This window comes from Aythya marila (assembly GCF_965140915.1).
Source record: "Aythya marila genome assembly, chromosome: 6".
Lineage (NCBI taxonomy): Eukaryota > Metazoa > Chordata > Aves > Anseriformes > Anatidae > Aythya > Aythya marila.
In genome coordinates this window covers 14,890,847-15,035,025 of record NC_139047.1, presented here as the reverse complement: position 1 = coordinate 15,035,025, position 144,179 = coordinate 14,890,847, and the positions used below count along the sequence as shown (strand labels likewise).

Genomic DNA, 144,179 nt, shown 5'->3' with positions numbered 1-144,179 from the left:
AATAGCTTTGGATCACACCATTTGGTATTAATTTCCCTCCCTTGTTTTATGTAGTTTGTGACTGTTCATGTTTGCTTCTGTGCACTCAGCTTCAGAGTTTCATACAAATGAAAAAAGCAATGCTGAACATCTGTTGATGGTTCAGTATATATGCACTTTCATTCCACCTTGGATTGCAGCACTACACAGTTATCTCTGCAATATATCTATTTCCAGTGATTTGAAGTGCAAGAATTACTAAACCTTGTTTTAACCTTCTGCTTATGTACCTAGAAGTATTTATCCTCCTTCCTGATGCAATCCGGAACACAAAAGGTCAGCTGTGCATATTATATTGCAGGGCTTCTGGTATTTCCTTCCTTTGAAGGTGTAGGTTAAAAGAAAACAAACCTAAGCCACAATGACAGCTCAAATACTGAACTCTTCATTTTTCCCTTAGCCTGCAAGACTGAAAGAAGCATTCAACTCCAGCAAAATAAAGAGCACAAAATCTTTTAAAGCAAGAGATAGTCAGACCTGTTTGTTGGTACCACAAACCAAAATGAATGCCTTCTGTGGCATGTTGCAAACAACAACGATCCCCTGCCACACAAAACCTTTAAACTCCACCTAACTGCCATCCACAAGGCAAGCAATAGTAGAATTACTGCTATTCCTTCAAGTCTGAATGAGACTATATACTTGCATCAAAATGTAATAGCATTAGTTGCCTATTTTACTAAAATACAAGACAAGGCAGTAGGGAAGCTTCAGAAGCTTAATCCTTTGTTGATACATTAAGACATAACAATTTTTCAGCTGTTCCTATCATCTTCCCCAGAATCAGTAACTCAATTGTAGAATAATATCCTTTTTTTTTTTTCTTTATATATATATATACACACACACACTCTTCATCATTAGTAAGAGCAATAAAAGACTTGCTTTAGTTTTAGCCAACCTTCCAGGGTAGCCAGAATTCCAGTGTAAGCCACACCCTGTGTTTTAGTCAGTTTACAGGAAACTGTCCTATAAAAGCACTTTGTTACTCATCACATTCTGAACTCTTCTCCCCACACCTCATGCCTAAACATCTTTCTTCAGCACCAGCCACAGCTGCAAATGCTCCATTAAGGTGCCCTATTGTGTGATTATGCTCCTGCATCTGATAGGACAACCATAGCTACATCAGTTAAGCACGTCAAAATGAAGCTTAAGGCTTACCCCTTGAATAAAGGCTTTCCAGGTTCACCCAAGCCTTGTGCCCCGTTCTGTAAAGCACAGGTATGCCAGCTACCTGCAACTATTTGAAACAGAGGCAGATACCCCAGAAAAGCACCATGGGAACTGGATCTGAATTTCATCAGCAGGGTGGACTTGTGAAAAGGGGAAAGGCCATCTTCACCTGCTGCTCAAAACAAGGGCAGATTAGTGAATAACATGTTTGGGCACAGCACAAAGGGCAGTCCTCTGAGTGACAGTAGATTTAAATTGCTTTTGAAGGCATGTTTTCCAAACCCTTTGCTCATATCTGATCTAAAAAAATGGCATATTTCAAAGTTTTAGAATACACCTTTCTAATTTTCACTATCTTAAATGCACTCATTTGTACCAGAGCTACATTCTTGCTACCCTCCCCGCAAGTTGTGTCTAAACTAACATTCAATTCCACCTAATCTCATGTATCTGTTTCCAGATATTGCATACTTAAATCAACTGCTGCTAGCTTGTATAACCCCTTCTGTATTTTTCTATATTCCACTGCACCTGACACTTCAGCAGAGTTGATTACTTAATTGTGAAGTAAAAGATGATTTAGTATTACAGCTAGGAGGAACAGAGGTACTTGGTCACAGACTAATGAGTATCCTGACTTTTACAGTTTGCATTTGGTTTCATGCTAAACCTGTTTTGTCATCTTCTGTAGTAAGGTCTTGAACTCTGGAAAGAAGATAGATTACTCTGTGAATTTGTTAATGTCACTGGCATATTTTGGTATCCTCCCTCCCTCTTCCCCTCCTTCCCCTTCATTGGTTTGCTTAAGATTTTTTGCCTTCTTCACTATAATCATTTATTTTCTTTTTAAAATGCATTTAGTGTCTGTGTAATATAATCCTCATACTTAGAGTATGTAGGCATGAACTCTTTAGGAAGTTGGAAATATCTCTAGCTCATTCCTGTCGTAGTCACTAATTTTCTGGTTCCTTCCACATACCTCTGAATTATCAGAGAACTCTTTTTCCCTAGAGGATGAACTTGAAAGTTAAATAGCTCTTTCCTCCTATTACACCTAGATGGAAGCAGTAGCACCTGAACATAGAAGACAATTTCTGGTATTAAATATAACCTCTAGAAGCACTTAATTGCAACCTATTTAAAAATCTATGCTCCCCAAATATTATTTGAAGTCCTTTACTGAGAACAGAAAGGGGTCTCTGAACACCTTACAATCAAGGCAGGTGAGGCCTGCTGAAGGACTTCAGCAGGTTTCAGTTGAAGATAAGGACTTGATCTGTACTGCTGTTTCATCCCATGTAATTTCTAGACATCTTTCATTGGCTCCACAATGTCTAGTGCTGTATAGCAACCTGAGAGAAGCACTGACTTTTGAAGCCTCCTTAAATGAAATGTATCACTCAAAACTATAGATAGGTGCTAAAATGTACCAGGCTGCTTTTGCTTATTTCTGCAGGCAGCCACCCACACCAAAACCCAGCTACCAGCAAGCCTATTATACAGCCAGTTTCCTTTATGTTTCTAGCCATTGCACCACATGCCCAGGAGGAAAAAAAAAAAAAAAACAAAAACAAAAAACAAACAACTTTCTTTTTAGTTGATTGAGTACATTGTGACATCTTCATATTCAACCATCCAGGGGCCTGCTTTTCATCACAGACATTTAGAAGCTTCTGCACATTGTCAGTCCACACCTCTAACGTATTTAGCTGTCCTCAAAGCCTTTGTGTGATGAAGTATTTCAATGCTACTGTGAAATAATAGCCTTATCAAAGTGAGCTAAATTTTGGTATGTAGGGTGAACCTTTGAATACAAGTGCTTCCAGATACGTAGATGAGCTCTAATCTTAGGCAAAATATAAAACAATTAGACTGACCAGAGGTGAAATCTGTGCTTTGATTTACAGTGTATTACCTTGTTTACTGGTTCACATAAATAATGACATGAAGAGTTGGTAAACTCTAAAATAACACCTTGGTGAATTTTTCAGTTTTCAGAAGACTCCCCATTCAACTTCTTCCAAGCAAATGGATTGTAGACTGCTCATTTAAAGCATTCAGCACTCGTTGTTGGGAGATAGGAGGAAATTATTCTGTAATTTTTACTCTTAAAGCCTGGATTTTATCCCAAGTGCTTTCACGAACTAACCTGTTATCTGGGCTATTTCTGTGCATGTTCTTTTTTATTGCTAAATATTGACCTATACCTAACATCCCCACCCAAATACCATCAGGTGGTCACATACATCTGGTTCAACTCACCTGTTAAGAGCAGCACAATGAAGATTCACGTATTCAAAAATAAAACTGTTTCCCAACGCTTGTAAGAACTGTACTTAAAGACTTTAGCACAGACCCAACACTGTCATCTTCCATTCCTGTTGCTACAAACACATACTGCTTTTCACTACTGTCTTACCCCATTTCCCTCAGTCCATGCTGACTTCTGGAGATGAGCCATAGTGCCTTTGCACCGTTACTGGGTGACACTTCAAGTCTTTCTGTGAACACAGCCTAGAGCATGGCCATGTCCAGGATCCATGCTCAGATAACCATTTAGTTCTTAAACAGTGGGAATCCTCGCCTTTACTTACTACTATCTTAGAAATCACATAGGGTATGCTCCCATATGAAGTTTCACACCTACAGGGACAACACAAAAAAAAATTCAAAATAGACTTCAAGCCCGTAAATTGTCAAGGTCAATTTTCAGAAGTGCTGAGAACAGCAGACTGAAAAAATTCCCTGGTGTAACCCTACACCAAACACAACTGTGAACACTGTAATAGCTGTTTCTTAAAAAGTTCATATTTTGTCCATCCAGAAGATAGATCCTGTTCAACTTTCAAGGTTTCATACAGAGCTATTTTTAGATTATAAGACGCTAATTATAATCAATCATTACTTGATTACCATTACCACATAATGGAATTAGGAAAATAACACTGAGTATTTAATAATACATAAAATAGATTAGCAATTAAATGCACAATTGTTCTATTGACTTGTTTTCAGCAAGTCTTTGAGAATTTTAAGAAGTAACTGCATAATGGCTGTTTATAGTATTCATTTTGCCTTTTTCAAAGCAGGGTTGTATTTTATTATCAAATAGGAGGAACTTGAAATTTATCATTGACACTACAAAAATACAATAAAATCAAATAGATTGAACGTACATCTTTATGTTAGAATACTCAAAATCTGGCAAAGTACTGCTTATTTTATTTACCAGCAACCATAATACAGTGATGAGCTGTGCTAGTACTGTCAGTCCTCACAAATATTACCCAAGCAGACTGAAACTAAACCACACAATTCTTGTGGATTGCTTTTATTTAACTTCCATTTAACAGTAAATGCGGCATATGAAATGATCCTGTAAAATGCTTTTCTTATTAAAAACATTAAACTATTGAGGAAGTTCAGCTTATATTTTTACTGCACAGAGTAAATGAGCCTACACATGCCTCTGGTATTCCATAAATTCACTATATAAAACCCTTAAAGGTTGAAACCAGGTGTTCCAACCTGAAAGAATTATACACAGCTATATCAGTTATATTCACACTAACACATGAAATGTCTTAAGTAGTTTATAGTCACTGCATTATACAAGTAGATTTTTTCACACTTGCATGTTCAGTGCTTTTAAGTGCCACATTTATTTTTTATTTATTTGACAAGGGGGGGATCCTTGTTTTATAGCTGTTTTTCCACATATTGGTTTGCATAGCTGCATAGTTCCTTTTGTATAATTAGAGTTAAAGTTTAAGACTATAAACTCACCAAAAAAGTACACACTGAATAAATCCCACTGTCACTGCTTAATTATTTGATCAAGCTTGATAAATACTGGAGGGCTGGCAGAAACCTGAACTCTGTCATATATTCTTCCTATAGGAATTTTTTCTTACGCCACTATCACGAGCTGTAATAGCAAGCGTGGATAATATCAGTAGATGTGCCAGCTCTAATAGGGTCCTTCTCATGTTTTCAGCTGCCTTTAGTATCTATTACTACTATTCAGGGAAGGAAAATATAGGTGCTTATCTTAGCCATGCTAAATAACAGTGGCAGTGAAAACGTATTTTGGCTTAAACCTTGGTCCCACTGGAAACAGGAGTAAGACTTACTGCAATAAGGCCAGGTGCTTACCCTACCCCCCCCCCCCCCCCTACCCTCATTCTTGCTATACAGGAATAATGGCAATAGCAGACTTGAATGATTCACAGGACAAATGACAACAAGAACATGAACAGAATGACAGTACATCCACCTCAATTAAGTATTTGTCCCATGTCAGCAACAGAAATCCCATGCTCAGGGGAGAGAGACCATATTTTTATATCATCATGTCTGAAACAACATTTTCCATGACACATATAAGTGCTTTTGTGGAAATGAAAGTGTCACATGCCATTGATATCGCCTGCACACCTCGTGGCATTTCCCTACAGCATTAGTTTAATAAAAAACAAAAAATGCATGGAACAGTCTTTGGCCCTTGTAACCAACCATATTGAGTCCTACACAAGTGGTAAGTATTCCCCTGTAGTCATGTAACTTCACTTCAGACTACCTTTAGCATAAAAGTGCAGGTCAATATTACCAAAGAGAATGTAACAAAGAATGTCCCTCAGCTGAAAGCACTCAACCATCTTTTAATAAAGCACCTTTTACTGAAACAGGCATTTGTGCAATTCACAAAGTTAGACAGAAAGAATGATGAAAGACAAGTAACTACCTAGCTATTACACATGGTTCATTGTAGAAGTTAGTTAACGTACACACATTTGGAAATTCGTGGTTAATTTAGAAAGGACAATACAAAAGGAAAAACTCAGAAAACATTGTTGGCTTGACAATTACAAGTCCCATTTGTCCAAATAGAAAAATATGAAAAGTTTCAGAGAAAGTGAATTAGAAAACTATCAAATCAAAGACATAGAAAGATGTTTAAAAGAGTAGGAATATCTGAAAATGGATGCACGTTACAACCAGAATACAGCTTAATGCTAAGCTAAAGCCCTCCCTTTCTATAAGGCTCCTAGCATTAAAACAAAAACACATTAGGAAGCTCATCTCCAAGTCCATGGAATAAGTTGTCTATAAACTCAGCTGTTCCAATGCATTTAAATTAATAGGATTATTATTCATTTTGACTGAGCAGGTTTAAAAAGTAACTTGCTGGACAGATCTGAATGCATCTTCAATTTTTTTTCATGCATCTCAGTGCCTAATAAAAAATGATTTCCCCTTTAATTTGAATTTATCACATTATATCACATACACACTAAAAAGACAATTAGGTCTGTGGTAGAATAGAGTCATCTTCCTTTCCACTACTCTTTTTTCCCTGGTAGGTAAGATAATAAACACCTTTAGAGAATGGATGTTTAAGACTAGCCTTTCATCTCCAGTCCCAGTACAAGGATACACTACCATTTTCACCTAGCTGCAAAGCCATTCTTGCTACAAGGACATGGTCACTACTATTCATAGGAGGATTTATCAAAAGAACATTACGTAATTACTAAATTGTAAACATACAGCTGAGGCTATCAACATTCATCCTTGCTCTTACACTTATCTTTGTTAATAAAACATTACATAAATTGGTTCATAAAGACAATCTTTCCCATAGGATAAGGATCAGGAATGTTAGTTTTCTTCCCTTTATTCTGTTAGTGCAAAATAAACATTTTTCCACTGGGCTATTTACTAATTATGAACAATTACTCAGTCTGAGAGCTTATACTATGGGATTTTGAAACATTATAATTAGGAAAAAACTGAGCATAAGATTTAATTGTTTGATTTTTTTTATATTTTTGTGTTTGCCAGTCTTCTCCATAGTTTCTTGGTTTTAAATTGGATGCAATTCAAAGAGACTGGAGAAAAAGCAACTAATGCCAAGCTTAGGTCAGGTCCGATTTCTTTTTAAAGATGTTGGATCATCACATTTTATTCCAAACCAAAAATATGTTTGAGCTGGAACAGAACCAGAATGACAGTCTGGGAGAGAGCTATTTCACGGTTTAAGAACCCTATTCATCAATAACTGATGAAGAAACACTTAAAGGGATTTGTGGCACTGTGTGAAATGGTTAGAATGTAGCGCAACGAGCACTCATTGCGTAAGTGTACATAGCATGGCCTTAAATACACAGGTCTGAAGGGGAACAGTATAGGTTAGCGAGGTGAGTCTGAGAAGGTTTGAAGGTTCAGATTAAATAAAAATCCTGAGATTGACATTTTAGGCATAATTAGACCTCAAATTCCTTCATGAGTCATATCTATAAGTCATTCAGCAATAGGTTTAATAAAGTCCAATTGAAGCCGCATGTTTTTCTTTCAGTGGTTCAGCAACATGCAATGGACCAAACTGGGTACCGAAATCCTATCTGTGAAGAGATCATTCACATTGCCCTTATATCACACCTACCTAGGACCGGGAAATAAGGTAAATGCTCAGCATTTCAGCAATTACACCACAATCCTATTTTAGGAGGTTCAGCTCCCTGGTCAAAACACTGCATCTTGTCAGACAAGCACATTAAGTTATAGGAAAGAACATAAAAAAAGCTGTAACATGATTTCAGCTCACCAGATGGTGGTATTAAGGTACTGTGTAAGCACTAAACTGTGTTTGAGTGATGTTTGTCTGCCTCAATGTATTTCTCCAAGTGCTGGATGTATCAGGAGTAAGAACTGCTCCATTTCTTCCTCTTAGTTCCTCGCAGCGAAAATCATTTTCCAAAGTCTGCTGCATATAGCAGGGATCATCAGCTTCTAAGGCAACATGCCATATGGCTCTCCCAAATTGGAGGTTAACTGAAGCAGAACCAGAGGATACTCTTCTCAAAGAGACAAGATACTTCCAGTCGTCTTTTCAGGGGCATTTATCTCCCACCTGATGCTGTGGCTACAACTTCAGCTCCTGTGCTCTGTTCAGAGTCTCCTTATAACCCCGGTTTGAGTTGTGTCTTGGTCTGCACAATACCTCACAGAAACTCACAGATGTACTCTGAAGCTTGTCTTTAGTTTTTTTCCTCCTAATGGGAACATATCACCATATTTTACCTTTTTTTTAATGCAATACACTGCACAAGTATGAAAGAAAAACATGTGGTTTCAATTAGATTTTAATATACCACAATTTTAATATACCACCCTTTTCTGATCTATAACAGTATTTCAATATAGGTTTATAACTTCAGTGCAGGCAAGACAATAGTGAACCCCATTCCGTCACAAATATTACTGAAACTAAAGAGCAACAAAAAACATATATATTTGAAAGATACTGAGACATAGAAAAGCCTCATCTGCTCCCAAGCTTCCTAGTGATTAGGATTACTACCTCTATGCCCATTCAAGAACAATCTCCTCTCTTCCCCAACTCCAAAAACATACACCACAAACAAGTACTGTCAGATGTTTTGTGAGGAAAACATCTAAATACAAAGGTGAAAATTTCTTTCAGAAATGGTGCAAGTTTTCAGTCCTTTGAGCATAAGTCTTGATAACATCTAAACCCAATGCACTGTTAAATGGGTATCCACTGAATCCTAAAGAAGAGCACTTCATGTTTCTGGTCTAGGCCTTAATTGCTAAACCACTAAGTATTGTATGATAAAACACCAGTGAAAGGAGACTCATTTCACATGTGAATCAGAAAAAAACACTGATCATTGAGGAGGGCAGTCAGAAAAGAAAACATTATGGTTTCATTTCTATTTCATATCACAAACATGTAACTATTCAGCAATTACTTGGCAATTGCCAGACAAAAGCAGGCTTTATGTTCTCTTGAAGAAAACACAGCAATTATGCCAAGTTGCCTGAGACACTACGGTAGCTTGTAATGATTAGGCTTTGTAATAGTGAATCATCACAGACAGTAGTACTAATCAGCCATAACCCCTAACTTAAAAGGTATTATTCATGCAGTCCTGTATCAATAGATTGCCTATGTAGTTTCCATACCATCATTTTAAAAATTATTATTATTTTTTTTTTAAACACATACTTATATACTCAAGCCCACCAGGTCTTCTGCCTTGATCTGATTCACAATTAAAGCAAACTTTACTGGATCTCCATCAAGAAAGAATACAGCCAAAGACTATTAGAATATAGGTCTTTATGCTTTGAAAGCCTGAGATCTGAAAGGTGCAGACATGAAGTCATTTTTCAAAGGACTAAAAGCTGAATTGGTCTCTAGTCTACAAAGTACAAAGGCTGCATATATTATATAAGATTGCCTCTCATTACAGAAGGCACCATAAATCTTGAAGTAGTACAGAACTATAGAGAATCAAAGAGCGAAGAGAAGGAATTTTTCCTAATATGCCTGTACTCTGAAGAGTGACTTTGTTTAAAGGGCAAAGCCACATTCCATGATCTCCACATTTCAGTACTGCCATCAAAATTACTCCAAGAGCAGGAAAGCAGCTCTATTTACTGCTCTTTTAAACTCCAAGGAACTTGAAATTCAAGCTGGTTCTGACCCACAAAAATCTTCATAAACAACAATAAAAAGCACATGAAGTCATATCACATTTATGCACCTTTCAATCTTATGGTCAGGAGCCACAGGAAGCACAGAACCAGCGAGGATTTGAAGAGAATACCAAACAGCTGGTCTTCATTAAAATCCAATCATCTTTCACAGTTGACACCTGGGCCCCAAGACAGTACACACTTCAATACCTGGGTCAGATTCACAGAGCTGACAGGTGTACATAACACTTTACTGTTTAGAGTGATGCAAGAGTGATCAGAAATGCAGAATAAAGCAGTACCACCTCTGGGCAGTCACTTTAAAACACAAAAGGCAGTTTAAGGGTTCCTTTATTCTTCCTTCATCGGAGCTCAATCAGGTTTGGCATGGCTGGCTCTAAGTATTCACAGATGTTTCTACATAGTAGAAAGATAGTAGATAAGACTGAGCTTTAGTGTTAGTGCTTGCAGTTTTACATTAACCTCTTGAGTGACATTTTCCTGAACTGGGCATGCTGCACAATCCTCTACCTTTGATGTAGACTTCGCCACTTTAAAAGAAATGATTCTGTTTTATGTTTTATGATGTGCAAGGATGATTATAGTAGGCTGTGAATTGTTAGGTGTCTGTCCTCAGTTCTACGCTCAAACAGAAACATTGAGACCGATTTTTGAATTCTTCCATAAGTAGTTCATAATAAATCCAGATGAAAGCCCTGGCTTTCTCTATCACATAGGATGATTACACAGTGTCTGAATTTGTATGAACTAATAAGACATACATTTCTTAAATATTAATAAATATTCCATCATGTTCTGGGATTTTAAGGGCATTTCAGTCTCCTTGTTGAATTTGTTTGAGGGCTAATAAAGCATCTCCTCTGCATGCATTTGTCACAAACTCAAAAAGGAAACCCTCCGTTTCCAAGAAGGACTGCGCAGACCTTCCCACGGTCCCACTCCGACTGACTGTCAGGGCTGGCTCAGCCTCTCACAACCTGGGCAGCTGCATACCTGCATGGCCTGCATCAGCACCACCTGTGGCTTGAGGCAGCGCCCAGCAAGCTGCAGCGCAACATCCAGTGGGGTCCCATTACCTACAGCAAATCACAAGCAGGACACCCGAGGAAGTTTACTTCAAAGCTGTATGTTTCTTTTCTGTAGTGAACTAGAGCTGTCCAGAGCAGCTGAAAAGTTTCCATTCTGCTATGGAGTTCCTGTACCACTGCATGCTTAAAGTCAAAGGTACATTTTAATTTAATTTAAAAATTTAATTCAATAAGATACATTTTAATACATCATTCTGAACAGATAGTTTTTATAGAAGGAGCACACTGACAGGCATCTTTTTAATTCACGTGCACATACACAGCAACACTCCCAAACTGAACCATGTTTTTAGGTCTATGAAGTCAGTGCTTTCACACCATTTTGGATGCCCAAGTTGACTCTAGGTTTTTGTTGCATAAAATGCTGAGTCTACACCATTCTGCTTCTGGTTCTAGAACTTCTATTATTAGTTCATGCATGTTTAGTTTTGGTTTGTTACAACGCTAATCCTGAACAGAAGTGTTGGTTTGTTTTTAACGTTTACTGCAGTAACATCTAACAGAACTCCTTTACAGAATCACAGAATTTCTAGGTTGGAAGAGACCTCAAGATCATCGAGTCCAACCTCTGACCTAACGCTAGCAGTCCCCACTAAACCATATCCCTAAGCTCTACATCTAAACGTCTTTTGAAGACTTCCAGGGATGGTGACTCCACCACTTCCCTGGGCAGCCTGTTCCAATGTCCAATAACCCTCTCGGTAAACAAGTTCTTCCTAACATCCAACCTAAAACTCCCCTGGCGCAACTTTAGCCCATTCCCCCTCGTTCTGTCACCAGGCACGTGGGAGAACAGGCCAACCCCCACCTCGCTACAGCCTCCTTCAAGGTACCTGTAGAGAGTGATAAGGTCGCCCCTGAGCCTCCTCTTCTCCAGGCTGAACAACCCCAGCTCCCTCAGCCGCTCCTCGTAGGACTTGTTCTCCAGGCCCCTCACCAGCTTCGTCGCCCTTCTCTGCACCCGCTCAAGCACCTCCATGTCCTTCTTGTAGCGAGGGGCCCAAAACTGAACACAGTACTCGAGGTGCGGCCTCACCAGAGCTGAGTACAGGGGGACGATCACCTCCCTAGCCCTGCTGGTCACGCTGTTCCTAATACAAGCCAGGATGCCGTTGGCCTTCTTGGCCACCTGAGCACACTGCTGGCTCATATTCAGCCAACTATCCACCATCACTCCCAGGTCCTTCTCTGCCTGGCAGCTCTCCAACCATTCCTCTCCCAGTCTGTAGCTCTGCTTGGGGTTATTGCGCCCCAGGTGCAGGACCCGGCACTTGGCCTTGTGGAACTTCATGCAGTTGACCTCAGCCCATAGGTGCAGCCTATCCAGATCCTCCTGCAGAGCTTTCCTACCCTCAAGCAGAGTTTGTGAACAGAACGAACACTCCTGATGGAGTTACAACTTAAAGTAATTAAAGTTAGACCAGATACTAGTTCTCCCTGAGATTTGAAAGTATGCATTTCGAACTTGGCAATTACTAATAATAAATCCATAATTCTAATTTTTCTAGTGCATGAAATATTTCTGTAATGCTATTTTTGTGTTACCCATTAAAAACAGAGGCAAAGTAGATAGCACTGACAGTGGCTTAACATTGTCCAAGTCTATTTGATGACAGGCTTATTTTTTCCAGTAAGAAATTGTTTTGATTCAGTCAAAGGTGAGAAAAGCATTTAGGAATTCAGTAAATATTAGCTGTCTAAAAAAAAAAGCAAAAATAAGAATCCATAGTATGTCAGGTCTCTCTCTCAGGTCTCATACAATACCATTTCCTGGCATTCAAAGAAAAAAAATATTAGTCTGAAAATTTAAGGCAGTGACTTATGCATCAAAAAGCCTTTTTCTTGAATTCAGCTTACCCAGATCTCCCTAGCTGATAATATTTCATCCTGAGCAGACACCATCAAACTTTATATTTTACTTTGCTTTTTTCTATAAATACAGAGTATTAGGAAGTAACAAGGTGAGACAATATTTTTGCTCCAGGAAGTATAACCTAAAAAAATTACAAGGGAACAGAAGACTCAAAAATAACTATAACTTAAGAGGCAACCACAGACAGCTGTGGGAAGGACAGGAAAGGGGAATCTACTATTTATACTTTTTATGATTGAATGTTTTCAACATTCTCCTAGAGAGCAATAATGGTTAATCTCCTATTTTAAGAATATTCTGAACAGCATCTATTTCTGTTAGGAACGTTGTGAAGGATTTAGTGTGCATACTCCTTAATGAATGTATTAATGGGTTAATGGACAGTGATTTGCAGTCAGACCAGACTCATGCGCTTATATTATTTCAGTAGAATTCTTGCCACCCTCACCTCCACCTTGGAAAGGTTTTCATAAGACATTTACTGAGACTGCTATGCATGTATTATATCTGAAACACTACATTACACCTTGTTCTTTTAGCCCATCAGCCATACTCCAGCAGCATCAGCCCACACAAGGAGCAATGCAGAGTTGCCAGGTTCACTCTGGACCTGACCTTCACTGCACAATGTCAACTTAGGTCAATGTCTTCTGTATATCAAGCCAAACTAAAAACCTTTTACATCTCTTACAGGTGAGGAGTAACTCACTCAGCCAATCCACTGAGCACAGCTAGTTCTTGTTAGTCTCATCTATGAAATCCTCCTCCCTGATGGCTTAAAACATTATTTTCATCTGCTACCCATTCAATTAAGCCAATGGGTTAGGAACTATTTATCCAACTATAAAACTGCTCTATACATAGTAATCAAGCTTTCTTACTGCTAAATGTTGTTGCTCCAAGAGGGAGAGAAAGTAACACATTCAAGAAACTATATATTCTCCTTAAAGAAGAGATATGCAGAGAAACTTGGACAGAAAACTTGGACAGAAACTTGGAAGTGCAGAGTAAAGATATGCACAGCATCCCATGGCAGCCCCTTGCACCAACACTGAAGCAGGTAACAGCCAGAAATAACTGTTCACAAACAGTTCAGCTGCACTCCTGGGGAGAGATGTAGCTGCAGAACAGCAGGGCAATTACATGAGGAAACTTAGCAGTGCTGTGAAATATCATCAGTGGAACAGTGATCTCATTTCAAGAGAAAGGAAGGGGATAAAACCCTCTGTGTATCATTAGAAGTGATTTGTTTTTATTTTTAAGTATTTTCAGGAATCTATATACATCTCACTGCAGTATTGTATTGCATAGACCATATCTGTCACAGACTACATAAAGGTGTTTGTTTGTTTGTTTTTAAATCAAAGAGAGACTGCCAGAACTCAAGTGGCTGATGGATGCATTGTCCAGGATTAATGACAGGTAAGAGCACAACATTCTGCAGCAAAGAACGTGAGACAGACAAAGATGAAAAGAACAAGAATTGCAGAGTTAAGCAGATGTGGTGTTACTTCTAGTGATGGGATAAAGGGCTTAATTAGAGGGAAGTTCTGTGCAGTTTAAAAGTTAAAAACCTACATTTTGCATATGTACAGGGACAGTCCCAGGAACCAGAGTTACCCAGAGTTAAGATTCTGTGGACAAGTACCTCAACTTGCTTATTTCTCCTTTTCTTGTGTATGCACTTGCAATTTGATCATACATGTCTTATTAAGAAGCAAGAAAGCTAAATAAATCTGTCTTGACCTCTTAACAATCTGACAAAATACAGATGAAAAGCACTTGGGACCTGTATAACTAAGAAAGGAAAAATTTGTTTGCAAATCCCACAGGGTAGGAGAAAAAGTCCATCACTGAGCAGGCTCTCAATTTTTATGTGTCCTTTGGCAATATACTGCAGTGACTGCATCTGATGCAAGATGCATCAGGTGCAATGAGCTAACAAACAGGTTTTCTGTTTGGTCAATTCATGCAGGGTCTTATAAATAACATTACTGAAGTGGAAAAAAAACAAAACAAAACTTATGTCTACATCTCCAGAACCAGTCAGAAGAGAAACCAGAAAAGAGCAGCTGCTTTTTTGGAAAAAAGAGAATGCCTAATTACAATGTTGCAAGATAAAATTTTCCTAGGACATCAGTAATATTCATGTGTGCAGACCAGATGTAGAGAAGACATGCAGTGCCTCCTTGTAGTGAAGTGGCACATGCGACTTGCTAGAAAAGACAGACGCTTGGATGCACAGATTCAAGGCCCTGATGTACAGAGCAGCTTCAGCAAACAGTAGTTGTGGTAGGACAGCCAGAGGCTGAGAGAAATTTTTAAATTCAAATTGGGATATCAGAAAAAAAAATACTAAATAAAGCCAACAAAAACAATTAATTGTTCATATCTGCAAATACAAACATCATTGTTTCTACCAAACAACAATGAGAGAGTGATCAAGTAGAAATGAGCTGTCAAAACTACACCCACAGAGACAATTTCAAGGACAGGCTGTATGCAGAATACTTATACACTTGCAGAAAGGGGAAAAAAAAAAACATTTCAGACAGTGTATTTCTTCTGATATGCACATACCCCAGCTAAACATAGGCTAAATTGCATTTGGGTGAGATGTGGATTCAGCTGATGCTCCTCTTCCCAGTGGGGATTCACCAGCTCTTAATTAATGAGCCTCTACCCAATGCCTGATGGAGCTGTAAAATGAAGGCATAGTGCAGCATTTTGCAAGGACAGGATCAGGGTTTTGTTCCAGAAAAGCAGATACAGCTTGAAAGAGAAGAGCCAGGAGGTGAGAAAGAATAGAGACAATGGAGTTTGTTGGAAAGAAACCTGCCATGCAAATCCACAGCCATTAGAAAAAAAAAAAAGTGATGTTAATCTGGTTCATCTGTTGGTTGTCTCCCCCCCCCCCCCCCCCCAACTCCATGCATGGAGGTCTGGAAATGAGCTCACAGCAGCCCTTGTATTTGAAGCATAATTTTTTTCACTTAGCATAGCTTACAGATTTCCATACTAGAACAATCTGCCAGTATTTCTTCAAGACAGAGGCAAGAATATCCTCATAAAAGCTTATTTTCCATACACAAAGTGATTTCAGTAAGAACGATGCTGAAAAGGTGACAAACAAGAATAAGCAGTTTTAATGAGAAAAGCAGCAAGCAATATACTTTAAAAAAAAATATGTATACATATATTCAATACTTGCATAGCCCAGAGTTATACAAAACCTGAAGATCATCCTGTGGATGGCGCATCATCCTTCGCAGACTTGGCATCAACTTCTATTTAATTTCCCATGTCAGTCCCAGGTCTGAGAACACAGGTGGTAGCAAGACCTTCCCCAACAGTGATGTCCAGGACACCCCCTGATTTGGGGCTGCAGAAGCAGAGGGTCCTGTCTCACAGACCCTTCCCTACCCCTTGTTATTTAACCTGATCCTGCCCATCTGCAAGTGTTGGGCTCCCTCTGCCAAGACACACACAGACACTATCATGAATCAACTTCAAACAGAATGCAACATTGCCTGCAATAGGCATTAGAACAGCAGTAGGAACGCTCTGTTAAATCTACTGATGCAATACCAGCTGCAAAAGGCAGCAGCAAAAAATATATGCTTCTCATCAGAACAATACATTGAGACAGGTGTTTTTTTGTACTCCAATGATTTGTTCCACATGTCAGAGAAATGTAAAGCCTTTCGGTATGACAGTTCTTTCTCCAATGCAGAAAATACACGTACTTATAAGGTCTTCAGTTGTTAGTACTATAGAAATTGCCTTGGTGTTATGGTCAACAGAGCATCTTACATATAGCTTTTAAGTGCCACTTATTTAAATAACATTACTCTCTATTAAGAGAGCAGTCAAGTTTCATACTGTACAATTTCTGGCACGGGGAGAGCATACCACTTTATTTACCCTAGAACAAAATTATCAGAAAAGTTTCAGGCCTGTGTAGACTTCATACATAAGAGTGCAAAACAGTTCTGCTTGAAAAAGCAGGTCCAGAGAAATGGTAGATCATTGAGTATTCATTATTGCATCTTCATCTCTAGTTTTCGCAATGTAAAAATAAATCACAGAATGAGTGATTGAGGTGCAGTTTTCTAGCCACCAGACTTGTAACTCTGCAACCAGATCTTCTCTTCACATCCTTCCAATGCAACCAATACAGAGGACAGTTCGCTTACACAATTTTTGAAAATAAGATTGTCCTTAAGCACCTGCAGTGCCATCAACAAAGTCAGCAATATTTTCTATTTATTTTTTAAATTGACAGGCTTACATGGCTACAAATAACAATGTGGGGAGAGCAGCAATATACAGTTCTTCTATGCACTTATATTTGATCCTCAGAGAATGAAAGATCTACATACAGTCTAAGCAAGTTTTGGACGTTCAGGAAGCCTACGTACTTGTACATAAGTTGTTTGCACATTCTTGTTTATGAATCACCATTAAAAAAAGACGCATAATACACAGTGCCACACAAATCATGGGGAAAAAATAAAAGGAATTCCTGTAGTTGCTATCTATTCTCTTTTCCATGAGTTATTGCTTTAACTAGGCTAGTATTTCTTCTTTGATGTCGGTAAATATTTGAGTAAAATTTTTCTCCCATGAGCATTCAGTTAACTATTAGTTATGTTTAATCATGACTGCATGACTGACTATTCACCACCAGAAAAAGATGGGTTACAACAGCGTGAAGAGTTTAACCCAGTTTTTTTTTTGTTTGTTTTGTTTTTGTTTTTAGTAAATCAGTGTAGAATTAACACAGCCCCAGGATGGAAAAGTAGGAAGTGAAACAAAAAGACTCCTGATAGACCTGATATTAACGCAAGTAAAATCAAAGGCAGAAAGTGACATATCAGTGAGTAAAACATAAGGAGAAAATATTTTACCTGAAGATACAAGAAAACTCAGCTAAGATTTGATTTCCCTATGTCATCATTTTTAGAAGAGTCTAGAGAGTTCTAAAATGAAACAAAAACCCTAAAAAAAATAGTATCAGTTTATTTGTCCACCTCTCTCTAAAGTGGTTTCTTTTGCCCACAGATAAGTTGAATCACATACTGCCTTCTTTCAAACAGTGTGCTTTGCATAGCTACTAGCAGCTTAAATGGAAGCAGCTGTGAGATTCAGAAGAGGCCATTTGACTAAGATTCAATTATTAGTGCCATGTGATGACTGATGGGTCAGAGCTACCTACTCCAACTCAGATTAATATCCTCTCTGCAAAGGAGCTGAACTGCAGACCTCTATATGAGCACTTCATGCTTAGTGAGACAATCAATCTGAAACAAAGATGACTAATCAAAAAAAGCACTTCTCTGTATGCATTGCTTAGACAGTGAATTTCATAGACAGCATATTTATTGCACAGCATCCAACACGGCCCTCCTCCTCAGAAGGAAAAGTCTTGCCTTGGCCTGCGGATGAATTCTGACACATTTTTGACACAAATTTTTGCCTCTGATTTTAATTGCATATTAATAGGTAGTAAAGACAAGGGTGAAGGGACATGAAACAACTAAGGGAAGTATGAAGCACCTGAAATTTAAGAAGAGCTTTCAGAACAGACTGAGCATACCTATTTCCTTTGGGCAAAGTACAAGTAAGCTCCCATTAGTGGCATCGCTCTCCAATCACACAGCCTGAAGAAAGTTCAAGATAGAAAGTACTGCTAGGCAGGTAGATTTTGCTTAACACCAACCTCTGCCTTACACTACAAAGAAAGCCGAAACACGCAGCTAAAATGAGGATCAAGAGGCAGAGACAGGGCCCTAGGAGTTGTTACAATCAAGGGCAATACTAATAGAAAGGATTTTTGCTTCTAGAAATGTAAACTCAGATTAAGGAGCAATTTGTGTTAGAATAGATTGTCTAATATCTAAATCTATCGCCGGAGCTAGGATGCATGTATCACAAAGGCCAATCTGGTATTTCAGAGGCAGGTTTATTTGCTCTTAACAGCTTTAGCCATCAAGCTTGTTAAATTGATAAACATAAAATGGTAATCAATTTAAAGATAATCACAGGAAAAATATCCTGAATTAACATGGCATAAGATTTATAAAGCTTCACATAAAATCATATTCCTCTCCACCCAACTTCTTTTTACTGCTCAAACCTTACTTCCCAGTTCAGGGACTAGAATACACAGAGGATTTGTGAAGAAATACAGACTGGCAATGGCAAAGCCGCTTTCTATCAGGAGGCTGCCAGTTAACTCCTGCCCCATCAGCAGAGGTCCTCCCTGGCCACAGCAGCCAGCCAGCTGTCCTGCTCTGCTGCTTACCAGACACATTTTCACAGAGAAGCTAACACTGCCTGGGACAGAAGCACCCCTGCACCAGCACACAGGGTTGCTCTCTCATGGGCTGACAGCTGCCCTGAGACCCAGCTGCAGCACAGGAGGACTGTGACAGTATTGTCACCTTGCTGGCTTACAAAAACACACAGCAAGCTTCAACTGTGCTACCTCATTTTGCAGCACTTCAGAGTACTTCTGGTGAGGTTTTGTGAAACTCAAAGCAGATCACAAGGCAGCAGTAAGGTTGTCTTGCTGTTGGGGGCTTTGCTTTGCTCTTTGCTATAATCACACTGATAGTGTTCAGCATTTTGGTTGCTTTGCCTTGTGCAGAGCCGTGCTGAGATTACACTCTAAGCTGTTTTCTGGGAGGCTGAAGGCTATGAGCCCCAGGGTGGCTGCACAGACCAGCTGCTTGCCAGAAACAGAAACCTTGGAAAGCCAAGGGGTGAATGTAGTTTAATACTGCTCCTCTAACAACAATGCTCTGACCCAAGATATGAAGCAGAAATTACTGAAGTGCACTCAGGGAACTGTGGACAGGAACTGCGCTGTAATGAGCAACAACACTCACCAAGCTGGATACAAGCAGCATGTCATTCAAACGAGCAGTCAGGCAGGGCACAGGCAAGCAGAAAGAGACACCATTCTCAACTATCTAATGCCAGTCTTAGAGGAAAAAAAAAAAAAAAAAAAAAAAAAAAAACTTTAGTGAGAGAAAGGAAGCTTTTTCTATCAAGAGTCTATTACTGTTAGTCTCCCCAGGAACACCCAACCTTCACAGAAATAGTAGGTTTTTTTGCATCTTCATATGCTGGACATGCTAGAGTTAGATGGATTTTGACAATTCCTGTGTCTTTTATACTTTTATGATGCTTTAAAGCTTATTGCCATATTATATTGAATATTTCTTGGTACCTCCAAGGTTATAAAATGCCAGGCAATGGAAGTTACGCCTAATCATCTGTATGGTTACAGATTTGTTTTTAGGACAGCAAAGACGACACAAAAAAATAAATTCATTCTCTAATGATGAAACTCCCACATACCTCAAGGTCTGGAAGGTAGCCTACAGCACGAGAAATACATCAACAACTCAGGAATTTCAGTTCTCCAGGCAAGATACTTCACCATTTAATCCAGGAGCAGCATGTTGAACTAAGTCATAAGATTTCATGAAGAAAAACACTTTCTAGAGGAGAAATTTCAAACTGAGAATAGCCAGAGGAGTGCTCAGGGTGCTCACTCCATACTTTTTGCTTCTCCAGGGCAGGAGCAATCCCATTCTTATCTTTCATTTCTTTTCCTTGTACTGCCCAGCACTCAAGAAACAAGCTGGAAAGGGAGATGACCTGGTGTTTTAGGAAGATGCTCAAGTTTCTCCAACTTGCTCCTGATATTTAGGGTGTTGGTGGCAGCTTCCAGATGGTGGAAAAAGCAAACAGGAGAATTAAACTAATCCTTCACTCAGAGTAGCTCTTGTCTGCAGCACCCTTCCTAACCTGAGATATAGACTACACCAATCACTAGGTTAGGGGTCCAGAAAGTTTGAAAACATGTGCTAAAATTACAAAATCACTGTGTGAAACCACCCTCAACCACGCAGCCAAAAAGCCTAGGCTAAGTCTGCAGGACTATCTAAGCTGTGTCTGTCACAGCTTGGCAAGTTTATCTGCAGTTAATTGTTTGAGAACAGTCCAAGGAGGCTGCCTGATCTCTGGTCCTGGACACTACCACACAGCACGATGTCTCCACATCTGGCACTATTTACCATTGCTCTCCTTGTCTGGCAGGGAAAGGATCGGGGAGCAGGGACTGGTGTGCTGCCAGCACTGTAGCTGGCTGATGCACAGATGGGGCACAGCCCTGTCCTCTTTACAGCCACCAGTTCCAGCTGAGAGCTGCATTGGAACAGCTTTACATGCTGGCTTACCCAACCCTGCAATAGCTCTACTTGACATCAGAGTTACATTTCAACACTTCATTTTGTTATCAGTGTTGCATTGCTTCCATGAGCACATCATTTAAAGCAGCCAAAGCCAGTATGATTTAAAAAAAAAAAAGTTAATCAGAAAGGCAAAACCCCCAAACCAAAACACTCAAGTGGAGAGCCTTATAAATATAAGTAGTGTATAGCTCTACAGCTTCTTTTGCTGTCCCACAACAGAAATAGCAGGACCTAGGAGAACCCTGTCAATGCTTCTATTTAACTTCATAGAAGAAAGAGAGTGATACTCAATACAATAAAGTAATTGAACTTCTTTTAAGCACACATGTTGTCCAACGAAATGCTTTCTGGAACAAGATGGATTTTGTTGGAGGGTGGGAATAGACTTGAGGTAAGAACAGGTAGATGATGACTACCTTGCTCAGGAAAGAAATCTTTCAGTTCAGACAGTATTGAGTGACAGAACATCCTGGGGTAAAGCAGTACTAGAGCAATGGTTTCTTTCTTTCTAGCCAAGAAAGTGAAAGAGGGGGAGGCATCAAGAACTAGTTGATATATTTGTGATTTTAGCACTCAGACTTTTCACTTTTATACCTGGACTGGTGTCTCTCTCTAGGAAAAGGCCAAAATAAAACTACTTCTGATCTCCACTCTGAGTTTTCTGTGCCAACCAGTGACAAATAAAAGGCCTCAACATCCCCAAGTTCTTTCAGAGTCCATCCAAAAACAAATATTGAGCTATACTCCCTATGAAAGCCTATTAACTAACTTACTCAGACTCTACCTATAAAATCCTAAGGTCATAAGGTTAAGGTATGTACTTTTCTTCAAAGGCTGCATTCAAGAACTCTGCAAGTGTTTTGTAAGTTTTATATCTTATGAGATCACTTCTTGGTTTCCTCTGCTCCAAAGTACACACATAGCTCAGGCCAAATTCTGTCCTCATTTGAAACCCAGCTATCCCCTTGACTTCAGATGAGGGTATTGCCCAGATCAAAACTGGCTCTACTCCCATGCTTTCTGAATGAGGAAGAAATAAAGAAGTGATCTCATCAGGGCATTAGACATCCCCTGCAGGATAAGCAGTCACATACAGAACAGTCAGTCCGTACCTGTAAGAAAAAGCCAATATGCATTAAGCCATACCCTACACAAATTCACAAAAGTGGGGCAATAGCCTCTTTCCAGTGAAAATGGCAGTAAACTCAAATGATACAAATAGCCTAATACACTTTTAAAAGAAGCGTTACTTAAGTTTGCTGATGCTGAGCCAAATTGTTTCTGAGAAGCACTGGACAGTCTCAGTTGCCTCAGTTTGTCCACAGAAGTCATGATAACTGGGTAGGTTAAATCCAGTCTGGGCTAAGTGTACATTCTTCTCCAGGCAGACCTTGATTCTCCAGCCTTGACAGGATTTCTAAGAACTTCCTTAGCATCAGCTTTAGCATTCTTAAAAAGACTTCAAAATTATCAACCCCTCAGTCTGTAGTTCTGAAAGCCAGGTGTGGAAATACATCAAAAGCAAAGCATGCATACTGCACCCCATTTCATAAATTAGCTTCCTGGTTAGCACCATTTCAACATTGCTAAGCGCTTCTCTAAGGAGCTTTGCAGATTACAAGGAAACATAACAAAAGAGCACTCAAGTTACCATCACTGCACCTTTAACAATTTAACATGCTCTGCTACTTCAAACAGCCCTCCTGTCCACACAAAGGGTTTTCTTTGTCTGAAAGATTCAAGTAACCTGTAACATTTAGCAAAAGAGTCAATCTCCTAGTTGTGTAATCTGAAACTGTAGAACAGCTACTTAGCGAAGCCTGTGCAGAGATGAACACAGCCTCCGAGAAAAATCAAATAGCAATAATGCATATTATAGTGAATGAGCACAATTTGAAACCAATTAGCTTTATGACAGTTATGGTAAGCATATTGTGAAAACACCTACAATAGCAGAGTATTGCTTAAAACAGAGAAGGAAAGAAATAATGCAATCCGATTGTGTTTAGTACATGTACCAAATGATCCCTAACAACAGAAGCTTAGCAAAAGTAGATAGTGCCTTTTTTTCCCCCCTCATTTTCAAGTAATTTGGAATTGAGCTTCATGATTAAAAGGTCTGTCCTATGGTTTCCATTTTTCCTCTGGAGCTGCATAAGAGCATCCCCATCCTATCTGGAATTGGTCAGTCTTGCACTGGATCTAGCCATCAAAGAAGGAACCTGGTCTCTGAAAATATCTGCATTACTAGGCTGAATGGTACAAAAGCAGCATCTCTATAGTGCAAGGACTGAGAGCAATATGGTGTAATAATAGCTTTTCAGAGGAGAGCTTCAACTTTCTCTCTACCTCACTTAGTTACAGGAGTTGAAGTCTTTCGTGGTCTGCAAATAGGACACTAGTGACCAAAAACTAGAGTCATCTATAAAACCAACCCACACTGCATAGTTCTTCGAATTCACTTAAAAGAGGTGGAGAATAACACACTCCATGCATTATGTACAATTCAGCTAACGTGTACTGCAAAATATGCTGAAAGCCTCCTGCCAGCTGCTGTGGGGATCCTGCTTAAAATCAGACTGGGGACCTGTGGTGGCTGCCTCAGAGCTTCAGTATATCTCCGCTCAAAGAGGCAGAGGCTAAACAAGAGAATTCAAGTTTTGGTTCAGAAGATATTGCTATTATCTTTGCAAAGCAAATCGAAAGGAGAAATTGCATTGTTTTTGAATTTCTTGTAGCATTTTCTTAAGGTATTTTCTGAAGATTTTCAGTTTGTTTAATTTTATATAAATACCACAACAGTTAGTAAACAAACAGATGCCTTTATTTTCTGTTCCTGCAGCCAATTGTTTTATCCAGCAACTTTTCACAAAACACAGATTCAGAATAATGTGATATTAGTTTTTCTATTCTTTAGCTTTTCCTGAACCTTTAAACATGTAAGTTTGTTCAACTTCAAAAATTAAGTGCACTTGGTATACCCATTTGATTAAAAAATTTTGCCAATAGTAAGAAGTATTTGTTAGGTCTTATTTCAACATTTAAGTAAACTTTTCTGCCAGAAAGGGTCAGATTTAATTCTAGCATACAAAGTGAATATAATACTCAGAAACAAACAAATCAGTCATTGTAAGAGAAACTCATAAGGAGCAAAAACAAAAAATAACCCTTTTAATGGAGGGCTCCATTTTTTGAAAGAACAGTTAGTTGCAAAATTTAAATTCCAGAAAAATATTAAATCCTTTAATAGTTGAATCAAAACCAGTATTTAAATGAAGAAAAACTAAGCTCTGGCTTAACCAAGTCCCTTCTTAAATAATACTCCCAAAATAAGTACACCTGATTTTTGCTACAGACAGTATTGGACCAGAGTTTCTTGTTAACTATGTCAGTAAAAATAAAGTCAGCCATTATTACACCTGTATGCATCATAGGAGTTGACTACATTTCTTTCTGTATATCAACTGTCACACACTGTCAGTGTCAAAACAGAAACATTCTTCCTCCGCAAAAAGGAAGCAGCGTGCAAATTGGAAGGAACAGAAATGATGCAGTCCAGAGTCAGGGTCAGAGCACATACAGGGAATGTGAAGGCCTCTGTGCAGATTAATTCTCACTGTCAGACCACAGATGCACATTAATGCTTCCGTTGTTGTACTCATCAGTACAGAAGGGCATTCTGCCTAATCCCCTGTGCGAAGCAGAGTTTAGTATAGCTGTTTCTGGGTTGCATCATTTGCTTATTCAACCACACCGTGAGATCTTCAATACAGTGGGCTGGGCATTTTAGACTTACCACAGGTGTCTACAGGTGTCTGAGGTGTCTACATGAGTATTGACTACTTACCAAAACCATTGAAGCTATACAAGTACTTTGGAGTATTTATGGTGTTGCATATCAATTGCTTTTGACTGTATTTTTAGGAAGCAGAGCAGGCAATTTCCTAGTGTCAGATTTCTGGATGGCAGCTTCCCACCACCGCTTTTTTCTGTTTCCAGAGGGAAACATATTCCCCCCTGCAAGCAGAACACCCAGCAAGGCAGACAAGATACCTGGCACCTCATGTGCTACCTTGCAGGAGGGTAATGGCAACATTAAACACTCCAATAATTATTTTACCTTACTTCTTTAATGCAATATCCTACTCCCTCAATGGCATGCAATTAAACATTGGTAAAAATATTTCTAGACAGAAAAGAAACAGCATTCCTACTGCCATTTTTGTGGTTTCCTTTCTCAGCTTTCATCTTTCCATGGTTTTCTCCCTGCTTCCACCAGTAGACAACCTTACAAATAACAGAGATGGTGATGCTCAAGTTGCCTCCTCCTTCCTTCTGTGCTGACCTTTCTACAATATCATGTAGAAGGCAGCCAGGCTACATGTTTCTCATTTTGCCATGCAATACCAGGAACCACTGTGGGAACTGAAACTGAAAAAATCCAATTCAAACTGAAAGTCATTTAAGATATGGAAGAGCCAATACAGAGCATTTGCTTTTTACTTGGCCTGACTTTTCTACCCTGAGTCCTCAGAAAAATTCTGACTGCACTGACCCATTTCAATAGCTACTTTTACCTTGCACTTGACTGCATCATTCTTCACCACAGGCAATCAAATTGATCTTTGCTTCCCTTTTTCTCCTGATAGTTAGTAGCAGATTGTCCACGCTTCTCAACAAGACAAGCAATTCTATAGCTTGACATAAAGGCAAAGGTATCCACATTGAATACCCTCCCACTTAAAACTTTTCATCTATACAGACTGTTGCTTTTTTCCTACTATTTTAGGTGTAACCCATTAAGTTTTGCAGTGTGCGGCATTGTTATAACTTTGCCAGGTAAGACCACCACTGCATTTCACACGGAGCAATCCTCAGCTCTTCTAATATGAGAAAATGTTATTTAGGCTCAGAACAATGGTTACCCTAATACAATGCTACACTAACCTGATAAGAATATAGCCCAATTGCTGTAACAGGACATGTTCAGAACTTGAGCAAGACAGAGCAGTCAGATAACAGACTGATCTTTTAAGAGACTACAGATATTTTATGTATTAGTGGAAGAATACAAGACATCCATAGCATTTCATGGAGGAAAACAAAAATGTCTAGATGTGGCATTTAGCAGATGCATCACAAGCACATGACATACTAGCACCCAGTGTGGATAAACAGATTAACAGAAAGCATCATCATCCAACTGTTACCTGCTCATATAAAATATACGATGGAAACTAGTAAAATATGTGATATGCAATAAATTCAGGCTGCTGAACACTCAGATATCACTGCATGCATGAACTATTTGTTCACCAGAAAAGGGTATTAAATTTGGTCTTCACCCTCCTGTCCTGAGGAAACAAGCAGGCCTGCAGAGCAGAGTAAGGCTGAGCCCTTTGAAATGTTTGCAAACACTCCGAAGCAACAGCTGTGGCCATGGATAAAAGCACATCCTTCCAGAACTGTATCTGTAAGTACCACTGGCCCCTGTGAATACTTAATCCAGAGGGAGAGAGACCCCAGTGAAAATATCCAGTTTTAGCACTACAGCTGGTTTGATTTCTCAGCAGGACTGTCTGGGCATGAGCATAGCACGGACAAAGATGTGTACATCACACAGGACAACTGTTGTACCTCCTACTGACACTAATTGTCCTCCTTAAACAAGAAATATCCTAAGACAGTCTGCAAGATGCTGATCCACAGCTATTTCAACATCTATCCTGAAAGCTGGGACACTTTCTCTACTTCACAGTGATAATCAAGTTTATTTCTCCGTGCTTGTTAAGGAAACAAGCAAACAATGCTGGAAGATAAGTCACTGCAACAACCCTTACACACAGCCTTGTGCTGAACTGCACCAGTTAAGGCCACCAGAAAAATACCCGTAGATGCAGTGATGCCCAGGCCCATTCAGACTGCTGCCATGAGGTGTGTTCAAAAAACCCTGTCTCACAGACATCTGAGAAAAGATGAGCTGTGGCTTTTCCCTGAAGCAACGCAGGTTTGCACTGAGTATGCAAAGGCAACAGAAAGACACACATTTATTCTCTTTCCCCTAGTTTTCCTGTTTGACCATGGGCACATCACTTAGTCTGAATCACAGCTTCTCCTCTTCAAAAATAGGGATAACTACACAGAAGCATTTTAAAGACCTGCTGACTCCAAGGCAGTCAAGCATTAAATAGAACCAGCAACAAGTATGCAAGACAGAGAAGCCTGTCATGATACCATACCCAAATTAAAAACAATTGTAATTTTATTGCCCCTGGTCTGTCCCCACCTCCCCTCACACACCCCAAGATATATAGATAACCTGCTACTTTTTTACCACCAGGAAAAGGAAAATCAATTTAACAGGCAGCTGTTTAATACCTAGAACAAGATCAAATGAAGACTTGCCAATAATCAAGCCCTGATTAGGGTCTAGTAACCCAGTGCTTTGATCTGAGAAGGCTAAATGGAAAATGAGGCTGTTAAATACTGGCCCTGACATTAACTTACAGAATCACAGAACTTGCTCTCCCTTTCAAAGGCCTGCATTTATGCCTCAAATATTCAGAAAGACATTTTCATTAAAGGTATTTCTGACAAGAAATAAAGTCAAGCATTCTAATGTTGGATATACACACTGCAGCATACTTGTGATGACATTATGTAGCAAGATGGATTGCTTATCAAGATGACAGCTGCAGAAGGGAGAGAGGGAAGGCACAACAGGGTTTGCTGGTGACTCCCACATTCCCACTTCCATGCGGGCAATGAAACTCTTCTTGAAGATTTATCCAAGATCCTGGCCCCATTGGCTTCAGTGGAAAATGCACCACTGACCCCTGTTGGGATAAGTCTCACCCATCGCTCTGCTATGAAATGCAAACAGCCTTTGACTCAATTCCACCACCACACTGATATTTACAGGCTGCAGGAACATGTAGATGTTCATTTAGAACATACATTTAGATTCAGTGTCCTACATCACTCAAGACTCACAAAAATTTGCACATTTTCCCGAAACAGGATGGTATTTGTAGGTTCTATTTCATGATGAAAAATACATTTATTATCCATGCATTATTTCATGACACGGGTCATGATAACATTTAATATAACACATCATTGTACCAAGTCATGCCACCAGCTTTATCAGCTCCATCATGACACATCAGATTAAGGCACAGCTGAAATATTCTATTTTTAGAAGCTTAGAGGGTGACTGCTGCTACTTGAAATTTCTTATATTATCTTCTAGATCAAAATGTGTCCTTTTTTCCCCTGTAATGAGACACATCATTATTTTCCAGATCAAAGTATTAAGCTATTTTCTAAACAGAAGAGCAGCTGCTTTCAATATCTTTGAGCTTCAAGTATTAAAATAAAACAGCCCCTTTTGACTATGGGGCCTGTCAGGGACTACAGTAACTCAGTACCTAACCAGAAATAATACAAAAATTATATATAATAACTATATATAAAAACAGTACATTTTAAGATTACAGAGGTCTGTAAGTCAATTTGAAGCTTCAAATGCCTTCTAAAATGCTTAATTTCATGAAACATTCTAATATATTTTTTTTTTAATTTGAATACAGAAGGAAAACCTAACAAGATGTTGCAACCTCTAATGTGGCAAGTTATCAACATTAACCAGCTCCAGGTCTGAGCCAAGATACCAGCAAGTGGAAGATGAAAGGATCCAGTTTATTAGAAAGCAATATATCAGTTTTGTTTAGTAACTCAGTACGGGTCACAGTAGTAGCTGATCAACATTTCCACTCTGCAGCAAAGTCACAGTTTTCGACATGACTCTGCTCTTCCAACCCTTTCAGGTTTTTGCTTATTATTATCCTGGAACAAACCTCTAATACCAGGCTTTTGCACAATGATGCTGCAACCACTAGCAGGGACATCAGAATACAGAAGAGCCTGATGCCAGCAAGAAGGAACAGAAGTACCTGCATGGACCACAGCTATGCCCTACCCTTGAAAACATTTTCCCTGAGCAATTCTCAACCTACTTCTGCCACAGCAGACAGCCATTTCCTTCCTGGCACAGCTCATCTTTCACAATACCACATACCAGTCAGCTTGCCATTTTAGTTATTGGGATACCAGCAGCAGGCCCCAGCACAAGCCAGCCTCTTCCTCTGGGCAGAGCAGGCATCAGCCCCCACCAGTGTGCCACCCCAGGCTCCCAGCCAGCCTCTGCTACATGCAGCACCCAGCCCACCTCTGCTGCTCTGGAGCACGAAGACTTTCCTTCTGCTTCAGTAAGAGCCATAAGAGCCAGGTTGCACATACTGCTAATACAGTAAAGGGCCAATCCCATCACCCTTTCTTAGCGTGAGCAACCCTGCACAAGTTTTGATTTACAACTGAGCAAGGCAGCCCGGAAACATGGGAAATGAATGAAGGCTACTTCATCTGCTTTTCCAGTCAATAATGGAAACATGCAACAAGCATGCAAACATCCCAGCTGCTGTAGTTCAACACGGGAAAGTTGACTTGTTGCTCTAGCTTGTAGCAGGAGCAAAAACCATACATAGGCCTTCAAGAGAACCCATTTCAGCTCCTTCAGACAAGAGAAGGAACCCTCGGGCAAGCCCCACACCAGCTGTTGCTACCTTTAAGCATCAACCCAACCACTGCCACTTGAAGCAGCAAGCAAACACAGCCCATGGTAAGACTGGGTGCTTGGACTGCTCACATTCAGTATATATATTTGTAGAGCCTTGTAAAGCCAGAGGAACATGCCTGAGTTTTGTGATCCTCTCTTATACATGCACGTAACTGCAGCATCTATATACACACAAAAATGCAAGAAATGTGGCAATTTCATGTCTTTCCACAATCATCAAGACCTGTGTGTTATGGTGAGAACATGGAATACATGGCCATAAAGCCAGAAATTTAACAACATGACCACTAATATTTATTCTATGACCTTTATTTTTTTTTTTTTAGGAGGAGGAAACACTGCTCCTCTTATTGGGCTTCCACACATCATATGAAAGCAAAAACCATCAAAAGCCCATTTCATCTACTTTTTTTCTGAAAAGAAAAAAAAAAAAAAAAGTTATGAATCTGCTGTGACCCACTCCACAAGCAAAATAAGAAGCTGGCAGTAGCTACAAACATCTTCCATAGGATCTCCGAGAGCTCAGTAAAGGTTATGTATCTGTATTTTTATCGCTTTTCAAGAAGTGTTTTAAGTGTTAATGAAATTGGACAGAGACTATTAAGTACTGGCTGAAATGACAGCTCTGGTATATTATTACAGTGTCTGCACAGCAATCATTCTGCAGGTTAAGTTATTTTGGGATGAGTGGTGTTTAAATTTAATGTAGTCCCCTGTGTTCTTGTTTCATTTCAAGTCAACCACAGACTGCATGCCTGAACATTGTGCAGAGTCAGTAAGTTTTGCTGAATCCCATTTGTTTAGTTTTTACCCTTTATTATTCCTTCTTCCAGGCAAGATGAAGAATTTGAAAGAGTCATGCTGCAATACTTCTCAGGTTTTCACAATGTGAACCACTACACAAGGGGAATGACACTAACTTGATGAAAACTAGACATAAATGATTTAACCCTAATACACACAAACTCTGCACACCACCTTAACTACTGGCATTAGACATCAACAAAAAAAAAAAAAAAAAAAAAAAAAAAGTAAACCTCTGAATCCAGGTCTCCAAATAGCTCTACAAAACTCAGCAGCACTGAGTCAAAGCAACTCAAGGCAGAAAATTCCAGGTCTGTTCCAACTAGACCTTTCTCCACAAGCAGAGAGAGCAGAGCTATTGTATCTGAAGTAGAAAGAAGAGCTTTGGTCTCTGCTACACTGCTAATAGCATTGGATGCAATAGTTTACCTATTAATAATTTCTTCAGCCATTAATCAGATTTCACTGATTGGTTTCCTAGAAGGTGAGCACAACACAGTACTTACAACGTAGCTGCTTCTTACCAGGACTAATTTCAAGTTACACTTCGTACTCAGCTTCCCCAATGACTTGAAAGTTTATAGTAAACCGTAGCATTGTAGCCATTATATATGCTTGTTCAAATACATTTTAATAAATGTTAAGTACGTATGCATAAAAACACGTACTCTTGCATCAGACTTCAAGCTGTTCACATGTTTCTCAGAGCATTTACTGTTACTGTTATGCCACCAAGTGCATTTACTGCTAGCTGAGAGACTCCCTGACTCATATGAGCACATAGAACAAGGTTGTGAGGCTTTAGGGAAACCGAGATGGAAAAAATAAAACAGTGAGTTGGATAGATGGAAATCTGCACGATGTCCCCTTCAAAGGGGCATTACCAGCACATGAATACAGCCCACAGTGGCTGCAGAGCTCCTATCAAGTCACAGATTTTATTTAAATTTTAACATGAAGTAACAGCATTCCGGACAGGGGGATAAAGGAAAGAAAATCAGCAGGACACTTAATAGCTGCTTTTATCACTATAAGAATTGACAACAGGACTAAAGAAACACTACACAAACACTGAAAACCCCTCTCCTTGCTATCTAAAGACAGGCCAGCCTGTAGCACAGGGCCCAGTACGTTCAACTCAGCAAACTTCAAACTAGATAATTCACAGAACCAACAGATTTCCAGAAACAGAACAGACCACAGCCAAAAGCTTGACCCCCACTGAGCTGTTCATATTCATACAGCTCCAAGAAATTGAATCATCAAATTTAATATGAAGCACTTGAAAATACTTATTCAGGAGACAGTTGTGGTAGGTTAGCGCACTGTAGTCCCTTACCTTCTCTCAGAGATTACTCATCCTCCCAATGCTGGCAGCCATATCAACACAAAACTTCTGAAACTTACCTCCAGCTCCTGCAGAAAGGGGTCTGTGCAAAGCTGACAACAACCCCTATGCTCCCCACAACTCCTGTCCTGCAGTTTAGCCTACAGCAGCAGCCATGAGCAAAAACCCATCCTCATCTACTCCTCTCCCATATCAAGCACTCATAGCAAACAGCTGAGAGGCAATCACACATCAGACAGCTCCAGCTGGGAACCCACAGCCAACCCCCACAAAAGGCAGACACAGTAAGTGGTAGCAGAAGTATATCAGTGTTATGTGGATGAATCTTAAACATCAGGTAACTAAGAGTAAGAAAACAGCAAGTGAACATGAGCAGATCAAAACCCCAAGTAGACTTGTATACTTGTACTGTGAATTTTATTGAATAAGTAGTTTTTAAAAACTTTTTTTTTTTTTCCTTTTGTATCAAACTGAAGTGTGTGGGCTGGATAATAGGACACATGGGATGTTGCTGCAGGAACACACACAGGTCTTTAAAACTGCTGGATGAAAGGAGCATGCAAGTGATCCCAAAAGGACGGGGCAGACATCACCTTTAGAAAAGGTTCATTTTCTAGCTTCCCAATGTAACGTATCATAATGGTCCTGCGGTTCTGAGCAGACAAACCCCTCACTTCTAAAATACTGGATTTATTTTAGCTGTTGTAAAATGGAGGCCCCAAATCCCCAGGTAATTGAAAACCTTGACACACACAGCACATGTTGCTGGCGTTTGCTGTGATGCAAGCACTCAGTCTCACAGAACTCAGGCCCACACAAGTAAGTGCTGTTTAACTCATGCATAGGTATTTGCAGGATCAGAGGCTTGAGCTATAAAGAACTCATGGGATAAACCATAATAAAAATTGGAACTAGCAAATTCTTGCTTGAGCAGCATTCGTGAAGATTTATTGTAAATACATGTAAATATTAAGTGTTGTAGGATATCAGATTGTTACATGCTTTAGCTGCTCTGTATGGAAACATTTTTATTTCTTTTAAACCAAAGATAGCTTTTAAAGTAGTCCATGAATATCCATGCTTTGCCATCTGCTACCAAACTGAATGATCCCTCAAAAGCAGCACCATAAATATTCCCACAAATGAGTGATCTGTTCACATTATATCCACTAATACTATCTTACAGCAGAGCAAACAAATAACTCAGATGTCACATCACTGCATGCAGCAACAATAAGGTGCACTCTGACTGGGTTTTAGCACATTATGAAGAACTGCATCACTGGTTGTCTCTGAAGATCTAACCTGGCTCTTTAGAGACATTATTTCTTGACAGCCTGTCAAGAAAGGCTGAAGATGCACACAGAAGAAAGAATACCTTTAGCATCTCATTTCTTTTAGAGATGGTGAATTTTAATCTGGGCTAACTCTCAAAAAGATCTGAACAAAAGGATGAATAGGAAGGAGCAAAAGAGGATTTATAAAGGTGGTTGTACAAAAGGAGGTCTTACAGGCAGAATATGCAGAGGAAAAAATGTGTGTGTTGGCTATACAGTCTGCTAGTATACTCAAGATTTTAAAATATAAGAAATTAATTTTCCACATTTATACAATTTTCTCTACCAGTTGAGCTAAGCTATTTCAAAATGCTCTCATCAGCAGCTTGGGAGACAGTAAGAATTGTACGAGCCAAGCAAATGCACACATAGGGTTCACTGAAGTTCATCAACAAAGGAAAATGATTCCTGATGTATGTTCATAAACTCCAGGTCCCTCCTTGGTCACCCCAGCAAGGCGTTCAGACTGCACCAAGTGCTTTGGCACCGAGGATTCCCTCACATTTATTTCCTGTCCAGCGATAGGCAGATCAGGGAGTCAGGAGACCTGCTCAGAGGCAAGGGGAGTGTGTCCACATTCTCTCACAGCTCCAAAGCCCCACTGCCTTTTGGCAGTAGCTTTGCCCTAGACCCAGGATGGTTTGAGCACCTACAAGTGCAGACAGCACACAGAGGCAAGGTGAGCTCACAGCAGCTCCTGTCTCTGCACAGCATTGCTGGGGAGGCTGCCAAAGGCCCCCTTCCAGCCGAGCCTGACCGACAGCCGCTGCTCCCCGGGGGTAAGCTCCATGGGCACTCCTCTCTTGTTTGTTTCCTTTTAGTATAAAGCAACCATGGTGAGGGTGAGTGATGTCCATTGCTGAAAGGCAGACGAACAAATCAGCCTGGCCTGTTCCTGACACCCCATCACTTACTGAGTTTTTATCTCAAAGCTGAATGAAGCAAACCCCTGCTTTAATAAGGCTCCTTTGTTTGTCAGAACGAAGCTATAGGAGACACAGCTGGAGAAATTATCAAGGAAGATGAGTTAAAGTGCAGCTACTACAGTTTTTCTTATAGATCCTGTTCTTGTGACAGATGGCCTGCTCTTCCTGCTCTTCTAACTGGAAAGAAATGGCCCAGGGGGAGGAAAGTAAACAAAATTTCAAATAGATCTACTGTTTGAGCAGAGAGGAGAGACACCATACTTGCAAGCAGCTAACAGCACTGGCCGACTAACCTTAAAGCACATCTTTTGTATGAGGGATAGACCTTTTCATTTATGCAGTTTCTTGAGAGTATCCTCTAGGGCTAGCAAAACCTGAGACTTAGGAAACTGACTTTAGCATCACAGCGTCCGATGTTATATTTAATTTTGCCCTTGGGTTAGCTGGCAACATGGAGGATATTACCTATTGACTAAGAAATAGGAAAAGCGAGGCACGGTGGTAGGAATAATAATAGTCACACGATGGCACAAAGATCTATAGGTTTGAAAAAAATTAAGACTACCAGATGTTACTGTTCTTTTCAGTTGCCATGCAACCACGGCTATCCTGCTATGCTTCACCTTCCTAATCTCTTTAACAGCTAACTCTAAAACAAGTACAATTAATTCCCCAATGAACAAGACAAGACATCACCCAGTCCTGTGGTTACAGAAGTCTTTTGACTGTAGGTATATAAACACTAAACAGACACAGCACCAGCACACAGTGCGGCACAGAGCTGATGTTTTGTAAGACTTAAACAAGTTACTGTTGCAAACCACGATCTTTCCTGTCGCACAGGTTTCACAGCGACTCGTAACAGGTATCTCTTAGGCTTCTTAGCAGACAGCCCTCAGGTGCTGCAGGCACCTTGAAACCCAGGCAGACACAACTGTGCAGTGCTTAAGCAGAGCAGCACACAGAGCCATTAGGACCAGGAGAGCATTATGAGTTTGCTCACTATGCTCGTTTATGCCCTCTGATGATAAGTATATGAATAATGACTGTATTTTCTTTTTTATGGGCAACATCTCTGTTAAGATACTTTGTTGTGGTTTTTAAATGAGTAGTTTCTGGACTACACATGTAAAAACATGATCTTTATAGCTATGCTAAATCAGATCACTTCCATTATCAATACAATGGGTGGCAAACAGTGGCTTTTTTTTTTTTTTTCTTTTCAATAAATATTTGTATATCCTTATATATTTATGGAAAGCAATAAACAGTCAAAAATCCCTTTTACTGTGAAGTGGGTCTCATTTGCAGCAGGCACGGTCCCGTGCTACTAAGATTTCTACAGAGCTTCCTGGCCACGGGGCAGGCAGAGCTGGTGCGCAGCCCAGCAAAGCACGGGATTAGCACTGAATACGGAGGTGTTCCCACTGTTTGATTCAGCAATGAAGGCTTTATTGCGATTACTATAGATTGTACAAGTGACATGCCAGTTCTGTGCAATACCTTATTTCGCAATATGGAAAAGCGTACATGAAAGAGGAGAAAAGCTGTTCTATTTCATTTCCTGCAAATTCAAGCTCTGGGGAGCGGCATGTATTCACATATAAGCTGTGTAGGAACAATAATAATTACATTCAGTATTTCAGTAGTTATGGCTTTCTGATATCTTTAAAGGTGTTCTTAAATGATAAATACTTCAGTTAAGCACATGGTGTGTAGACTCTCAGGCATTTAGAAATGGTGATAATTCTCCATTCATCTGCTGTAGAAAATGTTGCAATAGAAAGGGCAGACAGTCTTGGCTATGAAATACGGCGGTACTAAAGCCTTTCTTCCTCAGACTTGCTGTGACTGCCCTGTTGCCTCTCAAAACTTCCCACAGATGGACTGCTATTCCTGTCATCAGAATCATTGCCTCCCTTCAAACACAGCCATATTTACTGAGCTGTCCACTTTTAATATAGCGATCTGGACTATGTGGTGAAAAGCAGGCAAGGGTCAAACAGCTAGGTGTCCCAGGGCCAAGCCTTCCAAAAAGGAAAATCGTGTGCTGGCTCTTGTACCAAGAGCTCACCCATGCCTGGGACCCTGCTGGCAAAGATTTCTTCCAGAGGTTTCAGGCAGATGGTTTGGTAATGAGTACTGTGGCCAGCTGTCCTGGTGGCAAGGCAGACTGGTTGCTCCCAAAGGGTATCAATGAGTGGGTGGTTAAGTACACATTCACCTGTCAGTTTGGGGATTTTAAGGAGGAGGCTGATCGGAAGCAAGTTAGCCTGGGGGTGGGGTCTTAATAGAGTTTTAGTAGGATGACACCGAGCAGCGTTTGATCTGTGCTGTAAATTAAATAGATCTTATCCTTGGCTTCATGGCACAAGCATGTACTTGTCCAAATTATGCTTTCATGAGTTCATCAAGTTTTTAGGATTTGCCAGTCTTTATGCAGTGTTACTTAAAGAAAGGTTCACAGGAATATCACATGCTGCATAAAAAGGTTTCTGTAGTAGTGTTCTGAAGCTAATTCATGTTTCAAAGTCAGAAATGACTATATTAGGCTATAACTTGTCATAACAGCAAGCACTGGTGCCATGAATTCCCTTTTACTGTTTCTCAGGCATGTGGAAAGACACAAAAGATGTGTTATACATTTGTGTTATACAAAGTAGTACACAAATCAGCTAAAATGAGATTTTAGTGTTCTGATTATATACTTAGGTTATTAATTGCTAGTCCAGCCCACCTTGTATTTTGCCCTCTCCTTATTACCTTGTTTTTGCAATAGATGGTAAGGGAGAAAGACAGACAAACCTGAATGGCACTGTAGCCAGAGGGGCATTTAAAATATTGCTCTGCACCTGGGAAACAGGTTTAATTACTGCCGCTGTCAAAGTGTTTTAATGTAAACAGGTTTCCTGATGGATCACATTTCCTTACTGTGAACTATCATCCCCCAAACACAATCCACTTTATGGTAAGGCTTAAAATGCAGGTATCATAAATTAGAGCAATGAAGCTTTTATGATTAAAGATGCTTCATCTGCTTTTAATGCCTCAAATTATAGAAACTATAACAAGCCTTCACATTAAAATTTAAATAGGATTAAGAGTCTGAAACTCTTTATAAAGTAGATATCATAGGCCTGATTCATTCTGAGATGGTGCGAGCTTAGCACAGACACAGAAGGGAGGTATCTCCTACTTTCTTTATTTTGAGACAGCTTGGAATAGGTTTAGCTGTTGGCATAAATTTAAAGAGGACTGAGACTGCCCTAACCTGTATACTGGAGACAGTCTTTGATGTACCGATGTCATATAATGAGATCTTCCTAAAAGGCACCACAGAGCAAGAAAGCATGCTCTCTGCCTGCACTTACTGTTGTATTCCTCGGGGGTACTTTGGATCCTTTAAAATAGGCAACGTACCTCCTATATATCTATTCCAATAGAGGAATCACCATAAAAATACCTGCAGATACACACAAACTGAGAGGTTATTCTGATCGCCTTGATGTATTTGATTTATGTAATCATCTTATCCCATTCACATTACTCCTGGTAATAACTTCTCAGAGCATGTTTCATATTAAGCAGCATTTGTCATAAGCAGATTTTAGATCTGTAATTAAAACATTTGCTTCCACAACATATTTATATTCTGCTCATCCATTCAGAATAAAAAACACGGCTCTTACTTGACCGAGTACCAATAGGTAAGGAAGCTCAGCTTTCAGATGCACATGCTACCTTGCAATTAAAGCAAATAATAATATATAAAAAAGATGAAAAAAGCAAAGAGTAAAATAAATGAAATTACTTCATGTAGGTGGTACATGAAAGAGGAACCTCAATTCATCTTATAAATTATTCATGGTGAATTATTCACTTGACTCATATAGAGATAAAGAAGCTGCTGTTTTATACTATAAAATCTACTCAGACTTAAAACTTCTGTTAATATAAAGTAATGCATGTTTACAGTTAGAGGTGTACTTTTAAATCATCTTTGTGAAATCTGAGTTTGACTGAAGACACTTATTAGGTGTGCACTGTGTTCCTGGATACAAGCAATCACATGGAAAGTGCACAAATGAAATACATAATTCTAAGTGCACCTAACTTTGTGACTCACGAGATCACTCATTCTTTTGGGAAATGAAGCAAGTAAGAAAAGTCCAATACACTCTAAGGACATTCCTTGAGATTTCTGATTTGTATTGCAGGACCACAGCCACCTCTGCATGTACGACAGCAGACTTTTAAAGCTGTTTTGTTTGGTTGGTTTTGTTTTGTGTTTGTAGTTTGTTCTTTTCTAGTACTTATCATTTCAGAATTATAAAATCTTTTTACTAAATTATGGAAAGCTGAAGCCCTGATCCTCCCAATGCTTTAACCATACTAACAACGTTACTGTGAATGTTCCCACCAAATTATTACTGTAGTGCAGATGAGAGTTATTATATGTCCACCTGCACATTTGCAGCCTCCAAAATACTGAAAGGAGATTCTCAGTTAATCAAGGCCAGCCATTCAACACTGAAACTTTACTGTAAATAAATGCCCTACAGAAACAGAGTTCCATGTTTGAAACAGTCCTAGTATTAGTGGAAAGCTCTTCCAGAATCTCTCTAGTATGAGACTTAGAAACATTTTCTCCTACTTTCTGTTCTACATTTATTCATGTTTGTATCATTTTTTCCTGCTTCAGCATGTTAGAACTAGGACCAAACTTGAAGATACTCTGAGTTTAATACCTCACTTTCTTATCTGAGATCCAAGGTAACACATCTCACACTTGACTAAACACCACTCTATCATATGAAAAGTCACCTCCAATAAATACCATCCTTTGCTGATCAAACATAACTTTACTAAATGAGAGAACTGAGGTACTCTGCATATTCAGAAGCCTGTTCTGCAACAGCATGAACAAGAAAGCTGTAATATCCACGTTACCTCTATACTTTACACACTAACTAGTTTCCATGGTGATTTCATATTTCAGGTCAAATACTATTGCTAGACAAACTGGATAGCAGGTAAAAGATGACTAGATGCTAGTATGATACAGAACATCACAGCCTTACCCTAGCGATGACAGCAGTAAAGCTCTCTGAACTTACAAGATCAGCATTGGTTTGGGTCTTTCCCAGAAAACTGCTGGCCCATGGCTTCAGCACTAAGAAGTCATCGTTTAACTGCCTTCCTGCAGCCAGCTTGAATGCCAATGTAAACTGCTGGGCATGTTACAGGATTCATTTGGTCCAGCTGACTAGAGCAGGCTATAGCTACCCCTAGCAGCTATCTTCTGCCCACACTACACCATGCATAACATTACCCATGGTCTGCTGCCAGACTTGTGCTAACAGAATATCCATCTTACATTTAGGGACAAAAGCTTTAAATCCAGATTTTTTATGAAACAAGGGAGTAGTTTACGGTTTAAAATCAAAGCTGTATATGCAATAAGCTTAAAAACAATGGTGGTTAAATTGAGATGCCAGAGTTATCTAAAATTGCTCAGTGACTTTGAAATTCATTTTTATTTGTTTGTTTGTTTTCTTAAGATGGTTGGTTTATTTTTTTAAGCAGGTTCTTTTCTGTCATCACTGCTGTTTTTAACTGTTGAGATTAAGGCCAATATAAACTCTAGCCATATAAAGTCAGGTTTCATTCCAACTGATTGTCAAGAAGAAGATTGTTAAATTGATGCAAAAGAAACCTGATGTACACAAAGTTGTGGCTGAACTCCCTCAACAGGGTGAGGGATATTTCATTCTGTGCCTTGGATTTTGTTGGCTCTTTTGTAGTAATTCATATTTTGTTCAGAAAATAATTCCTTACTTCAATTTATGAATAACTGCAAGACATAAGATCATTTTTTGTATAATTCATTAATATGAATATGTTTTAATTTCATTCATAAAAGTCAGAGCACTGATAATTTTCAAGGTAACAGTATGAATCAGTAAGATGATAATCAGCAAGTTGTGTGCGCTATTGTACTAATTCATTACTGCCTCAAATTTTAGTAGAGATATAATCCAAAAGTCCTAAGCATACGGCCACTATCTTTAAACAATAGCTTTCCTTAAAATTATGCTTTTGTATATAGAAACGGTAATTAGAATGTTTAGAACAGAGTTGTTATTACAAAATTAAATCACAGAAAATAAATTCAGAAAAGCCTGAGAGAGTCTAGCCTTGAAAAATAAGCAGTTAGCCTCCAGTTAAATCATTTTGGGGAAAATTATTTATCAAATCTAGTTTTCAGCTTTGCTGTCTGGTGTTATATCTGCCCCTTTTTTCAATGTGAGCGTGGGCCGATAGCAATATCTTATTCAAGGTCATACATCTCCAAAGACTTGAATTGTTTAAAAGAAGACTTGTATTGACAAAGGACAGGAACTTTATTGAAATTACTCTACAATGCATATACTTAAGTTTAAGTATATTTGTTAGATTCTGTAAGACATGCACACGCCTAGCAATACATGTATGTCTCTCATTAAAAGGTGTTTAATTTGTCACTGAAGCTAACATTTGAATATCCTTTTGAGAAATATAAAAAAAAAAAACTGCTATAAATCTTTTCCTAGAAATAAATTAAAGAATGCCAAGCAACGTCATTCCTGTTGTGTTCTTAAACCAAAACTTCTATCTAGGGGTGATGGGGAAGTTAGCAAGCACTTATTACTCAACAGAAGAATAATTACTTTTGCTGCTGTGAGAGGGAATGGATATTTATATCTGGAAAATAGCTACTGCAACTACTTTCTAAAATGCTTCATAATTACACAGCAGCACTGCACACTGCAGAGTTGTTTCCATGCTAAACATCACTTTGGACATGCTTAAATTTTACAGGAGTGAAAACAAGCATGCATTTTTCTCTAGAGGACTGTGTTGTGGGAATATTCATGTTACAAATCTGACACATAAATTCATATGCTCTGCCTGCCTGCTGGAAACAAACTGAACTTGTGTCCAAGGTCTGAAATTCATTATGTATTAATTACAGCTTTGTGTTTACGTATGGAATAACAGGCTATCTTATACTTAAATTTTAGTCAAGAAAAATCTAGGAATGTGAAGAAATGACTTTGTGTGTTCCTTTTCCAGGAGGCAGAAATGCAATAAAACACATGCAAGTTAATCTGCATTTGAACTCTGGCAGATGTTGGACTGTGTATTAAGTGTGCATGATGCTTACTCAATTATTATTTTGTGTAAAGAAAGAATACAACAAACAGTGCAAAGAACAGTGCACAAAATCCAAACTTTGCAGCTTCTTACAGCTGAAAAGGAGTCTTTAAAAGACCTTCCTACCAATTTTCTAGGGAAAATACAGATAACTAAAACTGTGGAATATGTGTGTGGAATAGCTAAGCCTTCTTTGTATTATTGTTACGACATTTTCTTTATGGTTCTATAGCCCTTTGTTGAGAGCAGAAGCTTTTAAAAGTGGATGCATACAGACAGTTACTTTTGCAGGAAGCCAATCTGGTCAACTCCTGCCTTACCAAAACAAACTTCAGTCCTTGCCACAGAAATGGTATTAAAGTGTTCAGATCCATCTCAGGAGCATTAGCTGCAGGTTGTCTGCAAACTTCCTCTGAGAGGCTGTGCACCTTGGATCATGCTATGAGGGACCAGAGGCTTTAATGCATGTTTTGAGTTTTTGGTCAGGATACCTGTCTTTTCAATCCTTCTCTGTACCCATTTCATCCATGAAACCACAAAAGAGAAAAATTTCAATATGTGGGCTAGGCTGAACATATTACTGGTGCAGAAATGAGAGCTAACCACAATAAGTAGACATGGTCTCAGGAAGTGACCTCAGGCTGAGAACTTCAAGGACTCACACAAAGCTTTTCAGCTGCTGGTCCCTACTGTCAGTGCAACACCTGATGCCTTGAAGCAACTTTTTCTCCTTCTCTGGCAAATGCTGGTAACAGGGAGAGCTGCACAATAATAGAAACTTGGAGCACCACAAAGAAAAAAAAATCCAGAATAGGTGTTTTTATAATCTGCCCTGGACTTCAGACCTAGATTAGTTAAGAAGCTGCATTTCTTGCACTTTCAGTGAATGCTGAATATAACACTTCCTATGGTTCTTGCTGTGAAACAGCAGTATGGATAAAACATCACCATTATAAAACTCAGTGGTACCACCATATTTTTCGTTGCTACCATCTAGCCACCCTTCTGGCAAAGCTTAGAAAGCATTTACAGAATAAACCTACTAAAACATTGCCACAAAATGTATTCTAATTAACGATTTAAAGGTTTTTATTGTTGTAAATAAAATGCAGCATCTGAAAGGATATTCCTCTGAGTGACTGCTGAAAATCCATTATCTGTAACATGTACAGCAGAAATTGCACATTCATGCTCGTCATAGCATCAGGGGTCTCAGAAGAATCTATTCGGCTCAGTGACCTATTATTTACGCTATTTGATTTTATGCAGCCAATGCTTTTTTTTTCTTCTTCTTCTTTTGGCTAAAACTCATCTTAAAACATTTTAACTCTTTTAAGGAAAAGGGGAAAGATATACTCAGCTCAGTTGTTTATCACCCTAAAAATATTATAGCACAAATTATCCAAGCTGAATTGCAAAGAAAAAAACAAACACCTGAAATGGAAACATTAAAGGCCACAGTTTTCAGACACAGCAGCACCTGAAAACACAGAGGTAACTTAAGGAATTTTAGAAGTCCCCACACATGCATTCAACCCATATTTCTGTCAGTATGAGTGTTGTGCTGGACACATCTGCTTCCCTCTTTATGTTTTGGTTCCCCCATTCCTTCATTTGCCCGCATAAAAACAGCCAATATAGAAAACAGGGAGATCTCTTATACCCTCCTCCTCTGCAGTTTCTGCAGCCTTTCTTCGTGAAGTCAGTGGTTGGTGTGGATGTGAGCAGACTCAGCCCTGGGCTGCTCTGAAGGGGCAGAGGGCCAGCTGTGCAAAGCACTGTCAGTCTGTTTCTTGGTCAGCTGTGCACAGAAGCAGCTCATCCTCTGACAGCCAGTGGCTCTGTGGGGTTTGTTGACTGTGGCTGCTGGGGGAAAAAAAAATCACCCCAAATAGTCACTGCTTTGGCTGCAGTCATGTTGGAAGGAGCCCATTTATTCCTCTGCTCTCTCCCTCTGAGTCTGGTAACATGCAGCTTAGAGAGGTACTGTGCCTATACAATGGATGTGTGCTTGTTAGTGTTTATTAGGCTGAATGCAGAATACAGTTTTATTGGCAGTGTACTGTACTGAATATGGATGGAGTACTGCAATGATATCAATGAAGTTGTCTTTGCTGCTGACTGCTTTCCATTACCTAAGGTAAGACCATTCACAGTTCAAAGCTCTTTCTTCAGCAATCTTTCGGGGCCAGGATTATGGAGACACTTATGTGTCCACTTAAAATCATATGGGAAATATGTCTAATTTTTTTTCATAGTTGGGCAATTAATGACACCACAAGAAATCTACTTTAATGTTTAGTGCTTTATAGCTGTATATAGCAGTAAGACAAGATATGCACCACACCACTTAGACTTTCATTTTCTTAAAGCACAATCCTCAAAACCGTGTAACCAATAAATAAATTTGTCAGCGGCTGTGAGCATACACAAGGAGAGATTAATAGCAAAAGAGAGAAAAAGAGGTTGCAAAGGGATTTAAGGAAGGAGAATCTCAACAGGGATACAGAAACATAGACACACCATTAAAATTTCCTTTTAAAATGGTAATAAATGATATTAAGTATAAAAGTGCTCTAAGGAAACAATGCAAATGTTAAGAACAAAGTAGCAGCTAACCTTCAGGTTTTGGATTAACATGCTGAATTCAACAAAACCTGTGAAAGCCATGAACTCCAATCTCTATTCTTTCCCTTTCTCCAGGTCCACATTGCATAGGACAATGTAATGCTTGAGCTAAGAGGCTTAAGTATTGGCTTTTACACAATGTTATCACTCTTCTGTCATTGGGACTACAGCTATGACTATTGCTACTACTAGTGAAGAAATAAAAGTTCAGATTTTGCTAAACACTTTGAAGCACTTAAGAAGAAAATTGAGACAATTGAACAACAGCAACAAAATTAAAATTTTCTCCCAGGGAACATTACAGAAAAATCTATCAAAATTCAGCAAAGAGCAACACTTTATAAACAGATGACATACAATTTGATGGATATGACAGAAGAATGGACTGATAAAGCAGAAAGTTCAGAAATGAGAAATATATTTTTGTTCAGCTAAAAAACAATTTCTTATAGGAAAATGGGGAGTACTAGAACAGAATTATTTACAATTTTTCCCAAAGAGAAGAAAAAGTATTTTAAAATAAAAGTCCAGGCAAGAAAATAAAAAAGTTGTCTCCACTGATGGTATTTAAGGTTTTTTGTAACTAAATTTAAAAGCACTGTTTAGAGAGTGATCATCACTATCATCTTCATTTTATAGGCACGGAAATTGCTATACATGATCTGAACAAGTAGATTACAAAAAACTATATCCAAGAAATTGCTACCATTGAAGAACAGATTGTGTAACCAGCAGGCAAATTGATATAAAGGAGCGAGAGAGTGCACACAGAAGTCATACTAAGCAGCCCCCATGGTTGCTGTTCATCTATTATCCTATGTACATACAATGAACTCTCTTAGAGCAAAAAGGTAGCCAGACTAATCTGTATCTGTTTCTCTCATTGCACAGAATTACTTTCCTTTATTTGATAAAACAGATTTAAATTACTGCTACATTCTCAGATTATGTTTCTCTGGCCTACTTTATCAAATACATTGGCTAAATCTGTGTCAGATGGCAATTTTGCCTGCTTGGATTTACTGTAACTGTCAGACATATAGGCCATTTCACTAGAGCATCTCTAAGTATGTAGCACCATTTCAAATGCCCAAATAGCTGTCAAGTGCACAAAAGATGTATTTTCAGTTCAGCAAACTTGCTACCATCACTTCTGCTTTCTGTTTATTATGCGAACCCAACAGTATTCAGTATTTCTGTACTGTTGATAATTGCTAATTATGGAAGGAAAAGTTATCTGATTGTCAGCCATAGAATCAAATGAATTGAAAACATTCCATCAAGAATTTAACAAAAATGCAGGAAAAAGACTGACTAAAAATAACAATGAGCATGTTCTCTGCATTGAAAGATCATTGGCAGAAGTAAATCACACAAAATTCAGATCCTTATTGCTTAATCATCTCACATTTCATTAGCCACAGCTGACAATTGTCTTGTACAATATGAATTGCTTTTCATAACAAAAGATAAAATAATAAAAAAAAAAATAATAAAATTTCTTAGGCTGGAAATCATTTCCACTAAGATGCAATATTAGAATGCAAATATTCATTTCTGAATTAATTTGTGACAGAGGGCTTGGCCAACCTGAGCTAATCACACCCTTGGGGTCCTATAATCCTCTAAAGCTGATTATCTCATGATTGTCACATCCACTGGGAGTTCCAATTGTCATGAGCAAATTCAAACCTCAGTTTCGGTTTTTGGTTTTTGTTTTTCTTTAAAAAAAAAAAAAAATCATTTTGATGCTAAGGTTGGGTGGTGAATAGCAGCTCCAACTCTAATCCTTTGGCTAGCTGACAGGAGGAAACACATTCTAGTATGTCTCATTGCTTCTTCAGAATTACTAGTCAGAGAGAACCAGAAGCTAGCAAGGCTGGTGTCAAGATTACGTACTGATAAGACAGCTTTGTACCTCCACAGTTAAAATACATGCCAATAATAAATACATTCTTTTTTATTATTATTTTTAATTCTCAATTTTATCTTTGAGAGTGTGCCTCTTTGGTTGGCAAATTTATATCAAGTCATGAAGAAATTTGCACGACATAAATTGCAAATATGTTGTATGGCACACATTCAGTGATGTTCTCTTCAAAATCTGTCTTCTACCAAGACTGCAAAAGTTGCAGGAGGAGCAAATAAATTCTGAGCATACGTGTGAAAGAACCGCTAGTGAACAGGTGACATCCTTTTCCAGCAGACACTTCTTGATTCTACATATTAAACCATACCAATAGAGAACTATAGTCAAGGTTTAAGGTTTACAGACAACTAACTGATGGAGCTATTATACATGAAAGCTTTGCAAAACGCAGTTTGCACATTCAGCTAAATTGTGTAGAATGTCTCTGTGAGATAATCTTCATTTATTGAATATGAGTTTTTTATACTGTGAAACTTCTGTTGTACAAATGCTTTAAAATTTGCCTTTGTGTCAAGCTAGAAAATTGTGCAGGAGTGCTTGCACTGAGTGTATGCTCTGAATTATTCATAACACTTGTTGAATTTGCATTGTTTGTTACCAGTATTACTAACCTGCTGAAATTTGTTTGATACATTAGCTAACTGCATTTAAATGTATTGTAGTGGCTTTCCACTTCCTAATCCAAACACTACTTGACTGCCATCTGGACTACTGTGATTTCTCATGACTGTCTTTTTACAATTTTTGTCTCTCTTTAAAAATAAATAAATAAATAAATAAAATAAAGAAATTGCAGGTGGGCAGATGTGTGTGTGTACTTGCAGGCGTGGGATGTACAAGAATGTAAAAATCAATGAATTTTTGCGGTTGGTATATGAGAAAACTGCTGGTACATATTTGATGTTCCTAGAAGTACTAGCATGACATAATCTCATATCATTTATTTTGACTCCATCCATACAGTTAAGGTTTCACTCAGCTGTAGAGCATCCAAGCTATTCTATATAGTACAGATTGTCTTGCTCAGTTAAATTCATACTGATTCTCTGAAGTTTGTGTTACAGGATTTAGCACTGTTTCGCCATGAAGCTTTTAAGCAGCAATGTAATGTGTATTTTCTGAAACATAAGATGTGACGTGGAATGTATGGAATTTGGCTCATAATGTTCCAGCAACATTAAGAAGCACAAGATCTGCTGTAAAAGATGAATCATGTGTGGCTTGTGATTAATTTGATGAGCAGCATGAAACTTATGCTACTAAATTTGTATTATTTTTTTTGAATGGGCTGTGAAATTGTTATCGTTCTACTTAAAATGTATTAAACTTTGCATATTGAAAGCCTGTTATCTGTCTATTATGAAGTTGTTACTGCATGCATGCTGCCATTTGTGTGAATATTTGCACTTCCCTCAGGTGTGCTGTAGGGACTGTATTAAATGCTCCAGATTGCATAGGCATGCTGAGAAATGTGAGCTACACGATGAGAAAATTTCACTGAGTTTGCTGTGAGGCTAGCACTTATCTCTCCCACAAGATTTTCACAGAACGTGTATTCTATGAAAATTTCACTGTAAACAGGAGATCAGATTTTAGCAAAGTAAAGGAAGGTAGCACTGTAGTATAAGCATGTGCTTACTACACAGACTAAGATGCACAAATGGATAGAATAATCTTGGAGATTACAGAATTTATCAAAACTCTACCTACCTACAACAGTAGCAAGATTTTTTCTTCAAATCTTTATATGATTTTGCATGAAATTCCACGTGGAAATATACTTTCACATAAAAAATTTCATGTACGTTTCTGTTAGAAAGTTTTTACAGGCTTGACAATCATAATGACAAATTTATTGTATGACAAATTTATATTCTGGAAATTCATATTGTAAAAACTTATCTCAAACACAGTACTGCCAATTCTCAATATTCACAAGTGTTAATATGTATGACGTTTTCACAGCCCCAACTCCCTGTAGCAAATACTCATGGGAAGACTTTAAACTTCAACAAATTATTCATGTTAAAATTACAAAGCAAGAATTGTAAATGTAAGGCTTTTTACACTTGGACCAAATAAAAATCAGCCACCACTAGAGAAAGCTCATTTCTTTCAACTCATTGACAATGACATTAAAGCTTCTACACTGGAAATTATGGAGAAACGTGAACTACTAAAGTCATTAAGTTAACATTCATTATATCTCAAACAAGTTACCTAGGTATTCTAAAGAACAATTTTAAGTTTGCTTTTCCCATCCAACTTCTAGGGTAAATTAAGGTAAAAAGCTGGAAAATTTAAACTTCTAGGATCATGTAAGAAACCCATATCAGAGTACAAATTATAACAAGGATTTGAAATAGACTAAATTTTACCACTAGTAGCAGTTTCTTAATCTTATTTCTAAAGTTTCAAGCAAACTATTGAAACATTGGATGCAAACTTTTTTAAAAATCATATCAGGTAATACAGTGTGAAACTCCCACGGTGAATGCTAACATCTAAACTAGTGTCATAGAACAGCAAAAACAATTGAGTTGGAACAACTGAATTTACAAATCTATTGAAGAAACAAAATCTTACTATATACTTGCCTGTGTTTTGAGTCTACTTCCACTTCTATTGCAAAAATCATTATTTTCCTAATCACTTCAAAATCTAAATCTTCAAACTCTTTTGATCATTAAAGCTTTTAAATAACTCAGGAATTCTTCAAAATGTTACAATGCAAGCTTAGTTTTCTAGAGCATAAATGCACAACGTGTGTGTGCATGCATGCATGTGTACATATCTTCCTCAATGTGTTACTAATAAAAGGAACTGTTTGGCTTATGAGGCATTACTTACTCCAATGTAACTATGGAGTAGAAAAATTGAATAAAAAAAAAAATCCCTCTCACTTATTTTAAAAGCTACCAATATAAAAAACAATATTTTAATGTTGGGAGAGGAAAGAATTTTCATAAATATGACAAATATAGCCAAGACACTTCTTTTTTACTACAGATCTTCAGAACAAACTTTGTTCAGCATCATTGCAGTGCTCAACATCACGTGTTTGGTATTGCAGACAACTGACCTGGAATCATCTCCAGCAGTTCATGGGTAACCATGAACGGACGGACATATTGCTCAGCTAAGACATGTGACATTTTGTCACAATATACTTCATGTAAGGAAAAGTCTGGTGACAAAACTGTGGCAGACTGCACAAGTCAAATAGGAATCATGTGGGAAAAAAAATACATCATCTTCTAAACCTATGAGATATGCACTAGTCACATGTACTTATATTTACTGTGATAAAACAAGGGCCTTACCAAAAGAAATCAGGCTCACTCTGCAAGACAGAAAAAGGGAAAAACATGTTTTTTGACATCAAAGGAGATGGAACGCTTGATAGCTTACATTGCATATTTTATAGGCAATTATGTGGACCCTATTGGCTTCTATAACATTTTGAAAATGCATTCACAATAATATTCTATTTCTACGCCAGCAATGTCAGTGGGAGTCCTGGTAGTATGTTATTTAGGCACATTGAGAAAATAATAGGATTTACAATAGCTGGCAATTTGTTTTCTACTGCCACAGTGCATGCTTTTTGTTACAGTCTTCATAGCTGTTAGAAATTTATTTCTGGCTATTCTGTTCATCTTTTCCACAGAAATATTTCTTCAGTGTGAATCACTTTAGTATGAATTGGACTGTTTATGCTGTCAAAGGTTTTCATTATTAGACTTAACATAAATAGTGCAAACGTTTTTCAAGGAATAGTCATTCACATTTTTAATGTTTTCTGGTTCTGTTTGTAGGCCTGATATATGGCCTTGCCAGCAGCACTAAAAAAACTATTTCAGAAAGTAGTGAATATTGGCATTAAACAGTGGTACCATGTTTTTTAAACCTTAAAAAATTTAGATAAAAAATTGGATTTTAGGGGGGCTACTTTTATTTTTTTAATCTACCTGCACTATAACCTTTGTTCTGTGAAGTATACTTATTCATTCAGGGAAAATATTTACGCAAGAAAGTTTGACTCTCATCAAAACTAACCAATAAAATTGTTCATTTCAAGCACTGACAATCAAATTAGTTGGCTGCACTATTTACAGAAATCATTGAAAAAAAAATATTTCCAGTAATCAACATATTAAAACATTAACAATATCTGAATGGCTAAGGTCTTAGCACATGTTGTAATCCACTAAAATTGTTCACTCAAATTCAGTACAACAAATGGCCTGGAGATTTGTGTTTTTCCAGTCAAGCATTTGTTGTATAGCTGTACATCATATACTGCAAAGAAGAGTATTTCCGTGCTGTTCTCAGGTTTGTATATCACCACATATCTATTCATAATTACTCTAAGTGTTACAACTTGCTTTTGATACTCCAAACTCCAGCATAAATACCATCAGATCTGGAAAAATAATATGCTTTGTTATACTGTAAGTATACATAATAGAAAACCTTTGTATTTGCTGCAGGGGAAAAGCCAACATTTAATTATATATATATTAAAAAAAAAAAAAAAAAAAAAAAAAAAGATACAGACAAGTACTTTAAAGCTGTTACGAATTATGTGTTGCACGTTGAATTAACTTGGATTACACAGGGAGTAAGAAACTTAATGTATAATAAACTGGCAAGATAAAAATAATTGAGCTCTCACTTCAGCCTTCTGATACATACACAGTTATGTCCCGGTATGGTGCAATTATCTCATTCAAATAAAACTGTATGCTTATAAATTTTTGTAATAAGTTAACTCAAAATTGGTTATTTATTTAACTTGCCAATAATAGCATTGCCTAATTGCCATGTACCTTTGATCTAGTTCTTCCACCTCCTCCATGCTGTTTCTCAGGATTGTCACCTACTGCAACTGCCCCAGACATGTAAATATACAAAAATAAAAAGAATGGGGCCTATTAAAATGTAACTTTTCTACTTTAGCTTACCCACTAACAATCTGGCAGATACTGAATGGTGAAAGTAATGTGTTCTTCCTTAATCATTCCCAGCTATTGGAGAAAGTCTAGCCATCAGGTTTTCCTTCACCTGCTCCCAGATCATTTGGGGAATTCCTGTCTTTTGTATGTTAGTTAGAAGATACTGCGTGGAGAAAGAAGAAATATTAAGTCTTTGTCATATCCTAAATAGAGAAATACAGTCCTAAATTTCTTTTTGAAAGTCCATCCAAGTCCCATAGTTTGGGGATGGAGTGTTTTCTCTGGTCACCTACCACACAAGGATAACACTAATTAAGTTTTTAATTGCTAACCATTTTCTTTGGGTTAATCAGTCAGATCTGCATTCCCACATACGTTTGCTGAACAATTTTCAACATATTATGTTCTCATAGATTCTTTCATCCTTGCTGACTGCTGGAGATAGTTCTCCTGCTTTATTATCTTCCATAGCATTTTATTTGAGACTAAAGTCTCCTCAAGAAAATATATTTTTTGTCATATCTTCCATTGTCTTGTGAAATTCCAAATGCTTTGTTCTCCTCTCCTTCAGCTTTGGGACACTAAAGATTTCAAGATGGGAATCCACTAATTGTACAAGATACCCTTTTTGCCACCACAATTTAAGCACTCCACATACAGACTGCATGCCTTTGAACATCTGCAGTTGACTTTAGCCCCCAAGCCATGTGAAATTTCAGAATGGACAATCGTACAATGTAATTAGAGACAGGCTTCTCTATTATATGACTGTCAGTGAAAGCCCTTCACCAAACATTAGCCAGTCTTTTGGCCCATCTGCTGCTGTCCACTCCTTCACTCAGTTCCCAGAATGATGCCCATTTCTCTTATGTCCCCAAGATGCATAGCTGATCATTCACAGATCTCATCTCTGGATAGCACAGCTTCCTTCTCCACTGATGTCAGAGACTGACAGCTGCCTTGCAGAGAGAACTAATCATGTCTTAATCAAACACACAGATTTATCTCCTGTTACGAAAACCTATTTGCACAATGAATTATTCCAAGAAGGGCCTCCTTATTTTGAAAGAATTAACACACTTGACAAGAGCTCACTAGGTCATGTCCTTTCAACATATGCACTAGACAGAACCTTTTCAACAAGCAGAATCCCAGCTCCCCAAGGAATACCCTCTGGCACAGAAAAATGCTGAAATTCCTTTCCAAGGAAAACAATTTCTTTCCTTAAAACAAAGGAAGATGAACTGTCCCCACTGCCTTGGCATTATTCTGTTCATATATATACACACATATATATATACATATATATATACACACACACACGCACACACGTATGTATATAGGGCAAATGACAGCTTTTTCTCTCTTTTTTCCTACCTCTTCATCATCTGCTACACAAAGATGGTAAAGGAGAATCAGGATAACTTTACATGTGTCCACAATTTGTGGAAGGTACATCCAGAAGACAAACTCCAAATAGACATTCCTCTTTCAGAGGTTCAAAGGCTTTAGCACACAGTACATGTCTGCATAAGGAAGAGACACTTCAATATGTTTAGATCTTTCTACAAACTATACTACAAGATATTAAAGCCCTGGAGCAGAAGGTAAATCCAAAAGTGGATGTTTTCATACTCCACATTATTTTGCTGACAGGTTAGGTTACTAACACTGAATGGAATCTGGCCACAATGACAGAAAAAATAGTGATTTCGATAAAGAAGTTGACACTGTTGGAAAGTTCCCATCTATTAGAAAGCATACTGTTTTTCCTCTATCTTAGAACTAAAGTGTTTCAAAAAATCACAACAGCTAGATTGTTAGGTATGAATGAAGGGACTGGAGAGACTGAAACTTTAGTCACTACACATGAAATGATGTTTCATGCCAAATATACACCTTTATAGAACTCTGAAAATCTACTGCAATTTTGGGAAAAGAAGGACTGTTTGAGATCTGATTTATAGATCTTTTTGTGCTTCCCCATGCAAATAAGTCCACTCCATCAAAAATTCTCAATGGGAGTAATGCTACTTACACACAGAAATAGTCTACTTGAGGGTAGATTTTATGAGTGACACCATGTTTTGAACTGATCTGATTCTTACCGTTTTCTTAATATCACAGCCAAACAGAGGAATGCATTTTCTGGGCCTTAAGGAAGTAGCTTGGCCTCAACTCTAAATTTATTCTTTAAATGCATTCCTAAGTTTTTGAAGTATATATAGTATCGTTGTCCTCTTCCTCTAGCCATCACGTTTACAGTTTCTATTTTAATTACACATGAGTAAGGGAGAAGTCCAGTCTCTCACAGATATGAAACAAACACAGTGAGTATTTGATGACAGATAACTTACCTGATTCAGCACCAACTGAGTTCTGTCAAGAAAATAGTCTATTTTAAAAGTGCATGAAAGTTTAAGGTCCAGACCTGCAGGGGCATAAAACAGTTACCACACATCCTTGAGCCCCCACAGAGGCTGATTAACTATGTATCTTGACATTCGTATAAAGCCAACTCCAGAGCCCAAACCCTGGGGACTTGACTGGATTTAGATGTGGGGGATTTGACAGGCTGGGCAAACTCCTGCTTGGACAAGCAGGAACTACTGCATTAGTCTTCATGCATCTGTTAGAATGCACTGTGATATGATCAAGTCTGGCATCAGAACCTATCAACTGGGCAGCTATAGGCTGAACATGTAGGGATTGCACATAAACATAAAGCCCATTTCAACAGTGAAACCATAGTACATGTGCGGATCAGTGGGCACATGGGCAGGAGCTCTAATGAAGTCTGAAGCTTCTGGAGTAAAAGTGACCAACCCAGTAAGTAATAAACCAGTTCCATGGCAAGACTCCATAGGTTTCATTGGATCCAGATGGCTCCCTAGACTCAGCAGGACTTTATCTAATGCATGGATCCACAGACCTAGTCTCAAACTCAGACCATCAAACTCCATATGCTGACCAGAAAACATAGATGGTGCCTGAATCCTAAAGGTGTGTTTCACTCTGTGGCCTCAACATCTGACTCACCAACCAATTTTTCAATCTGAGTCTAGAAGAAGCCAAACAATTAGGTGCAAGACTGAATTCAGGAACACTCAAGACAACTGAAGTTAAGACAACACCTAACTGAGTTAGAACCATGGGACACAGCATTTGGTTCCAGAGCTGGGGTCCAGACAGGGGTCCCAGGGGCACAGTCTCAGTAGCATACTCTGTGGACTAGTATTAGTACACTTAAATTTTCTGTCTTTTTATACTCAGATCAGAAGATACAAACACATTCAGCAAAAGGTGATTATTAAAAGTTAACTTGCTGTATTTTTTTTCTGCCAAATTACCAATTAATGTAGCTGGAAATAAATATTTTACAGATCTATAATCAAGCCCAGAAAGAAACTGAAGCTTCAGTTGTAGCCTCTAACTATTAATGTATTAAATTATCCTGATATATCTTCAGCTGATTATATCAAGCACTCTTCCAGAATTTGAGAGAGTAGTAATAAATTAAATGATAAATGAGTATTGATTATTTTTATTTTTAACTTATATTCCTCTAGATTTTTATATGGATATTGCCAACTGTTGCTGAGCCACAGTGAATGGAGGAAGTGGTTTCAAACAAATACTTAACAATTGTGTAATAATTGGATATCAGGATTGCATATTTTCTTCTGTTATTTCAGAGGTGCTCTAATATTAAGCAATGATGCATAGTGACTATTTTTTAAAGCCATATATGTATGCATAAATCCATCACAGAAAGTTGAACTGAACTGGGTTTTGTTCACCTGTTAAGGATGTCCAGTGGGAGGTACAGAGGAAGCAGAGGAGAATCACAGTACTGTCTCATAGATTTTCATGTCTAGTTGCTACACCGCGCCCCTTTTGAGCATCAGACCCTGCCCACCTATTTCCAGAGGAACCAGTTAAGTTTTCAAGGTAATTAATGCTTAAGTAACAAACAGTCAAACAAACAAAAAAGGAACTCCTTTTCACCTTCTCTTCCCTCACTTCTCTCACTCTCTGACACCCACAGAACAAGCATGTAAAATGCAAGATGTTCTTTCCCTTATGTGAACAGCACTTGTTACAAAGGGAGCATAGCAGCTAGGTATGCCTGTTTCATTAAAAAAAAAAAAAATACTACCCGCATAGAACAAACAGTGTTTGATCAACATACATGCTAACAGAGCATGCCTGCATATACATTTATATAGGCACAACAAAACAATGGCTAGGATTGTGTTTGTCAACATTTAAAGATTTGGAAGTCAGAAATGCCATTGCCAACTCTTTTTGTAATGCGTGATCACAAAAGATTCCTGAAAATGCTACTATTGGCACACAAGTCATGTTGGTAACATTATCCTACATAAAAGAAATATTGTTGTAATCAGCAATTTTCTAGATGCCAAGTGCTTTTTGTTTCAAAAGCATTTTGTTTTTCTATGCAAAATTGCTACTGACAGTAGTTTTTCTTTAACATAAAAAAATTACTAGGAGAAATAATAGCTGCTATGATATCTAAAAAGTAATATTCATATTGAGTACAGTAATTCTAATAAATATACCATTTCCTAACAATTTGTGGCATAATAAATTCAGTCATTTTACAGCATATAAGAATGTTTTATTGGCCATTACAAAATTCCATTTCCTACCAGATAGCTCCCTGCAGTTTTGTCTCCCAATTACAGAAATATCCTTGAATGCTTTTTTGGGGAGTCACAGGCCAAACTACATAAAAAAGACAGCTGCAGACCAGCACAGAATCTCTAAACGCTGGCTGTTGAAAACTTCCAACTACCCATTTCAGTTTTCCTTAGTAAATATGGCCTGGAAATGCAACCCCCAATTCAGACCCCACCAAATATCTCAATATTGTACTTATCCCAGGGTGTACATGTAATCAACCGTTGACAAGAAAGGAGATGCAGACGCAACGTGAGCCACACTTGAGAGATTTGTGTGGCCCACTTGGCCGCACAGCATCAGAATGCTTCAGAGAGGCAGTGGAGCAACTGTAGTTGCCACACCCATAACAGATACAGAGTCCTCCTACAGACTTCACTATTCCACTATCCTTAGTGCAGTCCAGACACACATTTTTGGCTGCATTAAGTGCTTGCATATAATCAGCTGAAGGACACAGATGTATTATGACTGGAAATGAAAATGCAGAGGGTTCTGAAATAACAGGGGATGAGTTAATTATATTAAAGGATAGGAATTACATATACTGTGAGTAAAGAACACATAGGATGCAGCTGGATAGAGCAGTCATTCAGTTAAAATTGAAACAGTTTATGAAGGATGAGCTCTAAAATAAAATCCATTTTGCTGTCATTAAGGGAAGCTTGAATGTTAAGTCTGACAAAAAGGCTAAGCAAAGTCAGCTGGAATTTGGTATCATGTATACCAGGTCAAATTACACATTGCAAATAAGATTCACTATAAGTTTAGTGTTCATGAATCATTTGTGAACAGATTTTCTGTACTTGTAGACATACAGCAAATTACTTCTTTGTAAGCATGCCACAATCTTCTGCATTGTTGCAAATTGCTCATATTGACTATTCATAGTACATAATTGATCATTTAGTTCACAAGCCAAAATTTCCGATCTCAAAGGATGAATTGGAATTTCCAAATAAAATAGAAATGAAATAACAAAGAAAAATACACTTCTGACATGCATGTTCAGATGAATACTCATATATTTTCAAATGTGTGAAATTTTAGTAAGTCTTCAGAAACTGTGCAAACATGAAGACAGGAAAAAAAAAAGTGAAATTGAATACACAGAAGTGCTCAACAGCTAAGTCAATAATTGACAACTGATTTTTACCTCTAATTCTCTGAATTTCAGAAGAAAAAGAATGACAAAGTACTTAAATTGCCCCCAAAGGAAGGAAAAAGCACTGAAGGTAACCTTTAGACTAAACAGTAACTGAAATATGACTTAATTCCATGGAGAAAACAGCATCATAAAAAAGCCTCATGAAAAATGAAAACACACAAAGCAGAAGAAAAACTTAGGCAAATCAAGAGAAAATGAACTTAACTGCAATTTAAAATAATTAAGGCTTCATAACATAAATGACTTACCTCATAGAAATTATCATATAAGCAGCATCTTTTTCAAAATGATCTGCCCTCGAGAAATGAAGAAACTACAGAGATTAGACAGAGGATGCAGAAAAACAACTGAACAAATATCTAAGAACACACAAGAGCAATTCCCTTAGCAGTAGGAATTTTATCTGAACCAGAATCTACTGATAAACCAAGATTATTAAATTTGTAGAAAACATTTAAAGCAAATCTAAAGAGTAAGTATCTAAAGTTACCATAGAAGAAATTTGATACCTGTCAGACAGAAATTCTTCCTTCTTCCCTCTGCAAGTCCTCAATCACAAACATACACCACCTGATTGATTTTAATCATCAACCTTAATCATCACATGTGCTGATTATTTGGAATTTTATCTTGAAAGCCATGAAGATTAAAATAATCATTTCTCATACCATCACTACTTTATTATTATTATTTAAATAAAGTGTCTGATCATCACCTTCAGAAACCATGTGACAACATCCTGGACATAAGGGGAAAAATCTAAGCCAAACGACAAATTGTTAAATAAGATCACTGACAAAAATCAGTAGAGTGATTTCACTATATTAAAAAAATGACAATGTTTAAAAAAAGTCTGATCAGTCAGAAGGACATTTCTGAAAAGCTGTCCTATTCTAAGGAACAGATTTAAATGTCTTCTAGTTAATGTTTAAAATCTTGCAAGACAAAATTAAACACATTTATCTTATTCAGTACTTAACTTTTCAAATAGTGAGTAGACTCACTGAGACTATTATCAACATTATATTCTGACTGCCTGTTTTCAATACAGAAAAAGGTACTACCCTTTACTATTGAGCTTTATGAATTTGGATAAATCAATGAGTCATGCCATGAAGTTTTTCTCTTTTTTTCCTATTTTTTTTTTTCTTTTGCCTTACTTTCTTACAAGCTGAGTATGAAAAATAAGTAATTAAAATCTGGAAAAAGTGGGCTAGTTTACAATGTATTGTATTCTAATGGCCACAACAGCAAACATCAAGATTACAATAACTCCTATGAATAAAGATTGAGATAACTGCTTTTAAGGGCTCAGAACAAATTGTTTTCCTGATCATGATGGTCTTTTTGCTCCCTAAAAGACATTATCTCAAAGCAATGGTAGACATGCAAAAGATTTTTGTGAAGAGTGTGAAAAGTTTATTAATTTCTCATGCAGTGTGACAACTCACCTGCCGTTATTCATTATTATGTTCAGTAACAGGAATAGGAAATGCTACAGAAAGAACAAACAGACAACAAAAAAAAATCCTTTGGCCAACGGTAGAGGAATGCTGCTGTGTTTGATGGCTAGGTTCAATTCATTTCCAGGTGGTTAAATACCCACTAGGTTCAATTCAGTTCCAGGAGTTTATGTACCGACAAATACACATGAAGGGATAAGAATAAAAAAATAAAAAATAAAAATAAAAAATGGCACATGGCATAGAGGTAACAAATCATTTTGTAATTGACATTCTAACAGGGGATGACATAGCTAGGCATCACTTAAGGCAATACAACTACTTAGGGAACGCTATGAACTGAAAAGGATGTGTAGAGCAGGGAATACAGCTGATACATCTAAATAGGAATTCAAGATAGAAGTAGTCTTTTCTGGTCATCTACAAAACTTTTTCTGTTGTACGACACCATTCTGTGATGGTTTAATGCATCCCAAATCAAAGGGGCTTGTGTCTTCAGATTCTTAAGTTTGTTACCAGTACTGGTGTTATAAACTTATTGCACAAATTTGCACAGATTTTTAAGGAACATTTATGTACTTTGCTATTAATAAGGCACTATTATAACATTGCTATAGCAACACAAGATATAGTTGAGAAGACATTTTCTAAATCTTTCTACCCAGGTGCTTCTAACTTTAAAATCTTTTGCAAAAGCTTTAAAATGCTCACTTGGTTCAACTTAAATATCTCAAGTCTGTTGTCAACATAATAGCAAACAATTCAGAAAATAAAATGGGAAGGGAAATGTCATGTCTGATGAATCAGAGTATATAAATATTATACTTCCTGTATTAAGAGAGAGATTGAGATGATTCAGTAACAAGGAAGTGTAGATATGATGAATGCAGCTCAAAGTTTACACAAACCTAAGTCAGAAAATTAAAAATTATGATATACTCAAGACTTGTAATGCTGCCCTAGGCATAGAGATTAACATACTAAGTAGTGAACACATTAAATGATCAAATTAAGCAGCATACACAGCAATACAATGTACCATGTAAGCACAAGTTAAGGGTATTTTGGGAAACAATTCCTCTTCTTATGTGTACAAAACCTTATGCTAACATAGGACCAGATTTACCCTGGCAGAAATGCAGCAGAAATGACAAGAAAGCCCATGAATCTGTCCTTGAGAATTTTTCCCTTTTACAAGCTGTTTTCAAAAGCAAGAAGTTTTCACCTACAGACCTATACGCAGGGGCCACAGATTGGTGCTAGCTCTTCTCGGCCACTAAGCGATGCCGGTCTACCTTGGCTCTCTGGCATTCAAGTGCTAGACCATTCATTGAAGTAAGCCACACCTGTGCAACAGAATTCTATTGTTCCAACTATGAAAGGACCCTCTAAGGGAAGGTGAAGTACTCTATGAAGCCTTCATTTTTTTTCTTTCCTGTTTCACCTGAAGACTGTAAAGCTAACCATTCTCACAGCTTATGTGTATTTTCATTTCTGGTTAAAAGAGTGAAGTCAAAACTTCACACAGAATACAAATGCCTTATTTATTTATTTATTTATTTATTTATTTGGAGTCTATGTTGAATTGTGCTGTTCTGGTCATGATGAGATAATCATGACTAGAATTACAGGAATATATTTCCCTACTCCAGAACAGGATAAAGCTATTTCTGACAGGTATTTTCTCTAACCTCTACTCAGAAATCCTCAGTAATTCCACAATCTCACAAGACATCCTACCCTATTTTTGCTAGGAAGTTTTTCATGATGTCTAACATAAATCTCTCTTCCTGCAATTATGCTGAATTTATCTCTTAAAGATAAAGTAGGAAGTTCAGCAGGAGATGATGTGTGAATGATGATGTGGTGACTTGTGAAGCTACATCATCACTCCTCAATGTGTTATTCTGTAAGGACAAGCAGTTTATATTTTCACTAGAGATCATTTGGCTGAAATAGACACATTCCTGGGGGGGAGGGGGAAGGGGGAAGGAGTCCAAATTTTAATGCAATCTCATTGCTACTATGCAGTTTTTCAGTTCTACTCAGGAAACAATATGAAAGGGATTTTCATGGAATATGTATGTTTGCATATAATAGAAATTAGATACTGAAATAAAAATTGCATTTTCTTATTTTTGCATTTGAAAAATTTTCTATATGCAAAGAAAAGAACAATCTACAGAAAAAGTCCTGTATAAATAGCAGATACAGACTAATAGACACTAAAGACTAGAATATTTTCAAACAGCTATTTGAAAAATTCATATGGAACAAGTATCTTGATTCCTGGAGAACACACTTAGCATAAAGCTTCTTTCAGAGCATTTGTTAACAGAAAATGATGATTTCCCATTTTAGGTAAGTTGGATATTTTACATTTCTTAAGGTTAAAGAAGCACAGCTGTTTCTTGCATAATCAGAAAAGAAATACATATGAAAAATACACCAACTGAGAGTTTGTGTTTCTTCCCTATGAAGTGGGTAGTTTATCGTATCGTCTGACTTTTATCGTCGGGAAGATCTGACCACACTTGGTCAAATCCTTTTTGTACAAATCTTATTGGCTATATTTTATACATTTGGATAATGATTAAATATGACAAACAATGGATGAGAAATATCGAGAGGAATATGCAGGCCAGCACCACTCTTTAAAAAGATTTCAAAGGTAGGTGGCAGAAAGGCACTCAGACTAAAGTTTTTACATCAGAAACACTGAGTTCAATTTGCACATCAGTCCTCAAAGAAAAGAATAATTTAGGTTTGGTTGGGGTAGAGAGGATGTGATCACAGACATCAATGTAGAATGAATTTAGAAGTAGAGACCACAATCTCATTTTTAGTAAGGGTATCAGTTGAGAATACCTTAACATAGGGGTATGTTTCTGTTGCTGAAGGTCTAAGTTCTCTCACTGTTGCAACAGGCCAAAGGCAAGTACAACAGCACATGACATCCATACATTTAAGTAAAATAAAGCTGGAACATCCCCGGAACAGAGCTACATTTCTGCACCAAGACAGGTTGGCAATTTGGCATCACCAAAAGCTTACAAAGTAGGATAGAGAGCAGACATGCACTGCCTTGGAGAAACCTTGGAAGAACAACAGCTCTTGGCAAAGACCTTGTTTCCAGATCCAGACCTGCTGCAATGTAATTGCAACTCCATGGAAATCACCCACCTCATCTATATCTGAGTTGAATCCTTCTGTGTTTTGCATCAGTTTCAAAAGAGCCTTTTTTCCCCCACCATAACAAGTCAATGTAAGTGCTATCAACAGCATGGCAAGATGACAGCTAGTAACAGCCATTTGGGGATTCTTAATGATTCTTATGTGTTGCTTGGGGAGGTGCTGAACTGGTGATGGTATCATCATTACTTTTGTTTTCTTGCTGAAATGAAAAGGGCTAGGGATTCGGCTCTCATTGTAGTCAACCAGTAGCCCCATAAAAAGAGTTAATATGCTGTGGTTTAATTTTCCACATGGAACATCTCCATCTCCTTTTCTATAGGAAAAGAATCTTCAAATGAAAAGCAACCTATTAACTGAAGTTAGGGGCTGAGAATGTGGTGGGCGTGTATAAACAAACACTATATTTGCAAGCATCTGTAATAATCACTTAGTTAACAATGAATCAGTATACATCATGTTTTCTTGCTCTTGGAATCTATTCAGGCCTTTTTTTTCCCTGCTCAAGAATTTTTTGCTGATTTTCTGCTTTTTGGTAAAAAGTCAAAGACAGACAATACTTAGGAATTAAATTTGATAACTAGTCACTTACTGTGAAGAAGGTTATACAGAAATATGTTTGCTGTCAAAAGTGCTCATTTATCACTTACATGACACCTAGGGGACAGAAGTATGCTGAAGCACGAAAATGGTACACTCAAGTTAAAACATTTATTGTTTCTCTCTTTTCTTCACACCTTCAAATAAGATATATGCTCTTGCAATTGAAAGCCTATTCAGACCTGAAACTAACTCAGATCTCTGAAACATGTTTAACATATTCTAGGTAGTGAAAAAGATAATAAGTAAATAAGGTAAGTCATTTATTTACCGATCCCCTGCAGCTACTGTATTATTTATCCCAGTGCAAACTGTTACCAAATAAGAATTGTGACATTCCACACAGGTGTAAATGATTAATTACACACAAGACACAGAGTGTAGAGCAGACTGCACAGGATGCAAAAATTTTCCCATTCTTACTCAGAGTCATTTTTAACTGTCACTAAATCCACCTAAGTACAATTTCCTTTTATTTATTTATTTTCTTCATATCCTACTTTTTTGGGTCTTTTATTCCACAGAAATTGTTAGTCTTATAAAATTCAGGATAAAATAGGATGAGTTACAGAGGTGCACCAGCATTCCTCTACAAACAACTTAATTAAAATCTCTTTACAAAAAAGAAAAGAAAAAACAAAACAAAACAAAACAAACAAACAAACAAACAAAAAACAGTTCTTTTTTGTTCTTTTTCTTAAATGTTTTCAGATGTTTTCGGATTACATATTTCTGTTCAGGAGTGATTCCCTGCCATTCCTCTAGGACTTTGGCTAGCCTGGTGCAAGACAAGCCCATTCTACTGCAGACTTTCATCATCACGCACTGCACAGCTACTTTACTGTATTTTTTTTTTTTAATTATTTAGCTATTTGCTGCTTTGATTTCAAATTTTTGTATTTCTGAGAAAGGTCTGTATAAAGAATTCCACAGTATTAAGTTAAAACTCAAATATGTGTTAAAACTCATATGTGTTAAGGAAGCTTCAACTTACCACTGTCAACAGATAGTGCAAAATAGCATGTTTTCTTTAATTCTCCTAAGACATACTTAATATACAGAAATGTTTAAAAACTAGAAGAACAATTTGATTAACTATAACCACTGCTTACTATTCTGATACAATATAGTAGTAAAAAAAAATCAGAGATGATGTCTATCCCAAATATTTTTGATATAAATAGACAATGCACAGACTGTAGATTAAGAAACAAATATCATTAAATAGCAGTTCTGCAAGTATTACAATCCATGAGGTCTTCTTTCTGTTAGTGTTTACTTTGTGATTGATTGCTTTGTTTGCTTTACTGAATAATATTAATGGTATACCATGAGTTCACCTGTTATTGGTCAGCAAAGAATACACACAGGAGAGAAAGGCTGCAACTATGGAAAAAGCTGAAATCAGAATTTACATCTGGAGAATCCACAAAGGACAGAAATCCAGACTGAGGCTCTAACAGCAGGTTTTAAGTGAGATCTAGCAAGTTCTAATAATGCTAATATAACAAGAATCCCACAGTCCTCTGCACGGATTTTCTAGTGTCTAGTAGGAATAAGCTCCATCTGCCTTCTTTCTTTTACAGAAGACATTAAACTCCTTTTCTTCTTTGGCCATCTTCAAAAAAAAAAAAAAAAATTGGAGATGCTTTAAATCCCTCTACTCCTCTTCCAAGTTTGTCATGGTTTTGTAAGTTTTTCAAGATAAAGGATAAAAATATGCATTCATACGGTATAATTACAGAAATTTTGCTTCCCCAAGAAACAAGGCCTGAAACAAGATGAAGAAACCACTAGTAAGAAACAGCGTTGTTGTTGTTGATGATTTTTAGGGTATGAGTTGTCAAGGCTGGACAAGAAGGCATTCAAGAATGGAAAGAGCTGATCTAGAAAGAAAGGTTAAATGAGGCAATGAGGTGGGTGGCTGTCCTAGTTTCAGTTAGGACAGAGTTAATTTTCTTCCTAGTAGCTGGTAGGGTGCTATGTTTTGGCTTAGGATGAGAAGAGTGATGATAACATGCTGATGTTTCAATTGTTGCAGAGCAGTGCTTACACCAAGCCAAGGATGTTTCAGCTTCTCACTCTGTCCTGCCAGTGGGCAGGCTGGGGGTGCAGCAAGAGCTGTGAGTGGACAGTCCCAGAGCAGCTGACCCAAACTAGCCAAAGGGGTATTCCGTACTGTATGGGGTCGTGCTGAACAATGTATAGGGGTGGCTAGCCAGGGTGGAGGGCCAGACTGCTCGGGGTTAGGCTGGGCATCGGTCAGCGGGTGGTGAGCAATTGCATTGTGCATCACTTGTTTGTACACATTATTATTAGTAGTACTATTATCATTATTATTACTATTATTGTTATTATTACCATTATTGTTATTATTATTATTTTTGTTTTCTGTCTTAATAAACTGTCTTTATCTCAACTCACAGGCCTCACTTTCCCATTTCTCTCCCATATCGCAGAGAGGGAGGGGGGAGGGTGAGCGAATGGCTGTGTGGTGTTTAGCTGCCGGCCAGGTTAAACCACAACAGCGACCAATCTACCAAATGAGAATTTATAGTGATAAAAGCAGAAAAATGCAAATAGAGGGAAAGATGAGGGAGAAAACTGGACAGGAGAAGGAAAAATAAATGCATGAAAACAGAACAATGGATGAGACTATGGAAAGTAGTATCAGGCTTGTTGGGGAGAAAAGTTTGACACTACTTAACAAATAGTCCCTCTGGAGGACATCTTCTCAAATTATTTACAAGCAGGAATTCATTCACCTTCATGTACATGAATGATGCCAGCACTAGAAACTGCAAAAAGAAAAAAATCTTGATATTTCAGATGTCACGGGACGGCAGTGACCAGAAGCTTTGGATGTCACTGATACTCTCCAAGATGGAACAGAAGGAGCAAATAAAGAATGCTGCATACTGCAAACTACAAGAATCAGAGTGCAGCACATTGATATTTGAATGATATTTGAAAATAAACTTCAGTAAAAGAGGGCTTATGCTCCAGGATTGCTTGGAAAAGAGGTCATGGTGACAGAAGTTACAGAGCTATGACAGCTAATAACTAATAATGAGTAACAGTACGTAACCACTGACATGATAATGGGTTTGGAAATGTTATAAAAATGGAAATAATTTTAAAGATTAAAATTAACCTGGTTTAAGGATGAAAAGGTCTTCAGTTTCATTTAGTAATTTATTGAGGGTTTAAAGTTAATTTAAAGCCTAGAAATGCATCTGGATGATATTAATCCTTTCCTGAAACTGGTTTAATAAAGGCCAGGCTGTTTCTTCAGCTCCAGTACTTTCCTTGCTCACAGGAGCACTGTGGTGGGTGGTGCTGAAGATGATGTAAAAGGCAATCATCTTCATAACTGCCCATGTTCACCAAAGACTTCAGAAGTACATGACACTCTTACAAATCACATCCTGCATAACTGTGGAAAAGTAGGTATCTACACAGGAGCACAAGAGCTACAGTTTTGTTTGCACCACCTAATTCTACAGAGAGGAGACCTCTCCACTGCTCCCTTGCACATTCTCCAGAAGGAATACCATAGTTCCTTGACATAGCTCCATGACAGCAGCCACTGCACAGACCTCTTTTATAGTGCTAAGAGAAGTATGTGGTATGGAAGGGATAGACAAGGTTGGCATATTATTTTTCAGCTCTTGTAAATAAATGATCTCTTGCTTTCAAAAAAAAAAAAAAAAAAAAGTTAGGTTTGTTTCTGGAGAACAGTCCCACAAGGAGCCTGAGCAGTGTCTGAAGCCTGGCTGTTCTTGATGGGGGGGAAGTAGAGGAGGGAGGGGGGCAGGTACCACAGCAAACAGTCAGGAAACTGCACTAGTAGTGTTGCTCTGCTTTAAAATTAGATATGTTTCATAACAACTCTTTCTACTCATTTTTAAAGTTGATCGTTTTCCAAGAAACACTGAATTGACAGTACCTGTCTTTTAAATGAATTTGGCTGGAATATAATGAGATGCAAACGACAACCCAGAAGAGAGGTTATTCTGTATTTCCAACTGGTGGTCTCAAAGAACCTTAACAATAAGTATCTATTAATGCTTTCAAGGACCTGAATGGTAAGTTAGAATAATTCTCCTCATTTTACAGATGAGGAAACTCTGACACAGATCAGTTTTGTGACTGCTGGGGTCACAGGGTAGCAATGCTATCTATCTCATCTGTCAGTCTCTGCTGCCCTTTCCCACAGTATATGATCTTCTCTCAAGAATTAATAACTAATATTACAACAGGCCACAAGCCTAAATTTGCTCTTTGCCCAGACAGGGTTTATCTAACTTATTTCCTCTTCTCACTCTTCATTCTGACCTTTTCTGCTTTCCTCTTTTTCTTCATTGCAGATTTAAGCTGTGTTCATGGTGAGGATAGCAGGGCTAAAATAACATGTTATACTTTACCCTGAGGGCTGTGAAAGTTGTGATCATTCTTATCTGTTTCAGCAAGGGGTTCAAAACGGTTTCTCTGTTGCCAAAAAAACCCTTGTCTTCTACTGTCATGAGACTTACCCTTGAGGTTAGGAGAAGTGCTGTTCCTAAAGTAAAGTAGATGGCAGGAGAGAACATCGTCTGAAAATGAGCTGCTCTAGGTAGTGACTTGGAAAACAAAGCTTTAAAATTTAATAATGATATTCTGAAACTGACCCAAATTCTGTGGAGGGCCAGCCTACACAGGGAAGCAAACCTCTTAGATCCCAGGCAGCACGGTAACTATTAGAGAGCAGGTACACCTGAAGACAGAACAGAAATCTCCCGTTTCTAATGGGTAATGGAAAAAGTATTTATTTGTTACTGGGAAGATTTGTTGTATGTGGAAATGTCAGGACAACTGGTCATACTCAAGCAAGGTACCAAACAAAACACTGGTTTACCTCTTCAGATATGGTCCTGACAATGTCATAAACCCTCTGTCATGGCCTGAAGCATCTTGCAGTAGAGGTGGACAGGAACCAACCCTCATCAAAAGTAGGCGTTAGTTTAACTCCATATTTCTAGGAAGCACCTTTTCCCAGAAACTTGCTGACATCTTTGCAGGATATTAAGACCTGTGCTTGCTGCATGACTATTGCCTGCCAAGATGATTGGCCTGTTAAGTATGCTCCTGTTTCCTTACAGTACGGTCCTTCTTCCATGGTTTGCTGTGTTCAGCCCAGTGTGAGAAATTAATCTACAGTCCCAAGATACTACAGACAGCCAATTTTGGACTGTTGAAACCTCATTGATATAGCTGAGGATATTGCAGGACATCTGCAAGTATTATACCTTCAAACTATTTTCCAATTTGCTTTATTCCTGTTATATCTGACAATACTGTCAAGAAAATAGAGGAAGAGACAGTAAGGAAAGTGAGACAAATCTCCTAGTGGTGGTCACCTGCAGGAGAACCCACATTCTCAGAGAAAAACAAAACAACAACAACAACAACAAACAAAACCAGATGATTTTCTCTTTAGTGGATACTTTAAATCACCTAAACTTAAAGATTTTCAGATTGAAGGGCAAACAAGCGGAGTAGATGTGCAACTTTATTTTTCAGGCCATTCCTAAGTTTCTAATTGTGTTTGTGATGTGATCAATACATGCCAAGCTGGTTATCCAAATGACAATCATGTGACTGATTGGAGAGACAATTTGGGAATGTCTGAGTGTGGTCTGTGTGTAAAACCTGCAAACACCAATCTTGGGACCTCTCTGTTGTGGACAGATCTGAGAGTTGACTTGATGGCAGATGCCTTCAAATAATATTACTACCATTTTACCATTTGTGGCTGAATAGTATAGCGTACCTTCTCTCCCTGCGGTTTTGAACAGCCTGGTGGACTGAGTTTGGCTAGCTGGCATCATCTGATCTGGCTTTCTTAATGCAGGTCAGGGTAGAGCTGTAGTTCAGCACTGAGGTCAAAATTCAGCAGTTCTTGATCTTTCACTCAACAGCATGAGTTTTCTGTTCATGTAGTACAAAAAGAAACAAACATAATCAATTCACATATAATTACTCGTGAGAATTATGCATTTATTCACCTCTGTCAGGCTTTTCTTGCATCACAGGGTAGTAGAGGACAACATTAAAGGAGATTTATATATCTGAATCCTGTGGAGTGGAAGATGAGTGCTTTCTCCCAGTTGTTTCTCAATTTCCCTTTTTCTTCTTCTTCTATTTTTTGTCCTTTTAGATAGTTTAGAATGACCCATCAATAGCATATTAAATGCTAAGAAACAATGCAAAGAAAAAAAAAAAGTTGATTTGCACTTTAAAGCCTCTTTTCTGACATACATGTCTCTGTAGGGTAGGATTCTCTGAAGGAAGAATTTTGGAATGTAAATACTGACTTTGCTGCTTTCTTGGTACAAAATGATGTATCATTGCACGTCTTTTTTTGTTTGTTTGTTTGCTTCAGGATCTTACACATTCTGATTCACTTATCCATACTGCCAAAGTTTAATAGCTATTAATTTGATAAAATGAATCTTAATATCACTGTATTTCTTCATAGAAAGAAGTACACATGACACAAGCATTTCATCTAGAATTATGTTATACCATCCTATTTCAAAGATAAGTTTGAGAAAGATAATTAAATAAGGAAAAAATGTACTCTGGAGAGTTAAAATGCACACCGCAAAACATCCATTTTTAAATGGATATGCTTTAACCACTTCAGACTACTGGAACCATTTTGGTTCTCTATCTCCTTTATCCTTGGTTTGATGCTGAGATAGGAAAGTATCATACCAGAATGTCATATCTATATTGGAGATGAGAAGATATCATATGTACAATATCAATGGGAGTTACTAGCTTTTTTTAAAAAACAATATGGCCACCTGTTTATGTACTGGGATTTAGACGCTTCACTTTAAATACCTGTGTCCCAATTCAATGCTAAATTACATGAATTTGATTCCATTGACCTCTAAATTTCCTTTTTCCATTAGTAGGATTAATACAGACTACTAGCATTACTATTTAAAATCACGAGCAGCCTGACAGCAAAGGCCAAAAGTTCATTCTCACACATAGTTGAAACAGGGACAAAAATAAGCAGACTTCAGGAATGATGATCTCCATTTAGCAAATTAATTAAAACAACGTAAGGTAACATAGGAATAAGAATACCCCTGAGACATTTTTTTTTTTCATGGCTTTCAAGATCATGGATACAGTACAAAGTAAAGAAATCTTTTGATGTTAGATGTGTGGAAGCAGCTTCCCTGGCATATTTTTTCTGCTGTTTTGAAGTTAGTACCATGTTCATATTTGTTCTGGCATAGTATGGTCTCTTCTGTTTTTATTTAACCAGAAATCACTCCTAAAAACATAGTATATTAATATTCACACTAAGCATTAATGAGAACATAGTAAAGAGGAAGTAAAAGGTAACTGTTAGAGATTCAAAGATGAATAGGCAGTGCTACAGTTAGATCAATGCAAGCAGAGGTGGCATGAGATAAACCTGCTTTTTCTAGTTTTCCTCACCTGCATTTCACAGAACACAGAAACATCATTTTAGCTTCACTCAGGTTGGAAAACCTGAAACACTTTAAAGATGGACTTCAGCAAACACTCTGACTGCCTCATGATACTGTGTGTTCAGTGATACAGAAGTGCAGGTATACAGTTCTCCTACCTGTAGAGACAGAGTTAATTCACATGTTTATTAAACATTATAAGTAGAAGCACGGACAACAGTGTCACATTGCATTGTGAAGGAGGGCTGCAGGAGCAGCTGGGATTACTGCACTGGAAAACACACAACAGTCAGTCTGTTGACACACATGTGAATAAAGGTAGGGAAATGACACTGTGGATTTTTGAGAGAAAAGCCACCTGAGGGATAACTGCATTTGGCCATGCAGCTGTGCTCTGCAGGGGCATGGAGACGTCTTTGATCTCTCACTCTCTGCTGGGAGCTTGGCACAGGCAATGCACGTGGCTGGCCAGGAAGGACACTCATCCATCAGCCACTACTCAACCAGCCTAATGAGAGACTCCAGAGTGAGCCTGAAAGAAGGAAGTTGTTCAAAAGTGTAAAATAGAAATGCTCATTACAAAAAGAATCAATGGTGAAACAAGAGTTTACTATTGAAGCCATGGGACAAAACTAAATCAGACTGACCTCATACCTGCTAAGCATAATTCCTTTCCTGTACAAAGATTTCTGGCTGATGACACGAGAAGAGCTACTTGAAGACAGTCACGTCTTGACATCACACAGATGGGGGTGATAAAATATGACTATAACACTAAAAGCAGCTTATTTCAAAGTCTGCACCACTTTACCACTTACAAACTTCATAGAAACCTTTCTACATACTCAGTGACAAACATAACCCCCTCCTCCCTCCCGCAGGATTCAATCTGCTTTTGTCCTTGACTTTCCCAGTGTGTCTCTAGGGCCTGACTTTCCATCTCCAATGGCTGTAGCTACAAGTATTTAAGACAGTACTACCCAGGCTCTTTACTTGGATGTGACTGCTCCAGCAGGGCTGGTAACAGTATAAAATACATGGAAGCTCTTCTGCCAAGACTGTCCTCCATTCTCAGCCCTCACCACCACCATGGGGATCCTTTCCTGACACACATTTGCTCCTGTTATGAGTGCTGTGGGAACATCTCCCACCCACTGGGGCACAAGAACAGCTAGGAACTGCAACACCTACTCCTACTACAGAGACTGTGCAGGGAGCTCAGGAGTGCAGGCTGTGGAGGATCAGCCCTGCCCAAATTGAAATGGTGATTTATCATGATAGGCCCCTGACCTGTCTTTCCTGTCCCTTTGTAGGAGTGCAGAAACGCAGACAGTAATGCTCCTAGTCAAAAAGCAAGATGCTGCAATACTATTCTACTGGAGTATTTGGTAATCCTGATCTTTACAGGCTGAAGAAGACATTGCTTCTTTATTGTACAAGAGGCAGTCAGCCAAGCTGGCCTTTTATCCAGTGCAGACGAGATAATAGGAAATATGTATGGGCCTTACCCTATAATTAGGGCGCGTTCAGAAGTGTCATGGGCTTTCCAGGCAGGCAGATGTAAGGCACTGTGATTCATCGCAGAGGGGTGTGACTGCCCCCAGGGATTTGTAAAATTTTTTTAAATGCTGACCAGTTCCTTCCTCTTTGATGGGATGGCAGAAACCAAAATTTGAGGAGCCTGTTGGGAGAGAAGTGTGTCAAATTGCTGGGCAGGCAAGCTAGACAAAGCTGTTTGTGCCAATTGTCACCAGCACTGAGTGATAGAGGAAATCTTTTATGCACCTAATCTCAGAGAAGTACATTAGCCAGACTGAAGGAGCTGTCCAGGATCCTTTTGTATTTAATAACCCCTTCAGGATCAACCAATTTAGTCATGTAAATTTTACTATATTGAAAAACAAAACAAAAATAAAAAATAAAAACAACCATCAATCAGCTTATGAATACTGCCCTGCTCCATGTGTGCATTTCTTTCTGACCTCAACTCGGTCAAGTGAGCTTGACTTTGTAATTATCTTGCCTTCTTCTGGCTGGCATGAAAGGGCATATTAGCTCTATTACTACCAGCCTATTAACTTTCTCCTTTCACTCAAACAGTACAGGCTGGTCTTTTAGAGCCAAAGGTTTTACGGAGCCAAAGGTTTCCAATCTGAGCAGTCTGTAGATAGCACTAATATATATGCTTGTGTATATACTTATAGATAATTTAATCTGAGATAGTTTAGGGGTGGAATATCTATTTGTAACAGGGAAATTAGAAGCTTACAAAGCCTTCAACAGTATTTGCTACAACAGCTACAACTTTCACAACAGAATATCACACACTGAGAACGATGGCATTATTTTACTACATCCTGTGTGCAGAAACTGGGCAGATTCTCACAGATTTCTGAGAATGCTGGTCTGCCCGGGTTATATTTGTAGAGCCAAGTTCTCCCTAACTTATGATCTAAACACTACACTGTTGGATGTACACTAAAAAAATAGTTTTCTAGAGTTTATGAAGTGGCTTGTAGATGCCACTTCATTCATACACTTTGCTACAGGTAAAAGGCTGATGGTATTTTGTATCTTCCTCTGCTACAGTCAAACACTGACGATAGTGTACTAAAAGCTGTGTCTGTGTTAAAGCAAGCTCAAACTACCAATTTAAGTACATCAAGGATTATTACTTTTTTTAATTAAAATTTCAAGGGAAAAATTCACTTCATGATATTGCTTGCAGACAAATACTCACTGATATGACACCTATTTATAAAGACAGAAATACCTTTATGAAGTGCAAATTACTATTGTCCAGTCGACACACCAATCCCACCTGAAGTGTCTCTATTTAATTTTTCTCCATCTGCTCACAGCCTTCCAAGTAAAACAATAATTATAGAGGTTAAAAGCTGACTAGCACAAGCTGCTTTCAAGAAAAAAAAATGGATTTTTTTAAGCACTGATAATTATTTGACATGCACAGACACTGGATTAATATGAATGACTACAGGAACTCAGAAGGGGCTGTTATGTTTTTTTTTCTTGCATCAATAGTCCACACACAAGGAAAGAATTTACACAACAGAATATGAGGACTCCATGGGAACCCTGAAATAAAAACATTTCCACATGACTTTGTGCTACAAAAACATCCATTTACCTGACATGTTTTTTAAGTGCTTAATGCTAATCTGCCCAAGAAAACCTAGTACCCAACTGTCCATTTAGTCTGTGTAAAATATGTTTGCCAAATGCAATGCATACCATACAGGAGAACTTTCTATCTATTTCACTGGATTATGATGAAGATTAACTAATGTCTGCAGTGCTTCAAGATGTTAATTATTTTTCTATGGATTTAGGTACAGCAGTTCAACACTATGAAGAACCCTGGCTAACTTGCTAATTCCTGTGCTAAAATACAGTTGGTCACATTATTCTCCTTCTGACTTTATTCAAACGTGTAAGGATCCAGAGCAACTAAAGATACCCTGAAAACTAAGTGTCCCAAATTCTAGGCCTTGTGGCAATCTGCATGAGAGCAGTCTCAGGATTATTCCTCAGCTACGAGAGCTTCCAAAAAGTTGTTCTCTAAACAAGAGCAACTGAAGCACAGCAGTGTTCTGGCTCTCATCTACAGTTCTTCTTTCCTCTCTCCCTCCCTCTCTCCCTCCCTCCCTCCCTCCCCATCCTTCCTCCACCACATTCCTGAGCCACTATTTGGAAGGTGTCAATGCAAAACCAACAGATGGGCTAAACACTAGCTGACAAAGAGACAGGGAAATGGTTTTCTAACAGTTGAATCCTGCCCACTGCCATGCTTACTTTACCTCTTGTTTTGAGAACAAAAAATTACTTCTACTTTACTTATGAATTCTTGAGGATATAAATTAATTGAAACACAGTAGGAAGACTGTTCTTTAGGGGTTTATTTTGCATTCACACACCCAAATGAACCCATAGCATCACAACATAAAAATAATCCTATTTATTGTAGTGATTTTAAGTTTAAGGCACCACAGGATGAGCTGTAATTACTGACTTTGTAACAGGCTTCCTGAGCTCCATTCTGTAAATCACTACATCTCTTCCCGACTCAAGGTTTTGTTTCTAATCTAACCTACTCTACTAGCTCTCTCTGCTAAAGCTGTAAATTATTTGGGGAAAAGACACACTGGGTATCTGCACGTGATCTATCTTACAAGGGTCAGCAGTTGCTACTGTGGAACTAATTAATAACAAAAACACAATCTAAATTTTATCACATCCACTAAAGAAGAAAAAAAAAAAAAAAAAAAAAAAGACTTTATTCATTTCCTGGCTCTGCAGTTTGCACATATTCAGCTGTAGTGTAGCATCACAGTAGAGCTCCAACAGGTGCTTTAACAACACAGCCTGGTATGGGAACACACACAACAGAAAGATGCATTGGTAGGTGGAGATGTATTTACTGTCAGGAAACAATGATTTTGTGATAAAGAAGACGGAGTATATGACTATAAACACTAAATAGTATTTTCAATTGTGCTGCTCTTAATCATGAAAAACGTTCACTGGCCTTATTTTACCATCTGTACACCCTTAAAATGGTAGGAGCAAGGAGATCAAGCAATGATTTTTCCATCCCTCGTAGTTTACTTGTGAGAAGCAGAAAAAGCCTTTCACCCTAGTTCTGGTGCCAGGCATTGAGCTGTTTGCTATCACAGCATTTCATGTCAGATGGAGGAGACTGAACTGTGAATTCCTAAACCCAGAAAAATATTTTCAGATGTCTGTGCAGCCCAAAGCAGCTGTTAAACCTCTGCATGTTGACAGTAACTTCATACCTGTGCACTGACAGAACAGGGATGGAGACATACTCAAAGAGATACTGGGCTTCTGAAAAAAAACACCAACAGCCTTTGAGAGTAGGGCTTGCAGGGAAAAAAAAAAATGGGGCATCCGATCGCAGAAAAAAAAAAGCAGGCCTCACCCATGCCTGAGTGCCCGAGACTATTCAGACAAGTCTGAACTTAGGAAGGCTCTGCATGCACCTCACAATACTGGTTGCACTTTCGCAGTTCAAGTGCCCAATAAACTGGCAGAGAAAAAGCACTCATGAGAGGTTCACCAGGTAAAATTACACTGATGTCACATCACAATGAGTATGAAAAGTCGGAGAGATCATGATATGTAGCTATGTAACTATGGCTATTGAAATCAGCATTTTCTCCCTCTGCTTCCACTGCACCAGATCTCAGTGCAGTACTTTTTCTACAGCTGACAAGATAACAAACATACCCTAGGAAAATACAACCTCATAAGAAGAAACTGTCATCCTTTGTGCCTTGATGTCAAATGAATGAATATGCATTCCAATAAACACCTGTTATATCCACAGGTGTTTTAATAAGGTACAAAAGGCTGGGGAAAAATCTAGACTGATTTTTCAATTAGCCTCTGTTAAATGGGCATTATTTTCATTTTGTATCCTAAAAGCCATAGAAGCCACACAACGTGTAGCTGTCACGGTGAGCAACCCTTGACCAATCTACTTACACTCTGATGTAGATGCATACTCTGCTAATCATATTTTGGAGTCCTGTGTTGATTGTCACATGAAATAAAATAAAAGTTAAACACTTATTCCTGACTTCCAAAACACGTGTAGCCTTATCTTGGGCATCATCAACAGAATAGGAAAAAAAAAAAAAAAACTTTCACTGCTGACTGACAGATTTTTGATGTTGCCATGCTTCCCTTTTACTAATTATGCCCAGATTGCTCATCATGCCAGATACTGTTTATGCTAGGAATTTTCTACAGCATACCTCAGGGGCAAATTGCCTGTAGTGGTGATCTGGGAATTCTCTATAGCCTACTTTAACAAACAAACCTCCAGTATTCCTCCGCATCACGTCATTCAGCTCTCTCACCAAATCTTCAGCATACTTTTCAACTGAGCTAACTTCAGCTACTGACAGAGCTGTACTCCCTGACACGCTGGCTGTGTAGTCCCTCTAGAGCACACTATAGACCCTTTGGCCCCACGATCCTGCTAATCCTAAAAAAAATACAGTAGTTTTAAGTCATTAGGCTGTTGATAAGGAAAGCCCTTGAGGTAAAAGCCATCGAGGTGCAAGCCCAAGTGCTGGACAGCGGTTTCATGTAAATTCCTGCTTTTAGCGTTTACACAAAACTTCACAACATTTGTTAATTTCACCTCTGCTGTAGCAAGTTATTCACAAGCCTGTCTGCTTTTCACAAACAGAATAACTCTTCTTTTATGAGTGGACATTATCACTGGCACGATCAGACCCTGAGTTTGGAATATTTCTATCACTCCAACCTGCGGATGGCTTTTGCCACACTGCGTGCCCTGTAGATGCAGGGTGAGGCGCTTCTCAGGGACGCCCCAGAGCGGCACATTTATGATGGGCAAGAAATCCCACTCCCATCCTGTACCACCTTCCCGTGACAGCTGCTGCAACCGATCACCCCCTTGCCCCTCGAACCCCTCAGAGCGCGGCAGGCCGCCTGCTCCAGGCTCCTCAACGTGCTCTTGCTGCGGGCTGCCGTGCCCAGCGGCACCTCGAGTGCTCGGGTGCTCCCCGTGCAGCCGTGCCCATGAGCCGGGTGGCACCGGCTGCAGCCCCTGGGCCCCGCCGTGCCTCAGCCCGTGCTGTGAGCGGGGGTTTCGGGGGGGATCGGACGGGAGCTGATAAAACCTTGCGGAGCCTGGCCGTGCTGAGAGGAGGGGCACGAGGTGAGGTGAGGTGAGGTGAGGTGAGGTGAGGCGAGGCACGAGGCGAGGCGGTGACTGCGGCGACCCCGCCGCTCTCCTCAGGGCGGGCCCCGCGGCGCAGCCGTCGGTGGGCACCGGCCCTGCCCAAGCCGGCGGCGGCTCCCGTGGGGCTGGGGGCGGCTCAGCACAGCCCCGCTCCCACCCGGGGCCGGGACCGCCGTCGAGAGCCTCCCTCCCCCCCCCATCCCCGTGCGCGCCGCCGCTTTGTCCTTGCCCGGCCCGGCGAGCGCGCGCGCCCCCGGCGGCGGCGGGAGAGCGCCTGCGCGCACCCCAGCCCAGAGGGGGGCGCGCTCCGGCGGCCGCCAGGCGGGAGCGAGCGCCCCCCTCGCCTCGCCTCTCCTCTCCCCTCCCTCCCCCCGCCCGCCGCCAGCCCCGCGGCAGGCGAGCGAGCGGGCGGGCGGGGGCGGGCAGCCGCCGGCGCGCCCCCCCCCCCGGCTCCCGTCGCTTCTCCCCCGCCCCCGGCGGCGCGCTCCCGGCCGCCCGCCGCCCCCCGCCCCGGCCCCCCGGCCCGCCGCGGGAGCCCGCGCCGCAGCGCCGGGGCCCGCCAGCGCCACCCGCCGGCCGCGGGGCCGCACCGCGCCTCCCCCCGTCCCCCCCTGCTCCGGCTCTCAATGTTCCACACCGCCCGGCCACAGAGCCGCCGCCGCCGCCGTATAGCCCCCCGGCCGCCTCCGTCCCCCTCCTCGGGCGCCGCGGGCCCGGCCCGGCCCCCCGCCACCCCGGCCCCCCGACCCAGCAGCGGGACAGGACGCGGGCGAAGGTAAGGGAGAGGCGGGCGAGGTGGCTGCGGCGGCGGCGGCGGCGGCGGCGGCTGGGCGAGCGCGGTGGGGGGAGGCGGGGAGGAGCGGGGGGGGGCGGCTGGAGGAGCTTTGTTCTTGTTTTCGGCGCTCGCTGCCTGCCGGCGGCCGGGGCCGCGGGGCCGGGCCGAGTTGACGCCTGGCTCCGGGCACACACGCAGCGGTGCGGAGCGGAGCGGAGCGGGGCCGGCCGGGGCTCTCCCTCCCTCCCTCTCCCTCTCCCTCTCTCTCTCTCTCTCTCTCCTTCCCTCCCTCCCTGCCCACAAAGCGCGGCCCCCAGCCCTGCCGCAGCAGCTCCCCGCCGCGCTCCTCCTCGGCGCCCCCCCCGCCCCCGCCTCGCCCCCCGCCCCGCCGCCGCAAAATGTCGGGCTGCCGGCCCGGGGGGGGGTCCGCCCGGCGCTGCCCAGGGCCCTGCCAGCCGCCGGGGCTGCCCCCGCCCGGGGCGCTCCGCAGGCATCGCGGGGTCGGGGCGCGGGGTGGGTTTTGCCAGGGTTTTTTTTATTTTTCCCCTTTAAAAAGCGGCCCACGTTCTCTCTCCCCCCCCCCCCCCCCCCCCCCCTCCCGGCGCCCAGCCCTTTAAATGCACAGAGCAAGTGTATGTTTCGCTCTGAACGCAGCCCAAGTCTCGCTGGCAATGTATTTTCCCCGAGAGAGGGGGCGAGGGGGGAATCTGGCGTTTGGACCCAATAAAATGCTCTGCTCCAGTGTAAATATTTACAGGGTATTAGTGACTTTTTAAAAAACATTTTCAGTGAGGTCTGTTATTTACAATGTGTCATAAGTTATTAATGTTGATTGCCTAAGTACCCTGCTAAATCTGTCTCATGCCTCGGAACAAAGTCGACAATTGGCATATTGTTTAAAGTATGAAAAAAATGCGAGTGGGTTTAAAAATGGGAAATATCTGTATATTCAGAAGTGTAAATACTGCGATGTAGCTGTCAAGCTGCAGCCCTTGCAGAGGAGACAAAGAAGCGATCTTGGTCAATTTCGCAGTGAAATTGACTCGTCTCCAATTTAAGTGTTCCTTGGAGCTTGGGGAATGGCGAGAGACCGTCCTGCCAGTTGTACTAACTCTGCCTCTTCTTTTCTCCTTCCCCCAAAAAGTTCCCCACGATGTCCAGTGATAGGCAGAGGTCAGACGATGAGAGTCCAAGTACCAGCAGTGGTAGTTCGGATGCCGACCAGAGGGATCCACCAGCACCTGAGCCCGAAGAGCAAGAAGAAAGAAAACCTTCTGCAACCCAGCAGAAGAAGAACACCAAACTCTCCAGCAAAACTACTGCTAAGCTATCCACTAGTGCTAAAAGGTAAATGCGCCAGTAAAGCGTTCCGTGGTGGTTTTGCACAGTGCGTGGAGTCACGGTGTTCGCTTGCGCTTTTCGAGGCAGAGGGATTCTTATAAAGCTGTATGGGAAGTAGTGAAGTACAAACTTCTGTAGCGCAGGAGTCTTCTGGGAAGTGCCTTCGGTAATCCAAGTCTTGTTGGGGTGGTAATTACACAGGCTGGCCGTACTTCTTTTGAGGAGTTGTTTGAGAACTTGGTAACTTACAGGCCAGCTGTGGGGCACCTCTGTGACTTTCACGTTTCTAGAAATGAATAAGTGTGTGTCAGCTCCAGGTGTCTTTTTTGCAGAGTTAGTTTTCCATCCCTTATTGGTATAGGGTGGAGTCCTCCTGGTGTGTTTCAGCCTGCAGCCTGATGATGAGCAGTGCTCTTTAATTAAAGAAGTCGCAAAACACCAGTGACTTTTGTGGGCCTTCTGACTAGCTTCTCGCGTCAATGTACGGTAGAGCCTTTGCACACCTTCAAGTCACTGTTTTTTCCTGGAGTTCTTTCGGGAGAAAGTTAGGCAAGTCTTCTCCCTCAGGATCTGCAGATTCGAGCCATAGGGTTCTTCAGGTAGCCTCTACCTTTAAGTATCAAAATCTTAAGAAACCTCACTCGGTTTTATCTGTTACGTTTTTATTTGCATACAAGTTTTCTGACAGTCCAGCTCTTAAGACATGTGCTTTAATCATTTTCTGTAAGTCCAGCTGTGGTGAAATAAAGCAAACTTTAAATCCCTTGATTCCAGTTGTCTTCTGAGAAGAAACATAACTTTCCAGTCTTTTCCCTGGAGGTCCTTTTCTGTACAAATATTTACAAATATACTGTAGCCAGAAGACCTGTGGAGTAGCCATAGTAGCTTTGAGTTTTGCTTATTTGGTGTGAATACAGGGGTTCAGACTTATAGGAATGTTTTAGTATTTTTGCGTTGTACTTAAATTTGGTAAATACTTTTTGAAATATGCTGGAATTGCTGCAGAATACAACTGGGTGACATTGGTGACTTTTTGTCTTGTTAAAGAAACCCTATAAAATAGGACTGGCTAAAGAAGGAAGAGTTCTGGAAATGCTATGCAGATTTTGCGATTTATTGTTACTTATCTTTTTTTGAAATGCCTGAGGTCCGTCATGTAGAAACCCTAGACAGTTTTCTCCTCTTGCCTTTGTTTCAGTTAATTATTGTAAGTCCAATTCCATACATCTCAAATAGTTCAGCAGTCTGATCGGACTTAACGGGACTAGTGCAGGGGCTTTCAGGGCGGTTTCTGTCAGCTCACATTTTACCACTCGCTATTTGTATGGAAGAACAGTCTTGCTTATGTGAGCCTTCTGGTCCAGAGAATTCTTAGTTGTGATTTTAAAGAGGGATTTGCCATGAGTCTTTTAAAATTACACCTTGTATGTGTCTGAATAAATTATTAAATCCACCAAAAGTTTTCAGTATTCATTTTTCTGGACTGTAACGCCTTTGGAATGGTTGTTACAATGTAAAGCTCAGCACAGATTATTTTGAGTTATTATGTCGCTTTTTATCATGTAAAATACAGCTACTGTATAAGGTTGGGGGAGGAAAGGCAGGAGAAGGTGTGGAGAGGAGCAAAGTTGATCTGGAGAGATCATTTCAGGAACAGAGACAGACTTGCAGATCTGCAAATCTACTTTTGAAACACCCTGCAAAGCGGGAGGTAAAATATTGTCAAAGGAATGTGTTTGCTGACAGCATGGTTCACTTCTTCAGCCTCGATCACAGCTCTGTTGCACTGGTTTTAAGTCACTGTCAAATGTGCTTGTACAGCCTCCCCCCCCGCCTCATTTGCATATTAGCTTGCAAAGAAAATCTCTCTGGTAAAAAGTGCTCAGATATGAAAAAGAGTCACTTTTCTGAATACTCGTAGGGAATTTCTACCAAACTCAGCTGTGAGTGTTCTGTTTGTGTACAGCATCGAGCAGGAAAAAGCTGCAAAGTTTCTCAGCTATGGGATTTGGGTTATGCCTCTGAGAACAAAGAGGAAGCAGCCATGTTAGCATTACTGAAGGCAAAGCCAATCTTGCATTTAACTGCATGGTGGTAGAGGGCAGTGTAATTCCCTGATTTATTCTATAGACTATCTCAAATGCTTTGTGTCTGTTCTCATTTCACCAACAGAATCCAGAAGGAGCTAGCTGAAATAACCCTTGATCCTCCTCCTAACTGCAGGTATGTAACAGCTTCTTAAATTGTGGACAGTGGCAGGAGATTAATCTGCTCAGGCTAACAAATGGGAAAGTTTGTGTTTACAGCTGGTGACTATTAGACAAAAATTGCATACAGTGGATTGAACAAGCATAGGGAATGTCTGATATTGAATTCTGGTATTTCATCTGCATGTTGTAGGTGTAGTCATTTGTGGTTTAAGTACATAGTAAAATATATTCAGTTTATTTTTTTTGTGGCTGGTCCCTGTCTTTGTGAAACATTGATTATACGAACTTCAAAATACATGGAAGCTTTTGACTTTATGTCTGCGTGTAGTTTGAACTGGCCTTTTGAGTGCCAGGTTTATAGAGTTATCGCTTTGTTCTGAAGCAAAAGTAAAGGAACTCTGTTTGATTCTTATAGGCGTTCTCTTAGTACGTTGCTTAGTAGTTAGATGAGAGGTATTGCCTTTAAATTTATGTTCTGTTGGTCAGAGTTGTAGTTGCTTGATAAAGGATGTTTTTAAGGAGGCTCCCAACTTGAGAGATGTCTGTTGGTTTTTAGAAAGCAAAGTCATAGGCTTGGAAGGCTGAGTGATAGAGTCTTAGTTGAAGTGAAGGTAACTGGAGCACTTCATCTGTAGGAAAGTTAAATAGTAGCATAGCTGACTAATTTCTTTAAATCTTTTACATTTTTTACTTTTGTTTAAAAGATGCATAAAAATTCTCATTAGCTGTGAACATCCAGCATTAAGTTTTGTGCTAAAACTGCACTTTAATAACATTGCTTTCATTTGATGCACCTCAGTAAGCTTTCTGACTGTAAGGTTTCTTCAGATTAATAGCTCATGTAACAGCAAGCATTGTACACGTGTTAAAAAAATGCTGGAAGTGCTGTCTGATGTTACGTTAGAATTGTTTGGCATTTTCAATAGTTGGAAGGGGTTGGTGCAGATCTTGTGAATTTGGTAAAATGTGTGATGTTATCCTATTTTAACAAGCTGGGAGAGGCAGGGACTAACCAGAGCTGCGTTTCACTGTTTTTGCGGTAAAGGTGCCTTATCCTGAGGACTATGCTGTAGATTGCCTATGGCAGTCTGATGTATTTGCATGCAGGGGCAGCGGGGTCTCCCTCTTAAGTAGAGGCAAGCTCTGTAAAGCGAGAAAATGTGGGGGGTTGTTTGTTTGTTTGGGTTTTGTTGTTGTTATTTGTCGTTGTTGCTTTTTAATAATTGTCCTCTTACTGGGATCTAGCTCTGTGTTTGTCATTAATTTTGTGCTTGCCCCCCTAAATGAGGCATAGTAGGAAAAAAAATTTATGAAGGAAATGAAACACTAATGCTTTTCCTTGTTAGATAAATGCTGAAAAGATTACTGTAGCGGTTTCAGGTTCAGCAAGCTATAGCTTGGCTTTTCGAAAAAGAAGCCTCCCCCCTCACACTTCCCAATCGCATCTGATGTTTAGCTCCTTGGGAAAGCATGTTCCTCTGGTATTAGCACAGGAGTGTTGCACACAATCTTTCTTGTGAGCTGGTGCTACCAGTTGCCCAGGAATGCTGTTGAGAATGATGAAAAACCCTCGATGTGTCTAAAATTATTGTAACTTCTCTCCTACAGAGTGTAGGGGAAAAGATAGATAGATAGATAGATAGATAGATATTGTCAGTGAGGAAGCCAGTGCTTCTTTTCTTGCAAGTATTTTTGAAGAGAAAATCACCCTTTAATCAAGAGCAGCTGTATGATGAGTGTATTTTTACCTTCCACAAACATATTTACAAGAGACATTCACTTCTTTAACAGAAATTCTGGGTTTTCAGGATGAACAGTTTGAACAGAGTTTCACTACCCAAAGGATTACCATTTCACTGGAATTTAAGGTTTAGAAAGAGCCTTTTTGATATCCTTTGGAGGTAAATGTAGCTGTGCAGTTTGCAGAGCAGTTGAAGCAAAAGGCTTGCAACATGCTTTCTTGTGGGGTGCAGTAGCACAGATTAGACAAACTGATGCAGCAGGCATATGACACTCTTCATGCAACAAGCAGCAGAATGTTACTTCTTACATTTCTTGTAAATGTGTATAAAAAGTAAGTAAAAAAAAAAGTTTAAAAGCCTGTAGAACGTGTGCATATTCGTGTGTGCTTTAAAAATTAAAAAGCCCTGTGTTGTAAGTTCTCCCAAGGGGATTTCTTCATGCCAAGCTGTTTCTCCTGCAGTTCCAGAATACACCCTTATCATTTGCAGTCCACATGTTGCAGGCTTCCCAGGAAGATAATCGCTAGCTGATGTGGTTGATAGTCCTTCTGGTTGCCCAGTTATTGAAGTAATTAAAAATAAATAAATAAATATGATATAGGCACACAAAAAACAGTAAATGTAATTTTAATTCAGTACAATGCAAATACTGAAGAGTGTGTTGAACTCTCCTGTACTGAGGTACGTGTTGGTGTCTGCTGCTGCTTCTCACCTGCCAGTGTAACTGCACGTAGAGTTGCTCCCTAATCCACTTCTATCAGACTGATCTGAGGTTGAGTTAGCAACTTAAAAATGACACCAACCAGTTGCACTGTGATTCTCACACACGAGATGCGTAGGTTTCCTCAGTAGTTAAATTTCCCACAGTCGCATCTATTACTATAACATCTGTTTTGTTAAAATGCCAGAGCCCCAAGAGAGCCCCATTCTTGGGTGTGCTGAGCAGGCCTGGGCTGTGCATTAAGTTCTATTTTAGGAACTGGGATAGCAGAATGACAGGCAAATTAAAAATGTCTAAAAAGCATTTTTTGCTTGCTTATCTCAACGGTGGAGTTTGGTTTCTGATTCTGTTCAGTTAATTGGGCAATGTACTGTTAGAAAAGTCACGTTGTTGTGTTTGTGAGTGGTAAACAAACTGCATCCTGGGGGGTACCATGTATAAAATCTTAATGCTGACAGCTGTACTCTTTAACATACAGTAATGCTCAAAATTCTTGTGGATTTTGGTGAGATTTCCAAGAAAGATAGAGCACTGAAAACAATAAAACTAGATTTGGTCTTAAGCCACTAAAGATGATGGGAAAGAAGTTAAGTACTGCTTTCTCCTTGTGTTTTCTCTTGGCTAACAGAAGAGCCCAGAATGAGTCAGTGGGTGTCCAGCTGTAGCACCCGGGCAGATAGGTAAATCCAGGTCACAAGTATCTGATCCTGTTTTTTCTTGCTTTTGCTGGCTTAACTCAAAGTTGTATTACTTGATGCAGTGTGCTGTATTTAATTTCTTTTGTGCTTTTAATAGCATAAAGCACAGCTAAAAAGGTCTTGGCCCTATTGCTCCTGGGCAGCTCAATTTCAAACCATGGCCAAGCGCTTATACATGCTTCAAGGTAGGGAAGTATGCCAAAACCCACCATTGCACATTCTCAGAAAGATATTGCAAAGATCTTGCACGTAATGCGTGGTAAATCTGTGCTGCAGGGATGCTCTTAAATAGGTTTGACATATCTGGAATAACTATTTTCAGTTCGTGGCATAAAACTGCTCCGAGCAGAGGGCAGCATGCTGTAGCTGAGGTTAGATCCGAGGCTGCTGTTCTGACCTGCGAGATTTGGGGGCTGCAGCTCAGGTGGAGCAGGGCACAGCTGGATCCCACCCTCCTTGTGCTCCCTGTATTGTAGCGTTGGCATGAGTGAGGCATTCCCAGGGACACTGTGATTTACAGCAGCTTCCTTTAGCTGTTCCTGGCTGCTCTGCTGATCCACATTAGCAAAACTACGTACTCCCTGTTGTCTTTCCTCACTCCTCATTTCCACTCCAAAATTAATCATTGTTCTTCTTCATGAGAAGGTTGTAGAAGTTCGACCCAATATTAAATGTATTTAGTAACACCTATGCCAGCATATTTTATAGTTTATGTCCTATTTTGCAACAAATTCAGTTTGGTGTAAACTTCGGAGAAAATGAAAGCATAAACTAAAATCAGTGTATCCACTGAGAGCTTGATTCATGTGGTTTAGAAAGAAGTGAGTTGAGATAGTGTGCCTTTCCCATGTCAGTGTGAGAATTTGAGCATTTTACGGTCTATTCTGTCAGTTGGTTTTAATCACTTCTCTTTGTTAAATTAAAGATCAGACATCTGAAAGCAAGTGGTTAAAAGAAAAAGGCCAGACGAAGCACGTGCTGTAGAGCCCCAGTCAGAGGCAGCTTTCCTCCTTTATAGCTGCTGGGAGATGTGATTTCTTACCAAGACAGAGGTTCTTGGATCATCCCAAAGGCTCTCTGCTCTGTTTCATCCTCTTCCTAGTGAGTGCCTGACTGAACCTGATCAGTCTGCTGAGAAGATTTTTCTCAACAGGGATTACTATCTCTATTTATTTTCAGGCCTCGTACTCTAATATATACTAATGTGATTTCTCAAGCGGTACTACAGAAGGTAGCAGTTGATGATTTTGCTGTTTGTACCCTCTTCTAAGCTTGCAAGTATGTTGATAATTTATGAGTAGCTCATTTTAAAATTACTTATTTTAAAATAACACTCCAGAGTATGTGTACTGAGCACAATGGGCAGAAGACGTAGGGGTTTCGTTTCAGTGCCGCATTCTTGTGCTTCCAGAGGATTGCATTTGCTACATCTTGGGCTAATTCTGTGCTGCAGTTTTGCCAACTCAACCCCATGGTCTGGAGTTCGACACAAAGAGAAATGCTTGCAAACCCCTGGCAGACAAATGCTTTTCCTGGTTTAGTTATGGACCCACGAATCCAGACGTTTGTAACTGTCTCACTGTGGTTATTACCCCATCAGTGAGGAAGCATTGCAGTATATATTTAAAGCAATATTGTGAAGGTATTCTTCAGACCAGCAATTTAAGCTCTTTCAATTGAGGTGTCTGAAACAATGAGAAGCAATGAACAATTGCTCCGGTGGTGCAGGTTCCTTTATGTGCAGAGAGAGCTCTGGGCTGAGCACCCTTCCACAGCCTTGTGTTAGTGAGGAAGGTGCCTCAGATAAGCTGGTAGAAGCCTTTCTTTTTGTTAACATACTCCATCTACAGTAAGGTTATAGGCAAATGTTTACTCTGCAAACAGTCGTGCCTGCTGAAGATGTTACTGCACAGCTGTGGTTTGCTCCAGTTCTGCCATGTGGGGTGACTACTCCAGTCAGCAAGTGAAGCTGGCTCATCTGATAGTGCTACCCACGGGGAGGAAAAAAAAAATCATCCAAGTTTGCTTAAATGGTTTAAATAGGTGATTGAAATGAACTCTGCTGGATTTTTCCTCCCACTCTTCAGAGTAGGCATTGTTCACATGAAGCATTTTGTCAGACACATCAGGATGTGAATAAGTCAATCCGTTCCTTTGTCTCTCAAATGTAGTAAGTTTCCATCTCTCCTTTGACAAAGCCAGGCGTTAGTTTTGTTACTTTTTTGAAATCAGTAGGAGGAAGAATATTCTGAATGTAGTCAAATACAGCAGCACAAATGCATGCCTAGGTCGTCGCATGTACTGTTGTGTTTTTTTCATAGAATAGGATTTCATAGAATTCTTCCAATCAAGCTTCTGGCTTTTCAGATCAATGGCAATCTCCTCAGTTTTGCATTTGTACTGTTCATGTCTTATTGGGCAAATGTCTTCATGTTGCTAAATATTGAGTATCAAGTAAAAAAAAAAAAAAAAAAAATCAGTTTGGCTTGTTTTCACCTCTGTAGTGAAAACCCCAGCTGTGAACACTAAATGGTTCCCTACAGGAGGAGCTGTTGATTGAGGTAGGTAAGAGACATTATATTAGGAATGCACGCAAGAATGCCCATGCTGAAATTGAAGGAGCAAAATTTAAAATAATGAAAAAGTAATCCAAACCCTACTTCATAATGTATCTTCTGCGAGCTACATTGTACTTTTTATTCTGTCTCTTCTTGCCCCCGCACTTGCTTGCCACTAAATATAATAAATCCATGCTACAAGAAAAGAAAGATGAAGTTTGCAGAATGATTCTGAGAATACAAACCCACAAAATTATTTCTAACACTTCCTTCCCTGTACAGAAGTTTGCAGTTGCAAAAATGCCATTAAGAGGGCTCACAAATCCTGTAAGAACATGTTTGAAGTAGCTCTCAAGTGAATATTCAAATATTGCTTTTCAGAATTGTCCAGCTTTGAACATAGACTTGCAGTTCCTTCATTGTTAGTCAATGAATGTAAATCAGTGGCTCATAGTGATTTAAAGATCTGTTAATTTAATGATAACCTTGATTTATCTGAAGTTATTTCTACTAAGCAGTTTCTTCCTTGCTCTTTCTTCCCTCCCCCTTTCCTACAAAAAGAGTCTAGTCTAGGTCAGGCTAGCAAGGAGTGGTGTAATTTAGCACAGCAATCAGAAGTTGGTATTTTTTGTCCATTTGTAGTAACAGCCTCATTCTGCTATCTTTATGTGTGTGCAGAGTGGCTTTTACCTTATTTGCCAGTAGTCAGTGAAACTGCTTAAGGAGTAGGGATGAAACAAATCTAGAAAGACATTTCAGTAAAACACTGAAGTGTTAAGTTTTGCTGGAGTGCACTGTTATTTAACATGCATTTAAAAAAAAATAATGCAGCAGTGGAAGATTGTGTAACTCCTGTGTGTATTGAATTGTGAGAATATTTAAATTACTTTCTTTTCAGTTGAGAGTGGATGAGAGATCCACTAACTAAAATTGCTTTATGTGTGTTTTTTTTTCCTTCACCTTGTCCTGGTGTTGACCTCATTTGAGCTCTAAACCAAGTTTGTTTGTTTGGTGTTTTTTTGTTGTTGTTGTTGTTGTTTTTTTCCAAAAACCCCCATACAGTGAATTTCTCATGGAAGTAATGTGAGCAGCATAATTAAGACAGTGTTATGCAATATAAATAAACTTTTCTACTCGTAGGAGTAAGTTTTTCTGCCTGCAAATTTGCAGATTAGGCCCTTGTGTAAGCAGTGTCCACAGTGCTGTCATACATGCTCTTAAATGTCTGTATGTTAGTCGTAAGGTCTTATAAATCTTTCACCAGTTTTCATTAGCAGTACTTTCAAAATGGAGAAAAAAAATCGGCCATCTATCTACTCTGGAGCTGCAAAAATAGTTCAAACGCTTTTCACTCAGCTACTGGTGTTACAAAACTGATCCTCATTATTTCTAAGTTTTGTCTGGAAACAATAGAAGAGCCCAAGATGGACCAGTCTGTTTAAACAATTCTTTAAGCATTGTTGTGCAAAAATTTGTAAAAACCACAGAGTAATATGTCCTTACGCGTAAGGACAAATCTGCTTTTCAAATATCCATTTGTATAACTGCACAAAGCCCGTTCAGGCTCTGTGATAAAACTAATTAAAGTATGCCTTATATATATATTTCTTTTTACATTCAAGCTGTGCCTTGCTCCTCACTGCCAACCTGTTATATTTAGTTTGTAATAAACAGTGTACATGGCAAGGTCCTAGCGCACTGAACACCTTGCCATCAGACTGACTGTCTGTGTGTGTCAGTTACCCTTCTTTGATCTGATATTTACTTTTACAGCCTTAGGACACCTAATTTTAACTCAAATTAATGAAGTGCAAGTAGATGAGAAATAGCTAAACTATGTTAAACCCTTTATTTAGAATTCGTCATCTACTTCATGTAAAACTGATGGGTGGAGATTTCCTGCGACAGGTGTAACTGTGCTTTGCAAATATGTGGAACGTTCTGAAACAGGTAGTACAGGCATGATGAAAATACTGTAAGCGTGTTTTGAGTTAGGCTAAGCAGGCAGGAGCAAGGATATCCAACTACTGGCTGGGATGGGAGAATGCAGGCCATTAAACTAGCCACAGACTACACTGTGACTTTAAATTGATCCCTTTTTTGAGCCAGTAACTGCTAGCAATGAACAAGTCCTAACCTGCTTGCATTAGCTTGGATTAATTTTCTACAGTGTCCTCATGCAGAGAGCGTTCTATGCTATTATCGGGTTCAGAGCTGTGGTTGAAGTGGTTGTTAATTTTATAACACTTACTCTAAAAAAGGCTGGTCAGATCTGTTAGGAGCTCAAATCGAGATTTACTTGACAGTGTTGAAACTGCTGTAGTTTAGCATCACTTCCAGGAGCAAGAGGGGCAGAGATTGCCGTGATGAAACACCACTCAGAACTGCAGCTACCAGTAGCTTGTGTTCAGTTTGGAAGGGTGTGTAGGGAGGGTCTTTAGAGGACCGTCCTGCAGTCCTTCGTCACTGATGTTTTCATTATTGACTTGGATGCTGGACTAGAGCTACATACTAGAGCATGTAATAAATGTTACATTTTCAGGTAACAGCAAAGAGGAAGTGATTACGGGTGCTTTGGAGGACAGGACTAGAATCCAAAGTGACATGGGCAAATGTAGGAAGTGACCTTAAATACATGCAATAGCACACAATTTAATAATGAGAACTGCAAGGCACAGCCCTTTAGTAGGCATAGTGGGCTGCACAAATCCATGGGAAAAAAAGGCTGGATAAGGAGCAGTTTTTCAGAAGAGGTGTAGCAGGCCTGAGGATCATGTGCTTTTCAGGAGTGAACAATACTACTAGACCACAGCAAGAGAAATAAATAGAACAGCGGTCACAGTAGGGAGATGCATTAAAAAAAGAAGTGTTGGAGACATGGTGTATAAACTCATCCCATTCAGTTCAGCAGTAGTAAAGGCCAGCTGGAGTGCCTTATCCAGTTTTAAGCACTACACTGCAAAACGGCATGGGCTAGCTGGAAAGAATACAGATTAGAAGAAAGAAGGAATAATCTGTGGATGTATAAGAAAGTTCCTGCAAAGGAGATACAGCAATTACTGCTAGTCTTATCGGGTGGTTATGGGAGCGGCTTAAATTGCTATAAGGAAGATGTAGGGTAGACATTTGGAGTACCTAGCTATAAAGACAGTATGCAGAAGGAGGTGGTGGCTCTGCATCACCAGAGGTTTTCAAGAACAAAGGTTAGACATGTAACTGTCAGGGACTGCTTGGGTATAGCTGATCCTGTGTTTAAGCAGGAAACAGACTAAGTGACCACTTAAGGACTAGTTTGACCAAGCTATCTGTGGCAGTGGATTTAAGTAACAGTGTTAAAGGAAGGCTCATCAGGAAGTGATTTTCCCCTCATTTAAAAACTCTGTTGTAATATTTCTCTCTATTGTATTTCTCTATTGATAGAACTTGGGTTCTGTCATTTCAAGCAACAGCAGTAACAGCAATTATTTAAAAAGTCACTGGAAACAGTTTTAGCCCTGTTGTCAATTTAAAAAAAAAATCTAGTGATTTTTCTGCTAATTATTTTTTTTTCTATGTAGCTTCATTTTCGGTTTGTGTCCAACCCTACTTTCCTTGCACAGTCAGCATATTCTGCTGATAACTAGAAATAAGCTAGACACATGTCTGATGTTCTCCAGGGGTGTATCACCACTGTGAGAAACTAATAACACTGGTTGTGTAGTAGATCTTGATTTTGGTTGTGTCCTGTGCTCCGTGTTTGGAGTTTCAGCTTTTGTTCCACAGTCATATAGGTACATCTAGCACTGAGATAAACAAAAGCAAGGGATGTTTTTTTCCCTGCTTTACAGAGGCAAGATGCAGTCAATATGCAAGGCTCAATGCATCTGTGCACATGCATGCCGAGTGGATCAAGTGCATCAGAAAACAGTTGTGTAGCATGCTGCCCCTGACCAAGACTCTACCATGGATCCTATCCCTAAGCACCCTCAGGAGTCAGGGCTCAGAAGATTGTAGTGAAACTGTAAGCAGCCTGGCAGGTTTCCAGCTGATGAGTTAATGCTGCTATAAACTCCAGTAGTTCCTCTTTGAGGCATGCAGAAGGGTGCAGACACTGGGAAAGTAGCCAAGAAAGGCAAAGAGCAGACGGCAAAGCTAAAGGCCAGCCTCAAGGATTCACAACACAATTGTCTTCAAGGTGGGATCCTCCCATGCCAGAAGCCCTCTCCATAGCTCTGGCGGCAGCACGGGAAATTGGTAAGCAAATTAAGGTATGTGTTCAGTGCAGTTAGCCTGACTTGTCTGTGCTTGGCTAGCATAGCTTGAGCAAAGGTAGCTGCTACCTGTGCCCAACGCTCCTGCCACCCCACCACTGGATTAGCAGTACAGGGTGCTGCAAGAAGCAGTGGGCTCACCGTCATGCCACATTAGTTCATTGAGCTTGAAGCTGCAACCAGGCAGTTTTTAACTCAGGTTAGCACTTCAGTCTCAAGCTTAGGCAAAGAAGTCACCAAAATATTGAAGACTGGGTGAGTCTGTAGAGCAGAGCATCAGCAGGTCAGATTCCATGGCACAAGTGAAAAATAAACAGCAAACAGAAACATTAGGGTCTTCTTTTCTGTAGGGAAAGCTATTTTTGTTTGAAATTTAAGTAAAGCGTTTAGCTTGTAAATGGTTTGAGCAGAGTGAGTTTGGGGGGGGGGGAAAAAAAGTGTTGCAATAGATCAGTGGCTGCGCAATAGGAGATCTGTGCAGCTGATGATGATCCTTGCTGTGAAGCAGCAGCTATTGCAGCAGACAATGGGCAGCTAGATTCCTCCCCAGGCACATGCACCTCTTCTTACAAACAAAGGACTTGTCCAGCCTGCAGTCACTGCCTGGGGTGTGCTCGCACTTTAACCAGCTTTTGTCCTTCTGCCTGGTGCCGCAGCACCAGAGACCGGGTGAAGAACCCACTGTGGCTGTGTTTGTGCTCCGTGGTGGAGGTGTACCTTGTGCTTGTCCTGACTTCTTCGTGGATGCTTTGAGAGTGCCTGTGTCCATGTCAGTAACGCCAATGTCGGGAGCTGTAAGGGGCATCACAGCCATGGTGGGACATCAAGGATTTACTAACGCCTTCCTTAGCAGGCACCTTAGGGGCCTAGGGAGCCAGGCCCACTACAGCACAGCCCACTTAAACAGTTTCATGTTTGGTGTTTTCAACTTCAGCATCTTGGGAAAGAAATTAGATTCAGTTTAATTTCTAGTCTATAAAGCAAAAGCAGGGAGAAGTCTTGGGAGACTAAAATCTACTTGTAATGAGCTCTGTAACAAACGCTGTATTCCCATGGAAGCAAATTTAAGTGATCTAAGTTACCCAGTACAACCTACTGCACATTAAGCATAGTCTGAGTGATTAAACTGAGTTCTTATGCCAAAGGAAAGAAATACAGTACCAACTGAAGTTCTGCAAGCCTGATTAAACAGTAATCAAATCTGAGAGGGTGATCTTCACATGATAAACTGTGTGAAGAGCAGTCTATGGCTGCAGAAGTGTTTGCTTGCCTGGAGTAGATACTTTGTATGGAAGTAAAATCCCTACAGATTTTACACTGCCAGGTAGTGCCATGTGGCTTGCCTTTCTGCCACAGAGTGCTGTGGTCATTCAAAGAGTTTGAAGAGCAACCTTGCTGTCGCATCTTCAAGTCTGGTTTGCTTCTATTTATTTGTTTGTTTGTTTATTTCTATGAAGTGACTGAAAGCCATAGTCACAGATGGTGTTCTTGCTTCCGCCACAGCAAACACACCACAGCTCGTTATTTAAATAAGAAACAAGTTACTAAAGTGAAATGGTCACAACGAAAGCAGAACAGTAGGAGTGCAATGATTCATTTGATAATACACAGTATCAAATCTTAAATCAATGTGGAGAGACCAATTACTTTTCAAACACTAGTTTTCCAAGTTTTTTTGTTTGTTCGTTTTTTGTTAAACTGGTTTGGTTTTGGAGTTGATTTTTTTTTTTTTTTTTTTTGGTCTTAGGAATAACTGAAACAAAATAATTTCTTATCAGTTAGAAGGCAAGCTAACGGTAGCAGTTGTTGATACTAAAACAACTATTGCAGGCTGAGCACTGTGTGGTTCTCCTAGATATAAAGGGCATTCCAGGCAAAGTTCCCATAAAATGGGTGTGCCTTATTAGAAATTAGTGAAGAGGGGGGCAGGGATGGAGGAAATAGAGATACGAGTTGTACTAACTGCATAAACGTTCTGTCATCGCTTTATTTTCTTTTGGTAAAGAAAGCAAGCTCTGTAAGGACATGCCTGAAGTTTGACAATGGTAATTCTGATCTGGTAGAAGGAACTGAGAACTGTTATTTCTTATGAATTGCACTTGTTTGTCTTTTGTGTGATTGTTCTATGTTTTACATAAAATGTTGAACAAAAACTAGAAATAATTATTTGCTTAATTTGGCCTAACGATGTGTGATGGTGGTCTGTGCTGTTCTGCCCGGTGTTTTAAAGAAGGCGAAAAGGAGGAGCTGATGCTGCAGGATGCACTTATATGAGATTTTGCAATTTTCTGTGTAGCCATGACATAGCACTGAAGTTGTACTTAACCTATGTAAAATTCAGTAGTAGATTTTTTAAAAAGATAATATTGAAGAAATAAACTTTTTTTTTTTTTTTCCCCCTGTAGGCTGAGGCAGGTGAAGCTTTGCTAGCCTAGAAATCATAAGCCAAAATTTATCTGTCCTCACACGTACCCAGGCTACATGCAACATCACAAAATACATCTTTGGACTTGGGACCCTGCTCAGTGGCAGTGTGGGGATTTTGTTCCGGATTCCTTGGCTGCTGGCTGGCGTGGCTGTGGGCACGTCTCGCCGTGCATCTCCCTGGTACAGAGCTCACCACGGAGCACCTGGCTGGGCTGGGCTGGACTGGGCTGTGCAGAGAGCAGGCAGTGCCAGCAGGCTGCCTGCCTGCCGTGCCAGCTGCCTGCAGGACTGGGTCATGCTGCGGAGGGATGGGGCTCCTCATCTTCTGGACGTTACTTAGCCGTTTGTAGCTCCTCTGAGTTGCTCTCTTTGTGTTTGGTCTCATTAATTGAGGACCATGTGGTGTCTGATGTCGTGCTCTAAATGGCTACTGCCTAATTTTCACGCAAGTAAGATCGTAGGAGAGGTTTGGGTAACTCAAATGCACTGCTTTTGGCCAGAATCAATTTTGAGATTCCACCAGCAGTAGCAGTGTTACACACGCTTAACTTTTCTTTACTCTTTCATTCAGATTCAGACCTTTGAGGAGTAAGTGTTAATGAAATCTCTGATCTGAATTATCAGACTCTGCTGTGCTTGCACTTTCTTTTGTTTTTAAACATGGGAGTAGGAAGACAGGAGTGACAGTGAGCAGAGCTCTTCCTGCATCTGAGATAATCTGGATGCCTCTCCTCTAAAATCTGCCAACCAGGCTGGGAAACTTTCCAGTAAAGGTAGCCTGTGCCCACCTCAGGGATAGCAGCTAGTTTCAGGATGCTGTTTATCAAATCATAGTGCACCAATATAAAAATCAGTTTGGCATTCTCCTTCGAAAAAGTCAGTGAAGAGCAGATACTTTGGAGAGGCCGTATTGCCCCAGGTCTCAGTCAAAATCCACTTATGTCCAGAAGCATTCCAGGTTTAAGTTTAAAAGATCCATGGACTTTTGAAGTCTGATGCTGGGCGGAAAAAAGGAACAATAAATCATGTAGAGAGTACTCCACATAGCACAGCGAAAGCTGTTTCTGGAAGTAATTGTATCGATCATTTTCTGAAGTTGGTCGCTGATCACGAAAATGAGGAACCTGTTGCAGTTAGTTCTGCAGTCATTAGTGGTGCATGCTTGATGAGCAGTGGCTGAGACACCACGCAGTAGCTGCTTATGCAGAATCTCTGTTAGGTGCAAAGACAGCTGGCAGAATATACAGCTCTGAGTCACCCTGGCACTACTGGAGTGCATAGCCATGGTCTTTAAGCTAGACCCTGGATTTTATTCCACCTGTATGCAGAACAGGGCAGGGAAACAAACCTTTGTGCTTCACAGTCCTAGGGCTGTTGTAGACCATATAAATTTTACTGTCTTGAGTGCTTTGACATTGCACCACCTGCACGTGGTCCTAAGTGACCTCAGCCTTCGATAGGAGCAAATGATTTTCTGGGGTGTCCCAGCTGTGCTCTAGAGCCAACAGCGCGGCACTAGCTGGGGTCACCTCTTTCTTCCAGGGAAAAACTCTATTAAACCAGCATGTTAATTGGATAGCCATGCTTTGCTCGAAGTGTGGCTCAAAATGAGTGTGCTAAGCAATGCTGTGCCTCTCTAAGTTAGCAGTTCCCCTAATTTTTCTAGTCTTGTGCTAAGTCTTGGTGGTGGAGTTTCCAATATCATTAAAATAGTTATTTGGGAAAAAGATCTTCCTAAGTGTAGTTTGAAAGACGGAAGCTGTACTCTAAAACCTTTCTGTTCTCATATTTGATGTCTGCAATAAGTTGTTCCCTGTGTTATTAATTCTTCTGGCAGGTGGAGTTAATTTATTTGTGCATTAGTCTTCGTGCTGCTGGATGAATTATAGATTTAATTATGGTCCAGGTGCTCAGAGCTTTGCTGTTCTTCAAAAAATGAAATATAAAGGAAAAGTGAGTAATTTTTTGGCTTGTTGAATAAATGTAAACATTGGGAAACTATACCAGAGTATAAATAAAGAGCGGATTTACTTTGCAGAGAATGTTGTTATCTACTCCAGGGTGTTCTGCTTGGTGGGGAGGATTAGTGCTCTGTGTTATACTGGGACACACCTTTTTGCAGTTACTACTGTATGCAACAAAAGATTAAAATCTTCTACCTACAATTCCTTGTGCTTTTAGACCAAGTCTTTTTTCTGCAATTATGGCCAACTACAAACTGCAACACTACTTATTTGTGTTTATTTCTTGTCTTAAAACTGTTTTCCATCATACTTTCCATCAGTCTGTATGAAAAATTACTTTTTGGATGACATTTAATTCCATGAGAGCCCTTTTCATAACTGGTTGTTCATGGTCAGGCCAGAATACAAGATCCATGAAAGAAGTGTAATTTCTGCACTTTGCAAACTTATTTTTTCTGGCAGCTGTAAAGCTACTCTGAAAACTTGAATTTATGCGCTCTCCCCACTAACATCGGTCCTTTAGCATTAGATCTTTGGATGCTGGCTGTTGAAGCTGCATTTTCTGGTGCGAGATCTAAAGCTTTTCCTTGGCAGGTATTTAAATGCCAGCAGATCAGAGCTTTCTTCCTGGCGAAGGGCAGTGACGGGTAGATGCCCTTCTGCTCGCTACCTGACGTCAGGGCTGCAGAGCTGCAGCCCCCAGCCCAGAGGGGCAGTGCTCGCAGTGTGGGCAGGTGCTGGATGGACGCTGCTGCTCCCCAGCTCCCGTGTGACTTTATGTGCGTAGCTGGGAGCTACTCCACTGCCCTGGGTCCCAAACAGCATCCTCTTCCCACAGCACTCGCATCCTGTCATGGTCACTGTCGGCTGCCCCATGCAGTCAAGGCACTTTTATTCAGATATTTTACTAGGTACATGGGTATCTTGATTAAAGCAGCTAGCTTCATTTTTTATTTTTTTTTTTTTTAGGTTTAGAAAGCATAACTGCAACTGTATATATATCTGCATGGGTGTGAATGTATGCGTGCATACAAATAAGCTCTCTGCTCTGTGAAGAGAAGAGGTGTTTCTCTTTTTACTGAGACTTCATGCAATATATGGGCAAGGGGCAAGTGTATGAGCTATGCTAATTCAGTGGGACTTGCTTCTCTTCATTCTTCATTTCTGCATTTTTAATTACTGCCTTTCTGGTTTGTGGCCTTGAGTCAGAAAAAGCACACCATGCTTTCCTCACCTTTTCGAGGAAAGCGTGTGTCTGTGTGTGTGTAACAGCTTTTCTGAAGGGAGCGTGAATTGGCCCTGTTTCAGCTGCCACTAAACATCACTTGGCAGTGCCCTTGGAATAATACACATCTGCTGCTGTACCTGAGACAAAAAATAAAGACTACCTTTCTTAATAGATTTAGCTATTTTAATATGCCATTATTACTTGCAATAATATGAAATTTTCAGATGAAGATAAACTGTCCAATTTATCCTTGCAATTGTCCCCTTTTGCTCCTTTTCATTTTGGAGGTGGAAAAATTCATATCATGGTTTCATTATCTTTTTGGTACTGCATGACCAATACCCTCAGAAGTATGCTCTTCCTCAGACAGAAATAATGTTTGATGTGTCTCCCGAGGAAGCAGCCAAAAGTACGCATTCTGACCTCATCTTTAAGCTTTTTCATTTCCTTTACTGACACTTAATGAAGTTACTATCACAGCCATTAAAGATAATTTTATAATACATTGCAAAAGTAGATTATGTAATTACAGTTTCTTGTTGTACTGTTTAAGCATGAAGTATTGATGCTGATTCTTCATTTTGGCCTACTATGGCAGTGTCAGTTTGCTCTGGTTGTTAGTTATGAAGTGTGTTCAACATCTGAGGTGGTAAGGAGCTTATCTGGGGTGGGAAAATCAACATGCATTAGAGCACCTTGATATTTTTTGTTAAGAAATCAGTGAAATTTCAAGTACCACTTCATAACGTGTCTGTATTTCCCACTTTTTCTTTGACACTTAATGCAGGGGAATGTTTCCAAAAGTTTTGCCAGTGTTACTGGATTCATTTCTGCTTCATTGGTATATTGGCATTGTGAAGAGCTGTGCAGCCATGTGCTCAGCATGGCTCTTGCTGCTGGGCCTGGAATGGGATTTTCAGAATCAAGCTCTCTTGGTAGGTGGCAGCTTTTAGCTGGGAAGGTACACATGCCATTTCTTAATTTGAATACATCTTTAATGGGGCTAAGTTTAGAATAAGATTAGGGAGTAAACTCTTCATACGGATTTTCCTATTACGAGGCCTAAATTTAGATTCCCTTTTATATAAGGATAATGTTAGATCATGAAGTACCTGCATTTTGTGGGAGGTTTGGGAATGCGTGGAGTAGCAGTTCCATTCACGTATAGGCTTCAAGTCCTTTGCTCAAGAAGGAAACACAATTGGTGTCAGCGTGTTGGCTAGATGGAGTGCAATTATAGGAGGCTTTACATAAGTGCTGGGTGTTAACTCAGAACCCTGTCTTCCTTTGGTACATTTGTTCATTGTCGTGTCCTTAGGTTATTTAATAAAACATGCAGTGAAACAGTAGAAAAGCTCCTAGACTTTGTCTTCCAAATGGCTATTGCTGTCAGTGTTAAGGTTCTTCATGTCTTAAACCAAACAGTCATTCTTCTTTACAGCAAATCTCTGATTCTGAGGAGTTATTTGCTCTTCATGTGTTACTATATATTTTTATTTAAAAACTGAATTATATAGATCGGGACTTTTTCCTTTGGAAGTCAAATCAAGTGCACTGTAATTTCTGGCTATAAGAGTGATGCTATATAAAATTATTCCTAATATTAGAAATATAGAGGAAAAGCAAAACAAGCTGATGCCACACACTCCTCAGATTTCCCGCATTTCTGGTATTGACTGTCTTAGTGGACTTCACACATTCGTTTTTGTATTTGTATATAGCTGCTCACAGTGGTGTGGTGTATTAAATGAGGTCAGCTTTGCACTACTGAATTGTAATCAGTCAGATCTCAGTGCTGCTCCTAAACATTGGTTTGCTGTAAGCACACTTTGGATGATCTCTGCTTAATGCAGAGGAACTCTTTCCCTGAAAATTGTGTGCCTTTTCAATGTGTCATGGCTCAATTATCACGTTCAGTTTTGGCTGCCAAAATAGCCATATATATTGTCTAGCGAGTGACAGCCTGGGCCTTTATCTCTCCCTGGCTGTTTGCCAGCTGTTTAATTGAAGCCCTGTGTTTGCTGTGTGTCACATCTTATGGTGGTCTATTATACCCAGCTAAAACAATATTTTGAAAATGTTTCAAATGTAAACTAATTCTGTGAGACTTTACATCCTGTTATTTACACGATCTGTTGAGGATGCAGTGCAGGTCATTTTTTCCTATGAATACAGATGTTTGTACCGCAGGTCACCTCATGTATTTCCATAAGACAAGACGAGGATGCAGAAATGCTATCCCAGCCCCTTGAGAGAAGTAATTAAGCTGTACATTCGTCATGTAATTTTTCATTTGTAGTTTCAGAGGCATTTTTAAAGCCAAATGTTTTCTTTGTTCTGCCCCTTAGAAAAGAGCATGGATACAGAGATAGCTGAGATCTCAAGGGATCAAGGGTTGTATTTCTTCTCAGATGTTCTGAGTGAAATCGGTGCTGGGCTTTGAGTGAGCGGTGTCTGAGAGGCAGCGAATGATGCGGCTGCTGTAAGCAGCACATTGGGTTTGGCAGTCGTCTGCTTTCCATCAGGAAAGACTTGAGGCTCACGTTACTCGTGGCAGAGCTGAACTACTGATTTGTGTCTTGGCCCCGCATGGGCTGGGGGATGGAGCTGCGCGGTGCAAACCCAGGATGTTGGAGGGCTGAACACACCATGCCTGAGTGTGCGGGGAAGCCTCAGACAAAGTATGAATCCAGGAGAGCTCTCCCTGCTCACCTTTGCAGAGCTATTAATCTCCCTCACTCTCTCTCAAAAGAGCATGTGTCTTGGGGAATTTCAGCTCCTGGGTGAGATTCCGGTGTTTTCACCTCAGAAGCCATGAATGTGCATTAGCTGACATTCTTGGCTATGTAGATTTTTTTTTTTTGGCAGAAACTTTTATTTTCTGCTGCTTTAAGAAATCAGGATTTGTTCTATTGCTTGTTCAATAAGAAGACTTAGCTGTTTAACAAGAAGGAAATGATAAAAGTCTTAGGAAACAGCTTTACAATTTTAGGTCAGAGGAGCACAGAGCAGAAGAGAGCTTTAAGATAGATCCCGTTTTTGTGCAGAACTCCATATTTATAATTAAGTAGTAAGTGTTGGCATTTTAAAAAGGAGAGGAAAAGATAGCCTGTAGGCAGGATTAGATCTACAGATTTTTTTCTTCTTAATCAGAGGGGAAAACAACCCATTTGGATAAAGCCATCTAGCGTTTTTGAAGATGTTTAATATTAAAATGGGCCTTTGTAAAAGGAGGTAATTGTTGGAGTGCTCTTAAACCTGTTCCGTGGAAACTGCAGTATTGTGTGTGTGTATGTGTAATATACCCAAGCATGTGCATGCATGTTTTTTTCTGGTTAATCTGATAGAAGAGTTCTGGCAAATGCACCCCCTGCCTTTTTCAGAAGCTGCCCTGTGTAAGTACGGTAGCGGAGCATTAAACAATACCCAGGAGAGCGCTGCGCACACACCGGGCAGCACGAGGGTGAGTGGTTGTGGCACTTCTGCTGTGCTGTCGCTGCGTGTCCTTTCAGGAAGCACATCACAACAGCTGCTGGCAACCCTTCATTGTGGCAGGACCTACATAATTCTGGTAGTTTTACTATGTGACCAGTCTATCTAGTGTCAAAAAAGGTCACTTTCCCATGCCTGAGTTTCTGCCTGACTAAAGTCTTCCTTATGCCATTAAGCTTTCCCATGAGTGCTGCATTGAGTATATTTGACACGTGAGTTTCTTATGTCTTGAATTGCAGTACTTGCTGGGGAATCTAAAGACATCATCAGCTAAGTTTTTTTTTTTAAATGTGCAGGTCAAGTTAGTGCTGGAAGGTACCTTAAAGAAATTCTTAGTATGTACGTGCCACCTGATTGGATAAAGTGGGTGTGCTGCTGAAATGGAGAACTTAGGCAGCCTCTGAAACTGGGGGACAGCACGGCCTGAAGTGGATCGGGGGCAGAGCAGGTACCCGTGCAGCAGTTGCTGCAGTTTTGTGGGAAGGTGCAGAACAGTGCCATCAAAACACAGAACTGGCGGCGTGAGCTTGGGGTGAGTCTGGACTGACCGTGGTGCTTGTGCCTGAGGGTTTTGTTCAGCTTTCCATGCGGAGGGCTCTGCTTCTTCCTGCAAGTCTGCCTGTGCTTACACCTTCATTCTCAGTTTCCGACTTTTCGCATCTTGTTCCTCCCTCTCCCATCTTCACAGTTGTGAAGTGAAAATCACTAGGGCTGAACACTGGATTTTTTGGTGGAATATTTGTTGTGTGTTTGTAGTTGCTTTCTCCGGGGATTCAAAAAAAAAAAAAAAAAGAAAAGAAAACGAGACATCCTCTCCAGGAACATGCAGAGTGTTCAGGGCTAAAGCAGGCCATGAAAAGGGACACTTCCCTTTCTTGTCAAATTGGCTTTGGTTTCTCAGATCCATCATGCTGGAATGCAGCCCTGAAACGCCAATTTTCTTGTAAGGAGGAAGCAGAGCCAATTGATTTAAACTTCTCCTTGCGTCTGCTGGCAATTTCCGCCAGAAGCTAATTACAGCTAGCAGCTCTCACCAGCAGCTGACCGAGTAGTCCCCCCCCTTAAAGTAAGCAGTGAGTTTAAACCTGCACAGGGATTGTTTTTCGCCTTGAGATTGTAAGGCTGGGGTTAAATTATTTAAGCAGTTATTTTACACACGCCAACAGAGACCTTCAAAAATTATGTAAATCATTTTATCACACAAATAGTATCTGTAGCTTCTACCTTGAACCAGAAGGTAATTTATTGGGCTTTGCACCGTATCCCTGTATCATTTCGAGACTACGCGATGTGCATGTTTAACTTCTGATGTGACTTCCCAGCTCTCTATCTGTATTGTAAGATACATAAATTACTTTGGGGTAAATAAAATGGTTCAGACCTTTTTGATAAATGTAGGTTTGAAAGTGCTTGTAGGTACTGGAAATTTTATACTTATTGAAACTGTATTTCCACTGACATGAATTTCCTCCTGCGAGAATGAACCTTTTAATGAAGGATGAGGCATGACTTCCTTTCAGCTCTCATCACTAGATGGCGTTGCCTAGTAGTCTAACAGTGGAGTGTTATTGTGAAAGTAGCTAACATTAATGTAAATTGACAGAGTAATTCCAAAATGTTTAAATCTTTCACTGTGCATATCTTGGTTTTCTTCCTTTCTAAATCACACTTCTAATTGCTCAGGAGAGAGTGCCTCATGTAAGTGTTATTGCTGCATGTACGACTCCTAGGCAAGCAGTCTGCTGTAGTTTCTGCTGTGTTTCTGCTCTCATCCTTGCCTTACTTGAAAACTTCTTGAGGTCTCTTGCTGAGGGACTGAGGCTCAGTGAGACTCCATGCCACGTTTTCATGCATGGTTCTCTCTGTATACAATTAACATTTCAGCACAAAATTAGAGGAGTTTAACAGAGGGATGGCTTGGAAGATGTTAGTTCAGATGACAGCAAGCGTTACTTTCTGGAAAGCTCCTCAGAAGGCATATTCTTATAAAGTATGATGTCTGCTGTTATTGCAGGGAATGTGAAATCAATGAAAGCATTCTTTTTTATTTTCTTGCCTTTTTTTGTTGTTGTTGTTGTTGTTGTTTATTTTTGTGTGTTAACCACTGGGTGTTATTTTTCTGTCTGGTTTCCTGTGCTTTGTTAGTGGTCAGTTGTGCTTCCTGGCTGCAGCACTGGCATGACAACACCATGCCTGCACGTGGGGCATGGCCATGCCTCAGGCATGTCACTGGCTTGCTTTTTCCCAGGCAAGGCAAGAAGAAACTTGCCTTTAATGCCAGCTACGTGTTTAGCTAAAAGCAGAAAGATGACAGGTAGGTGGATTTATTCAGGGAAGATGGCAAAGGGAAAGGATAAACCCAATCAGCTTTTGTGCAGTGCTTCCTGTTCAACTCCATCATCTACCTCTTCTAAAATGTAAGTGGAAATTCAGCATCATCTACGTCCTTTTTCTGGTTCACCAGCACTTAATTTAAAATGATCTTAAATGCTTAAAACTAGAATTATTTTTAATTATTTCTTAACCCATAGCAGTTGTATTTATTAGTTCACTAAAAAGTGAAGAATTGTTATCAGCAGGAATTACTATAACTCACTTGTTTTGTTTCATAGTCTAAATAATGCTTTTTATCAGTCAGTGTGCCAGAAACTCTACACTGAGATGGAGAGCATGCGCTCTCCTGGTTGCTCTAACACCTGTATTTACAAAACAGTACTTTAAAATGCTTAGTTGTAGGATAATGTTGCTGATTTGCATTAACAGCTTGGAGACCTATAAAACAGTATCAGACTATGCAAAATAATGAGAAATATGAAAGCCAAATAAATAGGGAAAAAAAGCAAACCAAGCAAACAGTTAGCTTGTACCATAATATATTGTGATGACAGTGGGTCACCAAAGCTACTGTTTACTTCAGAGGTTTGCAGATGGGTGCTAGAACTTACTTGAACAATTTTCTGAACACCCCTACAGTGTATTTCTGTAGATTAATGTGGTTTCTGATGAAGTCTTGCTTTTTTAAAAAAAAAAAAAAAAAAAAAAAAAAAAAGGTAAATAAGACCTGGGGAGAGAACAAGGTTGTTGGAGAGCTCTGCAGCACGGTGGCTAACAAACAGCCTGCTCTGCTCATATGAGGGGCGAGTGGTATAAGACTGCCTGACAGAAAAACCCTTAATCTACTTTTACATGCCTATATATTTATAAGTCACAATGAATAGGAGTCACTATGAAGTAATCCAAGCATTTGCAGGCTAATTCTTCAACACTTTACACAGGGTAATTGGTAATAAAGGTACAAAAGTTACCAGAGAGTATCAGTAGCAGAGGTCTACGTTCATTTGAACACGCCATTCAGTAAAGCACAGAGGCATGTGCTTATCTCCCTTTGAAGTCGGTGAGTTTTAAGCACACGCAGAAGTGCTTTCCTGAATTGGGGTCAGAGGGAAGGGAGTCAGCTAAACGGGGCCACGTGCAGGCAGAAGGAGGGGAAGGCAGTGCGGGGATCGAGACCTGGAGTAGCTACAGCCTTCGAGTGCTGTGGGAAGTATTTCACAAGGGAGAGCTCTCCCTACAGCTCGGCGAAGCACTGTTAATATTTTTTTAACAGATCTCAAAGCCTTGCCGTCAAAGATGCCTGATTCACTGGACACTCCAGATGGGGCTTAGCCCTATGTCAGGTCAGTGCATTTGAGAAGCATGGCTCTCTGTGCCTGAGCAGGGCAAGTGGGACCTGCCTGCTGTCCGTCCCCACATCACGGCCTGGCCTTTGCCAGATTTCTTGTGGCTGTTCCAGAAATATGCCGTTCAAAGGAATTACACCTCCATCCCAGAACTCTTTCTGGGATGGAAATCTGAAAGCCAGGGATTGTCAGGAACTGCTCAGTCCATCGCTCTTAGGAAGGTTCAGTTTCATGAGAGTCTGGAGAACCAAAGTGTGCATTCAGCACCATTTTTTCCTCCAAATTTTTACATGGGGGCTGAATGCTCATCTAACCCTGTTTATTTGGGGGGCATTCGGCACATAATACTAAATGTACTTGATTTTTCTTTTATTTGCAGGTCACCTTTTAATGGAGCTGTAAAAGTAAGTGTAAACTGCACCTTCTTTTGTCGCCAGTAAGTGCTGAAGGGCATAATGCTCAGAGCAGGAGTGTCTCTGGGCTCAGGTGTGGGAGAAGGGTGGGCAGTCCCTAGCACTACCCAGTAAGTGCAGGGGTTAAAAGGTAGCGTGGGCTCTCGTTCGTGTTCACTGTCTGTTTGTACAGGCCTCCTAAACTCTGCAAATACCTCCTTTTTGTTGTTGTTTTCATTTTTAAACAGTTGTTCGTGGTGTTCAGTTAGCACCTGGAAATGCTTGCCAGGGGACTCTGTTGTGCCAATCCCAACACAAGCGCACTCAGAAGGACAGTTTCCTCTCTGCCAGCCCTAACTACTGGTTTTGCTGCTTGGTTGAAACAGGGCTGGATGGCTTGTCTTGATGACCTCCAGGTCAGGATGCAGAGCTCAGGCCGTTATCCTGCTCAGGAAGTAGCACTCACCCCTTTCAGTGTCTTACAGAGGATCTTGATCCATGGTAGAAGTCAATCGAGCACATCCTTTCGGTGATTTAGGTGATTCCTGTGGTCCCTATCCAAGATGAAGAAAGTGTGATCTGGATGCAGTTTGCACGTATGTTGGAAATGCAGGTGCAAGCCAGATGAAGCAGTCACAGATCCCAACCCCCCTTTTGCCTCTGTGCTGCCTGATGTGCAGCTGATGTGGTCGTTAGCTGGGCATGTAAACGGGCAGCAGCCCAGGCTGGGGGACAGGGGAAGCAGTATGCTGCAATGGCTTTGGGCTACAGTCTGAAGGGGCGGGTGGGGAAATAAGTAAGTTCTTCAGTCAGTGTCTTTCTGAGCTGTCCTCCTCTATTGCGAGAGCAGCTTAAAACCCCTAGCAACTGCTGCTGTGAATTCTCCTCATTTGCTTTATTCCTTGGCAGCTCTGGTTTGAATAGGAGATGTCTGCATATCCATGGTGATGAGCGAAGATGAACCTTAGATTGTTTTGCCCCCTAGAAGGCTGGCCCGTTTCAGGCACTGTGCAGGAAGAGGCAGTGCCTGGAGATGCTCAGAGGGAGACACCTGCCCACTGCCAGGAGGTTTGCTCTGCATGTCTGCCTGTCCATGGCTGAGCCGCCAGGGCTGGTGCTGAGCAGTCCTTTAGTGCTTGTGCACTCACTGGAGCTGGAATTAACTTCTCATTTTCAAAGGAGGCTTTGTGTGTTTATTTTAAATTACAACTTTTCTGGAAAGAAAAAAAAAAATCTGTTTTACAGTGTGTTTCCAGGAGGGTGGGAAAATGTCAGTTGGAAGCAAATATATTTTTTAGTGGTTTTGAGAAGAAAGTTTGAGGATTTGTTGTACAAGGGGCTGACATCACTGCAGAAATCATCTTCCTCTATGCAAAGCTGCACTGCAGGGTATAATGTCACCATTCCAGGAGATCCTATAAAATGTATCCAGTGTCTTACCCTAGTGCCTGGCATGTGAATTCCTCTGCTTTGCCTTGAGTAAGTTGCAATCAAAAATCCTTTAGCTTGCCCTCAGCATCTGAAACACTATTTTCTGAAATTGAAGTTGATTTCATCCCACTACTGTTGTTTCAGAGAAAAAGAGCTTGGATAACATTTATTGGATCTGTTCTGTGAATGTGGAAAAAAGGTCAAGTGAAGTGCCGGAAACCTGTAGCTGAGAATTGCTTCAGCCCTTACGTGGACAGGGCTACAGTGAAGTGCGAGGTATTGTGTGGAATATGGCGCAGGCTTTAGAAACATAGACAAGGTTTGCAGGCGCCAGGCGGCTGGCAGAGTGGGATGTGGAGGGCTGCTGCGCTGCTTCCCTGATCTGCTCTTCCCCTTGGGAGCCGCTGTCTGCGCGCATCAGGGTCTGGCTCCCAGAAATGCGAAAAGCAAGACCAGGTTGAGCGTGGCTGACAGCCTCCCCTCCTGTACTGCCAGGGGAAGCTTGGAGGAGCACAAAATGCAGGTGAGCTGCTGAGCCCAGCAAAATGCACTGCAGGAATAGTCAGGAGGCAGAATCATACAGAAGAACAAATACTATAGAGAAAAATCAACTGACCTAACTTCATCTGGAAGGCTGCCTGCTCAGTGCAGAAATGTCACTGGATCCTGGGAGGAGCTGTCTTCATGCTCCAGAGAGCGGCACAGTCAAGATAAGAATTGGTGCTTCAGTGAGAGACCACCTCTATCCACACCATTTTGTGCTTTCATGGAGATGACAAAAGTGGCCTGGAACAGGAAGTCCAGCAAAGTATTTATCAGGAGAAGCTCTTGCCTTGTCTTTTTTTCTTTCAGTGCTCCAAGAAAACCATAGAATTGAAAGAAATATAAGCCTTTTGCATAAAAACAAAGTGGTTAAAAAATAAATAAAAAGGCAAAAGGTTAGACTGGAGCTTGCCAGGAGAAAACACCCAGGATTTGTTTGGGGATAGTGCAGTCCACGTGGGACACTTTGTGTGTAAAGCTGTGAAAGGAAGCATGCACGAGAGGCTCTTGTCTGCCTGTCCCCAGCACGGAGCTCTGGTCTGTGGTCTTTTTTTCCTTTTTTTTTTTTTTTTTTTTTTTTTTTTTTTTTCCCTCTTTAAGACGCTGTGTGAATCAAAACGGGAGCAGGAGGCTGAAGCAGCAAGACAGCTGTTATCCTCTCCTTAGAGACTGGAAAGTATCAGCATGCCACCAGACCTGCTTATATTACATGTACTAAACACATCCAGTTCCTTTCTTCTGTCTGTTTTTCATCAAAAGGTTAGAGCGCAGACTGAAGTGAGAGGGACTTTGAAGGTCAGGGCCCCCTGCCTAATTATGTGTTAGGCACCTTATAATAAACAAATGAGCCGGAGGCGGTCTCCTAAGTGGTCTAATTCCTGTTGTACAAACCCACAAAGGAGTGGTGGTGTTTACTTTCTGCTCTCTCTAGATGGGGCCATTCACAGGTGCTCCACTCTTAAGTGTCGCTGTTCTCCGCAGGGAAGGCTGCTCTTTGGCCAAGGTTGGCTCTGTTGGATGTGAGACGAGGAGGAGGATCGCTGTTTCCAGGAAGAGTACATCTTGGCAGCGAGATGTCTACCTGGGCGAGCCAGAAACAAGCTGAGATGCCTGCCAGCTAATTCCAGGGCTGTGACTTGGCAAACATGGGGCAGTACGAGGGAGGGCAGCCAGCGAGGATGTAGAGATACGCACCTAGAGGCACGTTTGTCCAGCTGTGTCTCCTACGAGTAGCCTGGGCTAGCTGAGGCCCAAGCACTTTGTTTCACCTGCTGCTGTGCCACAAGAACAGCAGGGAAGGAAGGGCAGACACCTTTCTGCACCGCAAGATTTGCTGCAGCTTTTGTCCCTAAACTCTGTGCTCGGAGGAAGGCTATCGCTTTCCCCCTTCAGAAAGCTCCTTGTGGCCTTTTCCTGTTAGGGTCACCGTCAAGGTGTGTGTCTTCGGGAGTGCGCTTGGAGAAGTGCTCCCTTACCACAGGCTTTGCAGCTATTGCAGCAGCTGCTCAGGACCAAATCAGCATGATTTCATTTCCAGCTTTACATGGTGAAAAGCAGGCCATCTCTCCAGCAGTCTCAATTTCTGCATGTTCCTTCTGGCAGCTTCCACCCTGGTACCTGTTTGCCTTGGAAGCATCTCGCGGTCCTGCTCATGGCCCGATGATGGTGGCAAGAGCCTGGTGCTGGCAGTAGGGCTCCATGGTCAGAGGTCGCTGCCAGCTGTGTCCCCAAGCGGCCCTTGCTTTGGCTCCTTCCCTGTCGTGTTCTCCAGACAACTTTTCTCCAGCACCCCAATGTTACCAAGATCTCTCTTATAACCCCCAGCTTTTAGCTGGAGGCTTCAGGATTTGTTTTTTTAGTTTATATTTGCTGATGGCTTTTCACATTGTCCAGAGGTGCTTCTGGCATTCTTGGCTGACTTCCACGTCAAGCATGAAAATGACTGAAATTTCCACTCTCTTCCTTTTGCTACTCAACAATCAGATTGCTGCCTGTCTGAACCTCTTGCTTCCCGTGAGAGACCCTAGGGACGCAGGGCAGGGGCTGAGCAAAGACTTCTGTGGGAGCAGAGCAGGAGGCAAAGTGCCCGCTCAGCTGGCAGCACTGACACAAGCTGAGGGGCAGCGCCTTCTGTGTATGTGTATGGGAGGATAAGGAGGCATTTCCAGAGAGAGAGAGAAAAGCATGGTCTAAACGTATTTAATACATGTTTGAGTTTAAAAGCATATGCATGTTTATAATCAAGTAGATGACTGAAATGTACTAACACATTTTCAGCAAGGAAATGTGTTGAGCTGAGGGGTTTGTGCTAGCTGTGTTGATTGAGGGTGAATGTTGGTGCAGCTCTTAGAGCAGCAGCTTGAAGAGGCTGCCTTTGCTAGCAGGGCAGCTGAGCCTGTCTGGTCTCGGACAAGACAAAAAAAAAAAAAAAGGACATGAGGAAAGGTGAGAAACTAGTGGCATCTTGCGATGTTGGATGAGTGATCTCAGATGACCATATTGATATTCTAGCTTTAAAGTTAAATATATAAGGGAGAAAAGGAAGACTTCATTCAATAGACAGGATAGTGGCAGCCAAGAGAATTTGTTTACATTTTTATTAGGTGTTTTCATTAAGGAAATGGGAGGGTAGGATTTATCTCTCTCTGTTTCATAAGGCTTATATGGGATGTCTCAATACTGGAATGGTTAAGCATCTCAGGCTAATGAAAAGATTATTTCAGGGTTCTTGAACTGTTTTATAGCTTGTGATAACTGAAAAGATATGTTTATTTCAGGAAACATTGTTTAACTGGTAGAGAGATGTGTGCTTGAGTGCTGCTAGAGCAATATGCCAGAGGTTGTCACATGCATATGTAACACAGTAGCTGTGTATGCGGATCTAATCTGTTTATGAAGAGATTCAAATAATAAGATCGTGGGGTTTGCTTTTGCACAAAAGAAAAATGAATTAGTATGAAGAGATTTTGTATCTTATTTTAAGAGATTGGAAAGATTCTGAGAGAGATTTTTCTGTAAAATATTAAAATTGAACAAAGCAGAAATCAATTTTTACTGAAACCATTGAAGGTCTTTCATTTTCAGTTTTGTTACCGCTTTTTATGCTGTTTATTAATTCATTAACTATACTAATTCATTAGCTATATATTATTAATGCTAATTATTGCTAATTGTTAAATATTAATTTTTAATGTTAATTCATTAGCAACACATTAAAGCATTATTTATTTTTATGTATGTGTTTTTAGATAAAAGCAAAGTTTCTATCTTCTGAGTTAAGCAAGTTAATTCATACTAGCACTTCGTAGTGTCTAAAACACAGTGCTGTGTTGGTAAAAGCACCTCCACTAATTTCAGGGACATTAGGGAAGGCTCAGAGAATACTACCTGAGAGAAGAGTTCAGTCAGAGGGGCTAAGCACGTTTGTGCACGTTAAATAGTGCTCTACATACCTAATGCTAGCGTAATACTTCTTATACCAACCAAATATTACCACCTGGTATAAAAGACTCCTATCCTGCATGTGTCCTGTGAAAAGTTACAGGTTAAAATAGCTCTGCTTAAATTTTTGTTTCTCTACTTCCTCCATTAAATTTGAGGGGTAGCATCTGTCCAGAAAATGTTTCAGTAGCTAAATGACTTGAGTTTTGAGTGGTCTCCGTTGCATCTCTCCTTCCTGGTGGCACATTTCTGGGATTGGTAACTGCAAGTCATCACCAGCTCCAGAGTTGGACCTGCTTACCCAGCTGGTTGTGACTAGCTGAGAAACCAGCTCCTCCTGCTAGGTTCCCCAGATTACCTGGGATGTGTTTAAGGGCTCTGGATTTCCAGATCATCTTTTCCATGCTTCCCCAAGGGGGACGGTGCTCTCCCTGGCTGGTGCCCCCCGCACCCTGCAGACCTGCAGCCCAGCCGCGTCGGCTCAGCTGCAGCTCCTGCGGCTTGGACTGGCTGTGAGAGGCAGCACCGAGAGTAAGGACGGTAGCAGAGCTGAGCTTCTGGGCGACTTCCAGGATTATTTCCTGTTACAGTAGTTGAACTGTTTTATGCACTTTGTGAGTTCCCTGCTGTACTGGCACACGTGGGAATTCTTCTGCAGAATTACCCAAGGTAGTTTACACTTCAGATATATTTCTGTCAAACTTTATCACAATGTGTAGAGACAAACTAAGTCTTCAGGAAAGGGGAAAGTAGAATATCCTCCTGTAATGCGTTTGCCATAGGATATTTCTAAGGTTACTTCAGCCAACATAAAATATCTCTCTTCAAGAACAGAAGGTAATGCTGTGTTTTACACTGATCTCATTTATCATTTTAAGGCTCCTTTTAGTTGACCTCTTGCTGCTGACATTTGTAACGTTTCCCAGATAATAAAACTGAGCTGCTGTCTGACTTGCCGTAACCACAAGGAAAGTGGTCCTCTCCTCTCCACCACATCCCAAGAACCCGCTGCTGACAGCTTCTCAGCAGTAATGTGAATTCCCCTTTTGAGTTTGGACCTGAACGCGTTGCTTTTCATTTGCTTTTGGACAGACTTTTGAACACTGCTCTCCTAAGTGAAAATCAAGATTGCATCCAGCTGCTACAGATTATTTAAATTTTTCTGAATGTGTGTTTGTTCTGGAACAACCCTGCTGAAATGAACAGAAAAGTGGGAAGTGCCAAGTATATCCTTGGCTGTGTTGAAAAAATCCCTGTATGATAGCATGTTTCAGTTTGTTTTTCAACAGTGGAGTAATTTTATTGAAATTTCAATGATCATAATTAGCCTTCAGAAGTTAACATAGAGTTAGCATACAGAAAAGAAGTTGAATGCCATCTTGGAGTTGTTATCTCAGACTTTGTGTTGCTTGTTGCTGGGATTTCTGTCAGAACAAAGATATCTGTGGCCTCTCTTCCAATAGGTATTTCCAATCTAAAATCAGTGACAGGTCTAGCGTAGGGCACGCTGTCAGTCCTTTTGTTGCAGAACATAAGGGGCAGCCCTCCAAGACGAGGGAACATCGCAGAGCCCTTTTACCAGATGGATTTTTCTTTCTTTTCTAATCCTTTGAAAGCACCTTCATTGGATTATAATTACTTTTCTAGCAGCAAGTTTTCTGACAAAATCAGCTTTGCTTTTTCTAAGAAACAAATTACCCCCTACATCAGTAGAGTTTATTTTTGGCATTTCTGAGGAAAGCATGATTCTAAAAAAATAGTTTGAGGTTTTAGTTCTGTGCATGTAGGTCTTTATGGTTTGCTGTTGGCTTTTGTTTTGTTTTGTTTCTGTAATACACGTGGGATCTGTTGATGGCTGAAGGTGGTGTTGGACTTCAAAAACTCCCCTGAGCTGTGGAGTAGGGCACAGCACAGACACTATCAAGCTGGTAGAGATTGAATCATTAACCACCACATAGATAACGTTAACTTCTTGTCAGCATTACATATCTTAGGACAGGAGGGAAAATGGATTGATTCTGCATCCAAACAGCAGCTGCCTTGTTTCAGAGCTCAGTTTGTAGAGTCATCACAGACAAAGGCATCTGATGCCTCTCTCACTGGTGTATACTGATGGGGTGTATATTCCCAGAGCAGTGTAGCTTGGTGAGCTTTGGGAAAAGCAATTTTAATATTCATCCATGCTAGATATGCTCCCCATGTACTTGTGGAGTTTTTCTTCTGGTCTTGCTTCTTACTATTTGCTTCTCTGTGCCACTGAGGTCTGATTGTGCTTCAAGGATTCTGTAATGATTCTGTAACTATGCAGAAATCTTGGAGAATGTTTTAGAGGTTTTAACTCTTTTTAGGTGCATTTGCCGATCCATCTTTGGTAGGTGTATCTGTGCTGAGAACATAGAGAATCGAGCCTCAAGCTGATAAAGAACTTTCTTTGTCCGTCAAGGAGAGCTGGTTTAGGATTAGATGTGCTGTTCCTTGATGCATTTTTTTGTTGTCTTCAATGATACAAATATATTTTGAAGCTGTGCCCTCAGCTTAAGTAAAAATGAAGTGCTTGAGAAAAGTAAATCCAAAGAAAGCAGATGTACTGTATGAATGGGGCCGTTTATTTTCTCTTGTGTATGTTACAAATTTTAAAAAAGAAATGGGCAGCTATATTTATTGAAGGGAAGGTAGGATGATTTCTTTACAGATAAAAGCCATTCTTACTCTCATGGGTCTGCAGAATAAATTATTCCATCATCTGTCTTCTTTATGGATACTTCGTTATTTGAGTATTGACACACATTGTCTCAAGATCTTTGAAGAAACAAGCATCTTATTTAGCCACAAGGTGCAAAATAGTATCAGTGCCATGTAGCTGAAAGAAAGGAGGAGGCAGGAAAAAAAACAGTCTTGTGCTTGACAAGTATATAAAATGTAATGGCCAAGGGACTGCAAGCAAGCAAGCTCTTCGAGCGCTTGGCTGAGAATGTACAGTGAAGAAGTCAGGCTTTTTTAATGCCTTATCATTTTTCAGTTTGTTTATGAAAAAAAAAGGGGGGATTCAGGAGGAAAGTTGCTGCTGTTTTATAACTGTACAAATGCCCAAGTATATACATGCTCATCGCATGTTAACCAGACTGTGCAGTATCTCTAAAATTGTGTGTACATCCACAGCTGTCCTATACTGTATGGTTCCTTTAAACTACTGTTTTTCAAACTAATGGTGCTTTTTTGTCTGTATTTTAATACACATTTAATACATCCTGTAATACGTTACTTCTTGTTTATTTGCACAATTTTTATGTTATAACACTAGCATTAATTTGACATCTTCTGTATAAATATATACATATATATATTCTCCAATACTTTTTCTTTACTATAATCATATAATTCATAATTCACTGCAGTAGTGGAACTGTGCTCCTAGGAGTTATTTAGTTATTTCATGGGGTGTGTTACCGGTGGACTTGGCTCAGCCTGTGAGCCAAGGTGTTCACTAGAATTTGTGTGTTTTTGACTGGCAGGATGTTGAGTAAGGACAATCTGCTCTATAGGTTATAAATGCAAAATATCTGTCTTATTAAAAGGTGACATCTCTAAAACTGTAAAAAAATAAAAAAATAAATGCGTTTAAGATAGAGTGTATAGTGATGCAGATAAAAGAAACTTTAGGAACGTGTAGGTGAGATTAGAATTAAGGTTGCCATGTTTAACTTCAAATTTAGCTTGTCCTGGTTTATGAATATTTAATCCAACTCCTAATATTCCTTTGTCATTTTTCTTTCTGATCTCCCTTCTTCACTATTGACATATTTCTATATTAAAAGGAAAGATTTCTAAGGCAAAATAAAGGTTGACAGTAGGAACACAAGCACTGTAACAGATCAAAGTATTTCAGGTAACTATAACAGATTTGCATCAGTATAGTTTGAGATTAGCAAGAAAACAGCTAGAGGCAGTGTATCATCCTCTTTGGACTTAGTTTATAGTAAAAACAGGATAGACTATTGCTATATCATTATGCAATAGACATAAACCAATTAAGAAGTCTTGTACTGTACACAAAGAGGATCTTTGTTTTCAAAAAGATTAGAAATCCAGAAAGAAAAAAAGATTGTAGCTTTCACTTGTTTCTGGTTGTTATGTGGTTATCACAACATGTTGAGCAGAGAAGTTTTACTTCTGTGGATCTGATCTGTCAAAATTAATCAAACAGTGAGTAGATAAAGGTGGAGGGGTCGGTATTTGAGATTTGGGATTTATTTTTCTGTTGGACGCTTTCTGCTGTGAAATGGACAATTATATTTAGTTTATTTCTGCTTGGCATGGCCACTGAGCTGATCAGAGAAGCACAGAAATGCCATTCTGTGGAGAATATATAAAACTTAGGAAAGAAAAAAGCTAGGAAGTATTGTGGTGCACTCTACTTCATCTTGCTAATGGTCATCTTTCTGCCTTCAGTGGCTTAGTGCCTGTTATTAAAGCTGTACTGCTGCTGCTTTCACAACTCGGATGAGCCAGTGGTCCGTGAGGTTGTGCTGGGTGCTGGAGGTCTCTCTGGGGCAAACCTTTAAAGCCAGGTGCTCTGCTCTGTAGTGTTTTGGGACACCTACAGGTATCTCTAGATTTACTGTTTTAGAGCATGTTAAAATTATCTTTTTAGAAAGCCACTCTTATAAAATTGCCTGGAATTTGTTAACATTTAAACAGAAGAAGCACTCTTAAGTGTTTAAGGTAGGTAGGATAGCACAGATAGCTAAGGGCCCTGGAGGAAGACAGTGTAAATATTTTTTATTTTTATCACACAAGAGTTAGGATGGGCTCCGTACAGCTGACAACAGTGACTGTTCCTGTTGAGTGTAAGTAAAGCATATGGAAAAAGTCAGATAGGAATTACTGGTGTCATCACTTCAGCACTGACTCTCAGCAGCAGCATTGTACCAGATTTTGCAGTACTTTCCTTCCTAAAATATATTTTGAACAGTTTATTGCTTTTAGTCTGATCGGAAAAAAACACTGCTGCTGCCGTAGCATTACATTTTTGGCTCACATATGGCATATCCATGTAGGCTTGCAGTTCATCACATTTCTGTAGTTCAGGATTGTAATTTTACATCTATAAAAGGGAGCAACTCTTATGTGTTGTTACCCTGAATTCTTTCCAATGAAGGAGACCTCCCGCTTCCTTTCCTCGGAAGGCACCAGGAATGTAGTGTGGCAGAAGGGTCCGGTCTTCTCTCACTGAGCTTTGTTGGAGTGCTGGCAATGGAGGGAGCATGTACGGGCACTGCGCCTGCCGAGCTGCAAGGTGCAATGGGAGCTTCGTGCAGCCTCAGCCCTCCTGGGTGGCTGTCCAGAAGGGAACACAGACACTTCTCTGTTGTTCACAGTAGGAACACACTTGAATTTATTTAACTGTACAGATCGTTTTAGAGTTAAGTCCCATTTCCAAAATACTTTTGGTCCCACAGTCCCAGCACAAGTCATATTACAGTCAGGTGCTTCTGTGCTTTTACTTCCAGCCCTGACTTTGAAATCTGTGAAGTTAGTTAAGAAACAGCAGTTCCCTTCAGTGGATTTTGGACATTTGTAATGTGAAGACGGTTGTGTGAGTGCCTATGGTTGGTGCAGTACAGCAAGTAACAAAGTACCTGCAGTACACACACACACTGGGTCATTTTGGGCGCTGCACTAACTTTCAGAGAATTGGGTTTGTGTGGCAGAGTATAGTCTTGAAGACACCTGAGATTCCTCAGGAAATATTTAGTAAAAGTAGAAATGAGATTTTAAAACAGACTTTGCTTTCTCCTGCGAAGATCAAAATCAAGTAATTAGGTATTCTTCTGAAGGAAAATAAATAAAAAGCCTCCTTAACAGCAACAGGTCACTTCTTGTGATAAGCCGAATGGGAATCTTGGCTTCAGACCATGGCTGGTTTCATGTGTGACATTGATTCATACAGCAACCATACCTGTCTCAAAAGCTGCCTAGCATTATTCCCTGTTGAAGAGCTATGTACTCATGGAGCTTTTTATGTTTGAGTTCTGTGTCATCTGAGTGGTGAGGAAAATGTCAGCAGTACCTCGTCATTTTAGTCACTAACAGTTGGGTTTTTAGATCCGATAACAGGAGGTGATATTCACAGAACAATGCAGTTTGAGAACAGTCTTCAGTTTAGAGGGGAACAGGAAATCCCCCCTCTGCACTCGCAGAGGGCAAGCAGCTTACTGTTCCTTCACAGAATACTTCAGTGTTGGTATTTAGGCTGCACCTCATCCCCACACAAGGAACCCAGGTTTAATGGCACTGTCTGCTCTGGGAAAATTGGGGTTGCTGGCACTGGCCACCGCTGCACGGGACAGGCAGCCTTTAGGCAGGTGGGAGGGCTGGCAGCATGCAAGGCAGGGCTGTCGCTGTTGTGTGCTCCTCAAAGAGCCTGGGAAAGGGGCTGCTCAATGCCAGGAGCTGGGCATTGTGCGCTCAGCAGCTCAGGGAGGCCTGGCAGGGGCGGCAGAGGCAGCAGGGGAGGCAGATGCCAGGCCTGTCACTGGGTAGAGCACAGCTCAGTATTTTAAATGGGTGTGAGTGGGCACCTTCAACTGCGAAAGCCTTTCCCTGTGGGCTTCCTGTCAAAAAATCAGTTCTGCGGATGTAATTTGGGATCTTCTCTTCTCGTTCTCTTTTTAAGGTGGAAATTCTGAAAGTGTGCCTTGAATCAAGGTTTATTTACTTATAATTGTGAAAGTTTTTGTTCTTCCTTTTTTTTTTTTTTTTTTTTTTTCTTCCCCTACAAAAGGATGAAGAAGGAAGGAAAAGTATGTAAATCCATTCTCCTTTCAAATATTTCCTTCCTTTACCCTCTGTCATTCTTCTTGTTTTCTCTTGTTCAGTTGTTTTGGTTATTTGGTGGTGTTTTTTTTCTGTTTTATGCATGTGTGGTTTAGTGTTAAAAGGGGTGAACTTATGGAAAGGAAGCTCTACAAGTGAAGTCTCAGAAAGTTTGCAGTTTAACTGTGTGAATGTTTAAGCAAAGCCAAGCACTCCTTATTTTTAACAGTTAAGTTGTGCGGTCCTGTTTTGAAAAGCCCTAATTCTGGTCTATCCATGTTCTTGTGATTTAGGGCAGCAGAACCTTCTTTCTATGTAAATGGCGAACCTTTAAAAATGAATTTAATTTGGGTTGTTTTTTTTTTTTTTTTTTTTTTTCCATTATATATTAATCAACTTTTTTTGCTAAATGCAATCTTACCCAGTTCTTGTGCTTCCGTGAATATAATTTGCTGAGAAAAATATTTTAGGTACTTAAGTTAGTATTTTGAGGGGAAAGATGCTGCTTGTAGTAGATGCTTTTAAACTAGCAAGAATACACAGTGTAGTAGGCTTATTATCCAAAATGCATGCATCTGAACAAATATAATATTGAGTGCTGAAAAGGGTATTTATTTTCACGTAAATAAATTTGCAACATCTACAGGATAGAATTTGTGCAAAATAAAAGCAAAATGCTTCTTCCAGTTGTAGTCATGACAGACTCTTTCCAGAACATGTGGAATCCAGCAGTCTGTGTTTCACCCTAGGTGAAAGTTGTTGCTTTGTTTCTTTAGGCCAAAGAGGTTTAAATGAGGCAGCTTTGATGTTAAAGGGGACGTTCCTGCTATACAGCTAGCAAAAAGCCATGTGTCACCAATCCTTTTAGCCCAGGGCATAGGACAGGTTCCAGGGAGACAGCAGGGGTACAGCACAGCATCAGTCTTAGACGCAGCAGCGCTGGGTGTAAGCTGGAGCAGTTCTCTGGCCTCTGAAGGCTGTGCCTGGGGGCTGTTTGGGCCCCAACTGCCCTAGGTAGTGCGGAGCCATCCTTCCTTCCCATGCAAGGTCAGACACCCCCTGTGTTAGCAGCCTGCTCCTGTGGTGTTTCAAAGCCCTCCCAACTCTGTCAACCAAAGGATTCCTGTGCGTGGGGGTCTCTGTTCCTGCTTCACACTACATCCACGTGGTTACTTGGTACAGATCCCACTGAAATGGACGAGGGAGAGCTGACAGTCTCCTTTGTCAGCACTGCTGCAGGAGCAGGAATGCTCAACTGACCAACTCTTCACTCTTAATCTTTTTCACTATTCCACCTCAAGAAGAGGCGATTGGAAATCATTTCTATTCATGTAAATTGTAGATTCAAATGCTTGATGCTCTGCAGAATATCTTTGCCTTGCTGCTGGCAGTTATTTGGAGTAAAACTTTGTGGACAGAATTTCTATCTAGCAAAATCAGAAGAAATGTCTGATTTGGTCTACTTCTTTTTTTCAGCCCCTTGTAAGATTTTTATTTAAGTTGTCTTCAATAAGTTTAGTATTTTAGTGGCCATATGTTTGGCAAGCTATGTAAATAATTTACAACCATTGTTTGTATTCATTTTTGTAGTTCTGAAGTTATTTTAAAGAAACAGCCCAAAGCTCTGATTCCAGAATTAATACATTTTCACATACATACTTCTGTTCGGATCTCCAGAAAAGTGCATTTAATTCATTAGTTTCACGCTGAACTGTTAACATTTTAGGTTGTTTTATTAGGAGAGAACAAAGAACTCCTGGCTTGTTGAAAATTTGTTACACAAAAATAAGGATGAAAAGGTTCCAGAAGAGCTGTTGTTAAGCATTGGGGACTGGATGAAGTTGTGCAGATTGGAAAGATTTACAAGACATCTGGTAATTAGCTTCCAGCTCCTATGGAGTTTTGCCCTGTGAAAGCTACTGCCGCTGCTTGAACTGGAGGGGGAGCAGGAAGGAGGTGAAATGTGACCCTGAGAAGCTAGGTCTCTGTGTTCACAAATTATCAGTGGGCTACTGAAGCCTCTGGGTACAGTTTACAAAGCCTGCCTCCTACAAAAAAATAAAATTAAAAATGCCTGGTATCTTTCCATTTGGGGGATTGTCTCCTGCTGCTATTTGCTTAGTGTGAGGGGGAAGGGGAACAGGCCATGGAGGTGCTGTTTATGACTTTCCCTATTTGAGCCTACCCGTGCCCCATGGGGACCATGTGGCAGCTGGGGGCTGCAGGAGCGTCCCCCTGCCCAGCCCAAGTGCCGTGGTGCTCAGGGCTGGATTTGGGGCTGTGTGCCCTGTTGGGGTCCCTGTCAGGAGAGGAACAGCAGAGCTTGGGGACACAGGGAACTCAGGACCAGGCCGCAGGACTCAAGCTTTTCATTTTTATCATTATTATTGCTATTGTTACTCCTGCTGTTACTTTCCAGCACTGTTTTTAAAAATTCCTTAAGGAACATTCAAACAAGAAAGAAAACTTTCTTTTTGGATTCATTTTATAAAGTGCCTCTTGGGAGCACCTTTCCACACTGAGTCTATAGAATAAGGTGTGTTTGTGTGGTTTCTGAAACTCAGGTGTGTTTAATCCTGAAGCACTGCTATGACCTGGTGCTTTGGTTACTTGCCGGAAACTCAGGAGACTTTTGCTTCTGTGCCCACTTCTGTCCCTCACCTACACAATCACTTTCAGGAAGTCATTGCCCTGTCATGTTTATTATTCTGCCTGTAAAACAGAATATTGATCTTGACTTTAGAGACTTACAATAAAACCAACTAATATCAGAATTATGTGGGTTTTGTTTTTATTTTTGGGGGGAGAGTGGGGAGAATATTTAATCATCTAAATATCAGGAATCAATCCCAGCAGGCTAACTACTAGTAAAAAAAATAAATAAAAATTGCATTTTCAGCTTTTAATATGTTAAGTACAATCTGCAGGCAGTCTGTCTGAAGTTAATTCTCCTAGTATTGATGTGCTTTAAACTTGAAAATAAAACATTTGCATAAAAATTAAAAAGAGCCTTATTGAGATGAATTGTCAGAAAGAATGTTATTTTTCTTAGACTGCAAATGTAAGCAAATGCGTGGTAATGATGTTCACCAAATTATGTGAGTGACTGGAAATGTTAAGGAAGTAGGGCTATATATCAACAGATAATTTTAGGACATGCTGGAAGAGATTAAATATAAGTTGTATATAACCTGATGAATTTTTCAATGATAGCAGTCAAATGTGTTCTTTCTACCGGTAAATCATGCTTGCAGTCACAAATGAACAAACATACACAGCCTGAGCCGTTGTTCTTGAGATTGCAGCCACTGTGCAGCTCATGCTGTAGCTGGATCTAATTCCTGGATGCAGTGCAACTGGTGCTGTAACTGTATCTGCTGAAAAGAAAGGTTTAGCACGTCCACAAAGAGGTCGATGCCATCCATGTGCTTTTGCTTTGCCCAAGTCTTCAGTTGCTGTATCCTAGCACAGGTGGTAAGCTGCTGTGGTTTTAACAGCTGCCGTGGTCGACCTGAATCTGGGCAGTGGGGGAAAGTTATGTTTCTCTTTGATTGTAGTTACAGAGAGATGTCTAGAAAGGTGAAGTTGCAGCGCATCTTAGTCCATGTGAACCAGTAGTTCAAGCTCTATGGCAAAGCTCTGAGCAGGTCTCTTATTTCCCAGCTCATCCTTAGTGGCTGTCAGCTTCTTGGAGGAGGCCTATAAACATTCATTGGGAAGCTCTACTCATTAAATTAACATTGTTAGAGAGAATTACAGTTGGGATGAAGCTGTTTTCTCAATAAACAGATTTTACTGAGACTTGTCTCACTTAGATGTTTATTGACTTTTTTCTGGAATGATTCTTATTTTCATATTTTTCTCTGATGCAGTACCCTTTTTGTACAGTAAAATAAGCTTTCATATCAGAAATTGATTTCTGTGTATGTATGGTGCTTTCTCAGGCTCGTTGAATTGCTGTGCTTTTGGAGTTAAAACTGTTATTCACATGGTGTTTTTTTTCAATGCTTTCAATGCACACTGCATTTATATCTTACTCCATACAAGATCTTGGTTCAGTTTTCCTCTATTTCTGCTATATACAAAACAGGTTCCTTTCTTCAACTGCTTTTAGGTTGAATCTCCAAATTGATGTACTCGTCTAAGAAATTGTACAATGGTGCTGGGTTTGCATTTTAGCACCCAGATCATTCCTGTCTCATGGCTCCAGGATGGTTACAGCTCCCGGGGTTTGGCCACTCTGTATACTATATGCTGAACAGACAAGGAGCAGAGTGGGCAAGAGATTGAGGGAGGATCCTGTGCCTCTGCTTGTATAGACAGAGGACTCAGGATCTGGAAGTGCACTCTCACAGCATGAATCCCACTGTCTTTTAAGCCCACTTTTATGCCCGCTGCTGCCACACTGCCCTAACAGATCAGATACGTAGAAAATGTTGACGGAGATGACCTTGTGCACAGCACTGTATGCAAAGCTTGTCATCATTTTGCTTTAAGCAGAGTTTAGAGCCCACAGTTACAGCTCTGAAAAAGTTGTGGAAAAGCATAACCAATACATAATCAACCATCAGTGTTGCCAATTTTTGTTAAATGGGATTAAAGACAGGCCCGAATGTTACACTGTTGGCTTGAGCAGGGTTCTTGGGTTTTGGTAACCAGATTCACACCCCTTCAAAACAGTGAAGTTTTCCAGTGCAGATAAAGCAGCTAGTGACAAAAGCCATTTTGCAATCACAGCCATGTCCCGGAAAGAGCCAGAGTTGAGGACTCATCCTTTTTGACATAACCTAAAACTTGTGTTGCCTACAGTGGTATGCTGAGTAAGTGGAAGTGATAGCAGTTCTCTTTCTTTGCATATCTGAAGGTCTTCCGGAGATCACATCCCTACAGCATCGGCTGTAAAAGCAGACTAACTGCTGAGGAGAAGCCTGCCTAATACACCCGTGCTGTATGTCTTCAGTGGAGAAACAGAGCATTTGCTTTTCAAGTACTGTCAATCTGCCCACATTAAGCACTGAATTTACTTCAAAATTTATTGCTGCTTTGACAGCTTTCAAGCACTCCATTTTTGTGTCTTTTCGAGAGGAAGAACGTTTTTAAAAAATGTGTTGTGGTGACAAAGGGCACTTCGAAGAGCAGAGCATCCGTATCCCCTACTTTAGGCTCTTGCTTAGTGTCTTGCCTCGAAGGCTGAGGGGATTTCTTTTAGTAGAGAACATCAGTGCAACAAAACTGAGAATTTAAAGGCAAAGAAGCTGCTCTCTAGACTTCAGTGTAACAGAACTTGACTTGACACAGCATTTCTGTGTCTGTTTTTAATGGTAATGAACTTCAGGAAACAGTGAGGTAGTCTGGAAGCTCAGAAACTCAGAGAAGTGGCTAAAAGGTGGTCATTTAGCAACTGCCAGCCCCTGCCTCTTGCAGCAGCTACAGCCCTTTCTGACTCCAGCTGCAGTCTCCTGCCTCTTTCATTTTAAACGTCTGAGCTGCAAACAAAACCACAATTCTTACGGTTGTTTAAACCAGGAGTGCTCTGTCTTCTTGGTAGCAAGGTCTGCATGCTGGTTTTGGAGAACCTCTTAGACTCCCAGTCACACTGGTGTCTCTGAAAAGAAAGAAATGTGAAGTGGGTTTGGGAGCTGATCATGTGAGCGTGGGCTCTGTGAGATGCTCAGCGTCATTTGAGAGCATGGTGGAATGGCTTTGTCATCCAGATCCAACCAAATGGCACTTGTAAAGTAAGCGGCAAAGTTATTCTTACGATTAAACCAATATGGAAACATATTACAGATACGTTTGCCAGGTGTCAGTGCTTCTGTTACCACCTTTCATGTACTTTTTTCCAATGTGGAGCTTTCAGCAATGATGAAGGAGAACTGTGGATGCAACAACTCCTGACTGTACAGAAAAGGTCGAGCTGTGGGTGAAATTCACATCACTTTGCTCATTGGCTGAAGTAGATGACTTGTATGTGGATTCAACAGAGGTGGCAGACTTTTCTTCAGAATTCCTACATGGTTACCTGCTTTCATCTGCTGTTGAGAGTTGCATTGTACAAGTGTGAGCTTTTCCCCAAAAAATGTCTTCCAAAAGCAGTTAACTAAGCTGTTTTTACTGCTATAAAGTCTGTGTTAAAGAGGCATAGATACAGTTGGGGAATGTCTTTGTGTATGAAGTGAGAAGGGTCAATTTTATTTTTGAGAAATAGAGCCTTTTACTAGTTACAGAGGCTTCTGTCAGACTTCTGTGATTTCAAGTTAGCTCTCCTACATAGGGAGCTATGGCACTACTTTTTCCTGTTTTGTTAGTCTGTAAAGCCTTTGATGTGGAAATGAAAGGAGGCAAGAGGGAGGAAGTGTTTAAAAGGAATAACAGAATTACATTAGGAAGAAAGTATATTCTGGATAGTTAGGAAGGCTGAACTGTGAACTGACTTAGAAGATGACAATACAGGCTTCTTTTGAGGGAAAATATCCAGTGCTTGCTATTTAAGAGCATGGATACAGGGCAGCATTCAGGAAGTTAGTGTGAAACAACTAAAAGCATAAGACTACTACGCATATGTTAAAAGAGTATTAGATCTCTGAGTGGATGCTCCTTACCCAGAGTATTAATGCATTTCAATGTAGGCAGGCTGTCTTGACTGGCTGTTTTTCTCTCTCCTCCATCTGTGTGTGGGCAAGCTGTAACTTCATTGCTGAAGTTGAAAGCTGATTTCTGAAGAGGGAAAAGGGCAGCAATATTCCTGCGAAGTAGTAAAGAAGGCCAGTCCTTCACATGCCAGGAGGAGGATGCTATGCCACGCTGACACCAGGAGCGTTGGGTGCTCGTTTGGACAGGTGGCTGCTGCAAGCGTGACTTCCCAGCAATTCTCTCTCGCTTGGTCCTTCAGGAAGTCACTATTTTTTTTTTATTTTTTTTTTTTTTTTAGAAAAAAGTTCATCCTTGACATTCATGACATTGACACCAATCCTAGTTTGCCTTTAGACTTGAATTGTTAGACTGTGACAATTCTCTAATGAACCAATGTGCTTTCTTTGTTCAAAAACACTGTTTATAGGTAGAATTCTTCTGAACTTTGGGCCAAAGATATATTTCTTAAGAAAGAAAATAAATCCACAGAGATTATGTGTGGGGGGGGGGGGGGGGGGGGGGGAATAAAAAAACATTGGTCAGTATTTTAAATTGCTTAACAGTGAGGTATTTGGGGCAGACAGCTGGGGACTTCATTTTTAACAGCTTTAATTGACTTTTGGCCTCAGTCTGTTGAAAATTTCCCGGTTATTGTTCATAGGCATGAAGGCATGAACCTTTGTAAGCTGACTACGTTTTTAAAGCCAGTTGTATTTTTAGATCAATTAGGTCCTGTGGTGAAATTGATTGTTTTAACTGTTCTTTCTTCCCAGGTCTAAGGTGCGTGTGTAAGGATGCTGAGAATACATTTTCATTTTTGACATTAAAGTTTTATTGAAAATACTGTTAGGAAATCCTAAACTTGTTTCTTCAGTGTCACTTAACCTCCTGACTTTGAAATTTTTCAGTGAATGATGGGAGCTGACTGATGTGTGGAATATGTGGGTGCCACAGAATTACTGAATGAGATACTAGTAGTACGGTCTCAGTCCAGCATGTAAGGGAATGTTCTAGGATTTGGGAGATTCACCCTGCAGTCATACTCCACAGAGTTTCTGGATGAGATTAGGCAAATGATCCTGTGTCTGGTGCTTCAATTTTGTGTGTATGTGGGTAGACACCTTAAACTATGGCTGTATGAGTCCTCAGGTACTGTGTGATTCTTTCAGTATGGATTGCTAGCATCAGGTTGGATGGAGGCTATAATACATTACAATAAATAAATAAATAAATAAATAATTGCAGGTGTATACCAGACGAGTTTTGTTTGTGTTAGGGAGTTAAGAAGGATCCTGTCTCATGGAAGATGAGCAAAATTTGCTGTATTTCCTAAATATTGATTCATCAGTAAGAAATTTTGAGTGAAAGGAAAATTTGAATTATAATTGGTAGACTAACTTATTTGGCAAAGTGATTTGACCTTAGTACAAACTGAGCTTTATACCAAAGGAAGAAAATAGCACACATTTTACCACTAGTCGGGCTAGTGTTTCAGTTGTGATGACAGGGAGCTCATCTTTTATTTTATTCTAAACTATGAATTTATTATGAACACATGTTGAAATAGCAGATAATGTTTCCTTTTACTGACTGGCCTGCTCTATGTTTTGGTAGGAAGTATGGGTAGTATTTGTGGTGTATGTGTGTGAAAAGGAGTTCCATGCAGATTTCAAGATGTTTAAAATAAACCTAACATTCAGCACGGACTTTCTTCATGCCATTGAGCTCTGTGATGTCTTTCTTTTTAAAAAGACTAGTCTTATTTAGAAAACTTTCTATATATTGCCTGCATAGTAGGTATTTATTTACAGCTCCTCTGTCAAGAGCATGGACAGGATCAATCCAATAAATTTTCTTACCTGCTTTAAACCCAGTAATTCTGTTTTAGCTTATCAAACTTCATTCTGGGGATAGTTATTTTTCAAAACAAAAGGTGTGGGAATTTGACCTCTGTAAGTGGCTATGTTTGTTCTGGAAAATGGAGGGAACCTGAGTAGGCTTCTAACAGCAGCAAGAAAGGTCCAAGGAACTATCAGGAATACAAATAGGAAAGTAATGTTGAGCTATTGTAGCAATTAACTAGTTTAATGTTTTTTTTTTTTTGGCATTGGAAAAATACCTACTTTCCGAAATGCATTACTTGGGGTATAACATCTGTGATGGAATTATCCAACGATTTGTTACCCATCTTTCTTTAATAACAGCAGTGAATATTCTTCTACAATAGCAAGTTTAGCACTGGAGGTCTTAATAGTCTAAAACACAGTAATCTGGCATCTTTCTGTTTAGGGTGATTAATAGCTGATCTGTAATCTGTTTTAGATTCCCCTAATGGTATGATTTGATGTGAACCAAGTGGGAGCACAAGATTACATTTTAACCCGGACCATGCAATCAGAAGTTTATGCTCTTTATGCTGGCAGCAGGAGGACAAATGATACTTGAGCAGGCATAAAGCCTGGTGCTGCAAAGTGAATCCATTGACCTTTTTGGAACATGTGTGGTTTGGCAAAGTTGGTTGACGTTGTATCAGTTCTTTCCTCCAAGTAGCCACACTGCTTTTGATCTGGTAGTAGGAGCTTTAAAGTTGGATTTACTGTTGCATCAAACCATGGCCTCAGGCACAAGTTCTGTGCTGCTTCACAACCAGCAGAATTATCAGGGGATCCCTAAGTTAAAAATAGGCTTTTCTAGCAGTAATTTCTAGACTTCAGTCTTAAGGGCATGATAGACTTTAAGGACATGACAGAAGCAAAGGTTTGTACAGTGAACGAGACTCCATGTATCTTCAGTTACATGGAGCCTCTATGGATTGTTAGAAGCAGTAAATAACCTTTTTCAGCAAACAGGTGTAACAGATAGTTCAGTGGCAGATAAAATAATACAGGTTATAGCTATATAAAGAACACAATAGACTGGAACTTTTTCTGTGTAAGAAATTGCACGTAACCTGGGAGCCTTAATAATAGTGAGTACCTTATCAAAAAGTAATCTCAACAGGAATTTCATACATTGCTGTAGACAACCCACATGTGTCCTACCCTAGCAAAATGCTGTAATCCAAAAATTAGGGTTATATTTGAAGCTTTTGCTAATGAAACAGTACACTTTCTGTGCATACAGGGTGTACTGCTTAGATGCTGGAAGAACAGGTGCTAAGGCACTGGCACTGATATTACAGACGCTGAGAATATGTACTCCAGAAAGCCTTGTACACTAGGCATTGAAAAACAAAGAAAATGGAAATTGTTGTCCATGCTTGTTAGTTTTCTAAGATACTTAAAAACAGTACTAGAAGCCACAAAAGTATGCCTTTTAATTAACGCTCATTTAATTTGTTGTGCACTATAAACAACACAAAGGAGAACCTCCAAAACTGGGAAAAGAGGATTAAGAAAGATGCTAATGGACAAATATTCTTCAAAATGTTGAAAATATCAAAGCAGGCAACTAATGTGAGCAACAACAAACATATTTTCATTCGCATGTTTAACATTAAAATATAACTACTGGTATGTGATTTGTGCTCTCTCCAGGTTTCACAGAGTAATGCTATGAACTAAGCTTGCACTAGACAGAGATCATTGATTCCTTGTGAGATTTTTTTTTAATTTTTTTTCTGAATTACCAGCAGCATGGCAGGTGTACGAATACAGTGCTAGACAACCCTTTCTCACTGCATGGAGTTTGAGGAAGGTTTTCACATGTACCAAGCCTGGAGGTTTGAGTTAGGAGCCGAGTGCCACATACAGTCAGGGAAAAGCAGATATCACCAGAGGGAGATGGCAAACCTGTGAGTTAGGGGGTATCTGGATGCTCCTTGTAATTTTGAAGTGGATTTTTCAAGTACATAGTTGCAGAGCATATTCAAGTGTAGTAATTGTTCCTTTCCTTAGTACCTTCATGTGAATTAAGGAAAAAACAAAAAAGTTATCCTACTCTGTTTGTAAGTAAGCACTGCCTGCACTTATATTGCTGTATAATTTATAGTTAAACCACTGCAACAGACTCACTGTGGCTGAGCAGTCTGTGAAGAGCTTAAGAATTTTTACTTTTGCTGAGTCTTATAAGAGTTCGGTGAGGCTGCAGCAGGGGCTCCTTTTTCTTACATACATGTAGCTCTCACTCCATGCACCCAACTTAATTTGTTAGTGGCTGTCTACCTGGGGAGCCTGAGGAATCTGTAATGGTGGAACCTTTGAAAGGCAGACACAGAAATACGCAGTCATTCGGAATTTAGTCATCCAGGAGTCAGTCACTCCTCTGCCAGAGCTTTGTGATACATCAGGATTTGCACATGCTGGGGGTCTCCCACTTCAGTCTGTGCTGTGGCTGCCATGCACCCCCAATGGTCATAGACCAGGATCTTTTGTTCCGTGGTACCAACCACGTTTCTCATAATTTCACTATCCGGAAGCTCCCTTCAGTTATGTCCTATTACAGACCCAGATTGTTTCTCATAATAAAGCATAATACGGAATCAACATCAAATCTAGGTAAATTACATTTTCCTTCTTGCTCTTTCCTTGTAATTATCACAGCCTCAGTGCTATAAAGGTACATTCTGTCACCAAATTTGGAGCACTGTGTTTTAGAAGAGCACTGTTGACAGTCAAAGCGCAGTTAGTGAGTACAGAAAGCAGCATGCTACTAGCATCATGCAGATTGGAAATTTCTTGTCCTACTTTCTCATCCTGCAGCTGGTTCCGTGTGGGCAGCCTTAATGCATTTTGATTTATTGAATTGTAATAAATACTAAATTCTGATTTCTGTAACCACCCTGTCAGGAGTCTAACAGAATCCTTACTGGTGTAAATGCTGCTGCATCTGTCTGGATGCTCATAGCGCTGTGCTGGAAAAGCCATTCTTCGTCTTCATGAAACCTGAGAGTCAGGGTTCAGTAGTGTTAGGTTTAAAGGACCTGGTGTGACCCCATAGGCCCCTAGAGTTTAACCTCACGTCTTCTCAAATTCACCTTCTGAAGTCATACTTGTAAATTAAATCTGTTCAGCTGACTAGCTTGGATGGGGTGCTGTTATAAATCCTTTGTCTTATCTTGATCAGTTATAGATCCCTCAGTGAAGCACATAATGAATATTTACTTAGGAAGCAGATGTAGCTGGTTAACTTTATTCTGTCAATTTGTCTATTTTATTTAACAAAATAATAATAAATCAATGCAGCTTCTATGTATTAAGTAGAAAGTCCTTAATTTTGTAAAGAATATTTTGTCATTTAATTTGCTGTGTTATTTTGTTTGATAATTTTTTAGCCTGGATTTAAAGAAAGAAATTGAGTGCTTCTTTTGCTGAGAATATACTGATGGTCCCTTTATGGAATTTGTGATGTTCTGTAGCTAATTTAGGAGGACAGCAGGCTGGTAGCAGTCAACTGAACATGTGCTGTGTAGCCAAAACACTTAAGTCATCATCAGATCTGTTGCTCCATTAGGATTTCATATTTTAAAGGGCAGACTGGAAGAAGATGCTTTGTCAATATTGATTCATCTGGGGGAGTCAGAAGGAACTGGGTCTTCCAGTGATGAAGAAACAGGAAAGGAAAATGTCGTATTCCCCATCACAGTGCTCTGCCCTGTGTGGCAGTGAGAGAGACTTCTAGGCTGTCACTCACCTCAAGCGTAAAGATTTAAGGTGAGATACTTGAAGCCTACGCTTGCAATAGGAGAATGAGTGTCTGAAATAGCAGGAGAATTTCCAGCAATAAAGAGCTCAAATACAGTTGCTAGAAGCACTTCTTGTGCCAGCCTCTTCAGTGCCCCCAGAAGGAAGAGAGTACTTTTTTTCTGGATGTGAAGCATCAGTGAAGCAACAGCGTGATGCTTCCTCATTCCCAGCTTTCAGCCCAGGGCTTTACCTGCCATCCACGGGAAAGGACGACTTGGGCTTGCACCAAGGAGTGGCGGTTCTGTCCGTGTGGCTTTCAGCAGCACCTGAGCAATGCTCTGCAGTGGCAGAGAGTCAAGGCGCTGGTCCCAGTGGGGCTGCAGTGCTGGGGGTGTGAGGGGGCATTGCTGGAACCCGGGCTGTCCATCTGCTCTGCTCTGTGCTTGTCCATGTCGGAGTAACCCCACGCTCCTGTCCTGGGGAAAGTCGCTGCGGAGGCTGAGGCAGCCCCGAATGGCTCTGCTCTGTTTTGCTGAGCCTTAAAGAGGTTCTGAGAGAAACAAGTGCTGTTGTGTTTGCTTCCAAAAGAGATTATCTTGGTATGTATACAAAACACAAAGTAGTCTGTGGCTGTCTGAATGTGGTCCGGAGTGGAAATACACAAGTAGTAGAAGCCAAGTGTGGTGTCTCATCTCTGCTCTTTAATCTCGTCTCCACATGCCAGTAATACTGTAATTGCTGGGGGTTCTTAATGAAGCAGGTTTATCTTTAATACTACTGGAAGTGAGACACCACTTCAGCAGTTAAATAGAAATTTCACAAACCTCAATCAGGTGTAATGAAATTGTTCGATTTAACAATTTTCTCCTTTATCTGAGTGTGTTTATTGTTACTGCTTGTATTACTTTTGACATTGCAGCAATCTTTTCTCAGTAGCAAGTTGAACACAGCGTTTTCTTCCTCTTACAAGGAGAAGAATCCCACTTCTCACATTATAGCCTGATCCTTTTATGTATTACTAGTCACAGCACAGAAGAGGACAGCAGATAGTAACAGGCAGAGAGTTATTGCACTTAGCTTCTGGCTATTAACTGATAGATGCCCTTGTTCTGACTGGGTGAGTGATTACCAGATAGTTTGGCACCGGCCTGGATGCTATAGCTGCACTTAATTGTGACTGATTCATTGGGCTGAAATATGTCACTAATTTAATTCAGCTATTTCATTAATCTGATTGAACTGCATCCAGCCGTTAGAGGTGTATGAAAGAAAGGTATGTGACACACGAGGCAAGAACAGTAACCTCTGTATTAAACTATAAAACAGTCATTAGGACATCTAATGCCGAAATTGAATTGCTCCATAGAAACTTGGTTTCCAAGCATAATACTAATTAGCTATAAGCTTGATGAATGTCAAGAATTAATTAAAACATTTCAGTAGCCTATGTGGGTTTTAAATATTGTCATTATTGCCCCAATATTTTCAGTTCATACACTAATTGCTTTTTAGAGAGCATACATGGAATTACCTTCTGGAGTGACTGAGGGTACAAATGGTTCATTATGTCATTGAAGGTGCACCTCCTTGCCTCTGGTTTTCCCTTCTTTCCTAAACTCTATCTACAGTTTTTGTTCCACTTTTGTGCATGAATTGCACATAGAAAGATAAGATCTGTGGTTTTAGACCCAAGCTTTATTTTGAAAGTACACTTTTAGTCTTTCTTTCTTAGCTGTACTCTGGAGGCCAGCACATTGTTGTTACCTACTTTCATTTTGGCAACAGGAAAATAGCTATGGTTCCATCAAATTATTTTTTTGTTTTTAATTAAATAGGATGTCAGCCAAAATCCATGATTATTTTTACCCTATTAATAAAAGGCCTGCAACAGTTTAGACATTTAGCACATGAAGCAGACACAAGAAAAAAAAAAAAAAAACATTATGGGAAATTATGAATTGAAAGGCAATTCCTAATCAAAATCAGCTTTTGGTTATTTCTTGAATATGATCTTAATGAAAAAGTAGCCAAATTTTTGTTGGGGGAATAGTAGATGCGTAGTGCAGACTGCTCATATTCCTTTTCTCTGATGAATGTCTCCACATGTTTGGCTACGTAGTAAGGATGAGCGTCCAACATGCCATGTTGTAGACTGCAGCCAGACAAATGCACGAGACGACATGACACGGGAAGAGCCTTAACACTGGGAAAGCTCCTCTGTGTGTTGAGCAGCACCAGAAACACAGACTCCCTGCCTGCAGCTTAGTACCCTGCTTCATGCACAATCACATGTGACAGTCCTCAGCGCCTGTTCCCTGGACCACAGAGGGAGAGAGGGAGAAAGACAAGGACACTTCTCCATGTGTCTGCAATGTGTAGGTAGTGCCTGGGAGGCTGTAAGGCAGGGAGAATTGAAAGGATCTTCTACGCTGCCTGCCGGGTTATTGACTTGTGTGTTTGGGTGTAATGGACCCACAGTGCCTCCGTGAGCTCAGCCGTGTTATTGTCTGCAGCAGTCAGCTTGGTTCTCAGCAGTTTGGATTCAAGGCCTTTTTCTTGTGGGAGCTTAGTTTAGTTTTTACACTGAGACTTGCTTACAGAAATGAGATTTTGCTTTGATTTTTTTTGGCTGCTGTGTTATAATAGCATGAAGTACAGTCTCCCCCTTTCAAAGTTTTAATTAGTTACAGAACAACCCTTTCACTAGTGAGAAATGTGTTCAGTATGGTACTTAAAATAAACTATTTTTGGCTAGTTGCCTAAATGCTGATAGCCCAGAGGCATAATACACATATCTCCTGAAGAAAACTTTTGGATTGACAGTGTCATAAGAAGCTCAATTCCAGCGTACTTAAACCTGCCTCTCCCATCCATAGTTGGAAAGGGTATTGCATTTCACTCTGTAGCATGTGAAAAAAGTGGAAATAAATGTGTATCAATATATATGTAGGTTACATTTTGTATGAAATTGTGATTAATTCGATACCTGGAAAAGACGAGTGTGGTTGAGATACACAACTTCTTTCATGTAGGGATATCATGTCATTGGAAAAATACCATGTAAAAGCTCAGAGCATACTACGTGCTTGGGGAAACAGATGTGGGGGAGTGTTTTGGACTGACAGTCCAGCTGCTGTTGGATTCTCCGTTCTATGTCCAGAGGCATAAGAGCCCAGGGACAGCGGAGTGCCCAGATACTGCCTGTTTAAAACACTGAGCCCCCTGAAATCAGTTGAAAATCAGGCAGATGTTGAAGATATGCCAGTGGGTAGCATTAAACAAAACAAAATGAATACAGAAGGAAATCCATAAAATACCTGTCTCAGAGGTAGATCTGACGCTCTTTTTTTTTTTTTTTTATCCTCTCTCTCTCCTTTCCTCTTCTTTTACGCAGTGCCGGCCCTAAAGGAGATAACATTTATGAATGGAGATCAACTATACTTGGACCTCCGGGTTCTGTATATGAAGGGGGCGTTTTTTTCCTGGATATCACATTTTCATCTGACTATCCGTTCAAGCCACCAAAGGTAAGGGTAAGGTTTTCATTGTGTTTGTTGTTTTTTTAACATATGAGAAGAATTTAACTTGTAGTAGGTTACTCAGCATCTTCTGAAAATCAAAATTTTTATGGGCACTTGAAAACAAAAGAATTCAAAATCTTGGCTTGCAATTTCAGCAAATCACGTGTCTAATTTATTTCCTGAATTCCACAATGAATACTGATTTCGAAGCATTACCCAGTAATAAATGACATGATAATTCTGATCAAGAGTAAAGATACAAGAAACTAATTTTAATAGAAGACAGCACAAGACCTTCTTATGCTTCCTTCATCTCATTCCAGCTACTAAAGTATATGTAAAAGAAACATTTTCCTACTGTAAACTAGATTCTATTTTATATACTTATGCATTAGTGTTAGCAAAATAACAGAAAGATAAAAAGAAGTAACATTAGACAGCTAAAGTATTATATTGTGACATAGAGTTGGGTAAATTATTGTGATGACTTCCATTATATTATAGACTGTCAAAATATTTATACTTGTTATATCACCAGCCATGTTTGATAGTATTTTTCAGCAAAAGTTCTTTTTATAAAATGAAAACAATATTAACTTTAATTAAAGTTTAATTTCCTTGCTTAGAATTAGTATGGTTGTTTAAGAAACCAGAATTTACTAACAGGTGTCAAAGAAGTTAAATGTTCCCTTTTCCCCTCCCTTAATGCCAAATTACAAATCTTGACCAGGGCACCAGAAAGGACACTGCTGACATTCACAAACAGTAAATGAGTTCTGTCACACAACATTTCTACAGCTTGTGGCTCTTGTGTCTGTAACATTGTTATTGTAAATCCAGTATCTTTTTCCATTCCCCAAAGGATTACAGTATAAAGAATAATACACCCTCTTATGTATTTCACACTTGCCTGAAACTTAAAAAAAATCAGTGTTCTTTAATAATGTTATAATGAAATGATGCAGAGATTTAGACAAATTCCTCTTTTTTTTTTTTTTTTTTTTTTTTTAAGAGTTAGGTTATTTTTGAATATTCAGTAGTTTCAGAAACTATCATGGATTTTTCCCCCTTTCATAAGTGTGAAAAAAAAAATTTCTTCATCTTGTGCTGTATATAGTTAAGGCACTTAAATGTTTCAAACTTTTTACTTGTGCAGAATAATACATATTTTACCGATATTAGTCTGAAATAATATAAAAATGAGGATGGTGTCGGTTAGAGAGGTAGCATTGTTTTAGGTGTGTATTATATCCTGTGTAATGAAAAGGTACGGCAAAGATTTCATTGCTAATTTGGACATGAATATTACAGCATTCCAATTTTAAATGTCATGGTCTATATTTGGGCTTTTGAAAGAAAGTAAAAGATAAGCTAATACTGCATATGCAGTCAAGTTCTAACTACTTCTTCACCTTCAATAACTTCAGTAAAGTTTTGTTTGTGATCAGACAGTTCTTGACACGTGATGTGTGCATGAACCTAGCATCCAGTACTACAAAGTAGGTCCTAATTTTTGTGGGTACCTGACAAAGGGCTTGTGTGAGAGCAGTCTGTGCACTGAAGATCTTGGTAGGTTTCTTAAAAATAGCCATGACTGCAATAAACAAAGTCTAATTTCAATAAAAAATATTTTTCTATTACAGAATGTTGCTTTAGAAAATGAGCGTAGAGGAGCTGCTTCCCCAGAAGCTCTGCAGCTCAGGGAGGGCCCCTCAGGGACTAGGGGCAGCATTCCTAGGCAACACTGAATGACTTTTTCTGTCTCTTGTGCTGCAATTCTAGGTTACTTTCCGTACCAGAATTTATCACTGCAACATCAACAGTCAGGGAGTCATCTGTCTGGATATCCTGAAGGACAACTGGAGCCCTGCTTTGACTATTTCAAAGGTCCTGCTGTCTATTTGTTCTCTTTTGACAGACTGCAACCCGGGTAAGGAGCTGATAGTTCTGGGCATCCACTCTTAGTCATTTGAACTATTTGCCATGGAATATATTTTGTATATTTGCTTATTTAGATTGAATCAAAGTTATTATTTTTAAAATCAGGGCTGAAACACTTCTGCTTGGATGCAGTCCCACATTTAATGGTGCTTCTCAGTCCTGTGATCCAACAGAAAGTAAATAGCATTAAGCCCATTTATTTCAAATGTGTGGTGGAGAAAATAAGTCAGTGTCTTTGAAGGTCTATATACTAAAGGCTGTAGCAAATGAGTGGTAGATCCAGGAGTAAAGCGAAGTCCTCTGAATTACAAACTCATAAATCATTCAGGTTGGAAGGGAACTACAGGAAGTCCCTTTGTCTTACGACAGCAATTGAGATGTTTAATCTTGCCAAAGTGCAGGTGACAAGGTTTGGGGAGATACTACCTTTTTCAGAGAGAGTTCCTTATTACTGTTGGGAGGAGAGGAACTCCACTGGCATCTGTAAAATTCTCAGGAACATCTGTATGACCAGTGCCACTGTGCTATGAATGCTAATTGCTTTCAGTCAGCACAGGAACTGAGAGGTAGTGCCAAGATGACAGGTCATTCGCAGGAGGCTGGTAACGAGCAGGGAGAATTAGGTTAGCCTCTTTGATACAGAAGTCTGATGACTCTTGACACAGTACAACTGGATCCCCTCAGTGTGTCTCCTACGGTCTTGACACCAAAAGGTACTCCAGCCTTCTCCCAGCCCTGTGAAGGGAGGATGCCAGCCTGCACGTGCTGAGTGCCCCATGCACCCAGCTGCCCTTCCAAAGGAAGCAGGGTGCCTGGCTGGGACGAGCAGTTGTGGTACAACTCATTCTGTCCATGACGGGGACAATGCTAAGACAGACTTGAGATGCTGCCCCTTACAGGACATTTTTCCTGCAGGCAGAAGGTGGCTGGTGGGTGTATCCTGAAGTTAGGTGCATGGAGCTTTTCAGCTGCAGAGAGTAGGTTCTGCTTACAAGGATCTTGATTTCTTTGAAGTTAAGGAGCTGTTTTTTTCTGTGTCTCACCAGGAAATTGTTGCACTTGTCTGTTGTTTCGCCACCACCAGCTGGCAGCAAGTCTGTCTGTCCAGGAGATGTTTACCCTCCTTTAGCAGATTAAATCTTTTTAAAAATGGAAGACTTTTTGGGAAGGTTTTTATTTTCAAGACATTAGTTGCTTAAAAACATTGACAAATCGCACCTGACGAAATGGTATCTGAATTGCTGGTGATCTTACAAAACTTCACACCAAGCCTTTTGTCAGGTTTTGGCTGAAAAGAATAGCTGTATCATTTGAACACAGGTGTCTGCCTGTCATCTGACACACTAACACACAGATAACTGAAACTGATTAAAGCATTTTTCTGTTCGCTGTGCTTTGTGTGCTTTCTCCTGGAAATGTATGCTAGGAGCCCCACTACATGTCACAGCATTTTCTGGCCTAACAAAGACTGTATTTTGGAATAGATTCTGTATTTTAAATCATGGTGGGTTTGGTTGGTTGGTTGGTTTTGTGTTTGCTTTTTTTTTTTTTTTGGTTGGTTTTATTATTGGGATTTTTTTTTTTTTTTTACTGTGAAATACTTTCTAATTCATTTTCTCCTGCCCTTTACAGCTGATCCTTTGGTTGGAAGCATAGCTACTCAGTATCTGACCAACAGAGCAGAACATGACAGGATAGCCAGACAGTGGACCAAGAGATATGCAACATAAACGACAAACTACTTGTGCAGTGTGAAGGTGCAGAAGGCAACTTTACAGTGTGCAACAAATCTTTATAGCCTTTACAATACGGACTTCTGTGTATATGTTATACTGATTCTACTCTGCTTTTATCCTTTTGAAGACTGGGATACTGCCCCCCAAAAAGGTAAATGCTATCAAGAGTAGAAATTTGTAGCTGTAGATTAGTTATGTTTAAAATGCCTACTTGCAAGTCTTGCTTCTTTGGGATATCAAAATGTATTTTGTGATGTACTAAGGATACTGTTCCTGAAGTCAACCAAATATTATAGTGCATTTTAGCCTAATTCATTATCTGTATGAAGTTATTAAAGGTAGCTGTAGATTACTAGGAATTATGTCATTTGTATTAAACCCAGATCTATTTCCAATATGTGGTACATGCTGTTGTGAAAACTGTTTTAACTTTTACCTTTGTCAGTTTGTAATGAAAGGATTTCCTTTTTCCCTTTGTAGCTCAGAGAGCACCCAGTGTATCATCTCAAACACAATAAACATGTTCCCCAAGGAGTAGTTTCTTTGTTTTCCTATTTTAAATTAATATTTGAAGAAATTTAATTATAGTAACAAGGCAGGGCCAATGTATCACAGATCCCTGTGGATAATCTTTAAATTAATATACATAAGCAAAGGCTTGCTATTAAATGTTTAATGCACCTGTGGATTGTTTAAGTTTTCCCTGTTTGTTTTTGTTTTGTTTTGTTTTTACAGAACAAATGTCATTTATACAATTTCCTTAAATTTAATACTGCTCAGCTGTTTCTCAAGTTGGAATGAGAGCATTGCATATGCTTCCTCCAAAAGCTAACATAGCTGGTTGCTTCAGGGCCAGACCTGTTCCTGTAACAAACCGAGTCTTGCTACAAACTCTTTTTGCAGGACCAGGGCCAAGTTACACACAGTCTGGTGCTTTTATGTCAAAGTAAAGCAAGTCGGACTTGCTCTGGAGAACTACAGTTGTCCATTGAAAATGGTCTTCCAAAGCACGATTAAACACTATCTTGTCTATCCAGAAAAGAAAGGAGTAGAATTAAATTTGATTAGATAGTTATAACAGAAAAACAGTTGTGGGGGATATTAACTTTTCTTAGTGAAAATGAAATATGTAAAACTTTTAGACTACTTTTCCCTCTCCCCTATTCACTTTCTGGCTTGCAAATTTTGTAACATCTGTAAGTAACAAAGATACAGCTTTATAGTACATACAGTAGAGTCACTACTAGTTTTATAATTTAAGCTTTTGTAGGTTACCAGTCACGCTATCGATTATACAAAAAGAGATTTGATCCCTTTAAATGATTTTTAAAAATACAATTAATTTTAAACTTCACTGCCTCCCTTACTATCTGGTGTTTTTGGAGATAATGTAGCACTTCCATCAATAAGATGCTCTGCTCACTTAATATATGAAAAATGAATGTTAAGTTTAAATATTAAAGCAATAGAAAAAATGATAAAGATTAGATCTAAGTTAGTCATCACTATATAGATCCCTGTTTTTTGTATCACATAACCTTTGACCATGAATTGCCCACCCTACTTTAAATATTTCTACAGATTCCTGAAGGTGGCTTGAAGAACTGCGTATCCCAAATATCTCAACCTAGAAGCCAGTCTCTCTTGATAGCTACAAGATAGCTTTAGAGTTCAGGTTTTAAAGTGCAAAAGGGAATGAGAAACAGGGGATCTGGCAGGTGAATATGCCTAAGTCAGGTAACAGACTAATGCCAGGAGATGAAGTGCTGGAAATCACTGCTGACGGTGACCAGAGTTTCTCATTTTGTCATTGAACATGTGAGAAATAGCACAGATTGGCAAAGAAACAAGGGGCTATTACATCCGTGTTGGATATCTACAGTCTGCTCACTGCTGTCCACTAGTGCACTGGTGTGTTATGCAGTGCTCGTACACCACTCCAGTGACTTCCCAGTGAGGAGCAAACTATGTATTTCACATGTTAACTATGTTGCCTACAGAATTTACAGATATTTATATCATAAAATATTATGGTATAAAAATACAGGTTTTATTTTAATTTTAATGTATTTTGTTTTTGTATTGTACTGACAACTTCAAAGACCTAGGTGTACAAGTGGGATGCCTTGTTAGCGTTGCCCCATCTTGCCTTCCTTGCAATTGGATCCTTTACACTGAATTCCCATCCTTTTCTTTTTTCTTTTTTTTTGTTGGTTTGTCATGATTCTGTTCTTTTTTTAATGTAGTTTTTTTTTGTGTGTAAATTTTATATTTACTGAAGTAAAGGTTGTTTTTGTGTAAACATTTAAACTTTTAAAAAAAAAAAGAAAAGAAGCTAATTTTGTTTCTCAAGTTCTCTCTGCTAAACCATGCAGTAGAAATTTGTATTGTTAAATAAATCAATTAGTTGTTAAATGCGAACGTGTGTCTGTTTTCATGGGGAAGAGAGAAATTGCTGCCTGAAATATATCCAAAATGCCAGTTGCAAAGAGCATCTGGTATTTTCAAACCGTTTCCTTTCCTGGCTGTGCCAGGGTAAATGCCGGACACTACCCTGTCACAGTGCTGATCCTGTTTTACAGTTCAAGTTTTCAGGTCCATCTTCTATCACCCATCACCAGGCTGATTCAGGAATTTGCATTCAGGAGAATGCAAATTTAAATGATACATTTCAATAAACCACACTCCCCCTCTTGCCCTACACTTTGCATGGCCTTTGGAGACACTTGCACTTGCTGATCTGCATTTGAGGCCCGTAGTTGGGGAGGGAAAGGAGTCACTCAGGGCCAGAAAGCTTCAAGTAGCCAAGTAGCTTCCCCAGCTTTGCAAGGGGAGCAGGAACTGAGTCAGCTGTGGGCTGTGCTCTGCACCCCCCCTTCCTCTGGGGAAAGGGGAATGTGCAGCCCCGCGGTGCTGCCCAGCAGCCCTTGCCCTGTGTGCGATGCTCTGGGGCAGTGGGCATTGTGAGCATGGAGATGGAGCTCTGGATGCTTATGTGAAAGCAAGAAGACCTGCTTGGGCATCCTGAACCACACAGCTTCACAGGACTGCAAGGCTGTCCTGACTGGATGCGACTGGGCCATGAAATTGCATTACATATGCAGCCCATGCTACATGCAGGGAAACATGCACTGGAGAGCCCAGCACTGCTTTGCCTGCATTATCCCTTTAACCTCTGCATGGTGGCACTGCTTGCATCGATATCACACTGTGGCTCCTGGGGCAGACCAGCAGCTCCCCTTCCCTCCCTGGCCACCCAGGCTGGAGGTGGCTGCAGAGGAGCCCAAGACCCCAGGAGAGATCAGGGTCAAATATGTGCTAAAGGGAGAAGTAAGACGAGTACAACTGCTTGTACTATGGCCTGACCTTGCTGAAATGTTGATGATAATTAGATACATTCAGCTGTGGCTTAGGTGGAAGAGCAGATAATGAACTTGGCAAGTGACTGCTGAAATGTTCGCAGCACTTTGCTTTTCTATTCCTAAAGAGGGAAACCTGCTCTAGCGTGTTTTCCTCCAATTCTCTGTGTGCATGTCTGCAGAGCGGTACTGTGAGTAGCTCTGTCACTGGGTAAAAGAGAAAGCACCCACTGTGGCAAGAGTTGGGGAGACCTTAATAACAAAAACTGCCAGGATTAGGTAAGATAAGAGTAGCATGAAAAATATACATATCTCATTCCCTCATGGTGACTACATCCAAGCACAGGCTCTGCATCTACAGTGATGGAAGATGTTGTGGGACCACATGCATGGGTAACACGCATATGTTGTCTCACATTGTTGTTGCCCTTGCTCTTCTCCTGCAGGCAATGTGTTGACAGCCCTATCTATGTACTGTTTCCCAGCACTGGGATGCATTTTGTAACTTTACTGTCTAAGATAAACATATCTTTGCATGATCCTAAATTGTTACCCTGCACAACGTCCTTTGATAGTGAATGCTAAAGTTCAATTACAAACTGTGTAAAAAATAGTTTGTCATGTGATTTTTTTCATTTAACCTGCTCATTAATGTTTTATGCCACCTAGTTTTGTATTGTGAGAAATAATGAATAATTGCATCTGTTATCTTCCTTGATCCCGTTTATGATTTTATTTATCATCATTATTATCAGCCCCTAGTAACCACTTTTTCCAGACTCAAAAGTCCTCATTTATTTAATCTCTCCCTGTACAAAGGTATTCTGATCATCCTGGTCACCCTTGTCTGAGCAGTTTGTAATTCTGCTCCAGCTAATTTAAGGGACTGAGAGCTGTGCATTGCATGCAAAAGGTGAACTCAGTTCATCCAGAATCGTGTGTTCTGGTTTAGTCTGATTGCCTAGTAATTCTTACTGCTCTGTTTGCCTTGTTGACCACTGCTTATTGCTTAGTTAATGTTTTCATAAAGCTATGTTCAGAAACGGTGGAATCTCTCTTTCTGAGCAATAGATAGTTTAGCCCTCTATGTAGGTCTAACAAACATGTCTTTTCCAACATCCGCTGCTTGGTATCATCACTGAACTCATCTTTGACATAATCTTCCCATTCTCAGCATCATGAAATCCTTTACAACACTTCACAGTCAGCTTTAGTTTAGGCTGCCTTGCATATTGACTCTCCACGTGCGGTGCTTATGATAGGGGTAGGAGGTAACAGCAAAAGTAACAGCAAAGTGCACTGGACAGGTCTGTCTGCCAAGAAGTGATGGGTCCCCGAGGACAAATTATCATCTGGCTTCTGAATGGCACAAATGAAAGCAGCTGCCAACTGTTTTCATCAGGCTGGGCTTTGTCTCCCTCTACAGAACAAATGTCAGGTCATTATTTAAAGCGGAGCTCAGGGCGGGTACATTTTCCAGAGTGCTAAACGAGCTGTCATCCTAGGGATTAGTTTTCTGGGCTATCATATAGGTAGACAGGGGTGAATCTCAAGTCCTAGGGGAGACCATCCTTCTGAATGTAGCAACTGCATGTATCTCTGAAGTGTACAGGTGGGTTAGAAACCTGCAGCCTAACACTAGTTCACGGGAATAGGCAGCAGCAAAGGGGCTGGAAAAGGAGAGGCACCCAGGAGAAGGGGGATAAAGTTGTTGAAATGCAGGGGTTCATGATAGCCTTGCTCGTACTGAGGAAGGCACCGTCTCACAAGTGCAGATGTCTGTGGCTCTGTGTATGTATTCCAGCATTTGAACCTGTCTTGACAGGTGAAAATTTGGGCCAAGCTGGGACCCTGCTGGCTGCATGCTCAAGGAACAGGATACCAGCATGTGGTTTGTGAGTTACAGGTGGTGGAATTAAGGTGACAAATTATTTTAAACTTTTCGGTTTCTGAAAGTAAACATTAATACACCCTATTCTTTTCCAATATTGCATGGGTGTCTCTGTTAGCTGTGAAGCTAACGTGCTGTCTTCTCACCGCTGGGATGGTAAGTTATTGCACATAAGCAACATTTTTCATCCTATTCCCTGTTGGTTGTTGCCGTTTCCAGCCGAATTGTTTCATAAGTGTGGCCTTAATGAAGAACTGAAAACACTGAGGTATCATGTAAGCTCCATTCAGATTTCATCGATATTTTACTGCACTACGGCCTGAATTACCTTTCCTAAAGTACGAGTAAGAACTGAACTACGCAGCAGCTCTTCTGGAAGACCGCGCTGTGAGCACGTCTGTCACCTAGGCCAGCGCCACATCAGTAAATCATGCGCTTCACTGCCATTTTCTTTTGCCTGCTGCATAATACTTGATACGAGTGTTTCTACACAGTCAAAAACCGAATGCAGGAGCTGAGAGGGGCCGGGCTGAGCGGAGGGGAGCGGAGGAAGGCCCGCTAGGTGTCAGTGCAGCCCCGGCTAGAGGGAAGGGCCGCGCTGCCGGCTGGGTGCTGCTAGCGGCGAAGGGAGCGCGGCCGACGGGCAACGGGGCCCCGGGAGCCTGAAAGGGGGCGACAGCCGGGCCTCGGGAGGGATGTGGGGACGACGGGGCCAGGCCCTGCCCGTGAGGCAGCGCCGCTGGGGGCGGGTGTCGCTGTGACCCGGCGCTGAGGCCGCTGCCTGCGGGAGCCCCGGGCCCGGCCCGCTTCGTGGCGCTGCCCCCAGCTCCCTGGGCGCCAGGGCGGGTTCCGGAGGAGTTGAACTTCGGCCCAAGTGAAATCGCTGCGGATGGGCGGGTAGCGCCCAGATGGAGTGAAATGCCGCGTGTTGGTTCTGTTTGCTTTCTTAGGTTAAACATTCGGCTCCTGGCATTGGGAAGTCCGTCTTCGTATTCTCATAAAACATACTCATTCATAAGTCCCACTCTGAAATTAGGCCAAGCAGCCAGCTGGTTGTCTTTAAGTAACAAAGGATTTGGATGTAGCAAAGAATCATAGATTCATACAATTATTAAAGTTGGAAAAGACTTTCATGATCATCTGCTCCAACCAACACCCTACCACCAATGTCACCCACTAAACCATGTCCCTAAGTGCGACATCCAACCTTTCCTTAAACACCCCCAGGGACGGTGACTCTACCACCTCCCTGGGCAACCCATCCCAGTGCCCGACTACTTTTTCTGAGCAGAAATGTCTCCTAATTTCCAACCTAAACCTCCCCTGGCACAACTGGAGGCCATTCCCTCTAGTAATATCACTGGTTATCTGTGAGAAGAGGCTGACCCCCAGCTCCACACATCTTCCTTTCAGGTAGCTATAGAGAGCAGTAAGGTCTCCCCTGAACCTTTTCTCCTCCAGACTAAACAACCCAAGTTCCCTCAGCCGCTCCTCACAGGACTTGTGTTCCAGGCCCTTCCCCAGCTTCGCAGCCCTTCTCTGGGCACGCTCCAGGGCCTCGATGTCCTTCTTGTAGTGAGGCACCCAAAACTGAGCACAGTACTCGAGGGGCAGCCTCACCAGAGCAGAGTACAGGGGAATGATCACCTCCCTGGTCCTGCTGGCCACACTATTCCTGATACAAGCCAGGATGCTGTTGGCCATCTTGGCCACCTGGGCACCCTGCTGGCTCATGTTCAGGCAAGCGTCGACCAACACCCACAGATTCTTTTCCTCTGCAGAGCTTCCAGTCACTCTGCCCCAAGCTTGTAGAGTTGCCTGGGGTTGTTGTGGACAAAGTGCAGGACCCAGCCCTTCCCCTTCGCCATGTTGAACCTCATCACATTGGCCTCTGCCCATCGATCCAACCTGTCCAGGTCCCTCTGCAGGGCCTTCCTACCTTCCAACTTTCTGAGCAAATTCTGTCTGCTCAGAAATGATGTGTGGATAAATATTTTAAATCCACCCAATTGCTAGTGATTTTCAAGGGCTTTCATTGAGCAATTAAAGTAGCCATTGATCATTCAGGCCTCAACCTACGCTGTAATTCTGACACTCTGCAAAGAAAGCCATGCGCAAACAGATCAGATGGTGTTCAAAGAGAGGCCTCTGCAATTACCATTGGTAATGTCAGGTATTGTGTTTGCCTTATTAGATTACATTAGGAACCTGTAGTGAAGCTGTGAAATAGCAGTTGTCCTAAGATGTTTCCTGTGGTAGCATTTTTACTAAAGACAGTTACAGAGCTGTAAACTGCAAAGGCAAACTGATTGGAATTTAAGCTTTGAACAGGATGTAGGTCTGCAAATGTGCTGAGAATCCTACAAAATTACTGTCAAGATCCACAGAGGAACCATACTTCCTGGCTAAGGATTACTTAAACTGTGAACTAGTTGAACATTCCACAGTGGTGCTTAGAAAAATGGCTACAAATGATCAGTGCTTAACTGCCTTTGGGAGGAGAGTTGGGAGTTTTTTGATTTCTCTGTCTTTGTCAGATCTATACTCAGCCACCACCTTTCTGTGTTTTCTCTGTCTTGCTCCCTTTCTTCATTCTTCATGGCTGGATTTAGAATAACAGATTTGTGAAAGAATAAATGGTAAATGTTCCTTGTTCTTCAGATTTGGGAAAATTCTTTAAATTCATGCATTTGTTTGGGTCAAATTCAAGATTTGACCTCCACCAGTGCACACTTCCATTTATTCCTACCCCACAAAAGGCTTTTTCCTGCCAGACCAGGCTTCAAGATGAGAGTTTGGCAGAGGCCAGGATCATGGGGAGTTCCCGTGGCACCAAGCCCCCACCCCAGGCATGTCACAGCCCATCTGCCCCATCCAGCACAGTGTAGCTTCTTATAGGCAACTGCTACTTCAGGAGACCACTTCCTTGTCACTCCCATGTGGTGGTGGACCTCGCAGCTGCTCCTTAATCCCGTAGGTCTTTGGGAGCCTTCAAACTTTCATTTACAGGGGAAACTACCAAGAGAGGAGGTATAGTTTGTAGCACAGAGTGATTTATTTGTATAATAGCAGTTATCCAGAGCAAAGCACTCTGTAAAATGACACTCAAAAAAAAAATAAATAAATAAAAAATCAGGCTAGAAGCTTAATGTAAAACTACTAGACCAATTTGAAAACACAGTGACAATCTAGTCCTCAGTATTCAACCAAGCTCTTCAGAGGAAGGGGGAGGATGAGGACTTTGTAGTGCCCTGAAACACCACAATTCGGGAAAAGTTTTGCTCTGGGAAAAGGAGCGATACAAAGGACCCAGAGGATATTCCCTGTGCTATGCCCTGCTAGAGCTGATTTTAACTGTGAGGATCTGACTGTCTTGGAGGCTAAGATTTAAGACTTTTTTGTTTCATTGCAGAAAGCTAAAGGATCGAACTTGCTGTTTTCAGGTCTTGCCCCTGTTTCATTTCTCCATCTTAAGCATATGGTAGCTTTTGCTGTCCCGCTCATGCTGCCACACCAGTGGCTGCTGTTATGTGCCATGGTTAAGGACGCACAGAGAAAGCAGCTTTGGGAGCTGCTTCTGCTGGTTTAAAAACAACCAAGGTGCTGCAGCAAGTGCCAAGCAGGCTGCAGGCACCAGGTGAGCACACCTA

General features: G+C 40.3%; 1 protein-coding gene across 2 annotated transcripts; it reads left to right on the top strand.

Moving 5' to 3' along the window:
- The first annotated feature begins 76,604 nt into the window (after positions 1–76,604).
- Positions 76,605–137,694, top strand: UBE2E3 (ubiquitin conjugating enzyme E2 E3). 2 transcript variants are annotated; one of them, XM_082763964.1, is made up of 6 exons: positions 76,605–76,890; positions 78,035–78,237; positions 80,404–80,454; positions 131,476–131,608; positions 133,385–133,532; positions 135,176–137,694. In XM_082763964.1, exons 2-6 carry the CDS (start codon positions 78,044–78,046, stop codon positions 135,271–135,273), a joined length of 624 nt encoding a protein of 207 aa, XP_082620090.1. In that variant the 5' UTR covers positions 76,605–76,890; positions 78,035–78,043; the 3' UTR covers positions 135,274–137,694. The 2 variants fall into 2 exon arrangements, 1 of the variants encoding a protein (XP_082620090.1); XR_014317842.1 differs by lacking the exon at positions 135,176–137,694 and adding an exon at positions 103,581–103,605 and having other exon boundaries at positions 76,757–76,890; positions 133,385–133,522.
- Positions 137,695–144,179: the final 6,485 nt, after the last annotated feature.

Excerpts from the sequence above, each read along its gene's own strand:
- UBE2E3 (XM_082763964.1), top strand. The coding sequence starts at position 78,044 with ATGTCCAGTGATAGGCAGAGGTCAGACGATGAGAGTCCAAGTACCAGC. Across the intron at positions 78,238-80,403 it reads CTATCCACTAGTGCTAAAAG|AATCCAGAAGGAGCTAGCTG; the intron begins GTAAATGCGCCA and ends TTTCACCAACAG. Across the intron at positions 133,533-135,175 it reads TTTGACAGACTGCAACCCGG|CTGATCCTTTGGTTGGAAGC; the intron begins GTAAGGAGCTGA and ends TGCCCTTTACAG.